This window comes from Papio anubis, chromosome 6 (genome assembly GCF_008728515.1).
Source record: "Papio anubis isolate 15944 chromosome 6, Panubis1.0, whole genome shotgun sequence".
Lineage (NCBI taxonomy): Eukaryota > Metazoa > Chordata > Mammalia > Primates > Cercopithecidae > Papio > Papio anubis.
This window is the reverse complement of record NC_044981.1, coordinates 149,148,626-149,292,804: the sequence shown is the minus strand read 5'-3', so window position 1 is coordinate 149,292,804 and position 144,179 is coordinate 149,148,626. Positions and strand designations below refer to the sequence as shown.

Sequence of the window (144,179 nt, the reverse complement as noted above, 5' to 3'; positions counted from 1 at the left end):
AAGAACTTTTCTCCCCTGTTTGTTTGTTGGAGTGGTGCCAGGTACTGGTTTTGGAGAACTTGTCTACAACCAGGGATTGATTTTAAAGATGTCTTTTTTTATTTTACTTTTTTTAAGCACCAAATTTTTTTTTCTCCCCCCCCCCCCCACAGATCCCATCTCAAATCATTCTGTTAACCACCATTCCAACAGGTCGAGGAGAGCTTAAAACACCTTCTTCCTCTGCCTTGTTTCTCTTTTGTTTTTTATTTTTTCGCATCAGTATTAATGTTTTTGCATACTTTGCATCTTTATTCAAAAATGTAAACTTTCTTTGTCAATCTATGGACATGCCCATATATGAAGGAGATGGGTGGGTCAAAAAGGGATATCAAATGAAGTGATAGGGGTCACAATGGGGAAATTGAAGTGGTGCATAACATTGCCAAAATAATGTGCCACTAGAAATGGTGTAAAGGCTGTCTTTTTTTTTTTTTTTTTTTAAAGAAAAGTTATTACCATGTATTTTGTGAGGCAGGTTTACAACACTACAAGTCTTGACTAAGAAGGAAAGAGGAAAAAAGAAAAAACACCAATACCCAGATTAAAAAAAAAAAAAACGATCATAGTCTTAGGAGTTCATTTAAACCATAGGAACTTTTCACTTATCTCATGTTAGCTGTACCAGTCAGTGATTAAGTAGAACTACAAGTTGTATAGGCTTTATTGTTTATTGCTGGTTTATGACCTTAATAAAGTGTAATTATGTATTACCAGCAGGGTGTTTTTAACTGTGACTATTGTATAAAAACAAATCTTGATATCCAGAAGCACATGAAGTTTGCAACTTTCCACCCTGCCCATTTTTGTAAAACTGCAGTCATCTTGGACCTTTTAAAACACAAATTTTAAACTCAACCAAGCTGTGATAAGTGGAATGGTTACTGTTTATACTGTGGTATGTTTTTGATTACAGCAGATAATGCTTTCTTTTCCAGTCGTCTTTGAGAATAAAGGAAAAAAAATCTTCAGATGCAATGGTTTTGTGTAGCATCTTGTCTATCATGTTTTGTAAATACTGGAGAAGCTTTGACCAATTTGACTTAGAGATGGAATGTAACTTTGCTTACAAAAATTGCTATTAAACTCCTGCTTAAGGTGTTCTAATTTTCTGTGAGCACACTAAAAGCGAAAAATAAATGTGAATAAAATGTACAAATTTGTTGTGTTTTTTTATGTTCTAGTAATACTGAGACTTCTAGGTCTTAGGTTAATTTTTTGGAAGATCTTGCATGCCATCAAGAGTAAATTTTCTTGTGGTTCTTAATCTGAAGTTTTCAAGCTCTGAAATTCATAATCCGCAGTGTCAGATTACGTAGAGGAAGATCTTACAACATTCCATGTCAAATCTGTTACCATTTATTGGCATTTAGTTTTCATTTAAGAATTGAACATAATTATTTTTATTGTAGTTATATCGCATGTCAGATTAAATCATTTAGAACAAAAGGGGTGTGAACCTAAGACTATTTAAATGTCTTATGAGAAAATTTCATAAAGCCATTTTCTTGTAATTCAGGTCCAGAAACAAATTTTACACTGAGTGAGAGTCTATAGAATCCATAGTGCAGATGGGTCATGAAATGTGGCCAAATGTGTTTCAAAAATTGATGGTGTATTACCTGCTATTGTAATTGCTTAGTGCTTGGCTAATTTCCAAATTATTGCTTAATATGTTATACCTTAAGAAAACAGGTTTATGTAAAAAAGTAATGGTGTTGAATGGATGATGTCAGTTCATGGGCCTTTAGCGTAGTTTTAAGCCTTTTTTTTTTTTTTTTTTTTTTTTTTGCAAGTGTGTTAGCATCTTGTTACTCAAAGGATAAGATAGACAATAATACTTCACTGAATATTAATAATCTTTACTAGTTTACCTCCTCTGCCCTTTACCACCCGGTAACTGGTTATCTTTTTCTTCACTGGACCCTAAACTGACTGAATTTTAAGATATGTATTAAAAACCATTATTTCATTTAATGCGCATCTGTTTTGCTGTTTTTGAGCAGTGTGCAGTTTAGGGTTCATGATAAATCATTGAACCACATGTGTAACAACTGAATGCCAAATCTTAAACTCATTAGAAAAATAACAAATTAGCTTTTGACATGCACTCTTAATTGGAATAATGGATCAAAAATAGTGGTTCATGACCTTACCAAACACCCTTGCTACTAATAAAATCAAATAATACTTAGAAGGGTATGTATTTTTAGTTAGGTTTTCTTGATCTTGGAGGATGTTTGAAAGTTAAAAATTGAATTTGGTAACCAAAGGACTGATTTATGAGCCTTCTGTATCTTAACCAACTTTTTCTTAGTTACCTAGATGGCCAAGTACAGTGCCTGGTGTGTAGTAGGACTCAGTAAAAAAGTGGATTTTTAAAAATAACTCCCAAAGTGAATAGTCAAAAATCCTGTGTAGCAAACTGTTATATATTGCTAAGTTTGTTCTTTTAACAGCTGGAATTTATTAAGATGCATTATTTTGATTTTATTCACTGCCTAAAACACTTTGGGTGGTATTGATGGAGTTGGTGGATTTTCCTCCAAGCGATTAAATGAAATTTGACGTATCTTTTCATCCAAAGTTTTGTACATCATGTTTTCTAACGGAAAAAAAATGTTAATATGGCTTTTTTGTATTACTAAAAATAGCTTTGAGATTAAGGAAAAATAAATAACTCTTGTACAGTTCAGTATTGTCTATTAAATCTGTATTGGCAGTATGTATAACGGCATTTGCTGTGGTTACAAAATACTTCCCCTGGGTTATAATAATCATTTGATCCAATTCCTATTGCTTGTAAAATAAAGTTTTACCAGTTGATATAATCAAGCCTGCTAAAATAGGATTTTTTTTTACAAATTTTATTTTTAAATGCAAATATTTCTAGAGAAAATTTTAAAATCTTAGGTGTTAAAGGTAAGCATTCAGTTTAAGAGATTTAAATGATATGCTTGGCATTATACTTAACATATAAAATTATATCCACTGAAGGTGAGTTGTATGCCCCCAAGCCAATTAAAAATTTTAATGCTAGAACTTGATAATACATTTGAGAAACAATGCAAGTTTTTTTATATAAATATAAACAATGTAACCTTGCAACTAAAGTTAAGGATTTGGGGTAAGGTACTTTTCACAGCCATATATATATATAAAAGTTTATTTATTTATAGGCAGGTGCCTTACTATGTTGCCCAGGCTGGTCTTGAACTCTGGCCTCAAACGATCCTCCTGCCTCAGCCTCCCAAAGTTGTAGGATTATAGGTGTGAGCCACCATCCATCCCTGGACATGCAGCCATATTTTTTAGATAGATGCCTGACTAGCAGTTGGTAGGGGAGTATAGTTTAATGTAGCCTCAGTCAAGTTTGAGAAATTTTAAAAGTACTTAAGTGAGAGATCTATTAGCTTTTAACTTCCCTTTAATCATTCACTGCAAATTGAGCATTTTTTTCCCCCTCCACATCCTATGAAATGTGTGCCACACAGGAATTTTAAAATGCTTTTAATCTGTAAATGTTCCAGTCCCTGTTGGGGATTCAAGTTCCAGCACTCTTTTTAAATTATACTCAAGAATGCTATTCTGAAAATGGAAAATAAATACTTTTGAAAGGTTAGGTGTGAATTTCAACAGTTTTAGGATTTCCTATATATTTCCAATATTTTAAAAGTATTCAATAGATATACTTGGGTGTAGTTCACTAAAACTGATGAGATTGTCTTTTTTTTTCTATTTTATCTTTAGTAATATGCCAGTCACTAATGAATTTATAAAAAGCAATCTTTTCAGTGTTACTTATTTACGTATGTTCTTCATTTAAGTTGTAGGTAGGTGAAACTGAGATCAATTTTTTGCCTGGAATTTATTCAACCCAAAAGATTTTCTGAAATTCCTCTTTCAGAGACATATGGAAATGTACTTATTATTTATAGTTACAGCTCATATTTAAGAAAAAAATGGTAATACGTAGTTTGATCTCTTTCTTACTTTGAGTGATAATGACTTATCATAAGCCATACCTTTTCTCAAAAGATGAGGATTTAGCATCATTTAGAAAAACTGTCTTCTGGATAATAGACATTTCTTGTTAAATTCTAAAAATACTTTGAATCTTAAAAGCATCAACTAAAGGCATGAATTAACCTCTCAAGACCACTGTAAGGGAAGCCCCATATTTAGGTATATAAGTTGTGTTTCATTCTTAGAAAATTCTTTATAGATTGATGTTGAAAATGTGAATGAAACTTTTTTTTAAATTTCTGTTTATGGGACTTGAAATTTGAATGTTCAAAAATAAACTGTGTATCTCTTTATAGAATTCTGGGGTAATTGTGGTCTCAAACTCCACATTACAAAGTTAACGACCATCTAGTATCAAAATATGAGCTTTGCTTTTTTTTTTTTTTTTTTTTTTGAGACAGGGTCTCACTCTGATTGCCCAGGCTGGAGTGCAGTTCACTGTAACCTCCTGGGTTCAAGCAATTCTTGTGCCCCAGCCTCCCTAATAGCTGGGATTACAGGCATGCACCACCATGCCCGGCTAATTTTTGTGTTCTTTGTAGAGACGGGGTTTTGCCATGTTGGCCAGGCTGGTCTCAAACTCCTGGCCTCAAGCAATCCGCCTACCTCTGCCTCCCAAAATTCTGGGATTAGAGGCGTGAGCCACCACGCCAAGACAAAATAGCATTCTTTATAAGCATTTTGTTTCAGGTCCTTGATGGAGGCTAAATGAAGTTAAATACACAGCTAAGTGGCATAGTATGCCCCTGGAAATACAAGAAGGGAAAAAAAGTAAACCTTTTATAGCAATCAATTTAAATCTAAAGAATTTCATTTAAAGACTATAATATTGAGAAAGCTAAATTAATGTTTGCATTGATTCTTTATAATGCTTACTAATGTGCAGTGTTGAAGTGCATTCAAGGAACAAGATACTCAGCAATCCACTTCTACAGTATTTTGCTTTCTCTGTAACAGGGTACTCTCCCTCTCCCCTTTTTCCTCCAGCTCAGTCCTCCAAACAGGAAATCCCGTCACCCCAAAATGGTCTCAAACTCCACAAAAAAAGTACAAAAGTACTGCTTGAAGAAATGTTTGGAAGGATACTTCAACTATAAAAATAATTATTTTGAGATTCTATGTTGACCTTAATGCTTTTACAGGAGACAATCAAAATTAAGGATGTGAAAAAGAGATCTAATTACAAGGAGTCTTGATAAAAACTTGACTCTCCAAAAAGCTTTTTTTTCCTATTTCAATGCCTTAAATTTTTTTTTAAAAACTGATGTTTTCATTATTTGATTTCTTAGCAATTCTTAAAGATTACTTTGATGATTGTGGAAACTGTCATTCAGGGATATAGATGATAAGCCAAACTGCAAAGTTTTTAATCCTGTAGGTTTTGAGCCACTGTTGTGCTGCCAAATAAGTATACTCATTTGATGATCATTTAAATCTACCTAATTAAACCTATATGGATTAATTGTACTAAAATGAAAATCTGGGTAAGATACAACCGAACCTGCCAAGAAATACAAGCAGTGGATGTTAATCATATTTTATGTTCCTGAAAAAGTAAAAAATTACTGATACTGAAATACTCCTAACTACAATTCCTCCTCTCAGCATCAACTTTTAAGCAAAATGAAATATTTATCTTTGTCATAAAAGTTAGCAGCTGCAAATATGTAAGTATTGCAAAAATTTCTAGAAATATGTATAAGCCCAGTTCTAGTGTTTTGATAAAATTGGAGCATAAGACTTTTTCTAGTGTTTGTAAATGAAATATGAGAGTATCTTTTTAAAATTATTTATTTAGTTAGTTTTGAAATAAAGTGTCACTCTATCACCCAGGCTGGAGTGCAGTGGTGCAATCATGGCTCACTGCAGCCTCGACCTCTGAGACTCAAGTGATCCTCCCACCTCAGCATCCAGAGTAGCTGGGATTACAGGTGTCTGCCACCATACCCAGCTATTTTTTTTTTTTAATTTTTTTGTAGAAATGGGGTCTTGAACTCCTGGACTCAAGTGATCCTCCCACACTGGCCTCCCAAAGTGTTGGGATTACAGATGTGAACCACTGCTCCAGTCTGAGAATATCTAGTACCACTGGTAAAGGAAAAATGAGAGTATCTTTGTCAATTCCTATTATTATAGCTTCTCTTTTTCCTTGGAAATGGTAAAAGGCAACAGAACTATCCATCACTTAGGATTTCAATAAATAAAACAAATTTCAGTGTCATTTGTTAAGTTAGCACTACATATTGTCTGCCTAAGAAGTAGGCACATGTTCTTTAGGTTTGAAATGTGAATTAAGAACTGCATATAGCACTCGAATTCTGCTCCTAGGTTATTAAATGTGTGGTGCAAAAAGGAAAGGGATTATTGGAGAGAGTTATACATTGGAAGCCTAAGAAAGTCTTTGAAGCAAATCTTAGGTCAAATGACAGATACCTATATTTTTGAAAAGTTCCATCCAACAGAAATATAATGTAAGCACATAATTTTAAAGTCATTTACTAGCCATATTTTTTAAGTAAGAAGGAGCAGCTGAAATTAATAACCTATTTAGTATATCCAAACTATCATTTCAACATGTAATCAATACAAAAACTAGTAATGAGATATTTTACTTTCTTTTTTCTTGCTAAGTCTTTGAAATTCAGTGTAATGTATACTTACAACACATCCCAGTTTGGATCAGCCACATTTCAAGCGTGTACTACTTGATGTGTGACTGCCATATTGGAGAAAATAGATCTATAGAATTAGTCTGAAAGTGAAGGAGTGGTTAGGATTGTTCGGCTATGGGCCTTGCAAAGTATAGCATGGTGATTAATGCCAGCAGCTTACACAGTTCAGCTTTTGAGCCAATATTGAAGGTAACCATTTTAAGCAGTTTATATGGCATTGATATTACAAATAAATACAGCAAGATTCTGAATGGACTTGTTATGAACTGAATTATGTCCCCACAAATTCCCACTAATACCTTAACCCCCAGTATCTCAGAATGTGACTGTATTTGGAAAGACAACTTTAAAGGTGATTAAGTTAAAATCAGGCCATTAGAGTGGGCCATGATCTAATCTGATTGGTGTCCTTATAAGAATAAGAAATTTGGACATGAACCCATGGCCAAGATTGACTTGTCTATACCTCCACTCACTCCCCAACCCCACACTCTTGGATAATTTGGAAGCAAATTTCAGATTATACATGTTTTCTTCTGTAACTATTTTAGGAAGTATTTTTAGAATATATAGACTCAACAAAACCCACAATACCATTAGCACACCTGCAAACATGAAAAATTCCTTGTCACTAAATATCCAGTCAATGCACAAATTTCTCCAATAATCTTACTACGTTTTCACACTTTGTTGATTTAAATCTGAATCCAAATAACATTCTCTGATGGTTAATTTTATGTGTCAACTTGACTGGGTTAAGGGATAGCCAGATAGATAGTAAAACATTTCTGGGTGGGTCTGTGAGAGAATTTTCAGAAGAGACTAGCATTTGAAGAAGTACACTGAGTAGAGAAGAACCACTCTCATCAATATGGACAGGCATCATCCAATCTGTTAAGGGTCCCAATAGAAGAAAAGGAAAAGAAGGGCAAATTCTGTCCCTCTTGACACTGGGACATCCATCTTCTCCTGCCTTTGGAAATCAGAGCAACAAGTTCTTGAGCCTTCCGACTCCAAGACTACACTAATGCCCCCAGTTTCTCTGGCCTTCAGACTCAGACTGAATTACAACATTGGCTTCTACAGCTTGCAGATGGGATGTTGTGGAACTTTTCACTCTCCATAATCATGTGAGCTGGCTCCCATGATAAATTGCCTCTTATATACCTATATATATCCTCTTGGTTCTGTTTCTCTAGAGAACGCTAATACACATCCATGAATTGCATCTGGTAAGCATATCTCTGAAGAGTTTTCATGCATGTCTTTATTTTTCTCTTGCAATTTGTTTCTGCAAAGAACTAAATTATTTGTTCTATAGTTTCCATGGTATGAATTTTGCTGATTGTACCTCATGCTGTAGTTTAGTACGTTCCTTTGTCTTTTCTTTGTCCCTTGTGTTTTCTGTAAATTGATGAATAGATCTAGCGGCTTGATCAGATTCAGTTTCAAAAGGTGAAATCATAGCTAATGGTGTATATTTCTACAAGGAAGCACGTAATGTTTAGTTGTTTCTTTTCTGTATTCTATTCAAAGCCATTGCTTTTTGCTTAGATTCATTAATTAAATCAGGATCGCCACATCTTGTTATTGTAATTATCATTTCTTTCTCATTTATCTGCTCAGTTACTTTTTTTTTTTAAACTGCTTCTTGTGGAGCAGGGCTACCTATAGGCAGTGTGCCCACAATAGCTGATGCTCAGTTACTGTTTTAAATGTTTTCTTTCTTTTTAAAGACAGGGTCTAGGTATGTTGCACAGGCTGGTCTCAAACTTCTGGGCTCAAGTGATCTGCCCACCTCAGCCTCCCAAAGTGCTGGGATTACAGGCATGAGCCACCACGCCTGGGCTCTTCAGTTACTTTTATAAAGACAAACTTTCATTATCACCCATTTGGTTGTTCAAAGTACTTTTTTTTTTTTATGAAAAGACAGAAAAAATGTTTGCTTCTTTCCCTTTATTTACTAATTTTCAGAATAATTATACATTCTCTAGTATTCTTCAAAGGTGACTGATATGGTTTGGCTGTGTCCCCACCCAATTCCCATGTATTATGTGAGGGACTGGTGGGAGGTAATTGAATCATGGGGGAAGGTCTTTCCCGTGCTGTTCTCATGATAGTGGATAAGTCTCATGAGATCTGATGGTTTTACAAAAGGAGTTCCCCTGCACAAGCTCTTTTCTCTTGTCTGCTATCATGTGAGATGTGCCTTTCACCTTCCACCATGACTGTGAGGCTTCCCCAGCCACATGGAACTATAAGTCCAATTAAACCTTTCTTTTGTAGATTGCCCAGTCTTGGGTATGTCTTTATCAACAGCATGAAAACAGACTCCATACAGCGACAAATGCCTGTATTTGTTTGCTTAGTATCATTATGGACTCAGATTTAAACTTACTTTATGTAAGCAATATGTGATGCTCAAAATGACCCAAAGTAGATTGTCTTTTAAAGTTAATAATAGAACTCAATAAGTAAAATCAGTTTAAATTTATGGAGATGCTACTTGGGAATTTGCTAGAAGGTAAATGAAACTCCATATTTACTCAAACAAAATGGATTTACTTGTAAGTGCTGTCACACCCCTAAATTTTAGTTGGGGTATCATGCTGAGAAGCCTTTCATTGTACACAATTTCAAAGAAATGGGAGTCATGGTAACTTTTTCTTACCTTCGAATTACTGCAATGTAGCTACATTTAAGTGTCATGAGACATTTATCAACATAACACATTACTCCATGTACTAAGAAAAATGTTTAGAAATTTACTAACATGAGGAGACTCAGTCAGCAGCAGTCACTGGAGACATATATATTGGCGCTTGGTGAAGCAGTACACTAAATAGAACATGTTGGTCAATAGGCATATTATTGACCAATTTAATATAAAATATTAAAACTTTTATCATAGAATATAGGTCAAGAAATTGGCAATTTTTAAGGAAAAATTATACTCACTCTGGAGCCCAGAGTGTCCTTTGGCAGGATTACTTGACAGCTTTATATAAAAAAAGAACTTTTGGGGATGTTGGATTTGTGACCATGGGGTAACATTTCTTTCCAAATAAACACCAACCAGAGCTACTTGTTTTAGTGTATTTGAGAAACCGGGAAGCATTGGATGAGGCAATAGGTAATCTAAAATAGATAACATTTGAATAGAATTAAGGACTTCTGGTGAGATTATAATGAAAAAGACGCCTATAGGTTAAGGTCAGATTATACAACACTAATTATTAACTGGAAAAACAATTATGTTAACAATGTCATTTTCCTCCAGTCTGAGACACTATCTAGCTAGTTCATTATTTGGCTTACAATATACAATGAATGTCTTCTTTTCCTTTTCTCATTTGCTTCCTGATGTTTTGAAAGCATGAGTTACTGCCAGGAAATACAAGAGATACAGAAAACAAGAGAAATGTATTAAATGACAGTAAAAGACAGAGGAATGTATTAAATTATAGCAACTGCATATGTTTAAAAGTTTTCAGAACATTTAAAATGAGAATTTTTATGTTAATTTAAAAATTAGTTGCTGCATAGCTTCTAATTTAAAATTTTCACATGGTCTAGAAGCAAAATTTATTAGAACTCCAGTGATGAGTTTATTTAAAACAAACAAAAAGATACCGATACTAAGTTATTTTCCAAACTATAGTGAAAGTTGTGATTCATATCTCCTGAGAAATTATACATTTTTCAACATTCTTACCACAGCACAAAGATTTTTTTCATGCTTAGTAATGCTTAGTAAACAGAAAAGGACTTAATATAAAAATCAGTGAAAAAGAATTCTAGCATTCTAGCTGTAGTATCATCATATGAACATTTTTTTCCCCCTTGAGACAGAATCTTGCTTGCTCTGTCACTCAGGCTGTAGTGCAGTGGTGCCATCTCAGCCCAATACAAACTCTAAAAAAAAAATTTTTTTTTGTAAATTCAAGCAACTGGGTTCAAGCAATTCTCGTGCCTCAGCCTCCCAAGTAGCTGGGATTACAGGTGTTCAAGCAATTCCTGGGTTCAAGCAATTCTCGTGCCTCAGCTCCCAAGTAGCTGGGATTACAGGTGTGCACCACCATGCCGGGCTAATTTTTTTTTTTTTCTTTTTCTTTTTTTTTTTTTTAGTCTAGACAAGTTTTCACTATGTTGGCAAGCAGGTCTTGAACCCCTGACCTCAAGTGATCTGCCCGCCTCAGTCTCCCAAAGTGCTGGGATTACAGGCCTGAGCCACCATGCCTGACTTGAAAAATATTTTCTGTGAAGCATTACTACCATAACTTCTTGAACACAGAGAAAAACATATTTATTAAGAAAATGCAGAGTTTTGATTTTTTATTGTTTAGATCAAGAATACGATCATTGAAACCAATTATTTATAAAGCATGCTTCTTCTCGACCTTCTTATTGTCCTGAATTCCTATTTCATTAGCAAAAGTACATTTACAAGAAATATATATATAGCATATATAGATCAATTAGGCATAAACATGAATGCATGCTTCCCATTAGTAAAATTAGAATTCTTTAAACAAAACAAAATTTTCCTCTATTTTCAATTTTTGTCAATTCTGCCATTTGCTGTTTGAAGTCCTTAAAAAATATTATATCTTCTGAATGCTTTCTAAGAGTATAGAGAATAATGGCTGAATGAGGTTTAGAGTTGGCTAAAGGAGGACTTTTTTGACCAGAAGTTGATTCTCTAAAGGTTTTTGTGTGTCTTTAATTTGTTTTTTTCCCACTGATTAATCTTTCATAGAATGTAGTTATAATGGTAACCATCATGTACATCTGACCTACAATAAAGAAGAAAATGGACAGAATAAACATTAGTAACTTATTCCTTTTTTGTTCTTCTGTAGGTCTCATTCCTGTCAGTTAGACTTGTGGTCATGTTATTTCCTGATGGGGTCACGAGAATGAATTAGTGATTAGACACTCAGGTGCTGGACTCAAAGGGATCTGGCTCCGTCACATGCAAACTTTTTGTAATATAAGGTACATTGTTTTATAATGTGCATTTTTGGTTGAATATTAAACTAAAACTTGAAAGCAATCTAGCTCAGGTAGATACTGGTGTCCTGAAATCATTTGCAATACATTTAAGATATACTAGATAAAGATATTAAAACAAAAGAAAAGGTTTCAATTCTATTCCATATTTCATTTATTTTTTTACCAAACACTTATTGAATACCTAATATGTTCTAGGGAATGGACTTGGATCTAGAAACTTAAGAGTGAATGTACACAGGACTTGAATCTGTTCTGGTAGGAAATTCACTTGAGTAAAAAACAATACTAATACTAATATTATCAGTAGTAATCCATAATGTGATTTTTTTAAAGCCAATTCATTTAATTTGACATATTATATCTAGTAATATAACTTATTATATATCTATACATTATAATCTAGACTATATAATCTATAGATTAGAATCTAGACTATATAACCTATAGTTTAGATTATAGACATTTAGTAAAAACAAATTGAATATTGTAAAAAAAGTTCTTAATGTACCTAGTAAAGTTTTATATGCCAAGTTTGTATTTTAATAATATTTTTATTTTAATAAATATCAGGAAGAAATAAACATTAAAACATAGTAAGTGCATGTTCAGGTTATCTATTGTCATATTACAAACCATCTGAAAACTCAGTGGTATAAAAAAATAATTTTTTAAAAATTTTTGAACAGCTTTGTATATAATTGACATATAATAAACTGCACATTTTAAAGTGCACAGTTTGATAAGCATGCACATACCTGGGAAGCCATTGCCAAAATCAAGATCATGACTGGACCCACAAAGTTCATGATTCTGTAGGTCAAGGATTAGAGTAGCCATAAGCAGAGAGAGTTTGTCCCTGATACACAATGTTTGTGGCCACAGCTGTAGTTGTTTGGATAGCTGGGGGCTCCTGGGATGGCTAGAGTGGGATCATATATCTGGGGTCTTCATTCTTCTCCATTGGATATTTGCTGGGATGAGAAGGTCCAAGACAGTCCTTTGATAATGTGTTGTGGTGCCTGGGCTGGGATGGCTGAAACACAGGAGACCTAGCAGGAATTCTCTATACTCACAGCAATCTCAGGATAGTCAGACTTCTCACTCCGCAGCTGGCTTCCCCCAGGTCCAAAGTTTCAAGAGACTTCCAAGAGACAGGAAGTGAAAGCTGCCAATCTCTTACAGCCTGAGCCCGAGACACTGGCACAGCTTCACTTCCACTATGCTTTATTGGTCAAAGCAGTCACTGAGCCCACCCAGATTCTGGGAAAGAAGGACATTGACACCACCTCTTGAGATGATGTCAAAGAATTTTGACTGTTTTTAAAGTACCACAATACATGTTGGATACTCTATATTCCTGAGTGAAAGAAGAGTTCAGTCTGGTCACATGAAGAAAGTATATTATGAGTTTTACAAGGACAGTAGTAGGGGAAGGAGGTGGTAGTAATACCAGAATTTCCATCAACTCTTCTGCCTTCATTGCTGTTTATCAAGTAATGTTCTTCAAACAAGCTGGAGTTGCTATGCCCTGATATGGTATAAATTAGTGTGTTTTGGATACAAATACACATGGTAAAGGTAATATGGTAAATATCATTGTTTATTTATTATAGAATATTGTCACGTTAATGGTATACTTTAGCCATGAAAGTTTTTATCAAGATTCCAAAACATTATTGAGATGTAATCAATTCAGTAAAAAACTATTTGAGATTGACACATCAGATTCTAGTGATGTTATTCCCCTAGGATCTTACCCTATTGGGAATCTATTGTATAATTGACATATAATAACTGTACCTTTGGCCGGGCACGGTGGCTCATGCCTGTAATCCCAACACTTTGGGAGGCTGAGGCGGGTGGATCACTAGGTGAGGAGATCAAGACCATCCTGGCCAACACGGTGAACTCCCGTCGTCTCTACAAAAATTAGCTGTGTGTGGTGGCGCCCACCTGTAATCTGAGCTACTCAGAAGGCTGAAGCAGGAGAATCGTTTGAACCCAGGAGGTGGAGATTGCAGTGAGCCGAGATCATGCCATTGCACTCCAGCCTAGCGACAGAACGAGACTCCGTCTTAAAAACAAACAAACAAATTGTACCTTTATAAAAATTCCATCTTTTAAAAGTCTGTAAATGGATCTCTTATATTTTAACAAACTACTAGAGGTCATTTCAAATAGATGACTTCAAATTTTCTGAATAAATATAATCTGCCGTGAGGATAGCATATTGAAGAAATGTCATCAAGCCACGGTAAAAATATATCTTTCCTTATATGTTCAACTACCATGTGAAATGTGTGAATCTAGCATAAAATGCAGTAAATTTTTTTTTTCTAAGTCAGTGAAATTAAGTAAACTTTTCAAGAGAATGTTTTTATTGTGATCTTTTGAGAAGCACAAGGGAAACACAAAGTATAAGTACAGTTTTTATACATGAAAAGGGGGTACGTGACTTATTTAAGAGAAGCTAAATAATTATTAACAATTGTTTGTATTATTTAAATATTTGTTCAATGACAGTGGCTACTACTTGTAAAGAAAGAGACACCCCATATCATCCTTTTGGATTCTGCTTAACCACAAATAGTCATCTCAGTGACCCAGTGGCCCTTGTTTCATAAACTTCTCACTGTACCACCATCCTAAAGCATCTCTTCTGGCTAAAGCACACAGGAATGCAAAGAAGGAAGACAGACTCTTTTTGAGTGCACATATGCCTGCATACATGTATTTCTGTATCAGAGAGATCACAAAGAACCATTAAAAATGTAAATCATTTGGAATACTAGAGCTAGAGGAGTGGCCAGATGGTAAAGATTTTGATCATTTAGCACATCTGAAGGTGATGTATAGGGGCAGGAAGTATCTGCCATGGAACAGAGTTTAAGGCAGCGACATTCCTTGGGAGAGCAGTGGCAGCACTAAAAACAAGCAGTGAAAGCACCACATTTCCTTTGTTTTGAATATCTTATACCTTTGGTTACTGAATGCTCAAGTCAAATCTCACGTCTGTTTTTTTAAGAAGCTCATATCAAGGTTTTTATTATTATTTTTTATTTTTTACAAGGTTATATCATTTCCATGGAGTTGGGGGGTCATGTAACCAAAGTGAAAAGCAATTAAAATTAATTATTGTGATAGAGGTTAAGCTAGGTTAAAATACCTACCCAACCATCAACATTCCGGACTTCTAACAGAGGTCTGCATGTGCGGGTGGTAAATAAGGGTTTGGCATGTGGGATATTAATTAATTAGCATCAGAAGAAAGAGAAGTCACACATGGTAGACAGTAAATATAGCTGAAGAAAAAGGAGACTCAAAAATATTTCTATGTTGCTGAGCTTTAAGTTCTAGAGTTTCAAACATGCTTGTTCAAAATGCAGCTTCTCTGTTCGTGGTCAACAAATTCCTCTCAGATGATGTCAGAAAGAGTGGCTTTATCTTTGGAACCCAGTGCAGGCCTAAAGTTTATTTCATATGGTATCAATACTTACTGAGAGTGTTTTATATATGATCCATTGTGCTAGGTTTTCAGGATACAGCCATGAAAAAGACAGATTTCCTGCCCTTGAGAAGCACACAAGCAATAGGCAAGATTTGAAACATAATTAAATATAACAGAAAATGGCCTAAAAAAGGAAACTCATGTCTCAGAGAAAATTTAAATGTTAAAAATACAATAAAATTTAAATGTGAAAAAAAGTGTTTGAAGAATCCAAGGCAGAATTCCTAACAGAGTAGTTAAAGTTTTGATAAATTTGACAACATAGAAGTAAAAAATTATGCATGGTAAAAATTACTCTAAGTAAAGCCAAAAGAAAAATGACAAACTGAGAAAAAATGTTTGCCACTCATATAAATAAATGATTAAATTCCGTAATGAGTTTTTATAAATCAATTTTTTAAAAAACCAACATCCCAGTAGAGCCTGAGCAAAGAACATGGACTATTCAGCAAAAATACAAATGGCTCTTAAATATATTAAAATATGATCAATGTTATTTTAAAAATGGAAATACAGATTAAAATTATACCATTTTCTACCAATTAGATTAGCAAAAATCAGAAAGTTTAATAACGCAGTATTAGTCAAGGTATAGGAGACTAGTAACTTCATATATTATTGCTGAAAGCGTATGTTAGTGAAATCTCCCAGATAACAATTTTGTAATATCTATCAAGCCTGTAAGTGCATATTCTCTTATATCCAGAAATTCTAATTTTAGGAACTCATCCCACAGATACAGTCACATATGAGAAGTGACATATTTACATAATTATGAATTGCAACATTGTTTATAATAGCAAAAGAAGAGAAACAACCTGAATGTCCATCAGTAGAGGTTGGGTTAAATAAAACAGCGTATACCCACATGATGGATTACTATGTGTTTTGGTTATCTATTGATAGTCACAAAACACCCAAAACATAGTGGCTTAAAACGATAACAATTATTTATTTTCTCTCACAATTCCATGGGTGACTGTGCTTAGTTGAGAAATTCTGTTCTGTGTGATGTCCGCTAGGGTCATCACAGGGTCATCTGGAGAGTTAAATCGGCTGGAATATCCAAGATGGCTCCCTCACATGCATGTTAGTTGGTGCTGGTTGTTGGACGGGAAATCAACATGGACTGTCGAACTGGAGGGTTTTAGCATTAGCTTTCTTCCATGTGACCTCTCTTCATGGCTTGGGCTTCTTTCAGCATGGTGGCTAGCTTCCAACAGGGAGTTTTCTCAGGACATAAAGTTGTAGATATCTTAAGATCTCAAAAACTGTAGATCTCAGAAATTATACAACATCACTGCTACCTCATTCTATAGAGAAAAATAAGTTTCAGAGCCAGCCCAGATACAAGGCGAGAAAAGTGGACTCTACCTCTTAATTAGAGAAGTGGCCAGGAATTTGTGGCAGTCTCTAATCTATACTATGCATGTATAAAATAGAAAGAAGTAATACTTTATGTATTGATTTGGAATAATTTCTAGTACCTATTGTTAAGTAATGGGTGTACATCAGTACAGTATAATCACACATACATACTATAATATACTATGTATGTATGTATGCAAAAAGTATGGGTACAGGGGAAAACGCAAGATTAATTACTTACATATTACATGACTATCTTTAGAAAATACACAAGAAACTGTGTAGTTAAACCCAAGAATGTAAGAATGCTCACTAATTTATCTTTGTGTCTGGTGAAGTTTGAATAATATGAATGTATTACCTTATTTTAAAAGTTAAACTCTAAAAATTATAACAAGTATCACAGGCTACATTTCCTGAACTAAAAATTAAGAGATATTTGGTAGAGAGCAGGAAATTTGAAATGTATTCCTAAAATATCTGTCATTTTGATAGTGATTATATTCACAATGTGACTGATAAAGACTGACACCAGAACTGGAAGAGAATGATCCAGGGTGGCCACAACAAAGGGATGGCTTTTGAGCTAGGTCTTGAAGAGTGAAATGATGACCTGTAAATATTGACAAGTTGCAGTAAGAAGACTAAGAAGGGTCAAACCTAGTGGTTTTCTTTTTTTCTTTTTTATTTTTCTTTGAGAGAGTGTCGCCATGTTGCCCAGGCTGGAGTACAGTGGTACGATCTCAGCTCACTACAACCTCTGCCTCCTGGGTTCAAGCAATTCTCCTGCCTCAGCCTCCCGAGTAACTGGGACTACAGGTGTGCACCACCAGACCTGGCTAACTTTTCTAATTTTAGTAGAGATGGGATTTCACCATGTGGGCCAGGCTGGTCTTGAACTCCTGACCTCAGGTGATCCACCCGCCTTGGCCTCCCAAAGTGCTAAAATTACAGGCATGAGCCATTGCACCCAGCCTCTATTTTTTATGTGAAAGAAGAGGAAAGGTTATCTCCTAAATATGATTTTTTGAGAATAAAGAGGAAAACTTGAAGAGAATGAAAAAGGTTAACAGCATTTCCATAGGAAATGAATTTAAAAAGTAAGAACAAGTAGACTAGACAGGTCAAAAAATACATGAATTTCCCACACTGTCATCAACACAGCGATGAGATTTTTTCTGCCCACTCAGTTACAAAGGAAACAGATCATGAAGTGACACAGGGTTGAGGATGAACAGCACAGGTGTGGGAGGAGGATGAAAGAATGTGAATGTGAGACATGTTAAAAGCCATTGACCACGCAGTCCTGCACAGGAACCCAAAAGAAACAGGCGACAATGGAAACTCAGCAGCACGCATGCAGACTCAGAGATGGTAATGGTAGAGAAGGTAGTGAAGTTAGATGAATAGAAGATAATTTGATTATTGGTGTGAAGTTGAAGATTTCAAACATGAAACAATTCTGGGTGAAGATACAACCTAGATTGGAATGACTGATGCTGTTTTATTTGGAGACATTACTTTTTGACTGAAAGATATAAATTGGATAAGCACCCTTAAAAACTTGGGGCATAGTTCTAGTGATCACATTTCATAAACCCAAATTAAAGCAGATGGCTTAGCAATAGCCACTACATTTTGATAATTTGTTAATGTATTTATATGAAAAGACAAAATAATATGCGACATATAACAATATATTGGTTCTATGTCAGAAAACTCAGGAACCACAGTTTCTGTAGACATTATAGCAGTAACTTTTAGAATGACAAGCAACAATGATGCAAAAAATTAAATAGTTCCAAACATGCTTAAAATACAACAATTTTGAGTTAGACTGTAAACTTCTTGACAAAAGAGACCATTTATGAACTCCATGTGTTTCAATACTCCTTTTGCACAATTGTTCCCTTCATCACTACCAATATTTAGGACAGTACGGGCCAATAGTAAGAGATAAATAATACTTCTTGTTTAAATTCTTGGTTGGTGATTTTATCTATCTTTTTTGGGGAGGTGCATCCCAGCTAGAATAACTTTTTTTTTTTTTTTTTGTCCCCCAGAAGGATGAGTGTATTCCTTCTTGTTCTACTCCTAGTTTAAAGAGCAGGCGACTTCCCTGCTCAGATTCCAAATTCCTTAGGAAAACAAGAAGCGGCAACAAAACCACACCAGTAACTTCCACTCACATGTCAGTTTTAAAACAACTTGGGAAAGGTCAGTCTATTTGACTTCCTTCTATTGTTGAATTTACCCAGTTCCTGATTATATTACAGTCTGGTGGTGATTTTTAAAGGAGATTCCTTTATCTGTTTCAGTTTTCTAAGCAACATAAATTAACCAGGAGCTTTCTTTTCACACTGAATACTATTTGTCTTGGGAAAAGATTAGCTGTGATTTAAAATTTAAAAAAAAAAAAAAAAAAAAAAAAACCTGTTCTCTTTAGCTCTTGCCTTTGCAAGCACACCAATAGCACTGGAGTGGGAGCTGGTTGAAGAGATAGGTAGAAGGGAGCCAAGGAAAGCTCACCAGTGACACGAAGAGGTCACTGGTGTGTACTGTATCTCAATTTCACTGCCAAGGACACTCCTTAGTAGATTAAGCACTAAATTTAGACTTACTGAAATTATAGTCTTAGCCTTCAAACTAGGATTTCAGTTTGTTTTGATTTCTGTTATCTAAAAGTTATTAGGTTTGCACCAATTATCTGAAAACACACGTTTATACCATGCAGTGGCTGAGGTGAGTATAACGTGCAGAAAATTCTTCCTAAGGAAGTCTGTTTCATCTATCTTATGAACAATTCAGAAGAATATATTATTTTTATATTTCTCACTGTATTGATTATTTTACTTTTCAACTACCAATGCTAGCCTAAATTTTTTATAGTTTACTATATAATCTCCATATTTTTAGTGTATTAATTTTTTACCTTTATTATTTGTATCTCCCACTTGGCTTGGCTGCTTTAGTACGTTTTTAAATGCTGCAAGACAATATCTGATAGTTAAAGTAAAATTCAATGTTTTCTTTTTTTCATTTTTTTTTTTTTTTTTTTTTTTTTTTTGAGACGGAGTCTCGCTCTGTCGCCCAGACTGGAGTGCAGTGGCCGGATCTCAGCTCACTGCAAGCTCCGCCTCCCGGGTTTACGCTATTCTCCTGCCTCAGCCTCCCGAGTAGCTGGGACTACAGGCGCCAGCCACCTCGCCCGGCTAGTTTTTTGTATTTTTTAGTAGAGACGGGGTTTCACCGTGTTAGCCAGGATGGTCTCGATCTCCTGACCTCGTGATCCGCCCGTCTCGGCCTCCCAAAGTGCTAGGATTACAGGCTTGAGCCACCGCGCCCGGCCTTTTCATTTTTTTTTTAACTTTTAACTTCAGGGGTACAAGTGCAGCTTTGTTACATAAGTAAACTTGTATCTTGGGAGTTTGTTGTTGAGATTATTTCATCACCCAGGTATTAAGCCTAGCACCCATTAGTTATTTTTCCTGATCCTCTTCCTCCTCCCACTCTCCACCCTTTGGAAGGCCCCAGTGTGTCTTATTCCACTCTATGTGTCCACGTGTTCTCATCATTTAGCTCTCACTTATAAGTGAGAATATGTGGTATTTGGTTTTCCGTTCCTGCAGTAGTTTGCTATGAATAATGGCCTTTGGCTCCATCCACGTCCCTGCAAAAGGATATGATCTCCTTCTTTTTAATGGCTATATATATATATATTCCATGGTGTATATATACCATATTTTCAAGATGAAAAAGGGGTTGAATATCAAAATCATCATTTGAAAAACGAAATCCACAAAACTAAGTGGGAGTGGTCTGGGAGGAGATTGTGCTGGATGAGGAGACATGTTTAGAGCATAACTTCTTTTCTCTCTCTCTTTCTCTCTCCCTTCCTTCCTTCCTTCCTTCATTTGTTTGTTTGTTTCTTTCTTTCTTTCTTTCTTTCTTTCTTTTTTTGTGACAGTCTCTGCTTGCTCTGTTACCCAGTTTGGAGTGCAGTGGCATGATCATGGATAACTGCAACCTTGACCTCCCAGGCTCAAGCAGTCCTAGCACCTCAGCCTGCCAAGTAACTGGGATTACTTGCACACCACCATGCCTGGCTTTCTGTTCTTTCTTTCTTTTTTTTTTTTTTTTCTGGTACAGATGAGGTGTTGCTATATTCTCCAGGTGGTCTCAAACTCCTAGGCACAAGTGATCTTCCCACCTCAGCCTTCCAAATTGTTGGAATTACAGTCTTGAGCTGCTCTGCCAGGCCTAGAGCATAATTTCTCAGATTACTTGAATGTGTTTCATGGGTAAGCCTGATTTTAGACTTTCAATAATACTACTTGCCAGAAGAATATTCTAGAGGCAATTTAGTATATGTTGGTCATCAGTGTTTAGGAATTGGGCAACCAAACCAGCAAGCTTAATGTAACGGACAAGGAGTGCAGAGCAGTGGTTATGGGCACGCATTCTGCTTTGGGGAATTTGTGCAACGTGACCTTGGGCAATTTACCTAGCCTCTCTCTGCCTCAAGTTCCTCACCTGTAAAAGGAGGATAACAGAACTGCCTCTTAAGGTTGCTGTGAGGATTCATGGGGTAATAATACATGTATCACATGATATTGTGAACATTAATCCTGACACATAGTAAGTACTCAGATATCAAAGTGAATACTCTGCCCAGTTTTTAAGTTGGTGTAGACTCCAGATGAACCATAAAACTGGTGGAAGTTTTAAAATAATGCCCATTTCTAGAGGTGGAAAAAAATAGGAAGATCAAAGAGTCTTGGCCTACATGAAGGGATTGTGAAAGAGGAGAGAGATAATTAAGCATTTGGTTTGTACCAAGGAGGAAACAGGTTTAATTTATAGCAGGAAAGGCTTAGCTTCAAGTTTGTAGACTTCCTGGCACACTGCACTGTAAGATACTATTGAGCTGGAAGTTGCAAAGAAAGGAACACCTACTCAATGTCAGTCAAGATGGCATTAGTAAACTTGGAAGCTTCCCTGTGTCTTTTTTGGATATGAAGTATAGTGATTTGACATAAATATACTACTGTCTAAAACAAAAGAGTTGGATTCTACCACTATTAGAGCCACTTAACAGGGAGAATCACTTCACCCTGGGTCTCCTGTTAGCAATTCAATAACTAAATTCCCTTGGTTGAATTCCAAGACCAGTAATTCTTATAAGGAGGTTCACTCTAGAGCAAATAGTGTTTATGGTGATGTTTAAGCTTTACCCATATTCAATTTAAATTACAATGGAAAGTAAAAGTTTTTGATTTCTAATAATCCATTTACATTTGTTAGAGATCTCAATTTAAATCACCGTGCCTATGGCCTGACAGATGAGTTACTAGAGTTTGATTATCATGGGATTTATAATGTTTTAAAACTCATTAACATTTTAAATATTTACTATTTCATTTTATTACATAAAGTAGCACACAAACTGAAAATTATTTCTAAACTAAATTTAATTCAGAACAGTTATTAAAACAATATATGTTAAAAAATGACATTTTAAAAAGAAAAGCAAATGTGAAGAAGATATAGAGAAATGCTGGAATATCCATTGTCAGAACGATTAAATTTCAGTTCAGAGGGACTTTGAAAATCAGTTAACTTGTCCATCTTTCGTCATGTTATACACAGGCTGCCTCTTTGCATGTTCCTTGAAGCTGTGCAGGACAGAGCCTGTGTGGCCTCGCCCAGTGCCCTGGTGATAGATGGGAAAATGGACTTAAATGCACTTGCCCCAGGCTTCTTAAAAGGTTTGGTTTCTTGTTGACTTCTTGGGTGCTTTCCAAACTCCACGGTGTTGAAATAAAAGTTGCCTGCTAAATCTAAATTCACATTCTATACCAGGACGTGTTGTTTGGTTAAAATGAGAACCTTGGAGGATACTATGTTAAGTGAAATAATCCAGTCATAGAAAGACAAATACTGCATGTTCTCACTCATTTATGGAAGGCAAAAAAGTTGACCTCATAGAAGTAGAGAGTAGAATAGTGGCTCCTAGAGGCTGAGGAAGGTGTAAGTGTTGGGGTTGGGGTGGTAGGGAGCTAGTCAGAGGTTGATTAGCAAATACTAAGTTACTGCCAGATAGGAGGAATAAATCCTAGTGTTCTATGGCACTATAGAATGGCTACAATTAACAAAAATTTACTTTCAATTTTTTTGAATAATTTATATTCGAAAGCTACAAGAGTGGATTTTGAATGTTCCCAACATAAAGAAATTAAGTTTTGAGGTGATGAATTTGCTAATTACCCTGATTTGATCACTACACAGTGTGTAGGCATGTCAAAATATCACATAGTACCCCATAAGTATGTACAATTACTATGCATCAATTAAAAATAAAAGAAAAAAATCAGTAGTGAAGACAAAACTGATTTAAATCTTAAAAAAATTTATGCTCCCCAAATATCTAAATGCTTTCAAAACAGAATTTCAAAATGCATCCAGAGGAAGGACATAGAATAGAGTAGAAAAAATAGTGCATAGCTGTTTGGATAGCAATAGCAGTAGACCTGTTTTTTTAAAAAAATGAACAGTTCCCTTGAGGTAGAAAGTAGGTAGAAGCACGTGGAAGAAGCTCAGGCCTGGAGCCATTTGATGGCATCAACTTCTGGTGATTTGAGAGCTGCTCTGCCACCTGCAGTGCTCTCAGTGGTTCCTGTCTCATTGCTTTAATTTTAGGGGATCCTGATTTAGGTAACCTCACAGAAGCAAGGATTCTTTGAAGAATCTATAAAATGTAACTTAGAGAAGTCATTGAGGGACAGCTGAAGGAGGCACTGGGGAAAATTGAGAATGTGAGCAACAGCAAGCAGAGGTAGCACTAAGATGTTTAGAAATGCATCTAACTTATATGTTATGCAACTTGTATCCTTTGGACTTCAAAGTGCATCGAAATATATGCAAATAGAAACTTTTAACCTCTTTTTCTTTTCTGTCCTGGTGAATTATTTGTACCATGGTCATTGTGATACAGTTTCTGACATTTATCCTTGAAGGGCAAGAAATATCAGATACTTCTTTGGCATTCCTTACATGTACAGCATTATGACGGGGGTAAGACAGAGTTTTATTACATTTGTCTCGTATTATTAAGGTAAAGGAAAGGGGGAGATGAATCCCTAGTTTTCTACGTTCCTGTTTATTCTTCCAAATATACCATGTATGTGTTTTTTCATTTGTCAAAGCTTATCAATTGAGTATGAAACTCTATTTTCATTTATAGTCCACAAAGACTTACTCTAAATTGCAACCTATTGCAATGGAAAACAAACAAAGAAAAAACAAAAACAGGCTGGCTGGCATTGAAAGTGCTGGCAGGCTGAAGCAGTAATCTGTTGGTAATTTTATAAGATTTCTTTGCTGATTACTATTTGGGCAGTGTCCACATCACTGATGAGTTCACACACTCACAGCTGCTCTAGGAGCAAGACAACATCTCCAAAAACAGACAAGGATTATTCTGACCATTTAAAAAGCTGGTTCCTGCTAATGGTATTGTTGATGATCTTCTATGAGAATTTCAATTAAATGAAAATCATACGCCAGCTCTCACAGGCCATATGGTGTCATGAAGGAAAATCCCCACAACCATAGTCAAGGAGCCCTGGTTCCTGCCCTGGCATTGCCAACAACTAACCGAGAAAGACAGGATCAGCTCATGCATACACAGACCTAGGCAAAGGTCTTTAGAATCAGAAAGAAAGGACCTGCTGCTTCGGTAACCCAAAGAAACTGAGGAAAAGCTTATATTAGACTGAGAAGAAGCAGAGACACACCGGAGAGGACAGAAAGGACGGATTGGGCTCGAAGAGAAAACTGCAGAGAACACCTCCGAGTGAGGAGACAATAACTCATACTTCTTAGTACCTACAGAATGCCAAGCACTTTTTAAAAATAACTGATTAATATTTTTTGAAACACGTAATGAATCCATCACCATCCTTTCAAATTTTATGCATTGACGTCACTCAGTAGTTGCCGCATTGCAATGCCAAAGGGCCAAGCACTTTCATCTATTATTTCTAATGGATAAAACAAGCTTCCACCAGAATGTGTAACTGTGGGTTGTTGAGGAAACTGAGATTCAGCGAGGTAGAGTTCTTGGAGACACACAGCTGCTGCATGACACCGCTCCTCTTACTGGCGATGTGGGCAAAGCTTTCGGATGATTCAAGCTCTCCAGAGTGAAGGGAGCCTATCGATTATGAAGATTCTCATTCTGTTTAGTCTGAAATGCTCTCACTTGATGGTAAAATGCTTCCTATTCTTTACATAGCTTGCACTGAGAAGAGAGCTAACCAAAACAAGGAAGGAAGAGAGAAGAAAGTATAGAAGAAAGGAAAAGGTAGAAAGAAAAAAATTAAAAGGTAAGAAATACAGGGAAGAACTAGTGGGGCCAAGAAAATAAAAGGAATCTGAATAAAGATTCTATTTTCTGAAGAGTAATAAAATACCTTTCCTTATGTCCCGACCCCAGGTACAGGGGCCTTTTCTCCAGATGTAATAACTGCTTCAAAGGAAGCTTCAGACCAGGAGCAAGTAACTTTGCCAAGTCAAGGAACTGCAAAATGGACATTCCACGCTACAGAAAGCATTTATTTTGGAGAGTTAGATCTATCTTCTTCATTTGCTTGGTAAATTCAGGCTAGTTTTCACCATAATATTATTATAACTTTTATACAAGATCTGCTGTAAAATTTTATGTAAACCAAGTGTTTAATGATAGGGAGCCACAGAACAATTCTAGGACGTTAAATTCTTTTCAGAGAGGAAAGCTGAGCGTGGCCATTGTGCATGTGTGTTTAATGATCTTCTGTGCTTGCTCTTATAATTATATCACAGTCATTAGTTTACTCACAAAGACTTGTAGATATGATATATGAATGTAGAATGTATTACTATTATAATAATTTTTTCTTGAGACAGAGTATCGCTCTGTCACCCAGGCTGGAGTGCAGTCGCATGATCTCAGTTCACAGCATTCTCTGCCTCCCAGGTTCAATGGATTCTCCTGCCTCAGCTTCCCAAGTAGCTGGGATTATAGGCATGCGCCACCACATCCGGCTAATTTTTTTGCATTTTTAGTAGAGATGAGGTTTCACCATGTTGTCCAGGCTGGTCTCGAACTCCTGGCCTCAAGTGATCCACTCGCCTCAGCCTCCTGAAGTGCTGGGATTACAGGCGGGAGCCACTGTGCTCAGCAGCAATTAAAATAATTTTAACAACTAACTTGAATTAAACCCATTCTTTCTTAGCATAGCCTTGTTCGATCAAATTAAAACTGCACCCCTAACACTCTGTCCCCTATACCTATTACTTTTTCAATAGACTAATTGCCACTCTAAAATTTTACCTTACATATTATTGTTCGTCTCCTTTCAGAGAATATAAACTCTGGGGCCGGAGTTGCTCTGTTTTGTTCCCTGCTCTAGCTCCAGGTCCTGGTTGGGGCCTGCATGAAATAGGTGCTAGTAACTATTCATCGAATGAATGTATGAACAAATGAGTGAATACATCAGCAAATGAATGTCATGTTCCAAGAACTACATTTTTACTTACCTACGTTTTTTAGCTTGATTGTCGCATCACATCATTCCAAGGTAGGAAGTCATCTTCAGAATGTCTGAGTTACTTGCCCAAAGTCTTAACAGGTATTAAGTATCAGGGCATGACCCAGGCCTTCGGATTCCAAAGCCCTTCAACAACTATGCTATAAAATAATAGTTCTTGGGTATGTGTGTGTGTGTGTCTTGTGTGTGTATGCACATGCATGCATGCGCACACTTAAGCCTTGCAGTTAGATTGCCCTAAATTTTCTGATTAAAAAAAAAAAAAACCAGTTATATGCAACCAAAAGATGATGACAAGACAAAAATGGAACAGTTAAAAGATAAAAATAAATGTTTAGCTTTCTTTAGTTACTGCTAAAAAGAGAATTGCTTGTGGGAGTGGGGGAAAAAACAAAACAGTAAAATTCTCCTTTTTCACATTTTTTCATATCATGGTGCACACATAATTCAATTTACCATTTTCCCTTAAATAAACTAAATATATAAAAATACTCTTTTTCCAATGTGCAACATAGCACATCTTGTCATCGTATAGTATCAGTATTAGTTCATCATGCTCTTCAGGGTAAAAGAAGCCTTTTTTTTTTTTTTTTTTTTTTTTTGAGACCGAGTCTCACTCTGTTGCCCAGGCTGGAGTGTGGTGGTACAATCTCGGCTCACTGCAACGTCCGCCTCCCGAGTTCAAGTGATTCTCCTGCCTCAGCCCCCCAAGTAGCTGGGACTACAGGTGTGTGCCACCACGCTCAGCTAATTTTTTGTATTTTTAGTAGAGACGGGGTTTCACCATGTTAGCCAGGATGGTCTCGATCTCCTGACCTCGTGATCCGCCCGGCTTGGCCTCCCAAAGTGCTGGGATTACAGGCGTGAGCCACCGCGCCTGGCCTCATTTCTCTTCTTAAACTTTTGTTGTGTGGATAATATATTCAAATGATTCAAATACTTAAAATTTAAAAAGATATGCAACAAAAGTATACTTCCCGTCTTTGTCCCACAATAGCCTAATTCCTATGCCCCCTCTGGTAGATAGTCTGTATTCGAGCGTCTTAAATATGATTTTGGACTGGCTTTATGTGCACATGTAAGGTTAAGATCTGTTTTGCAGTAACATGGAGTTCTTTAGGCTTAGGGTGTTGGGAGGTGAGGCGGGAGCTAACTCTTCTAAGTAACAAGTTCACAGGCTGGTTCAGTGGTAGAGCCAGATTTTGAACTCAATCTGTCTGTTTCCAAAGTTGGTATCTGGTCCAGTGTGTCCGACTGAAGAGGTATGGAGTTAGAGGTCAGAGCAAAATTAAGTGAGGGGAGGAGGTGAGTGATAAGGAAGCAGGAAGAAGGCAGGCATTGCGTATTTGGCTCTACCCAGAGAAAGGGTCCCAGTCCAGGAACATCAGGAGGTAAGTCACAAGGGATGTGTGCTCACCTGCAGACAGGTGCCCAGCCTCACCTCAAACTGGGGAACTATATGCCTTGCAATCTAGGAGCTCGGGGGCTTTTCCTAGTATGTCACTATGGCTCATGATTAAGATCCAAGGTAGCAGGGTAGACTGAGCCCATAGGGCCACATTCATTCATCTGAGAGGCAGGAGAGCAGGTACAGCTTCAGTGAGTTTTTCTTCCAGGTGAAACCCAGAAGTGCACCTGATTTTTTTCTTCTGCATGGACCAAGCCTGGAGAAAGATCAGTAAGTAACCTTCAAAGGTGAGGCTTCCTTTTCTAAGATTGCATTTTTCAAGAGACTACCAAGGGATGAATACCCTGACGAGCGCAGAAATGGCCTTCAGACATCCATTGCTATCACTTTGCAATGGGCATTTGAAACACTTGGCCTAGAGAGTAACCTCTTAGGTCAGGCTTCAGCGAATTAGTTTATTTTCAGGGACTTTGAAATTCTGAGATGATATAAGATATTCCACCAGGGAATTTTTGGAACTTGGAGAGATTTGTTTATACATGGTTGGCCGGACATTTTTTCTTGAACACTGTATTCTTAAACCCAACACACACATACAGACACACACACACACACACACACCGATCAGTTACCACACAGTGACAGAATTATGGGATTTGTTGGTGTCTTACATGTTTGTTTCTTCTCAACTGTCTTCAGCTACTCAAAAATAACCTAAGAATTCTAGTTTGAATTTCAAAGATGTTTCTAAATTTGTGTTTTTGCTGCATTATGTTATCCTAAAAATACTTCCAACTTTTCTTGATTTTTTTTTCCTTGTGTAATTGTTTTCATGTGTTTCTATTTTCTTTCTTTTTTTTTTTTTTGAGATGGAGTCTCGCTCTGCCGCCCAGGCTGGAGTGCAGTGCTCGGATCTCAGCTCACTGCAAGCTCCGCCTCCTGGGTTCAGGCCATTCTCCTGCCTCAGCCTCGCGAGTAGCTGGGACTACAGGTGCCCGCCACCTCGCCTGGCTTGTTTTTTGTATTTTTTAGTAGAGACGGGGTTTCACCGTGTTAGCTAGGATGGTCTCGATCTCCTGACCTCGTGATCCGCCCGTCTTGGCCTCCCAAAGTGTTTCTATTTTCTTAAATCTGAAAAGTAACACTTTGAAAACCACATGTGGTTGCTGTGTTCCAGACGGCCACTCAGTAGGAAGCACCCTAGAGTTATGGAGTCACGGGACTTTGTGATTTCTCCTCTCCTTTATTTCACCGATTTTAAGCTGAACTTCATAGTGTGTCCTCATCAAAAAAAACTAGATAAGGAGAAAAATGCTGGGGATGTTCAACATGTTTGTATCTGTCGAAGCTATATTAGGATCTAAACAATTAGTTGTATGAGTCAGGCATATGCAAAATATGAAAAAAGCATTATACAGTGAGAATTTCATAGCTTCTGGTATCTCAGCAAAACATAAAGCTTGAACAGAATCTCAAATGTGATTCTTCCATGTCACTAAATTGTTGACCAAATATTCAATTCAGCCTGGAGCAGTGGCTCGTGCCTGTAATCCCAGCACATTGGGAGGTGGAGGTGGATGGATCGCTTGAGCCCAGGAGTTTGAGACCAGGCTGGACAACATGGCGACACCCCATCTCTACTAAAAACACAAAAATTAGCCACAGCATGAGAATTGCTTGAACCCAAGAAGCAGAGGTTGCAGTGAGCCGAGATCGTACCACTGCACTCCAGCTGTGCAACAGAGTAAAATTTGGTCCAAAAAAAACAAAAAATTCAATTCACGTGCAAAGTGATGTAGATTCAACAATAGTCATTACAACACCATTTTTATAGCAAGAGATCAGAAAAACTTAACCATCTTGAGGTGATTGTTTACGAACTATGGCACATCAATAAAATGAAGCTGTTTAGATAGCTTAAAAAAAAAAACAGGCTGGGTGCAGTGGCTCATGCCTGTAATCCCAGCACTTTGGGAGGCTGAGGTGGGAGGATCCCTTGAGGCCAGGAGTTTGAGACTAGTCTGAGCACCATAGCAGGACCCTGTCTCCACACAAAAAATTTTTTTTAGTTAGTGGATATGGTGACACATGCCTGTAGTCCTAGCTACTCGGGAGGCTGAGTCAAGAGGATCGCTTGAACCTAGGAATTTGAGATGAGCTATGATCACACCATCGCACTCCAGCCTGGGTGACTGAGTGAGACCCTGTCACTAAAATAAAGTAAAATAAAATAAAATAAAATAAAATAAAATAAAATAAAATAAACACAACAATGTCTAAGGTATATTGTTAGAGAAAGTCTAAGGTACAGAAAAGTGGGGTGTGTGTATCTTTGTGTACACACAGATATATACAGGCATACCTTGTTTCACTGCACTTTTCAGATACTGTGTGTTTTACTAATTCAAGGTTTGTGGTAACCCTGCATTGAGCAAGTCTATCAGAGCCATTTTCCCAACAGCGTGTTCTCCTTTTATTTCTCTGTATCACATTTTGATTATTCTCGCAACCTTTTACACTTTTTCATTATTATTATTATATATGTTACTGTGATCTGTGATCAGTGATCTTTGCTCTTATAGTGTAATTGTTTTGGGGTGCCAAAAACCACACCCATAGAAGACAGCTAATTTAATCAATATATGTTTTGTGTTCTGACTGTTCCACTGATCAGTTGTGCCTCATTTTTCTCCCTCTCCTCAAGACTTCCCAATCCCTGAGATGCAACACTATTGAAGGTAGGCCAATTAATAACCCTAGAGTGGCCCCTAAGTATTCAAGTGAAAGGAAGAGTTCTATGTCTCTCATTTTAAATCAAAATCTGGAAATGATTCAGCTTATTGAGGAAGGCAAGTCAAAAGCTAAGATAGGCCAAAGCTAGGCCTCTTCTGCCCAATAGCAAAGTTGTAAATTCAAAAGACAAGTTCTTGAAGGAAATTAAAAGTGTTACTCAAGTGGACACAAGAATGAAAAGAAAGGCTCGGCACAGTGGCTCACACCAGTAATCCCAGCACTTTGGGAGGCCAAGGAGGGAGATCACTTGAGGTCAGGAGTTTGAGACCAGCCTAGACAACATGGTAAAACTCCATATTTTCAGTAGAGATGGTGAAACCCCATCTCTACTAACAATACAAAAATTAGCCAGTCATGGTAGTGCACACCTGTAGTCCCAGCTACTTAGGAGGCTGTGGCAGGAGAATCACTTGAACCTGGGAGGCAGAGATGGCAGTCAGCCAAGATTGTACCACTGCACTCCAGCCTGAGCCACAGAGCAAGACTCTGTCTCAAAAAAAAAAAAAAAAAAAAAAAGGAAAAAGAAAAAAGGAAAGAAAGAAAAGGAAAGAAAGCAAAACAGCCTTATTACTGATATCGAAAAAGGTTTAGCGGTCTAGATAGAAGTTCAAACTAAACACAACACTCCCATAAGCCAAAGCCTAATCCAGAGCAAGAACCCAACTCTCTTTAATTCCATAAAGGCTAAAAAAGGTGAGGAAGCTGCAGAAGAAAAATTTGAAGCTAGCAGAGGTTGATTTGTGAAATGTAAGGAAAGAGGCCATCTCCATAACATAAAAGTAGATGGTGAAACAGCAAGTGCTGATATAGAAGCTTCAGCAAGTTATCCGAGGGTCACTGATGAAGATGATTACACTAAAGAATACATTTCCTTCTTTTTTTCTTAATCAGCTTTCTCAGATTGAACACAACAGATTTTCAATGTAGACAAAACAACCTTATACTGTATTATAAGAAGATGCCATCTAGGACTTAAAAACGAGAGAGGGGAAGTCAATGCCTGGCTTCAAAGATTCAAAGGATGGGCTGACTTTCCTGTTGGGGCTAAATGCAGCTGGTGACTTTAAGTTGAAGCCAATGCTCATTTATCTTTCCAAAATTTCTAGGATCTTTAGAAAGTATGCTAAATCTACTCTGCTTGTGCTCTCTAAGTTAACAAAAAAGCCTGGATGACAGCACATCAGTTTACAGCATTGTCTGCTGAATGTTTTAAGTCCACTGTTGAGACCTACTGCTCAGAAGAAAAAAAAAATTCCTTTCAAAAGATTACTGCCCATTGACAATGCACCTAGTCGCCCAAGATCTTTGATGGAGATGTACAAGGGGATGAATGTTGTTTTCTTTCCTGCTAACACAACATTCATTCTGAAACCCATAGATTAAAGGGTAATTTTGACTTTCAAATTTTATTATTTAAGAATTCATTTCATATGTCTATAGCTGCCATAGATAGTGATTCTTCTGATGAACAAATTAAACTGAAAACCTTCTGGAAATGATTCACCATTCTAGATGCCACTAGATTCAGATTAAAATATTGACATTAACAGGAGTTTGAAAGAAGTTGATTCCAATCCTCGTGGATGATGTTGAGGGGTTCAAGACTTCAGTGGAGGAAGTAACTACAGATTGTGGTGGACATAGCTGGAGAATTAGAATTAGAAGTGGAGATGAAGATGTGACGATGTAACTGAACTGAACTGCTGTGATCTTATGATCAAATTTGAATGGAGGAGAAGTTGTTCCTTATGGATGAGCAAATAACATTATTTCTTGAGAAGGAATCTACTCCTGGTGAAGGTGCTATGAATATTGTTAAAGTGATAACCAAGGATTTAGAATACTACATAAATTTAGTGATTAAGCCACAGCAGGGTTTGGGAGAACTGACTCCAATTAAAAAAAAAAAAAAAAAAAATCTATTGTGGGCAAACGCTATCAAACAGGATTGCATGCTACAGAGAAATCTTTTGTGGAAGGAAGAGTCCATTGATGAGGCAAATCCCATTTTCTTATTTTAAGAAATTGCCACAGCCACTCCAACCTTCAGCCACTGCCACCCTGATCAGTCAGCAGCCAGCAATATCAAGACAAAACTCTCCACTAGCAAAAAGATTATGACTTGCCGAACGCTCAGATAATTATTAGCATTTTTTAGAAATAAAGTAAACTTGAGGGGAAAGCAGTCATAACTGGAGGAACTACTGGAGGTGTTCGAATAGGAAAGAGGTTTGTTCAGAGATTTGAGAACATTGTTCTGACTGCAGAGTGTGGGATGAATTGGTGGAGGAGCATGAGATCCTAGTTAGGAGACTGTACCAGTGGCCAACAGGGAGGGAGGAGGGCCTGAACCGAGGACGTCACCCTAAGAGGGAAAGGTAGTGGAACGAATGTGGAGGAGGCAGCACCAGTGGAACTTGGTGATTAGCAGGAGTCAAGGTCCTGGGTGGAGGAAAAATCAAGGGTCACAAGGGGATTTTGAGCCTGGGTTACTGGGACTGTTGTGACACCATTAATAAAAGTGTGTCATATTCTTTATCACCTCCAGGCCTTTATACATCCTTTTCCTTCTTGTAAGTTTGCTCCCCCAACCCCCAATATTTTCCTCCCAATCTCTCTGGCTATTTACCCTTTACTCTTAAGTGGACATCACTTCGTCTGGGAAGACTTCCTCAATTCCTCAATTCCTGTGTATAGTTTTGGTGCCTTCCTTTGTGTTTTCACTGTAACGCATATTTATCATAACATATCTTACAAGCTACATAATATGATTCACTGTTTTTCCACATCTTAGCTTGGATTTCCCCAAAGTAGAGCCTGAAAGAAAGATTTATATGTGGGCAATGTTAAACAAAAATTATGAGAAGCCATTGTTTTCTGCTGAGCTCCTCCACGAGGCCCCAGTGTGACAGAACAAACCAAATGCCACACAGTCAAACTGAAACTTTAAGGAATCAGACAGATTCCTAAACAGATCGTTTTTTCCAGAAAACAGGAGATTCCAGTCTTGCTGAGTCAGTGTAATTGGGAAGTTCCCTATTCTTTAACCTTTACCAAAAAAAGTAGCCTGAAGTAACCTGATGTTAACCAATCAGCTTCTTTTTTCCCTATTATTCTGTTTCCTTGTTTCTGCCTAACCTAGTATTTTATCATCGCCCAGTGAGAACTCTCATCCTATTTTTAGAATGGAAGCTGACTTGATTCATGAATCACAAATGAAGCCCATACAATTTATAACTAAATTTGTTGTAATTTTGTCATTTGACAGTAGTTTATTTGGTAATGTGATTGCAGGGAGTAGGAATGAGGAAGGAGAAAATGCGAAAGGGAAGAAGCAGGAAGCCAGGACAAAGATGCTTTATCAGATAGCCACCATTGTGGAGGCTCAATCCTATAGGAACCTTCTGAGAAGACTTATGAAATAAGAGGAAGACAAGGGAAGAATTTATCCATCAGCTTCCATCCTCCATGGGTCAACAACTGTCCCACAGGGCATTCTGACATTCACACTTCCAGGTTGCCCTAGCACTGTGCTGGCCATTCCGCCACAGTCATCCCAGGTAGTGGCACTGGGTTTTCCTGCTCCCGCCTGACGTCAGTCCAAGCCTTTGTGGAAATGGATGCTATAAACAGTGCTAGAAGAAGAGGAAAGGCCAAGAATATTGGGAATTTTGTCTAAGGGGTATCTGAACTCAGAATTGAGGAGGAACATGATGGAATAGAGGAAAGTATGGTCTTGATGAGAAAAGAATATGTGAGCCCAGCATGAGCGTCTTGGCAGAGAATATAAAACTGGGAAAAGCCGACCTGGGGAGGAGGGGCTTGGGATCCCTCCACACTTCTGTCATCCCTGGCGGCTTTAATCATACCTGCCATCTATCATCTAGGACCATCTGCCTCCACTTTCATTTCAGGGTTTTATACATTTTTGCATTTTGGCAGTCTGTGAGTCATGCCTATGTCCTGTGAGGAGAATTCAGGGATGGAGATATGATATGGCAATTACAGAAACAGAGATAATGTTAGAAGCCTTAGGAAAGGGTGACATAGTCAAGGAAGACAATGTAAAATGCAACAGAGATTGGGAGCCTTAGCTCTGGAAGTCAAAGCAGTCGTTTCTCTGAATATCGTTGTCTCTAGATTCCCTTTTCTACTTGGCTGGTGTCTCTACCCGGAAGGGTTCTCTACCTGGATTATAGGCTCTCTTCCCGTGGTTAGAAGCCCCCAAATTACAGAGGGGCTCATTATTAGTGAAACTGAGGCCCAGAGGGAGGCCAGGAGGACACTCACCAGGATGAGCTCTGTGATCATGGGAAACAGGGATTACATTGTCACTTTTACAGAAGAGGAGAGGGAGGCTTGCAGTTTAAATGGCTCACCCAGAGCAAAGCTAGTAGGAGCTGGAGCCAGAATTTAAAACCAGGGCTGAGTTCAAGACAACACACTTCCTGCCCCCCTAGCTGTTTCCTAAGGTGCTATGGCCCACCAAACCAAGAGGAGGGTCATGGCAGGGCCCTGACCGGAGCTCTCTTCCTCAAACTCTACCTGCAGGCACCTTTCCCCTGCACGGCTCTGCCAACGTCATAGCCTTTCTGAGGCATGGGGTTCAGAATGAGGGAATGTTGATGGTAGAAAAAGAAAAAAGGGTATTTTAATACATGCTTCTGATGCATTTTAAATTTCAACATTCAGCTTATGAAGGGCACATTTTTAGTCTCTGTAGACTCCTTTAAAAATGTATGATGACTGGGAGGGGTGGCTTACACCTGTAATCCCAGAACTTTGGGAAGCCGAGGCAGGCAGATCATTTGAAGTCAGGAGTTTGAGACCAGTCTGGCCAACATGGTAAAACCCTGTCTCTACTTAAAATACAAAAATTAGCCCGGTGTGGTGGCAGACACCTGTAATCCCAGCTACTCAGGAGGCTGAGGCAGGAGAATCGCTTAAACCCCCGAGTCAGAGGTTGCAGTGAGCCTGAATAGCACCACTGCACTCCAGCCTGGGTGACAGAATGAGACTCCTTCTCAAAAAAAAAGAAAAACTTTTTATTTTTAAATAGTTTAAAACAAACTAAAAAGTTATAACATTAGTACAACTAACTCCTACCTTCCCTTTACCCATATTCACCAGTTTCTAACAGTTTGCCACTCTATCTTACCTACATAAGTTTTTCTGAACCATTTGAGTCAGTTGCATACATCAAGTTCCTTTACCCCTTAAAAACATATCTAAGAGGGCATTTTATTATTTTCAAAATGCCATCCTTATTGAAATCACTATCTTTATTTTATACTATCTGGAAAAGAAGAAGAAAAAGAACTCCTAGTTTACAGTCAGCCCTCCATATCCATGGGTTCTGCATCCATGGATTCAGTCAATCGTGGATCAAAAGTATTCAGAAGAAAAAACTGTCTGTGCTGAACACATACGTGCAGACATTTTTCTTGTCATGATTCCCTAAATCATACAGTATAACAACTCTTTTCATTGCATTTATATTGCATGAGGTATTATAAGTAATCTAGAGATGATTTAGGGTATATAAGAGGATGTGCATGTTTTATATGCAAATATTATACTACTTTTTATCAGGGATTTGAGCATCCATGGATTTCGGTATCCATGGGAGGTACTGGAACCAGTCCCCCATGGCTACATGACTGTATGTTGTCATTTAGAGGCAGTAACTTTTTGATAAAATTCTGTTGGTTTTTTTAACAGGAGGCCAAGCAACTGTAGAAGAAAAGCCACTTTTTTTTAATGACCAAGATATTATGCAGACCCATATTTTGTGCTTGACTAATTTTCCAGTAACTACCTTTAGAACTATTATGAGAATTATTCTCTAATCAAGAAAGAATTACTTTAAAAGTTTAAGAAATTAGGTTTGGGAGCCCCAGAAGTACAATTTGTTAGTTTCCAAAATGTTACTCACTGAAGAAAAAATATTTGCTACAATACACCAAAGAGTGCTGCAATGGCCAAATCTGTGAGAAGCAAAACAAGGGATGTGCATGTATTAATTTGTCCAACAACTTTGTTAAGTAACTACTAAACACCAGGTACTCTGCAGAGTACTGAAGAAATGGGAAGAAAAGTGTTTGCGATTAAGAGGATATCAGAATTTATTAAGGACACATAAAATGGTTGTCAAGAAAATGTGTGATATTTGAGGGGGGTATAATGGAAGAGCTGAAAACTCTTCTCAGCAACAGGAAAAGCAGCAGGTATTCAATGAAGGCTTCAAGGAAGGAGAGACACTTGAGTTGGGTCCTGAAGAGTGAGAAGCACACAAGATTGATAAGATGAGGAACAACTTAAGGGAATCAAGGCAGAGAGGTGTGGAGAGGTAGGCAGGCAGGCAGATGTGCAGAGCTGCACGTAGTTTCCAGATTAAAGATCATAATGCTAAATGCAACTCTTTCTATTGCCTCAACAGCTCCAGACTAGGAGAGTAATAGGACGTATGCCGATATCCCCACATCCTAGACCACCAGGGAAGGATGTGAAGTTTTATTCATCATATTTTTTTGCTTTAATCTTGAGTGTGTGTGTGTATATATATATACATATATATATATATATATTCTCTTGACCATTGAGATTTTTGTCACCTCTTTAAATTTCGTGCCTAAGGCAACTGCCTTGCCTTTCTCCTCTAGTCCTAAGGCCCTGCCTCTGAGACAGTCAGTGATGAATATTTAATAGGCCCAGAAGGCCCCAATTTTGCCATCCAAGTACGATGGAAGGAACCCTTTTCCTTCTGATCCCGCTTCCTCTGGCCTTGACGACCAAGCATGGGGAGGACTCAGACTAGGCAAGAAGAGCCAGCTGTGCATGCTCATCCCTCCCATACAGGCGTCCAAGCCTGAAACAGGTTTTAGCCGAGGGATAAAACTTTTAAGTTTGAATTGAGTTTGGAGGTATGCGTTTCTGTTTGCCCAGAGGTTTTAGTTATTAAAATGAGGCTCTGTTTGTGTCTAAAAGTGTGCAAGCTGCTCAGATCCCTCTACAAGAAAGAATTCTGCCCAGCTGTGGTGAGTGAGCTGCACTGCCAGCCTCCAGCCGCTGAGCAAGCCAGGGTCCCCCTCAGCTTTCCAGCCAGGTCACAGCTCTGTCTCGGTGGCCCTCGCAAAAGACGAAGGTGGCAGCACAGAGGCTTCACCATTTCTGACCAATCGAGGACTCCTGTAGCAGTCTTTGCTCTGTAGGCGTGGATAGACCCATCAGAGCTTTATTGCCTTCACAGGGGCCCGTCACCTCCCACCCCTTCCCCACGCTCACCCCGATCCAGACACACTGGCCTCCTTAGTGTTTCTCTAACACACCAGGTGTGCTCTCACCACCGGACCTTTGTACTTGCATTTCTCTGCAGGGAATAATCTTCACCCAGATGTCTGTGTGCCTCGATCCTCTTACTTGTCTTCACTGAACCCTTCTCTGACCAGCCTTTAAGAAAATGACAGTGTGCCTCCCTCCCTGTCTGTCTTGTACTCCCTAGCGCCAGTTCCTTTTATTCCGCAACAAATGTCTCTAACTTACTGTGTTTACTGTCTGACTTTTTCCACTAGACTATAAGCGGCATGAGAGTAGGGATTTTGCCTATCTTATTTCTTGTTTTTTAAACTCCCCCAAACAGTGCCTGGAGCATAGAATGTATTTAATAACTATTTGCTAAGCACAGGCAAAGTACCAGAAATCCAGATGTTCTAAAACATCAAAATTAATTATAACTTACATTTTCCGATCAGATATTTGTTACTGTGTAGACATTGTCTCATAAGCCACAGTTTCTTTATATACTCTGTGTTTATGGAATCACATGACATAAATACTTTTATTAAACATATGGTCTGGGAGTGCACAAAGTGAGAGCACGTAGGAAACACGCAGCGGGACAGCTGACAGGCCCGGTTTTGCATTTGGTGAGGAATATTGTTTTTCTTGTCTCTACAATCTCAGTCCACAGTGTTTTCTCTTCTTCATGGACACCAAATGTTCAGCCTGACTTATGAAACGCTTTTGTTTATTTTCTTCCCAAAGTAACCAGTTGAGATACTACAGGTTTTTCTTTTCTTTCATTTTCTCTCTCCTTTTTAGTTATTTAATTTACTTCCAAAAACATCATCGTCGATGTTTTCACAAATGAAATATTGTTATAAAAATCCTTGATTTGATTTTTAAAAATCAAATCGCTTTCTTTTTTTCAGTGGGTTGAACGCGTCGTGGAGGGACCATTGTGGCAGGGAATGTTCTGATACCATAGATTGAGTTTACCTGTCATTCACGTTCTAATTCTAAGCACTGAAGAAAGTCGTGCAATTTGCTCTATATCACGTGATGGTTTAAAAAGTATTTCACTATGAACATTTTCAAATATATATAAAGTAGATAGAATAGTGTAAGGAATGCCCTGTATCCATCAGTTAGCTTTAATAATTATTAACTGAAGCCGGGCGTGGAGGCACACACCTGTAATCCCAGCACTGTGGGAGGCTAAGGCGGGTGGATTACCTGAGGTTGAGAGTTCAAGACCAGTCTGACCAACATGGAGAAACCCCATCTCTACTAAAATTACCAAATCAGCCGGGCATGATGGCGCATGCCTGTAATCCCAGCTACTCAGGAGGCTGAGGCAGGAGAATCGCTTGAACCTGGGAGGCGGAGGTTGCGGTGAGTGGAGATCATGTCATTGCATTCCAGCCTGGCCAACAAGAGCAAAACTCCATCTCAAAAAAAAAAAAAAAAAAAAAAAAAAAAAAAGAAAGAAAGAAAGAGAAAGATAATTATTGTTACTAACTCCTGGGTAATCCTGTTTCATCTATATCCTTACACACTTTCTCTCACCTAGATTATTTTGAAGAGAATTCCAGGCATCACATTATTTCATCTATAAATATGTCAGCCTATATATTTAAAAGATAAGGCCTCTTCTAAAAGTAGTTATAAACTCTTAAAGAAATTCGATTCCTGAAGGCCAAAGGGAAATTATTGATGGCCAAATTTCACAACATAGATAGATTTATATATTTGTGTATCATCTGTATTAGGATGCCCTTTCTTGGGGGGACAAGCATAATGTTGGACAAACCATATAATGCCTGACTGTAGATGCCTAGGAAGGAGTAATGACCATAACTTGCTTCTGTGAAAATAAAAACAGGGCCAAGAGCAGTGGCTCATGCCTGTAATCCCAGCACTTTGGGAGGCCCAGGCAGGGAAATTGCTTGAGTCTAGGGGTTCAAGAAAAACCTGGGCAACATGGCGAAACCCTGTCTGTATAAGAAATTTAAAAATTAGCTGGGCATAGTGGTGCACACCTGTAGAACCAGCTACTCTGGAGGCTGAGGTAAGAAGATCGCTTAAGTCCCAGAGGCTGGGGCTGCAGTAAGTGGTGACTGCAGCATTGCACTCTAGCCTGGGCAACACAGTGAGACTCTGTTTCAAAACCATAAAAAATAAACAAAAAAGGAAAGAAAAACATAGACTAGGGGCATCAGAGAAATAGGATTTTTGTGCTTCCTTTTCATTTTTAAATTTTTCCCTAGGAGGCCAAAATGTTTCACACTTCAAATATATATATTTCCACTTAGATTATGCACAGGCCTGAGAAGAGACACAGTTGAAAATCAACTACAAAAGGCCTTCATTGGTTCACTACTGTTTTCCTAGCCCTGGGAGAAGGTCTGGCATAGAGTGGAAGCTTAGGAAATATTTGCATGCAGTTGTTGAATGAATAAATTACTTAAAAAAATGTAAGTTAAGAACAACATATATTTCTAACTAATAAAGATTCCAGTTTGAGGGTAGCAATATAGCCATTTCTAACTGTTGTCTATAAGGTTAGACACCATCCTAGCTGTTTCCTCTTTCCTCCTTCCTCTTTCTTCTCTCTTTTCTTTCAACAGTCTCATGTTTTCTCTCCCATTATTTACATTTTCTTAGCTTTTCGAGATCTTCAATATGTTGTCTGACATGGTATTACACATTCATTTTTTTTAAAAAAAATGCTAAATTTGAAAAAATGAAAGACATTGCCACAGTTTCATTCTCATTCGTAATGTTTCTTCCTATCAAAAGTGGAATCAACAGTTTGATATCATTTTTCCTCAGAATACTCAGATCTTTGAGTTGTTCTCACCAAAACCTATCCTGGAGGCTTGTCCAGGAACCAGGCAATAATTACAACTCCAGTGAATGGCCTCCTAGGGAATAAAAAAATTTATTTATGTGAACCAAAATGTTGGCTGTGAAATTCTTTCTAGATATATTCATTCTTTCTAGGGGAATAATGCTTACTAATTTATATTGCTGAGATCCTGAAGCAAACCAGAAAAGGGTCACTCCAGAGTTAGACTACTACAGTATACAGAGTAAATAGTCCTCAAGCCTGGCTGTGAATCTATGATCTGGTCTGTGATGTACAGTAGTTTAGAACTTAGGAACGGCCGTCCATATCTTATTCTACAGGAGTTATGTGATGTGTAATACTGTCAGTTCAATCTCTCTCTCTCTTTTTTTTTTTTTGAGACAAGGTCTCACTCTGTCACTCAGGCTGGAGTGCAGTGGTATAATCATGGCTCGCTGCAGCCTCGACCTCCTGGGGCTCAGATGATCCTCCCACCTCAGCCTCCCTAGTAGCTAGGACTATGGGCTTGTGCCACCACATCTGGCTACCGACAGGCGTGTGCCACCACATCTGGCTAATTTTTCCTTTTTTTTTTTTTTTTCTTTTTTTGTAGAGATGAGGTTTTGCATGTGCCCAGGCTGATCTTGAACTCCTGGGCTCAAGCAATCTGCCCCCCTTGCCCTTCCAAATATACTGTTGGGATTACAGGCATGAGCCACCGCACCCAGCCTGTCAATTCAATCTTGATATAGGGAGCCCACTGCAGTTCAAATTTTCCATCCAGTGAAGGCTGAAGCATTCTGAAGCTTGCCTAAGAGGATTTGCTTGAAGGAGGTCGATGGTCCATGATAAAATACAAATTTCTAGAAAGTCACGAGTAAAAAAAACAATAGAAACTGTTGCTAATTCTGCAGGAGATATTGAATCATTTGAGTGAATTTGTATGTAAGTAGACAATAATGTCAAATAGACCGTTTTTAAGAAATAATTTATTATTTGTTTTGTGAATGCTGCCAACAGACTTCCAGATCTTGAAAGACCTTGGAGTGTGTTGAGTCAGCTACCTCATATTACTCTTGAGAAAACTCAGATATGGGATAACGGATTTGGCCAAGGAGACTAAGCTAATTTGAAGCTAAGCCATGGATGAAAACAGAGGTCGTTTGACTTTTCCTTAGAAAATTAGTGTCCTGATCGTAAGTTTGGTCCTTATTTACGAATATCTTTTATTTAAATTATAAATATATATTCCACTTTGTTAAATTAAATGTGTATATTACTTAATACAAAATGAAATATAACTAAAATGTGAATGTTTTCTGAAATAAGACATTCTCATTTAATAGTAATAAAGTCATGCAATACTTCATGGAGAAACTTACACCTTATGACTATTAAAGACAGAATATAATTTGTATTTTCAACTTTCAGAATCTTAAGAATTGTATCCTCCACCTGAAACGTTGTCTTAGAATGGCAGTGTTATGGCTTGGACTGTACCCCCCAGAATTCCCTCTCTAGCATGTTTCTGGATAGGGTGGACCACAAGGATATTCTCTCTTCAGAATTGGAGGATGGATGGGGGCAGTGGCCATTTTGTGGACTATCCACACCTTATCCCAAATGTTTTGCCGAATGCTAATCTAGGTGCTGCTGAGCAGGGATTATACAGACATAATTAAAGCCCCAAGTCAGTTAATTTTGAGTTAATAAAAAAGGGATATCATATGGTTGGGCCTGATTTTGTCAAGCCAAAGCCCTTTTAAGGAGCAACTAGACTCTTCCTAAAGCCCAGAGACTCCAAGCTTCAGCTCAAGCTCATGGGATTCCAGGTAGCTTATGACCTTCCCTTCCCACCTGCCTGCTCTTTGGACTTTGGGCTTGCTTAGCCAGCCCTCATGCATGTGTAAGTCAAATCCCTTCCTGTAAACATATATATCTTATTGATTCTGCCTCTCTGGCTGAACCCTGACTGATACAGGCAGTTTCTGTAATTTACGTCTTAACCAGAACATTCTTTATCTTTTTCCCATTTAAGGCTCTGCTCACTCAAATGCTTTCCTGCCTTCATCTTAGCAATTTCTGCAGCAAATTAACCCCTAGCTGTTTCAAAACCCTCAGTATTCTAGTTGTACAATAGATGCCATGGCATTAAGTCTAAATGTCATGGGAATTTAGCCCATGTTGTTTAACTGTCCTCATCTTGGCATCTTCATAACTAACATTTTCCAGGAAATGGGACTTCTTGTCTTTCTTTAAATAACTCCTTTCTAGCTGATGGTCTCACTTGTAGGGTCTCCTAACCTTCAGTCTGTCGTCCTTACTGCTGCCAGTTGGGTTTTTCTAACATGTACATTTGGCCATGCCATTCATTATCTGGATTGAAAAAGCATCAATTGCCCTCATCTTAGCGATTTCTGCAGCAATTCCTCCATTAGTTGTTGAGTAAAACCTAAAACTCCTGGCATGGTCTATTCCCTCTGCTCTAATCGGCCTGCTTTCCCAGTTTCATCTTTTGTGGATGTGCCTCAGTGCCCGCATGGTGCACTCCTTGCAGGTCTCCTACTGTGCCTCCCTAAGGCCACTGGAAGAACCCAACTGCCATTGGTAAGGCGAAGACCAAAATAAATATCCTTTTGAAAACCCTTGTACACCATCCCAATAAAACTTAAAAATAATCTTTGGGCATCTACAAAATGTTTTATGAACCATAACTCTCTGCTAACTTTTACCTTTCAAAAAGCTGTTGCATGCCATGTTCTACACACGCAATCACTCTTTTTACTGCAGCAATCCCCCTTTCTTCTAATTTGCTTCATTGTTAGAAGTGGCATTATGTTCTTCACATTTTCCTGACTTTTGACCTCGTGTTTCCCTTCAACCAAAAACTTTCTTCTGCCTCATATCTAGCCCTGGAGCTGCTGTCTCACAATACTTCTTTTTCCTACATACAACACTTTGAGCCCTTGCCTTGATACTTACCTGACTCAAGGCCCTTTGGACCTCATTATAGATTCCTCAAACTTCTCTAAATGCCTTTCTTCCAGACTTCCTTGTTGAGACTAAGAAGAAACTTTCTCATATCCTTTTTTTTTTCTCTCTTTCTTTCTTTCTTTGTTGTTTGTGTGTTTGCTCGTTTGTTTGTTTGTTTGTTTGTTTGTTTGTTTTGAGACAGGGTCTCACCCTGTCACCTAGGCTGGAGTACAGTGGCACAATCACAGCTCACTGTAGCCTTGACTTCCCAGGTTCAAGCCACCCTCCCACCTCAGCCTCCGCAGTAGCTGGGGCTACAAGTGTGCACCACCACACCCTGCTAATTTTTAATCTTTTGTAGAGATGCAATCTCTACAAAAGATGTTGCCCAGGTTGGTCTCAAACTCTTGGCCTCAAGAATTCTCCTGCCTTGCCTGCCCAAATTTCTGGGGTTACAGGTATGGGTCACTGCACCTAGTCCCTCATATTTTTTAATGACATAATTCCCCACTCTGAAATATATATTCCCACTCAGAAACTTACCAATGCCTACCACTCAATCATTCAACAAATCCAAGTTGCCAGTTTTCCACTACTTTAAATTAAAGTTTCTAACTACAGTTAGTTACCAATGGCCATTTCCACAGCATCCCTTTGCCTACCTACATAAGTTGGATTTCTCTGTTCTAGCCAGTAAATTCCACTTATCCCTCCACATTGCTTGGCATTATTCTGGCAATTCCAAGCCTTTTACTCCCCTCCAAACTTTTCCCTGGCCTCTCCTTTCCACCAGCCTACCCTTTTCCTGCTTCAAACAATTCTCATAAATCATCTATCCTATAAAGCTTTCCCAGGGTACAGCCATTTTGGCAATCTCCTGAGTCCTTGTATAAATATGAACCATGTGCAGGCATCAGAAATTGGCCCTGCACAATTTTAGAAAATTATGTGTAACTATAAGCAAATTTAGTGGGGAAAATGAGATAGAATTTCAGTTCCCAAACACCTTTCATAGAATCAAACATGCAAGCCAGAATGACATTCCAGACCTTGTTTTTAAGACTCAGGTGGCAGTATAACATAAAGCCCACCACTACATATAGGTCAAATTGAGTATTTGTATCAAATAACAAAAGTGTTTTTATGCACTTTGCAGCTCCCTATATAAAATAAGGAATCTAAATCCTTTAGTCAATGTTCAACTCCTTTCTGCTTTGGGTCTGAGGTGAGGCCAGCTGTTGAAAGGTTCACTTTCATTGGGGGATCAAGGGAGTGTAACCTGGACAGAGGAAGATGAGAGAGAAATAGTGGGGTTTAAATTTACCAGTACATCAGAACAGGTAGTAAAAGGAAAATCTACCAAATTGCTTCCCCCAGCTCCTGAGTCTCCAGTCTTTACACGCTGTGGATCACTTCTCTCTTACAAATACAGAACATTACGGAAACCACAAAGGTTAGGGTTAGGTTTTCCAGAATGTTTATCCCAAGGAAGATTTCCATTCTCTTGCGTTGTAGGCCTTTGTTGTTATCCAAGGTTGGCTGGAAGTTACGGAGTCATTGTTACCTCTCTGCACAGCTGTTCTTTATTTTTTTATTACCACCATAGATTCAATCAAAAGAAAACAACGAAGCTTATTATTTCAAATAGTACTTTTTAAACCTGAAAAACCAGGAAATAAGCCTACAGTCATAAAAATACATAAATTCAATCATGGCACCTCAGTCAGGAAAATCATCAGGCCTCCTGAGCAAAGCAAGCTTAGCCTCAATCACTGCTCAGACACACCCCCACAGAAGGGCCTGGTAGGATCTACAGACAATTTAAAGCCAAACCGAACTGAGTCACTTACTTAGCTCTTGGAGAGCAGGAGCAAAGAGGAATTATTGGTGGACTGTGGAGAGTTTAAATTACAAGAGAAAATCCTCTTGCAGATATGAATCCCAGTGAGATGGCTGCAGAGGATCTTAGTTTTCAAACAAATTTTCTACTTGAAATAAAAGTGCAGAAAAACATTTTGGTTTCTAATAAAATTGATTGATTTTAATAATAAAACTCTGGGTTTAGATTTTTCTACAATAATATGAGATTCTCGGAGTGACAGACTTCAATTTCCTTAATGCTAACACAAAATTTCCTGGGTCATAGCACCAGGAAGGCAACAACGTGGAGGTGAATGTAATAGTGAGACCTCCCTGTAGATTGCATCAGTCTTCCCTGGACCTCAGTCCCACCTGTGCCCTTCTCGGCCTTCCTGTCCACTGGCCAGGCCCCAGCATCATACACCCATTCTCCTCAAGGCCTTCAGGCTCCTGTTGCTGCTGCTTTACCAGTGTCAATCCCTGAATCCTGCTCTGCTGTCTTGCTGCTGTTATTGCTGTGGTCACACTATTGTTCTTGACTTATCATTGCAATTTGTCACAGACACACAGATATCACATCCCAGGGAATTTCTTTTTTTATAAACTCATAAATTTAAATATAATTGATGTGCTTTAACTTATTGCAGTTACTATTTCCGATATTCAAATGGGAATCCCTGAAAATTGACTCTTGACTCCTTGTGACACAACCATGGTAGTCTTCAACAGTATACTTGTTTTCAGGTAGGACCAGGTGTTAAATGTGCATCTTGCACATCTTTCACTGAGACCTGGAGCTAGGTACTTCTCTAAGGAGCCCTGACTCTTAGGGGAGCATTGTCTGTGTGTTAGGGATGCTCATTGCTAACAGGTTGCTCTTTGTTTCTAGGCCTTTTCGGGGCCCAAAGCTAGGAGATTAGGGGTAGATCAATGAATGGATCTGTAGATAGATAGATAGATAGATAGATAGATAGATAGATAGATAGATAGATATGTAGATAAAACATCATATTTATAATTGAATGTTTCCAATTCAAATTCTGATTCAGGACTACAGGGCTTTTACTTGATCTCACTTAAATTTACATCTCTTTTCAACCTAAATTGCTGGTTCCCAACAACACTTACATATTACTCACTTGTTTTATACCAGGAAACATATACAATAGTCTCCGAATAACAATAGGAAAACTTTCCATGACAAAGTAATTACTGGAAACATTTGAAGTTTTTGTGTGTGTGTGTTTCTGCAGTTCCTTTTGTTCTAAGTGTATATCCCACTTGATGTCTGCAGTCAATTCCCATGTTTTAATGTCACTTGAAATACTTTCTCCCAAGAGAATATGCCACCAACTCAATATCTAGTTAGGTTTGATTTTTTTCATTTTGTTTTGAGTTTTAATGATCATATCTTAATATTTAATTGATCAACTATATATTTTGGAAATCCTTTCATACCTGCACATAGAGATATTCTTCTTTTTTTTAGAGCTGTGTACTACTGCGTTGTGTGAATGTACCATAGTTGAGCGTCCCCTATCGATGGACATTTGAGTTGTTTCTAATACACAAATCATGCTCCGATAGGCAGCCTTGTGAATACATCTTTCCATTTCTTCCAGTACATCTTTGGGATAGATGTACTGGAAGAAATGGAAGATGTACTTAGAAACTGTAATGCTAAATCAAAAGTAGCAAGTAGAATGCCTTTTTGCTTGAATAATCATAACATTTATCCTATGCTCTAAGGGTGAAATGATGCCACCTCTTCCCCAAGCCCAGAGAATGAAGAGATGAGCTTCTGGCCCCTGATGTGCCAACAATTATCTCTCCTAGAAGACCAACTGAGCTCTCTTCCCAGTAGAGTTTCTGGAAGAACATTCAAACATGTCCTGATAGAAACAAAGCCAGACCTTGTCTCAACAACAAAAAAAAAAGGAGCAAAAACATTCTACGCAGATCACAATCACAAAAGTTTTCTTAGGAAACCACGCTCCCCCTGGGCAGCTCCCCAGGAAGGTAACCCTGGGCGTTGATCTTGCACTTGGAGGGGGGTTCGTTTTTTAATTACGCCGACAGACATTCAGTGGGAGCTGTACTGCCCGAGGACTAGTGAGCAGGGAGAGGTTCTCCCCGGTGTGCTCAGGCAGGACGTCCCAGGGATCTGGGATAACTGCTGACATAACTGCACGTTCACACGGCTGCCCCTCCCTTCTCCTCTCTCTGTCTTCTCCAAAACAAATGACCTCGCTGGGATCCTGTTTGCGCTTTACTGACTTCCTGGACCAAAGCAGTGTGCCCCTGAGCACAACAGCTGATCCCTTTCCGAGTGGAGTTTCCTAGCCGGTGCCTGTCCTCTATTGCGTATTTGTTTTCTGAGTGAACACTCACTGGGGTTGTGGCTCCACGAACTGGATTTCAGGAAATCAGCCAAGGCATTCTCTCTCTCTCCATTCCCAGAGAGGCAGAAAGCCTGGGAATGGGTTTGGCAAGAAGGTCTCTGTACCCTGGATCTCCATTGCTTTCAGCACCACTGGCTTTCCCTCCAGCTCAAGTGCAAAACCGGCCATCATTGCTACCTGGGGTGCCTCAGATTCACCCAAGTCCCCCAGGCCAGAGGACATGCTCTCAAGTCTTGTTTCAGAAAGAGGAACCCAAAGGTTGTTAAGGAAGAGAACCAGGATCCTCGGACCCAGGGTTTTCTCGCCCCCTGCCCCTGCTCTGGCTGTAGCCTGCCAGACCTCTCCTCTGATTTGCACTTTCCTTTCTGCCAGTGCCTTTGTTTATCTGTGGCGCCAAGATCCCACTGCGAAGTCTGAAAGGAAGACCGGTGGTTCTCGCTTTTCCTCTAGATGCCATGGCTCCCAATGTCCTCTTCTTTCCTCTCAAAGACAATTGGATGTTGTTACTGATTTTCTTGGAATGAGGTCAATGAACATTTTTTTTCCCTAAGAATGTTCTCCTGTGCTTCAGAGACATATTTAGAAGGGCATAAGAACAAGAGGAATCAGTGTGGGTCCCTGCCACTGGCACTCCTCCAAGCTGGCTTTACCCCTTCATGCCAACACCATTTCCTCCCAGGCTTTTCACAGCTTTACAGCCCATCTCAAGTCTTTAACCACTAAGTGAGCTTTAAAGAAAGGAAAAAAGCTTCAAGGGTTCCCGGAAAGGAAAGAACTGGGCACCTCACATTCAGCCTAAGATAGGAGTGACAAGGCAGAAGGTTTGACATTTGCGTCACTGTTCTCTGTCCCACCCACTTACAACTTTATACTTATCCTCCCGAAGTCTCAATCCAGCTTCAATTTTATCTGGAAAGGGTCATTTGGGATACAAAAAGCTGTTCCTCCAATGCCACCAAACAACTGCTGGTGCCCTCTGTTACCATCCGAGAAAACCTAAACATCTCTCCAGCACAAGTAGACCAGGAATTCCCAACCCCCATCCCGTATAAAATCCAAATGATGACAGTAATTGAATGACACAGCGCATTCAATAACCCGCCGTACCCTTCCTTCACACTTCCAGGGATGATCACACTGACATCTCACCCCATCCGTGGGCTGCCCACAGCCTGGCCATGTCCAGGACTTCTAGTCTCTCTCCCTCTCTCTCTAAGAGACAGGGTCTCTTTATGTTGCCCAGGATAGACATGAACTCCTGGACTCAAGCGACCCTCTTCTCTCAGCCTCCCAAGGAGTTGTGACTACGGTCTCACACCACCATACCCAGCTAAGCTCACTGCACGTGTCAGTGTCTTATCTCTCAGCCCTTCCCTTCTTCCCTTCGTCCTCCCCTCCCCTGCTCTCGCTATTCGCCTTTCCTTCAGTTGCCCACCTACTTCCATGTTCAGAGGCCAGTGCTCTTTGGATCTGACATGTTTTGTGTGGGTCCCAGTGGTTCATAGAAGGCCAGAGGGTCAGACACTTCTGCTCAGTAAGGGGAAGGATGAGAGGATCCATCTTGATCCTTCCCACCAAGGGCTATGGCAACAACTTGTACAAAGAAACCCAAAATAAAGCAACTCCCAAGAGGAGGGGAAAAAAGAAGGTGGCTCCAATTTGCTTCAAGGTGGGAGAATGGGATGAACAAAGACCTACTAGTGGGAAGCTGAGAAACTCTGTGAGGGCTCCTGACTTGGAACAGGATGGATGGATTGCGGGGAGAGTGACCTTACCCCTGGCCTAGCAGGGCACTATGAGCTGAGGAAAATGGCCATGAAGCTTCGGAAGGCTTTGTCTGGCCCATGCTTCTCAGAATTATAATGGTTTTCTTTCCTTACAAGGGAAGTCTAAAATTGGGAAAAGAGAAGCAAAGAGATGCTGTCTAAATCCTAAATGTTAGCAAGAGTTTTCTGCTCTGGAAACTGTGACTCAGATGTGGTAGAGATGAGATGGACGTGTGGCCGTGGTTGCATCCACCAGGAGGTGCAGCCACAGGACCAGGGACAAAAGGCTTCTCACTCTGAGGGTCTGGGACAGCAGGTGGCCTGACGTGGAGGACTCCCACGAGCAGGCCTCACGTGGAGGGCCCGGGGACAGCAGGCCTCATGGAGGACCTACGGACAGCAGGCCTCACGTGGAGGACCTACGGACAGCAGGCCTCATGTGGGTGGCCCAGGGACAGCAGGCTCACGAGGGACTCCACGGACAGCAGGCTCCTCACGCGGGAGGACTCCATGCACAGCAGGCCCTCACAAGGAGGGGCCTGGGACAGCAGCAGGCCCCACGCGCGGAGGACCCGTGGGACAGCAGGCCTCACGGAGGACCCATCGGACAGCAGGCTCACGGAGGACCTGGGACAGCAGGCTCAATGTGGGAGGCCTGGACAGGCTTCACGGGAGGACTGGGGACAGCAGGCTCACGGGAGGGGTCTGGGACAGCAGGCCTACGTGGAGGGGCCTGGGACAGCAGGCTCACGTGTGGAGGGGCTCCAACAGCAGGCTCTCACGCGGAGGGGCTGGGCCTGGACAGCAGGGCCTTGGAAATGGAAGCCACGTGGAGGGGCCTGGGGACAGAATGGGAGCCACGTGGAGGGGCCTGGGATGGAGGGGTCGGATAGCCATGGGACAGGCACGGAGGGGTCTGGGACAGCAGGCCTCAATGAGGGTCTCGGGACAGCAGGCCTCACGTGGACTGCCCGGGACAGCAGGCCCCACGGGAGGACCGGGGACAGCAGGCTCACGTGAGTACCCGGGACAGCAGGCCTCACGGGAGGGGTCTGGGGACAGAAGGCCCACGGGAGGGCCCGGGGACAGAAGGCCTCAATGGGAGGGGCCTGGGACAGAAGGCTCTACTGGGAGGGGGGCCCGGGACAGCAGGCTCACGGGAGGGGTCTGGGGACAGCAGGCCTCACGTGGAGGGCCCGGGGACAGCAGGCCTCACGTGGAGGGCCCGGGGACAGCAGGCCTCACGTGGAGGGCCCGGGGACAGCAGGCCTCACGTGGAGGGCCCCAGCCCCTGCCTAGAAGGAGGCAGGTGGGGAATCAGGAGATTCCCCTGCTGCATCAGGAGAAGCTTCGGTCTTGTTAAAAACAAAGACAGAAAGGAGGACAGGAAGACAATCACGTAGTCACTATATATAAGGTGTTTTCAATCTTCACCTGTTCCAGTTATACTTTGCAGCATGAAAAAGTCATTCCAAAACATAGTAGCTTACACTTTGGGAGGCCGAGGTGAGAGGTTCACTGGAGCCCAGGAGTTTGAGACCAGCTTGGACAAGATAGAGAGAACCCTCTCTACAAAAAATAAAAAACTAAAAATATTAGCCAACTGTGGTGGCGCATGCCTGTAGTCCTAGCAACCTGGGAGGCTGAGGCCTGAGGATTAATTGAGTCCAGGAGTTTGAGGCTGCAGTGAGCTATGATTGCACCACTGTACTCAAACCTGGGCAACAGAGGGAGAGGAGACCCTGTCTTTTAAAAACAAAATACAGCAACAAAACCGCCCCAAAACATAGCAGCTTAAAACAGCTACAGTCAAGCTATCTCTCACAGCCTCTGTGGGTCAGGGTTTTGGGAAAGGGTTGGCTGTGCATCTCTCTCTTCATGTAGTCTCAAAACCTCTCCATGTGGTCTTTACATGGACTAATTTGGGCTTCTCACAACATGGCAGCCTCAGAAAAATCAGACGGCTCACATAGTAGCTGAAGGTTTCAGGAACAAATATTTCAGAAACGTGGTAGAAACTGCATCCCCTCTTTTGACCTTATCTTGGAAGCTGCATAGCATGAATTCTGTTATACTCTACTGGATAAAACGTTCAGAAAAGCCTGCCCAGTTTCAAGGGGAGGAAACATAGCCCCACCTCTCAGTGAGAAGAGTGTAAAAAGGTCTGCAGACATGTTAAACAGTAGTGACTGACCACCTTTTTTCCTCTTAAAACTAAGTTTCTGTCACCCGGATCTTTTCCCGTTCTTCTGATTGGTGTGTCTTCCGCTTATCCCTTCCGTTCCTCAGAGCTGGATGTTTTTCCCATTGAAATTGTGAGCATGCGAGGTAGCCATGCTTCAGAGAAGGCCCCATGAGGAACCACCCTTTCTAGCATCCATGCTCTTGTGCCGTCTCCTCCCACACTGGGTCTGGGCTGCACTTGGAGGAAGTGATGCTGTGGGATTTCCAAAGTTAGGGCATAGGAAACCTTGCCACTTCTATCTGGGACTTTTGAAAGGCCCTATTCCCTCCTTATTCTAGAGAAAGTCAGCCACCATATATGACATGTAAGCTGAGACCACCATGCATTGAGGAAGCCCAAGCTAGCCACATGGAGGGGACATGTGGAGAAAGCAAGGTATTTGGCCAAACCCCAGAGATTTTGGCCATCCCAGCCCAGGGATCCAGACAGGTAAGCGAAGAAGCCATGTCGGATGTTGAGCTTGGTTGAGCATTCAGAGGACCCCAGTCCAACCACCATGTGATTGCAATCACGTTTGGAAACTCAAAGCGAGAACCACCTGAGTCTAGTTAACCCTCAGAAGCTTCAGAGATAATAATAAGCTGTCATTTGAAGCTCCTAAATTTTTGCAGTGGCTTGTTACACAGCCAGAACATCCAGTTCTAGCAATTCCACATGAGAATTTCTCCCAAATCTGAATCTCTTAAATTGGCCTTCAACATCACTTCCTTGCTGAGGCAAAGCTTCCTCTCTGGTTTCTGAGCAAGGAGGCACTCTTTAAGGAAGTTGGCCATAGAGGTGATATAAGAAATGCTCATAAGCGACTACAAAATAAAGCAGTAAGGAGGTATGCCGTGAGGTCTGTACAGAAAATAGCTACTAAGAGAACTCAGAAAAGAGAGGGACAGAATTCTTCCAGCCTGGAGTCAGTGGGCCTGAAAAGGAGGTGGCATTGAATTGGACCTTGAACACCAAGTAGAAGTTTGTGGACTTGTTTTGTAGAAGTAGGGAGCTAGTAAGAAGTTTTGAGCAGAAAAGTAATGTGATCAAAAATATGTTTCATAAAAACATTGTTCTGAAAGTGATGGACGTAAAAGGCAATTGCATTTGGAAGACACTAGATGGGGTGGTCAGTGAGCCTGGGGAGACCGGTGAAGAAACTATCATGACAGGCCAGGGAGAAGCAATGAGCCCGCAAATAAGGCTGGCCATGGGACTGAGGTTAAAGAGACGAGGCTTAAGAGACATTCCAGAGGTAGATAAGACTGTGAAATACACATAATGACAAAATTATAACCCAAATTCTCCTATTCCCTGAATAGTGAAAACAAATAATTCCACAGATTTTACTTTCTGGAGAAATGTGGCTTTTCAAATAAAATACCTTTTCAAAGAAATACTTTATGGTTAGGGGGAGAAGAGTGAATTAAATCCCTAACTTTAAATATGTATGATCAGAGAATTTTTTTTTTTTTTTTTGAACATCTAGGGCCAGTTCTGAAATATTCACATTGACTTACAATTTTTGTTACTTACCCGTCCCTCTGGTATGTTAGAGTGTAAGAAGCCTCCAAAAACAATTCAGGGCAAATCATTACTGATTTTTAAAACCTGCAGTGGTCCTTGAAACCCGATGGGTGCTCCAAAGAGTTTTTAGAGTATGAGCTCCCTCTAGTGGCCAAAAATAATCTTTACTGCTTTATCAAATCTGCCACGTATTTATATTTATTTTAATGAGCAGTTTATCTTCTGCTACAACTGAACTTACACTTTCAATTTTTTTCTTGCTTGTTACCAAATAGGCTCCATAATATTCACGATGAATCTCAACATCTAGGATCTAGTATTATTGTTATAATTAGTGATTATCAGTTTTCCATGTGTTTATTGAGTTTCTGACTGCACCAAAATGCAATTATCACCTGATTAATATATCAACTAATTTACTATAAATGTTCTAAGGAAGTAATATTATTATTTGTCACTATAAAAAGTACTCATTGGACCATGATCCTTGCTTGGCTCATGCCGATAATCCCAACACTTTGGAAGACCAACGTGGGAACATCACTTAAGGCCAGGAGTTCAAGACCCACCTGGGCAACATACTGAGACCCCATCTCTATAAAAAAAAAGAAAAGAAAAAAAATTAGCTGAGCATGTTAGTGCACCTGTAGCCCTGACTACTTGGAAGGCTGAGGAGAGAGGATCACTTGAGCCAAGTAGTTTGGGGTTACAGTCAGCTATGATCATGCCACTGCACTCCAGCCTGGGCAACAGAGTGAGACTCTGTCTCTAAAAAAAAAAAAAAAAAAAAAAAAACTTTAAAAAGTGTTCATTGATAAATGCATATTCTCTCGAAATTAGTTCAATTTGAAACAACTCCAAAGATGTACATTTCCAGATCCCACCATTTCTTAAAGAAAGGGGTCGCCCTCATCAGACATTTTTCCTATTGTCTTAGGGATTAACATCCCCTCTTACTCCTCATTACTTATGCAAATTTCTGCAGCCGGCTTGAATTTCTCCTCAGAAAATGGGTTTTTCTTTTCTATCACACTGTCAGGCTGCAAATTTTCAAACTTTTATGTTCTGCTTCCCTTATAAAACTGAGTGCCTTCAATAGCACCCAAGTCACCTCTTGAATACTTTGCTGTTTAGAAATGTCTTCTGCCAGATACCCTAAACCGTCTCTCTCAAGTTCAAAGTTTCACAAATCTCTAGGGCAGTGGCAAAGTGCTGCCAGTCTCTTTGCTAAAACATAACAGGAGTCACCTTTGCTCCAGTTCCCAACAAGTTCCTGATCTCCATCTGAGACCATCTCAGCCTGGACCTTATTGTCCATATTGCTATCAGGCTGTTGGTCAAAGCCATTCAACAAGTATCTAGGAGGTTCCAAACTTTCCCACATTTTCCTGTCTTCTTCTGAGCCCTCCAAACTGTTCCAACCTCTGCCTGTTACTCAGTTCCAAAGTCACTTTCACATTTTCAGGTAGCTTTTAAGTAGCGCCCCACTCTACTGGTACCAATTTACTGTATTTCACACTGCGATAAAGACATAGCTGAGACTGGGAAGAAAAAGAGGTTTAATTGAACTTACAGTTCCACATGGCTGGGAAAGCCTCAGAATCAAAGCAGGAGGTGAAAGACACTTCTTAAATGGCAGCAGCAAGAGCAAACGAAGATACAAAAGTGGAAACCCTTGATAAAACCATCACATCTCATGAGGCGTATTCACTACCACAAGAACAGCATGGGAAACCACCCCTGATTCAAGTTATCTCCCACTAGGTCCCTCCCACAACACGTGGAGATTACGGGCATACAATTCAAGATGAGATTTGGGTAGGGACACAGCCACACCATATCACTAATTTAGGACAGATGCATTGTTGCGATTGTAAGAATCAAACCAGAGCTATAACTTACACAGCTTCTGTCACATGGTAGATGTTCCATAAATGCTTACTGTATTTGATTTGAACCTTGTTTCAAAAGCCCTTATTCACATTTTTTTAAAAGTTGTAGAAAGTAATTTGATCACCTTTCTTTCCATCTTTCTAGTTGGCATTTCATGGGTGGTTTCACTGAAAAGCAATCAACTTTGATATTGTTTGAATATGTGTCCCCTCCAAATCTCATGTTGAAATGTAATCCCCAGTGTTAGAGCGGGGAGCCTGGTGAAAGATGATTGGGTCATGCGGGCAGATTTCTCATGAAGGGTTTAGCATCAGCCCCTTGGTGCTGTCCTCCTGATAGTGAGTGAGTTCTCCTGAGATATGGTCATTTGAAAGTGGATGGCACTAGCCCGGCGCGGTGGCTCACGCCTGTAATCCCAGCACTTTGGGAGACAGAGGCGGGCAAATCACGAGGTCCAGAGATCGAGACCATCCTGGCTAACATAGTAAAACCCCGACTCTACTAAAAATACAAAAAATGAGCCGGGCGTGGTGGCGGGCGCCTGCAGTCCCAGCTACTCAGGAGGCTGAGGCAGGAGAATGGCGTGAACCCTGGAGACGGAGCTTGCAGTGAGCCCAGATTGCGCCACTGCGCTCCAGCCTGGGCAACAGAGCGAGACTCCGTCTCAAAAAAAAAAAAGAAAAAGAAAAAACTGTATGACACCTACCCGCTCACCTTCTCTCTAGTCTGTGCTGCTGCCATGTAAGACTGTAAGACGCCTGCTCCCCTTCACCTTCCACCAAGATTGGAAGCTTCCTGAGGCCTCCCCAGAAGCAGGTGCTTGTGCTATGCTTCCTGTACAGCCTGCAGAACCATGAGCCAATTAAAACTATTTTCTCATAAATTACCCAGTCTCAGGTATTTCTTTATACCAATGCAAGAACGGTCTAATACAACTTCATACCTTATGACATTGATCATTAGTCTTCCATCTTGCTGAGTAGAATTGTTCTTACTTGGGGTTTCTAAAGTTAATCTCAGCTTAAATGAACACATGCTAGCCTTTATAGCTTCACTTATTTGAATTTTGAAGACAAGCATTTAATTATATGTGTTGATCAATGTTGATAAACATACTGGATAATGTAAGGGAAAGAGGAGAGAAACAAATTCTCTAATAGGAGTTGAGTTTAACCTTTTCCTAAAGTTTACAAAAAAATCTTAGAACATCAAAAGTCTGTCCAAAAAAATTTGTGAGCAACCTTCTATTTCCCAGGCACTCTCAGAAGCACAAGGGACAAAGAAATAAGTAATATATAGTTCTTACTCTAAATGAGAAATTTTTTTCATTCAAACAGTAACAGTTATTTTTGGTAAAATAAACTCACACAATGAAACCACAATCTTTTCTAGTCTCATAAATTAATTAGCTAAAAAAATACAAAAGTATTTCTATAACAATTCTTTCAAATTTAATTACCAGATTAAGAATATTCCTTTGGATATTCTAGTTCCATGATTGCTAACATTATTAATAAAACTTAACATAATTTAATCTATATAATATTCTGACTCATTGGTTCTAATTTAAGACTTCTGAAAACTCAATAAGAAAACCAATTTGTAGCTGTTTTTATACAAACTGCCTCAATCATTTCGATACATTGTTATCACTGTATCAGGGAGAGAAATAAGAATCTATTTTTACTGAATAGAAATGTATTTAAAATAATATTGGCCGGGCCCGGTGGCTCAAGCCTGTAATCCCGGCACTTTGGGAGACCAAGACCGGCGGATCACGAGGTCAGGAAATCGAGACCATCCTGACTAACATGGTGAAACCCCGTCTCTACTAAAAAATACAAAAAACTAGCCGGGCATGGTGGCAGGCGCCTGTAGTCCCAGCTACTCGGGAGGCTGAGGCAGGAGAATGGCGTGAACCCAGGAGGTGGAGCTTGCAGTGAGCTAAGATTTGGTCACTGCACTCCAGCCTGGGCGAGAGAGAGAGACTCCATCTCAAAAATAAATAAATAAATAAATAAATAATATTGCCCTCACTCTCTCCTTATAAATCATAAAAGAAAAGGTGAGATGTGAGCTTTTCATTGTTTAGCCAATAAGATAGGTATTTAATGGTATGGTTGTAATTTGTAATTCTCTGGCTACCAAAAGATTTTTGTACCTTTTATGTATTTATTAGCCATTTGATTTCTTCTTTTGTAACATACATATTTAGGTCTTCTAACCATTTTGCTTATTGATTTATACTAATATTTATATATTTTGAATACCAGGGGTTTTTTGGATATATGTGTTATAAATACTTTCTCTGTTCTGTTTGTTTTTTTGTTTTTGTTTTTAGTTTTTAAAGAAACAGACAGTTTAAATTTACCATCTGAAAAAGTATGTAGCCTTTTGCTTTGGAAAGCTATTTTTACTGGATATAGAATTTTAGCTGGGTAGTCTTTTTCTTTCAATATTTTAAAGATGCTGCCTCACTCTCTCTTGGTTTCCGTTGCTTCTAATGAGGTATCTGGTGTCATTTTTATATAATATTTGTTTCTCTGTACATAATGTATATTCTTTCTAGCTGCTCTTAAGATTTTTATCTTTCTCACTGGTTTCAAGCAATTTGATCATTATATTTCTTGTAATATTTTCTTCAGGTTTCTTGTGCTAGGGATTCTTTGAGGTTCCTGAATCTGTAGGCCCATAGTTTTCATCACATTTTAAATTTTTTCAGTTGTTATTATATTTCCTTCATTATTTTTTCTACCCTCACGCTCCTCCTTCAGAAGCTATTATTACAGGTTTATTAGCTGTATTAGTTCATTTTCACACTGCTGTAAAGAACTGCCTGAGACTGGGTAATTTGTAAAGAAAAGATATTCTTTTCACTGTTCTGCATGGCTGCGGAGGCCTCAGGAAACTTACAATTGTGGCAGAATGTGAAGGGGAAGCAAAGACACTTTCACATGGTGGCAGGAAAGAGAGAGCTTGTGAGAGCTCAGGAATAACTACCATTTATAAAACCATAAGATCTCGTGAGAATTCACTCAGTGTCACAAGAACAGCATGGGGAAAACCACCCCCATGATCCAATCACCTCCCACTAGGTCTCTCCCTTGACATATGGGTATTACAATTCAAGATTAGATTTGGTTGGGGACTCAAAGCCAAACCACAGTATTAGGCTACTTAATGCTATCCCACAGTTTAATAATGCTCTCTTTATCTTTTTTCAGTCTTTCTCTCTTTGTCACATTTTGAATAGTTTTGATTCCTATGTCTTCAAGTTCACGAATCTTTTTTCTGCAGTATTTGATCTGATTTTAGTCCTATCCATTATTATATATCCTAGACATCGTATTTTTCATCTGTTGAAGTTATGTTTGGATCTTTTTTATGTCTTTAATGTCATCATACAATATGCTCAATCTTTCCTCTACTTTTTTTTCACTTGTTGAATTGAAAAAGCCATTTTCTATCTTCTTAAACATGTGGAATATCGTTATAACTATTTTAATGTCCCTATTTACACACCTAATTTACCACTTGTATAATATATGGATCCGTCTCTACTGACTAGATTTTTTTTTCTCCTTATTTTGGATGCAAAATAAGAAGAAAATTGTCTTATTTTTTCATTGTCTTATTTGCCAGACATTGTGAATTTTACCTTGTTAGAGGCTAGATTTTTGTATATCTATAAAAAATCTTTTTTTTTTTTTTTTTTTTTTTTTTTGAGGCGGAGTCTTCACTCTGTTGCCCAGGCTGGAGTGCAGTGGCGCAATCTCGGCTCACTGCAAGCTCCGCCTCCTGGGTCCGCGCCATTCTCCTGCCTCAGCCTCCCAAGTAGCTGGGACTACAGGCGCCCGCCACCGCGCCCGGCTAATTTTTTGTGTTTTTAGTAGAGACGGGGTTTCACCGTGTTAGCCAGGATGGTCTCGATCTCCTGACCTCGTGATCCGCCCGCCTCGGCTTCCCAAAGTGCAGGGATTACAGGCGTGAGCCACCGCGCCCGGCCTAAAAAATCTTAAGCTTTGTTCCAAAAGTCAGGTAATTTATAGAAACAGCTTGACCTTCTCTTGACCTCCTTTTAAGTTTTGTTATATGAGATCAAAGCAGCCATTAGTCTAGAGTTGATTTTTTCCAACTATAGGCGATGCCCTTCTGAGAACTCTACCTGTTGCTACATTAATTATGGGGTTTTGTAATCTGACTGATAAAAATACAAACTACTTCCAGCCCTATTTGAGATCCAAGTACTGTTTCCTCTGATACTTTTGGATGGCTCTTTCTCCAACCTCACCCATTAAGTTACATATATATGCTGATCAGTATATAGTTGAAGACTTAGCTACAGATATCTGAAATTCTTTCTCTCTGTATAGCTCTGTCCTCTCCAGTACTCTGTTCTATGAAGTCAAGCCATTTTGATCTTCTGAGACTCCCAGCTCCACCTCCTCAGCTCAGAAAGACCACTGGGTTGCATCTGGATTTCTCCTTCCGTGCACTGTGGCCTGCAAATTGTCTCCAGAAAGTAAGCTGGAGCAATCATAGGTGTATTAATTTGCTGGGGTGGCCATAACAAGATACCCACAGATTGGGTATTAAAACCACAGCTTTAACAACAGAAATGTATTTTCTCACAGTTCTGAAGGCTAGATGCCCAGGATTAAGATGTAAGGTTTTGTTGCTGCTAAGGTCTCCCTTCTTGGCTTGTAGATGGCCACCTTCTTACTGTGTCCTGACATGATCATTTATCTATATGTGGGTGTGCACCCCTGGAATCTCCTTATTTGTCCAAATTTCTCTTCTTATAAGGACATCGGCCAGGCCAGACTAGGGCCCACCTTAGTGGCCTCATTTTAACTTAATCATCTTTTTAAAGGCCCTGTCTCCAAATACCATCACATTCTGAGGTACTGGGGGCTAAGGCTTCAACATACTAACTATAGAGGAATACAATTCAGTCTATAACAGTAATGCTGCCCTCATTCTGTTTTTCCTGTCTCCCATGGATCACTCTTCAGCGCAGCCCGATGTCTGATAACTATTGTTTCATATATTTGCCTAGTTTTTAGTTGGTTTGGGGGAGAGGGTAAATCTGGCACTATATTACACCATCTTGGTTGGAAGCAGAAGACTGAAACAATTTTAAAGTACTACAATTTGTTAACCTTTTTCTTGCTTACCCTAAGATATGAAGATATTATTTTCTTCTTTTTTCAAAGATTTATAGTTTTGCCTTTCTTGCTTAAGTTTTTAATTCATGTGGAATTGATTTTTGAGCATAGAGTAAGATTGAGGTCCAATTACATTTTTCCCATAAGGATATATAATTGTTTCAGCAATATTTAGTGAAAAGTCCATCTACTTTTCCCTTTGCTATGAAGTACATTCTTATAATAAGTCAAATGTTCATAAATGTACAGTCGATTTTTGAGTCCTCTTTTCCATTGCTCTAATAATTTATTCCTGACCAATTGTGTATGGTCTTAATTACAAAAAGTAAAAAGTTTGATAATACCAATTATTGATGAGTTACAAATGAAAAGAAATATTCATACAATGCTACTGAGAATATAATTCAGTACAACTACTGTATTAGTGTACTAGAGCTGCTATAACAAATTATCATAAACCAAGTGGCTTAAAACAATAGAAAGTTATTGTCTTACAGTTCTGGAGGCTAAAAGCCTAATATCAAAGTATTGGTAGGACCGTACTCCCTCCAAAGGCTCTAAGGACAAATTCTTCCTTGTCTCTTCTAGCTTTTGTGGTTGGTGGCAATGTAGCTAGCTGCATCATTTCAATCTCTGCCTCTGTCTCTACATGGCCATATTCCCCTCTGAGTGTGTCTTCTCTGTTCCAAATCATTTTCTCCTTATGAGGACACCAGTCAATGGATTTAGGACACTCCCTAATCCAATATGACTTCTTCCTAACTTGATTATATCTGTTATATCATACAGTCATGTCATCAACACCACAATCAAGATGTAGGACATTTTCATCATCTCAAAAACTTTCCTGATGCCCCTTTGCAGTCAACTCTGTCTAAATTCTGGCCACAGACAAGCACTGATTTTCTTTTTGTTGCTATAGTTTTGTCCTTTCTGAAATTTTATATAGGTGAAATCAATTACAGTAGGTAGTCTTTTTATATGGTTTCTTTCAATTAGCATAACATTTCTCAGGATCATCGAAGTTGTTGTCTGTATCAGCGGTGTATTCCTTTTATAAAAATTTATTACAATATATTGAATTTCCAATCAATGGACATTTGCATTGTTTCTCTTTTGCTTCTATGAACAGTGTTACTATGAACATTTGCATACAAGTCTTTGTATAAACTTATGTTTTCATTTTTCTTGAGTAAATACCCAGCAGTGGGATTGCTGGATCCTATGAAAATGCCAGACTATATTTCATCAGCAACATCTGAGAGTTCCAGTTGCTCTACACCCTAACACTTAATATTGGTCAGTCTTTTTAATTTTAGCCATACTAGGGGGTGTGTAGTTGTGTATTGTTTGGTCTGAATTTGCATTTCCCTACTGACTAATTGTGTTGAGCTTCTTTTCACAGTGTCTATTAACTATTACTATATCTTTCCTTGGTGAAATACCTGTTTAAGTGTTTTGCCTTCTTTTCAATTGTGTTGGTTGTCTTAGTAAGTTATAAGGGTTTACTACAAATCTGGTTACAAGTCCTTTGTCAGATGTTTTGCAAACATTTTCTACAACTCTATGGCTTGCCTTTTTGTTTTCTTAACTGTGCTTTTCTAAGAATTTTTTAAAAATTTTGAAATGACATACGTCTTCCTTGTTATTTTTGCAAGCTCCTTAAGGTCAGAAACTGTGACTTACATGTTTGAAGTACGTAGTATATAATAGGCACCTGTAAATATTTAGTGACTATAATTAGTAACATTCTGAGGCCAATTATGTGGTAGTCACTGTGATTAGTGCTTCAAATTTTTGCTTGTATTCTACCGTCACGTACCTGTAAGTAGATATTCTTACCCTCATTTTGCTGTTGAGTAAATGAAGCCGCAGACAGGCTTCGTAGCTTGACTGAGGTTGTACAACTAGTAAGGGATAGGGCCAGACTCCAAACCTGGGTCTACTTGACTTTAAAGTCCATACTCTTAGCCACATGATGATGCCACCTTTTGTTGACTAATGAATGAGTGAGTGAATGAATGAATTCTACCTCATTTGTTCTTAAAGATTATGTGTTTATGTGCATATGTATTTGTATTTACTTTTCTACACATTAAAACTCTCTGCAACAATACAAGGAACTAAAAAACACAGTTGGCCATGGTGGTAAGGAAGAGTTGGGAAAGCAAAATAGGAAAGAAAGTTTATATACGTCTTTTTTTTTAATTTTTAGACAATGTGAACGTATTATGTACTACATTCAAAGTATTGAGTAAAAACAATAAAGTCCCATATTAAAATAATGGTTTGTATTATAAATCAATAGAAAAACAGTTTGCACATTTAATTGAGGAAGCAATTGTTAACAATTCTTAGACCGGGCTCAGTGGTTCACACCTATAATCCCAACACTTTGAGAAGCCGAGTTGGCTGGATCTCTTGAGCTCAGGAGTTCAAGACTAGCCTGGGCAAGATGGTGAAATCCAGCTCAACAAAAAAATACAAAAATTAGCCGGGTGTAGTGGCATGTGCCTGTAGTCCCAGCTACTTGGGAGGCTGAGGTGGGAGGATCACTTGAGCCCAGGAGGTTGAGGCTGCAGTGAGCCAAGATTGTGCCACTGCACTCCAGCCTGGACAATAGAATGTGACCCTGCCTCAAAAAAAAAAAAAAAAGGAAAATAAAAACAACTCTTAGAATAAGAGAAAGGTTGATTTCTGTGGAGAATTTCCTTTAGGGAATTTTAAAATTTCCAAGGCCCAACATGTGACTTTAGATATGTGCACAGATCCAGGCCAGGAGCAGTGCCTGTGGCTTTAGAATTCGCATCTTCATTCAGTGAATTGTGTAGTAGCTCTGGTGTCTGGCAGCCAAGCCCATCTTACTGTGCACTCTTGGCCCTTAGCAGGTGAGGCATTGGTTACTGTTGAAAACATGGGGTTATTGACATAGAGTTTCTACTTGTAGTCAATCGCTGCCTGGATTCACAGAAGGACAAATTACAATGCATTTTGAAACACTGGTCTACAGTCAAATACCAGTTATCACAGACTTCACTGGCCTTAATGAGGAGGCTGAGATGGATTTAATTACTGGGACATGCAATGCTTACACCAAACTCTTCGATTCACAACTTGGAAAAGCAAATGTGGATACAGATGAGTGTGGACATGGCTTCAGTAGGAAATGTCAAGTTTGTTCATCACTCTGAAGTTTCTTCAGCTGCCACAGAAACTGCACCCTCCCTCCCGACTGGTTGGTGATCTTGCTTTGCTCCCAAGAAGGTATTTTCTGCTGACCTGATAGATCAGGTAAGAGAGTAGCAATGTGTCTTTTGTCCTCTGCCTCCAGTTCCCTGGCTGCCTGCATTGCTGCATTTGTTATCTGTGGATTGAAAGTGACACCACTCTCGAGGAGGGTGAATGCAGAGGTGTATGCACAGTTAGTACCAGTAACACCCCTAGAATGAGCCAAGAGAAGATGAGGGAAGGAGGAAAGGGAGCCAAAGGCAGGGGCCTAGGAAAAAGTTCGGGGGTTACTTATGTAGGAGGTATGGATGGTGAAGCTGGATCTCTTCTTACCTGTGGTGAGCACACCATGCCGGACAACCCAGGGCCTACATTATAGAGGGTGCACTTTGTGCATGCAATGCATTTTGTCAACAGAAAGCTCTGTGTAAAAGTCTTAAAGCAACTCCTTAGAAATCCTGTTTCATTATTAGTTTAGAAGGAATCAAAAATGGAAATGTGGCAAGAGCTGTAATGGGTATTAAAAGTCCCCACTGGCAGTGCTGGGTCTTAACTCCCTCCAATGGTGATCCTCTTCAAATAAGGAGTCTTGAGCCAAAAATCCACCCTTCCTGTTAAATAAATGTTTATAGTCATTATTTTATTATAAAAGTGATAAGAGCTTGACAGTACAGCAAAGCACAATGAAAGATAAATGCATGTAAATAGTATAATGCAGTAATTAAAAGCCTGGTAAAAATCTCAACTCTGTCACTTAATAACCTAAATCACATAATAGCTTTGTGCCTCAATCTTCTAAAAAGTGGAAATAATACTGATAATAATAACAGTAATAGTGTTTGCCTTCATGATATGGTTGTGGAGAAGAAACAAGTTAATATAGATAAAGTATTTAACATAGTATCAGGCAACAGGAAGCATACAATAATTCGTTGTGGTTGAGTTATGATTATTGTTGTTGCTATTATTGTTATTATGACACTAACATTATCTACAACTTTCTATATTTCATCTGTTAACAAACATTTCAATATAAAATCTGATCCTACTCCGTGACTCAGACCTTTGTCATTTTGATTGAAAATAGGTTTACCTGCTGGTCCCCAGTCTCACTCTTCTGCACCTCAGATCAACTTAGTGTATATCCAGAGGTAAGTATGTGGTAAGTATGCTTGTCATTTACATTATCTGTCAGCATGAGTATTGGTTTCCTAGAAACCTAATATTGAAAACACTTAGCATTGCTAAAAGCATTAAATGAAATAAAGACTAAATATAGCTGCACTAATCTGTGCTTTCTAAATTTACTGATGGAAGTGAAGAAAGTAGGTTGGCATGGAGTTTGTACAATTTATGGATCACACTGATCTGAATTCAGACAGTGTGTGCTCAGATAAAAATATTGTTTCCTTCCATGAGGTTTCCAATTTTGCAGAGAAGAATACCTCTGTTTAGTTCATTACTTAACACAATGGGTGGCCTTGCATTCTGGAATTGAAATGATACAAGAATGTCTTCACTGCATTATCCAGAGGTAAAGATTCTCTGGCACAAAATCACAACCAAGGTGGGGTCTCAAAACTATAGAACAAATGGCAGCAGCCATGCAGCCAGCCTTGGTTCGGGTGGGCTGTAGAAGTAGAGGTTGTCCTCGTGTGATCAGCACTGACTTCCTGTTGTGGCCACACGGACAGAGATGAGATGGCAGAAAGCAGGAAAGAAACCAGAGCTGCAATTGACAGGTGACTGGTCAAAGTTGAAGGGACAGAGACTACACCAAAGACTTCTCAGAAAATACTTGCCTAGGAGGCTCTTGGGAAGATATTCAGAGTTGCTAAACATATCCTGTTACTAGGAAAACGAGAGTTTTATCTTTCTCTTATTCAAAAAGAAAAAACAAAAAGAAAATTAGTGCTCTTAAGAAAAGGTATTTTAATGTCATCCATTATAAAATTAGAAAACCTTGAAAAGCAAAGGTTTCTTCTGACCATTTACATTGAGCTTCTTTCATAATCTCATATGCAACCTTGTGGATTGAAGGTGGAGAGTCCTTAGGATCACCCAGGAACATCTCTCTCCGCTCCCCCTGCTAGGCAGGAGGAGATTTCAAACCACATGTGTCTACTTCATTTCTGTCACTGGTAAGACAGTGTCATATGCTTTGTAGGTAACTCAAATATATTGTAGGTAACTCATAGATGTTGATTGAATTAATGTTTAATAAAATGAGATCACCAGTTCTGCTGTTATCGTCATCCTCATTTCAATTCACTGAACTTTGTACCAAAGCCAAATATATTATTTAAAAAAAGAAAAAACAAGAAAATTCTGAAAAATTAATACAATCTAAATAATAATCATTAAAAAGTTGGTAAATTATGGTAAAATGGCATACTATGCAGTCATTAAAGAGACAATGTTGCTCTATATTTATTTACATAGAATGTTATCCTTGGGCAAAAAACTTATTTTAAAAATAGAAGCAGTTTAAAATATGTTTGATATAATGCCTTTTGTAAAAAAAAAAAAAAAAAAAAACCATGTATGGGTATATGTGTAAAAATGTGTATGGGTGTGTGTGTGTTTGTAAATAGGAAATAATTGGAAGATATCCAACACAAGTTTCCATGGATGAGATGGGAGGCGGATGATAAGTGATATTTGTTTCTATATTTTATATATTACTATATTTTCTGTTTTTATGGTAATGAAAAAGTATTAGTTTACATTCTGAAATAAATTTAACTAGCTTAAAATAATATGTAGCAACAATCTTAAAAAATTCTTAATTACTAAAAATCTCATCATCCAATAATTATTTAAATACCTTTTCATACTGTCTATATAAGTCAGCTAATGTTTTATAACAAAGCCTTAAAGTACTAATTTATTATTATGGCCGATGAATCTGTGTGACACCTGAGGACTAAGTATTGACTGACTTAGGTTGAGCTTCGCTGATATTATAGACTGAATTATGGCCCTCAAAATTCATATGTTGAAATCCAAATCCCCAGTATCTCAGAATGTGATTGTATTCAGAGATGGGGTCTTTAAAGAGGTAATTAAGATAAAGTGAGGTCATAAGGGTGGGTCCTAATCCAATAAGATTGGTATCCTTATAAAAAGAGGAGATTTGGACACAAACCTGAGCATATAGAAAACACCATGTGAACATAAAGACAACCATCTAGAAACCACAGAGAGAGGCCTCAGAAGAAACCAGACCTGTTGATGCCTTGATCTTAGATCTCCAGCCTGCAGAACTGTTAGGAAATAAATGTCTGTTGTTTTTACTTACATAGTCTCTGATACTTTGTTATGGCAGCCCTAGCAAACTCACAAGCTGCTATCAACTGGGCTCAAATTGTAGGTTGACTAAGAGATCTGCTCTAGGCTAGATTTGTCTAGGGTACTTTTGCTGGGGCAACTCATCTCCAAATGTCTAAATTTTCTCTTCAAGCACCTGTGAACTTCAAGCTCTGGCATATCCTTCTCATGGATGGCAAGAACACAAGAGAGAAAGTGGAAGCATGAAAAATTTCTTGAGGCCTAATCTTGGAGCTAGCACACTGTCACTTCTGTCTCATTCTATTGGTTTAAGCAATTCACATGAGTAAGCCTAAGGTAGAGAATTATGCTGTGCCTACCATGGGAAAGCATTGCAAAGTGGCGTGGTAGAGTGTAGATGCGGGGGAGGGAGAGTGGGGCAGAGGAATCAGGGCCAATGATATAATCTACTATGATACCTTAGTGTTCACATATCTGTTTATGCAGTCTTAGACCACATACTGTAACTATGTATTTCTAATTTCACTTAATATTTAATCTTACATCACATTTTTAACAGAATTCATACTTTTTATTTTATTGAATGCTTAATATATATATTAATTGAGACTTCAGAGGTACATGGTCAATTGCATGGTGGGATAGTGAGGAACTAGAATAAAGAAAATCACGTTGAAAATTTGTTTCAAAAAATTAGTCAATAAAATTAACATGTAAATAAACCAATATGAAAGTTTAAGTCACATGGAAAATTTCCTAACAGCACAGTGCAGTGTTTTGTACACAGCAAGCACTCAATTATGTTTGTTGAATAGATTCTATGTGAATTTGTTTTGAATGTGGGAATGGTTGCTAAAACAACACATTCAAAATGTGAAAAACCTCATTTGTGGAAACAAAGAACAACAGCAACAGTAAAAAATACATACAAAATGCTGATGACAGTATAAACTGTAAAATGTCACAATTTAGTATCCATCCTCAGCTTTCTGCTTAGAAACACATGGAAGCATTTTACAGGCCTGTTAAAACATTTTGATCCACTTGGATGAAAGATTAGCTAAAATTTAGCCATTCCATTACCACTTTAAAGCCATGATTTTATTTTTGCACTCCAAACACACTTTTAAGTTACTGAACAATGAATTATCAAAGAATTTTGTTTTCTGAAGAGTGGTAAGCCTCATTTTTCTAAGGGGATCAAAGGATGAGAAAGCTTTGTTGAAGGTTTCCTTCTAAGAGAAAGTAAATCTTGGCTCCAAATTCATTTTCCAAATCAGGAAGTAGAAAATTTTTTCAGGAAAGGATTGAACTAGGGAAGTAGAAAAAAAAATATTTTCCACTGGTTAATTATTTTGATAATTTGGTTCTAAAAACATTACCAGTATATATATTGCTAAAAAATATTTTAGTGTTTTATATGGTAAGTGATTCCATCATTTAAAAAGTATGTGGAAATTGCAAAGCTAAGCAGCAGACATATATTTATTACATTTGGTTCATGCACATACTCTAGGGATAGCTAAATGTGTGTATAGTACCCCTCTGTCTCCTCTATGAAACCTCTCCAAAGCTATTATGAATTATATTGTTTAAATATGTACTCACTCAAGCTTCATGAGAGTTATTCCCAAGTCAGTTTCAGACTGAACACATGTTGCATCTGTTTTCTGTTTGTGAATATTGAATGCTTGGCACTTTCATTGGGATATTTTTCTTTGGAATGAAATAATTTCAGATATTCACTTAATCAAAACATCAGTTTCCTTTTCCAGTTTCCATTGTGGATTGTTGGTAGGTTTCCCAGACCTGGTCTCTTGTGCTGTGCAGAGGGACCCTCCTCCTCTTGGTGCATAGGAAGGAGCAGAGGGGAAAGGAGGCAACATCTGGACCATGGGCTTGTCCCTTCTCCACATCTTATTCCTCTCTAGATTTCACCTGACTTGAGGTCTCATTCAAGTACTCTTGAAATTTTAACTGTTTTGTCCTCTTCTGATTATTTATAGCTTTCTTTTTTGTTGTTGTTTTTGAAAATGTTACTGGAAGCAGAAAAATTGAAGTTCTGTGAAGCCACTGGAAACTCACCACTCTCTCTCCTGCCAGTTTCAACAAAAAGCTTTTGTGGACCTATATCTTTGGGATATACATGTTTAAGCTAAATTAACCTGGCAAGAGAGATACATTGAGAAGGGTTGATTGAAGCAGTAAGAGATTGGAAGGGGGGAGGACAAACTCAGAGGCTCTGGCCATCATGCATAGGCGAAATGAAGAAGATCACTACAGTAAAATTCAGTGGAAAAAAAAAAAACCAAACATGTGCTACTGGGAAAAGCATGGACTTCAAAAATCAGAAAAATTGGAGTTGAATCCCAGCCCAACAACTCATAAACTCTGTGACCTCAAGCAAGGTACCCAACTTCCTTAAACCTCACTTTCTCTACTTATAAAATGGGCATGAAATCAGCATAGTAATTGTTCTAAAGACTGAATTATAAAAGTTTTTAAATGCTTAGTGTTTTAATCAGTTTAAATTGCTACAACAGAACACCAGAGACTGTGTTAAACAACAAACATTATTTTTCATAGTTCTGAAGGCTAGGAAGTCTAAGATAAAAGCATGAAGAGATTTGGTGTTAGATGTGTACCCACTACTTGGTTTATACATGGTCAACTTCTCACTGTATCTTCACCTAACAGAAAAAGGGCAAGAAAGCAATCTGCAGTCCCTTTCATACAGGCACTAATCTCATTCATGAGGGCTCCACCCTCATGACATAATTATCTCCCAAAGGCTCCTCCTACTACTATCACATTGGAGATTAAAATTTCAACTTATGAATTTTATGGGAGGGGACAAAAACGTTCAGTTTATAACACCTAGTATATAATAGATGTTCAATGATTTTAAATGGACATATTTGAGAGATATTATAAAAGAAAAAACAAATAAATAATGGACTGAATACAGGAAACCAAGGAGAAAGATACTCAAAGATGGGAAGGTAACTAGGTTATTGACACACATATTGTAGTGGGGAAAGAGAGTCAGTTTAGAGTAAAAGCTCATGAAGTTAGTATTGACCACATTGAGCTTGAAGCGATGGCAGGCTATCTGAGTAAATACGTGCAGAATGTAGTTGGAAATACAGTACTGGAACACATGTGAGAGGTTCCAGGGGGACTACATATTGGGATTAAAGATACGAGTTTTAAAATCATGTACTGAGAAATAATATGTGAGTCCATGAGAACAGACAAACTCACTAGAGGCTAATAGCAGAACCTTGGAGAACATCCATAATTTAGAGAAAAACAAAAGAAGTTAGAAGATCAATTTTTAAAAACTTAGGAGGAGATCTAGGTAAGCCTTCATCTATGGAAACCAATGGAAAAGTCTCAATGAATGGATAATTGACACTATTACATTGTCAATACATTGGAAAGACTATAAATGCCCATCAAGGGGGATTTAAATGCTCAGCAAATTATAGCACATCCACATAAAGGAAAACTATGCAACCTTTAGAGAATGGTAGATCTGTATCTATTGACATGGAAAATATTTTAAAACACATGCGTTAAAAAACCATAGGTTAAAGAACACCATGTGTAGAATGTAATCCTGTAAAAATGAATACATAAATACATATGGAGTAGGTATAGAAAGTCCTTAAAACTGTTAAAGAACACCATGTGTAGAATGTAATCCTGTAAAAATGAATACATAAATACATATGGAGTAGGTATAGAAAGTCCTTAAAATTGTTTTCTGAGTTCTACTAACAATTACCTATGATGGCATCCAAGGCAAGTTTTATTTTTTCTTTGTACATTTCTACACTACTTTTTTTTTTTTTTTTTACAATAATCATGTATCACTTCAAAAACAAAGTATTTTTAGAGAAGAACGAATACTACTGAAGTTGGTATTGTGACTTTATATTCTTATATTATCTGTTGGTCCACATTGAATCCTTTCTGCCACTTGCAGGCCATTTGCTCAGCCTTAGGATGTCTTTCTGCAGGTTACCTCATTGATTGGACCTACCTAGCTCTTTAGTTAGCATTAGTTGAAGTCACTAGTGTTGTCCTTTGAGGTGCTCCGTGGAGAAAAAGTGTTGTGTGGTCAATAGGTTAGAGAACTGTGAATGTGATACCTCACTTTAAGAGATCACCAGTCACTCCTGCACATTCAAGTATCTGTGAAGATGTTCCTGAAAATGAACTTGTCAACATTTTATCTAATACTTCCCCAAAATCTTTGAGCATTGAGCTATTTTCTTGTTTTATCAACTGCTAATATACCCTGGAACTAGTATCTGCAAAGCAGATTATGAGATACATGAACTTAAATGGTGATCCAGTGCTTTGTTACGGACTTTTCAGCTTTTCTTGAGTGAAATTCAGTTTGACCAGCTAGTACGTGCAGTCCCTAGACTCCCTTGGAATCTCTCCAAGAGACAGGTCTGTAATCTAATATTTCCTTTTTTTCTGTGGTAGGTCTCCATCAGGCAGGTTGTACACTGTCAGCAAGTACTTTATAGTTACATTTTTTGATCTCTTCAATATTCTAGTTGGATTAAAAAAAGATAAAAATACAGAGAATCCCAAAGTTTGTTTCTTTGTGTAAATTGTTCATCTACAACTTTCCTCTTATCTGGAAATTAGAAAATGTTAACAATATTTCAGTGGTAGAAAGTTAATCACATTTTGCAGCCAATGAGTTGTTTTAAGAAACTATCAAAGTAATTTATGTTTTCATTGAAGATAAATTGAGAAATAAATAGAAGAAATTTAAAAACATATTAATCACATCATACAGAAAAAAAATCACTGTTAATATTTTGATTGTTAACCCTCTGGACTCTATTTATGTTGATACACATATATAGAGTCTGGATCACCATTTAAGCTCAAATCTTCCATAATCTGCTCTGCAGATACTAGGTCCCAATTTTATTAGCAGTTGCGAAAACAAGAAAGAATTCTATGCTCAAAGAATTTGGGGGAGTATTATTAATAGATTAAATGTTGTCAAATTTATTTTCGGTGTATGTATTTGTTTTTTTGTTATCACCTGAACAACAATGTAGTCACATTATATGTTTGTTATATAATCTGCTTTCCCTCACTAATTAATATATATGTAAATATATTTCCATGTCAAGAATATAGATATACATTATAACTTTTATGGAATAATAAGTATTTAAAATAATTAATAAACTATACCTTCTTAAAGATATTTTTAATGTTTTATAAATTGATACATAATATACATATTTCATGGTACATGTGATAATTTAATACATTTATATAATTTGTCAAGATCAAATCAGAAGGGAAGAGGGAATGAAGAGAGGTTCATTTTTTTTGAGATGGAGTTTCACTCTTATTGCCCAGGCTGGAGTGCAATGGTGTGATCTCGACTCACTGCAACCTCTGCCTCCGGGGTTCAAGCGATTCTTCTGCCTCAGCCTCTCTGATAGCTAGGATTATAGGCAGCCACCACCACGCCCAGCTAATTTTTAGTAGAGATGGGATTCCACTATGTTAGACAGACTGGTCTCGAACTCCTGACCTCAGGTGATCCACCCACCTCAGCCTCCCAAAGTGCTGGAATTACAGGCGTGAGCCACTGCGCCCAGCTCGATTTAATTTTTTAATCTATATTGATTTGGTTTTTGTAAATCATTAGAGATAGGAGTCTAGTTTCATTCTTCTGCATATGGTTATTTAGTTTTCCCAGCACAGTTTATTAAAGAGGCTGTCCTTTCCCCGTAGCATGTTCTTGGCAATTTTGTTGAAAATTATTTGGCAGTAAATGATGGGTTTATATCTGAATTTTCTATTCTGTTCTGTTGGTCTGTGTTTGTTTTCATGCCAGTACCATGCTGATTTGGTTACTTTAGTTTTGTAGTATATTTTGATGTCAGGTAATGTGATGCTTCCAGCTTTGTTCTTTTTGCTAAGGATTGCTTTGGCTATTTGGGATCTTTTATGGTTCCATATAAGTTTCAGATTTGTTTATTTCTGTGAGGAGTATCATTGGTATTTTACTAGGAATTGCATTGAATTTGTAAATTGCTTTGGGAAGTATTGTAAACTTCCTTCTTAGTACTGCTTTTGCTGTATCCCATAGATTTGGGTATGTTGCATTTCAATTTTCATTTGTTTCAAGAAATTTTTAATTTTTTTCTTAATATCTTTATTCACCCTTTGGTTATACAAGAGTATATAATTTAATTTTCATTTGTTTGTGTATTTTCCAAGGTTTCTCTGGTTACTGATTTCTAGTTTTATTCCATTGTGGTCAGAAAAAATATTGATATGATTTCTACTTTTTTGAATTTTTTGAGAAGTGTACTGTGGCCTAAGATATGGTTTATTCTGCACAATATTCCACCTGCTGATAAAACAAATGTGTATTCTGCAGCAGTTGGAAGAAATATTCTGTAAATGTCAGTTAGGTCTATTCATTTTAGCGTGTATTTTAACTCTAGTGTTTCTTTGTTGATTTTCTATCTGGATGATCTGTCCATTACTGAGAGGAGGAGTTTGAAAGTTCCCTACTATATATATATATATATATATATATATATTTTTTTTTTTTTTTTTTTTTTTTTTTGAGAGGGAGTCTCACTCTTTCGCCCAGGCTGGAGTACAGTAGTGCAATCTCAGCTCACAGCAAGCTCCGCCTCCCAAGTTCACACCATTCTCCTGCCTCAGCCTCCTGAGTAGCTGGGACTACAGGCGCCCGCCACCACGCCCGGCTAGTTTTTTGTATATTTTAGTAGAGACGGGGTTTCACCGGGTTAGCCAGGATGGTCTCGATCTCCTGACCTCGTGATCCGCCTGTCTCGGCCTCCCAAAGTGCTGGGATTACAGGCTTGAGCCACCGCGCCCGGCCGGTTCCCTACTATTATTGTATTGCAGTCTCTCGCTTTAGATCTATTGCTTGCTTATAAATACTTGGGAGTTCTGGTGTTGGGCACATAGATTCTTATAATTGTTATATCCTTTTGCTGAATTTATCCCTGTATCATTATATAGTGAATTTCTTTGTCTCTTTTTGCAGTCTTTCATTGGTGGTCTATTTTATCTTATATACATGTAGCTACTCCTCTTCTTTCTTGGTTTCCAGCTGCATGGAATATCTTTTTCCACCCATTTACTTGTAGTCTGTGTCTTTATAGGTAAGGTGAGCTTCTTGTGGTCAGCATATAGTTAGGTCTTGTTTCTTTATCCATTGAGCCGCTCTGTGCCTTTTATTTGGAGAACTGAGTATATTTACATTTAGTGTTATTACTGATAAATAAGAACTTACTTCTGCCATTTAGTTGCTTGTTTTCTGTTTGTTTTGTATCTCCTCTTTTCCTTTCCTTTTTTTTTTTTACTATTTTCCTTTGTGGTTAAGTGATTTTTCTCTGGTAGTATGTTTTAATTTATTGGTTTCATTTTTAGTGATTATATTATATTGTGGTTACATGATACTTATAAGAAACAATGTATAGATATACAGTTATTTTTTAAAGATGACAACTTATCATAGATCACAAGTAAAATAAAAATAAAGAAAAAAATTTAAACTCTCAATGTAAACTTCATCCCCCACCAAATGTTGACTTTGTCTCAATTTACATATGTTTGTATTGCATATCTCTTTCTAAGTTGCTGTAACTATTTTTATTTTTGAAAGATTTGTCCTTTGGGCTTCATACTAGAGTTATGAGTGGATTACACACCATAGTTACAGTATTAAAGTATTCTGGGTTTGTCAATATACTGAATTTCCATCAGTGGTTTTTTTTTTTTTTTTTTTTTTTATCTTCAATTGTTTTATTTTTGTGTGTTAGTGGTTTTTTCCCCCCCTTTCAGATTGAAGAGCTCCCTTTAGTATTTCTTGTAAGATAGGTCTGGTGGTGATGAACTTGCTCAGCTTTGGTTTATCTGGGAAAGACTGCAAATATTACAGTATTCTTTATCATCTTAATCCATTTCTGATACTGGAATTTTGACAGGCATTGCACTGAATCTGTAGGTTGCTTTGAGTAGTATTGCCATTTTAATTATAAATCTTCTAATTTATGAGCCTAGTATTATTTAGGTTTTACCATTTTTTTAGATCTTTAATTTTTTTCAGCAGTGCTTTGTAATTTTTAGTGTATTAAGTCTTTCAACTCTTGGTTAGATTTATTTCTAGTTATCTTATTCTTTTGAGCACTATTGTACACAAAATTGTTTTCTTAATTTCCTTTTCAGATTGTTAGGTATATAGTAACCAACTGATTTTCATGTGCTGATCTTGCGCCCTGCAACTTTACTGAATTAATTAACTTTGGTAGTTTTCTTTTGGATTGAGATTTTCTACATATAAGATTGTGTAATCTGCAAATCAAGATAGTTTCACTTGTTTCTTCCCAATTTAATTGACTTTTATTTCTTTTTCTTGTCTAATTGCTCTGCTATAATTCTAATACAATGTTGGATAGTGATGATGAAAGCTAACATCCTTCTCTTCTTGATCTAAGGGAAACTTCAGTTTTTCACCATTGAGGATGTTAATTATGGGTTTTTCATAAATGTTCCTTATAATGTTGAAGAAGTTCCCTTTTATTGTTAGTTTTCTGAGCATTTAAAAATATATCATGAAAGGGTGCTGGATTTTATTAAATGTCCTTTCTGTGTCACTTCAAATGGTTGTGTGTTTTTTTTTTTTTTTTCTTTGGTCTAGTAATGCTGGGTATTACATTGATTGATTATCTTATATTTAACTTATCCTGTATTCCTGAGATAAACTTAGTTGTGATTTATAATCCTTTTAACATACCGTTGGGCTCAGTTTGCTAGTATTTTGTTGGGGGTTTACATCTATATTCATAATAGATGTTGGTCTGTAGGGTTTTTTTTTGGCAGGGGTGTTTGGGGTTTTGCTTTTGTTTTTGTTTCTTGTGGTGCTTTTGACTGCCTTTGGTCTCGGGAAAGCTTCATAGTTAAGAATATTCCTTTCTATTTTTCAGAAGTTTTAAAAGGATTGGTGTTAATTCTTTAAATGTTTGGTAGAAATCATCAGTGAATTTGGTCCCAGACTTTTCTTCGTTGGGAGGTTTGTGGTTACTGATTTAATCCCATTATTTGTTACAGGTCCATAGAAATTTTCCATCTGCTGTTGAGCCAGTTTTGGTAATTTCCGTGTTTCTAGGAATTTCTCCATTTCATCTAGGCTATTGAATTGTTGGTATACAATTCTTCATAGTACTCATAATCTTTATTTCAGTCATGTTGGCAGTAATATCTCCATTTCCATTTCTGATTTTAGTTATTTACATAATGTTTTTCTTAGCCTAGTGGTTTGTCAATTTTGTTGATCCTTTCTAAGAACTTCTCAAATTTGACGAAATACGTGAATCTACAAATCTAAGGAGCAACAAAATCCAAGGATAAACACAAAGAGATCCATATTGAGATTCAATGGGGTGTCACAGTTCAACATGAAGACTATTATTTTTCTCCGTGTGATGCCTCATTTCCTGTGTCTCTGAGTCTAGAGCCAATCTGATTCAACTTCAGCAGAGGGTACACCTTTTTTATTAGTGTGGAGGAGGGTACTCGTTAGGCTTCTCAGTGTAGGGGAGAGTATCGGGGTCTAAATACTCCTCTTAATGACATGAGTCAGTCTTCCTATTTTCAACTCCAGTCTGCACTGGTTTTCTATGATGCCTCACATTTCTAGACCTTTCTGGAGTTCTGGCCTGGGAACCGATTGCTCCCTAGCTTTTCCCTTTGCAGGTGGTTTTAGTCACCACTTGCTGGTTAACTTTCCTAAATGGTCATTTCCCTTCTCTGCTGTGGTTTCCTCTTCCATTTTCCTTCTGGATTTTTACCTCCTTTTAATATACTAGTGAAGCTCTGGGAAAGATCAGAGATAAACTCGTATCTCATTTAACTTCATAGCTATCTGAAGTTGATATTTTCACCATTTTATAGATGAGGAAACCGAGGTGTAGGAAACTTGTCCAAGGTCACAAATAAGTGATGGAGCCTAGTTTCAATGGTCTTTATATTGCCCTATATAGCCTCCCTGAGAATAAGTACACACAATTTGCCTGAATATCATCTGACTTCACTGTTCAAAATCACCTTTTGTTTTAGAGTTCCCTCTGTTCTTTATGGTAAAAGTCAACAAATTCACCTTTAGAATAGTGGTGATAATGGCTCGGAAAGATGTTGATAGTTGTGCAGGAAGGAAGAATGGATTCACTTTTAGGGAATGGAGGGCAAAGCAAGAGACTCAGGTCTAGCTAAGCCCAGGCCAGAGATAATAGCGGACACACTATTTCATTGCACACAAAAGGTAACACCAAAGTCCTTTGGAAAGGGGAATAGGCTAGTTAACACTTTATTGCCTCTCAACTTCAAGTATCTCCTCTATTGTTTGCACTGCAGTATTGGAGTTGAACCCTTTAAATATTTCTGTTTTGCCATTTGGCATGATGTCAAGCTGCTTTGCTAGTGGAGGAAGAAGCTTCTTTTCTCACTTTCAGGTGTGCTCTTCTCATCAGGTCCCTGAAACACACATGGCTTCTTTAGCTCCTTACTCCTACATCTCCAGCCAGTTCTCTAGGATCTGACTGCTGCTGTGTATAATGATTGGCAGCACTAGATAGCTTCCCTTGCACCAGCTCAGGGAGTTTCATGATAAGAGTTCCTCCTGTGAGACAACTTTCCATGAACAGCTTTCCCTAACACTCTAGAGGGCAGATATCCAGCGAACGTTTGAGAGTGAATTTTCAACAAGTTATACCCATGCAATGCTCTGAGGACTTCTCTGCCATCCAGTGACCCATGAGTGTGGATTCTCTAGAATGTACACACACACACACACATATACGTGTGTGTATATATATATGTGTGTGTGTGTGTGTACATATATATAGAGAGAGTTCTCTTTCTTTTATCCCTTATTCCAATCCTGTTATTATTAAGGATTATATTTAACTTTACATGGTCTCTGACTTTGATTTTTTTTAATAGTAATGCTTGGTATAATCAACTGATTTAAAACTTTTTAAAAATGAATTTCTATGGGCAAATGTTTAAATATGAGAAAAAAAGTTGACATTAAAAGGAATGTCTAATAAGCCTATCCTATTCAACAACCAAGAAAGATATTGCACACCTATTATACATAAAGACATAAAGGCATATATATTTTGGACTTTAAAGAGCTTGCAGGACAGGAAAGGCAAAAACATTTTATCTTTAATGCCAACTCTTACTATCTGGGTTAATGGCTATCTGGGTTGATATGGATCTCAAGGCCAGAAAGGAATGATCAATCTGTGACATCAGACACAAGTAAAAAACAGGGAGTGGTGGAAAAGCATGTCAGCTGTTACCTAGTCAGTTTCATAGATTTAGTAAACTGAAGCACAGAAATTTAAATGACTTGCCCAAAGCAAAGTTGTATAATGTAAAGGCTGGTGCTAGACCCGTATATGCGACTTCCAGTGCATTGTTCTTTACATGTTGCTGCTCTAGATGACGATGGTGTTTTGAGGTCAGGTCAGAAGTGCAAACAATTTAAGACGAGGCTTGTTTACCTTACTTACCTATTGGGGTCCAGATGTGTTTTTCTGGGAAATCAGATTTATTGCCCACCAAAGTCGCAAACAGACTGGAAATAAGATAGATTTACAGAATTTTCTGCCTAACTCTAGAAATAGGATGGCAGAAGAGTCATTACGTTAAGAAAGCCCAGTGCTTTGTCATTTACTTTAAGACATATTAATTTGGATTTCAGACAAAACAGATTACAAAAGGGTGTTTGGCATCAAAAGGGAATAGCACAGGAATTATGCCTAAGCCTATTACATATGAACACTGAATTATACAAATAAATGTGTGTGGCAATAATAATGCTTACGTGATTGTTGGGAAAGATGACAGCTAGTAATAATTTGGACTTTGAATTATATTCTTTCCTGGAAAATGGTATTTAGAGTAAATTTTTCACACCTACTTGCCCAAACTTTCTTATCAGATGCTGAGTTGAAAAGAACATACCTAGATTCTATGAAAATTAGAAATCTAAGCCTTTTTAAGAATATGACTTTGGAAATACTGGTGAACAGATCTCCCATCCTTACGCTTGGAGGGCTATTATCTACCACGGGCACAACAGGGCACAACAGTGCCCTCTTGAGCACCTTAATTTCACCTAGTCTAGTCAAAGGCAACACAACTTCAAACGTTCTGGCTAGACTTCAGAATAAGAAAATTTTTGAAGTGCATTTCTCACTTAAGGACATAGCATACTAAAAAAATAAAAGCAAAAGGGGAAATTCTTGGCCTTTTAAATCAAACATTATTTGTTGCCAGAAGTGTAATGACTTTTTGTTGGTATTTGTTAAGTACAACCAGTTTTGATACTGTGTTCTCTTTTACTTTAGGAATTGCCTGTCTGTACTTTCCTTTAAAAGTTTAACCTGTACACCATCCTATTAAGTATGTGGCAAGTGCATGGAAGTGACCCTGGATGTTTACTTCTGAAGAAACCAAAAAGATGACTAGTAGAGGATACGAGAGAAGCTGGAAGCTACTGATTTATCAATAGAATCAAAAATCCACAACACAAAAACAGATTAGAGCTTCTTTGTTCAACTCACGCCTAAGTATAAACCACTGGTTGCAAAATGGGTCTGGCCAAAAAAATTTCCTATTCAGAATCCTGCTACTCATTTTACTTTAGAAATATTATACATTTCTTTAACATTTAGAGTAAAACAACCTTAATAAAAAGAGCAAATAACAGAATCTAATCAAGGTGTCTTCTGTCCTTAACCGGCTGTTTATTCTACTAAAAAAGAATTTTTCATAATAATCCTAATCATAAGTCTGCAGTGTTCAAAGACCAAAGGAGTTAGGTACTTAGTTTAGTAAACAGTAGTCGTGGAACAAGCACCCAATGCCCCTGAATATTCACTGTTTTAAGCTATAATTCCTAGAAGTAAATTTCAATTTTTTCTCATTCTGTATACTAACCGATTCTTACCAGCAGTCAAAACAGAAATTATTCTGGCTCTAATATTAGTTCCATTTTGTCTGATCAGCAAAGTCACAATTAGTCAATGACTACCAGATATACTCTACTGTGTTTTGCAGATGTAAAACTTAGAAATTAGTGTTATAATTCTTATAGAAAAACCTTAAACAGTATACTTAACTGTAGTTTAATTCAAATAGTTTTTAATCCAATATTGCATTCAAAAAGAACCTGGTAATACATGTTGCTCTGCTTGTTACATGGGCCACCGAGTGACTGTAAAACACACAGAAAAATTTTTAAATGCAGTATCTGCCATCTTGTGGTAGAGTGAGGAAATGCAGCAATTGAGAAATTGCTAAATGCTGTGATCCTGAACATTTCTCCACGTTGCTCATGTAAATAGCCAATAATAATAATATGATAGTTCTATTTTTCTGTAATCTATTTAATACCCTTTTTCTTGAGATTATCCTTGAGTACATTACAGAGGCATTAAATCCCCCCAAAGTTGTCAAATACTATTCGTATCCTTGCTAAAATCAGGTCTCAAAAAGATTGCTTCTCTATCCACCACGACCTAGCAGTCTGACGCTAGTAGGCCTCAAACTGCAACAAAAGGCTCAGATACAACCCATCTGGCATCTAAAGGAACACTTGAAAATTTAGAACTTCCCCTGGCACCACTCTTACCCAACTACCTACCTTTACCTCATAACAACAGCAAGCCAGGCGTGGTGGCTCATGCCTGTAATCCCAGCACTTTGTGGGACAGAGGCGGGTGGATCATTTGAGGTAAGGAGTTCAAGACCAGCCTGGCCAATATGGTGGGAACCCGTCTCTACTAAACATACAAAAATTAGCCAGGTATGATGGTGCACGCTTGTAATCCCAGCTGCTTGGGAGGCTAAGGCATGAGAATCACCTGAACCTAGGAAGCAGAGGTTGCAGTGAGCTGAGATCATGCCACTGCACTCCAACCTGGGCAACACAGTGAGCTCTGTTTAAGAAAAAAAAAAAAAAAAAAAGACCAAAAAAAAAAAAAAAAGCAGCTAACCCTTACTGAGCATTAACTATGTTATTAACTCAATCCTCACAACAAACCTATGAAGTAGGGACTATTATTTTCCTCATTTTAAGTTACAAAAAAACTGAGGCACAGAAGTTAGTAATTTTCCTAAGATTATAGTGAAGAGACCCTAAGTTATTGAAATGATTACTACTTGTTTTCAAAAGCCCCTATCATTTCTATCACAATGTGAATAACAAATATTACCAATCCCAGTTATCAAAAAAACTTCAGCAGTATTGCTATATCAAAACCATAAAAAAACAGAAGATGCAGGTCACTAACTTCAATGTAAAAACTTCAAATAATCACCCATTGACAGAATGCTAGTAGCTCTGGTAGAAGGGCAAAGCTTAGATATAACTAGCTTAGAGTACCAATGCTGACGTAGAACAGTGTCCACCCATGCCATAGACAACTGAGACAACGTGGCACCTTCATTAAATGAATTAAATAACTTTTGAGTTAATGTCTTAGTTTGCCAAACCTGACATGAGTTTCCTCAAACACTTGCCAATAGTTGCTTTCTAAGTCTGTAACATGATAGGTTTAGGTCAGGTACAGTGGCTTATGCCTGAGTCAGGAGAATCGCTTGAGCCTAAGAGTTTGTGACCAGCCTGGACAACACAGGGAAACACCGTCTCTCCAGAAAAAAATTTAAAAATCAGCTAGGTGTGATGGTGCACACTTGTAGTCCCAGCTACTTGGGAGGCTGAGGTGGGAGAATACCCTGAGCCCAGAAGTTCTAAGATGTAGTGAGATACGATCATGCTACCACACTCCATCCTGGGTGACCGAGATCCTTCCTCTAAAAAAAATAAATGGCCAGGCGCGGCAGCTCATGCCTGTAATCCCAGCACTTTGGGAGGCCAAGGCGGGTGGATCACGAGCTCAGGAGTTCGAGACCAGCCTGGCCAACACAGTGAAATCCTGTACTAAAGACACAAAAAAATTAGCCAGGCATGGTGGCAGGCGCCTGTAATCCCAGCTACTCAGGACGCTGAGGCAGGAGAATGGTTTCAACCCAGGAGGTGGAGGTTGCAGTGAGCCGAGACTGCGCCACTGCACACCAGCCTGGGTGACAGAGTGAGACTGCCTCAAAATAAATAAATAAACAAACAAAATATGTTTAAAAAAAGAGGTTAAAAAGTAAGTCTCTCTATAGCTTTTTATTTACTGAGGTTAAAGATCTTTTCATATTTACAAACTGTTTCCCAGTTCACATCCTTATACATTGTGTTCCTCTACTATCTTTACATATGAGCCTTTTGACCTGGGATGTGTTACAAATCTGCCTCCCACTGTCTCTTGTCATTTTTCTTGACTTGGCTTCCAAGTTTTTGTTGGTCCACTGAATTAATTTTTGTTATCAAATGTATCATTTATTTTATAGTTGAGTTTGGTGTCACACTTAGGCCTTCTCCAATCCATTTGCTTTAAGAGTTTAGGTTTTTGGTAGTTTTATCTTTTTCTATTTAAATCTTCTAGTGGAGGGCAGAAAACTCCTTTTTTTTTTCCATTTGGTTATCAGTTGTTATCCTAATTCCACTTACAAAATAACATCTGTCCTTGCCAATTTCAAATACCATTTTTATCCTACATGAATTTTTTAAAGTATTAGGGTATTTTGACATCCTACTATGTTACACTGACCTTACTAGACACCAGGACCATAGCGCCTTTACAAATTATTTCTAGAAATTGTTGTTATTACAAATGGGGGTCTTTGTTCTTCTAACAGATTTGGTCACTGTTACTGATTTCTGGATATTAATGCTGTACCAAATCACCTTGCTGAAATTGCTTTAATTCTCTTGAGGTGTTAGTTGTATATAACAAACTACTTAAAAAACAAAAACTCTTAAATACACCCAAGGAGATTCAGTATAGTATTGAAGTGTACAATTTCAGTATGTTCACACAATGGAATACATAGCAGTCAAAATGAACTATACTTAACACGTCTCAACAGGGGTAGATCAGAATATTGGATGAAAAAAAGCAAAGGGCCTTTGTCTCCCAGCACCTGAGTACTGAGCTCAGTTCCCATCTTTACTGTCCATCTCCTCCGGGATCTCCTAGGTGACTCTACCACAGCCCCCACTGTCCTGTGAGCTGCAGGTACTGGGAGATCCATAGGGAGGATGCCGGAACCTCTGAAGCCTGGGAAATGGTATTTTCTTATTTGAAACTGAGGATCATCATGGTGGACAGGAGGCACGGTGGGAGGAGGGCGAGGGATAAAAGACTACAAATAGGGTGCAGTGCTCGGGTGATGGGTGCACCAAAATCCCACAAATCACCACTAAAGAACTTACTCATGTAACCAAACACCATCTGTACCCCAATAAGCTATGGAAAAATAAAAAAAAGAAAAAAAGGAAAGTTACAGAATTGTCTAAATGTAATACCATCTGTTTCACCAACACTAAATACATTTAACTATCCTCCTAACCAAGGGACTAAGTTCCTTAGTTCCTAATGTCATAAAGGTTTACAGGTTGGTAACAAATATGTAGCTGAAGTACAAAAACATGGGTAAAACATGCACAAAAACATGGATAAAATAATCACAATAGTGATTACTTCTTAAGGCTGGGATTACAAATGACAAAAGTACACAAAGAGAGCTTCAATTTAGGTGTATTTTAAGAAAAAAACACTGAAGCAAATATAGCGAAAGTAAAATATTTGTTAAATCTGGGTGGGTGCACAGCTGATCATTACAAAAGTCTACGTGCTATTGTGAATGTCTGAAATATTTAACAGAGCTGTAGAGAAATATTTTCTCTTAATATTTTATCTCAAAAGAATCAATTTGGGCCTGACAAAAAAGGAGATTTTACTGATTTTGGCAAGTTCCTAAAATGTTTTGTCTTCTTTGCACATCTTAGTAGCAGGAATTACCCTCACTTGTCTGCTTCCTGGCACTAGAATGTAAGCTCTGAGTGAAAGCATTTTTCCATTATATTCAGTTACACTCCCACAGTCTTAAAATGGGCAGACACACAGTAAGTAGTTGTTGAATGATAAATCATTTGTGTTTACTTCCTTGACTTAGAAACCTGGATGTCATGTAACTAATAATGGAACCTGGATGCCATGTAAATGCAGTAAAAGAAACAGGTTTTGTCTCAATAGCAGGTTCCATTTTAACCCAGCAATATACTAAACAGGCAAGTCTGGTCAACACAAGTTCTGGTCCGTTTCTTCTTTCAATTCAGAATTTCCATTTCAATTTTTGAGGATCTTTGGGTCAGCTCAAAGAACTCCTACATCTCAATTGTAGAGTCTGTATTATTATTTCATAAATTGTAATGGGATGTTAATCTTCACTGATACTAACTGGCTAAGTTATAGAGGGCAAGGTGGTAGAATTTCTATTGCAAAAATAAATAATAATTACTATAAATACTCTTCCCAAAGAAACAAAAAATAAGATATCTTTCCAGCTGTAATTATTATCTTTCATCTAGAGTGTATTGTAAGTCTAAAGAAATGATGTCATTAGCCATTGAAACAAGATTTCATATTGTAGTAATAAACAGACAAAAGACAATCCAAGTACAATTTTTTAATAAAGATAATTACAAAAGATGGAAAAATCAGCTCAGAAAGGCCAATTACTTCTTTAATAGATCAGTTTTTTTGACATAATAACTCACATCAATTTTAAATACTATCACATAAAGCATGGTGGAGAAAAGAAATTTTGCTTCATAATTAGAAAAACTCACAATAAAACTTGCCAAGAAAAACAAAAATGAAAAAGCCATTTGAAAATAAATACAGTCCATGCCAAAGTAGTATAAAATGAAGCCAGAAGTCTTCAAAAAGAAAACATTTTCCTTTCAATATTTTCTTTTTAATGATTTTCTGAAATTGGTGAGACTGTCAAATTCAGGGGTTGCTGAGCTGTTCTGATTTGGTTCTGTTAAAAGAGGCAATGTGAAATATTAACAATGGCACAATCTTGATTTCAATGCACTGACCTACTCTATTGATCAGGTCCTGTAGGCTCATGCTAACGAACACATTAATTGATAATGTCTTAAGTGTTTCTGGATAATTAATGCCTTAATCTTTCTAGTGATTTTATAATCATTCCAAGTTATCCTGTAAAGGCTGGCACAAAATTATGTATGCTCAAACTTTTACATGCTTTCTGACAATAAAATCCTCAACTGTTTTTACTTAAAATTGTTTCTTAAACGTACCTATCTCACAACACTAAAAAAATCATGTACACAGAAATAAGAACACCATGAAAACCAAGTGCACATATAAAAGACAATAGCAAAAAAGGATCTCAGATAAATGATGTACAAAAATACAAACTGACTTAGTTTATATTGATAAACCAATAGGTAAGATGGCATATGTTGTCTTATGTACCAATACAAACTAAAATTCAGAGTACCTCATAATGATGTTCTAAGGTTCAGTCTAGTATTTCTGAAGTGTGTACACACACACACCAATAAACATGTTTAGCATTTTTATAGTATGTAAAAAGTACTCAATAAGGAACATCATTTACCCTTTGGTATCTGTTTTTTCACCACTGTTGTCCTTGGATTTATCTTCTTCCTTAACGTCTAAAAATAAAGATTGGGAAAAGATTAAAACCTATTTTGAAATATAAAATGTATATATATTATTTCAAAATATACTTTATTTTTAAAATATAAAAAAGTATCATGCAATCTTAGTATTAATGAATTAGGGTCTAAATAAGCTTTGTGTTGGGTGTTTCCTAAACTATGGCAGTACAAGCTATGAACAGTCACCGGATTGGGGTGGGGAGGAAGAGAAAAGGTGGCCCTAACTCTAGGTTTTGACCTATAGATTTAAAAAGAGTATTTCATTTTTCTGTAGGCTGAAGAAGTTTAACAACTGCAAGGCCCTATCAGAAGAGCCCCATCACCAAATAGAGGGTTTATTTTTTAAGCACAGAAAAGATAAAGCTTTTAAAAATGAGAACACCAAAAATAGACAAGACGACGACATAGTGAAAATGAAAGAAAAGAAAAAAAGTTAGAAAAATCCTACAGCTAAAGTTAAGTCCTTACCTCAGTCATGGCTTGAATTTTTGGATGTCAATCAGTATACAAATATAGACTGAAGCCATCATTATAATACACTGCGAAGTTAAAATTATAAAATGGTAGATAGAGAACTGTATGTAGCCTATTGAGGAGTGAATTCACAAGGAAAAGAATAGAACTAGATGTGTCAGATGTTACAAATTACGAACTCTCTAGTTTAAAAAAAAAAAAAAAGAGCCAGCTTATTCACACAACTTCAATTTGATAGATACAGGAAAAATTGGATCAGTACCTCTAAATCAGTTTTTCACACGCTACAGGATCAAAATTAACAGGTTAACTAAAACGTGTGCTCATCACCATTACCTGCATTAGGAAATGCATCAAGCGCTGAGAATACAAATATTTAAGATATTGTGTTCCCTAGCCATGAGCAGCTCAATCTAGCAGGGAGACAAAATCCTGTGAGGTGCTATAATATGTGTTAAATAAAATGGCAGAGGCATGTGTAAGTGTTCTGGGAAGTCAGATGAAAGGTAACAGATTCAGGTAGCAAATTCAATTGCCTAAAGCTAACACAGCGTTTTAAGGTAAGGCAATGTATCAACGTATTAACTCCTCCCTAACCCACATCCCAAATCCCCTCCTAGCTTTCCTCAGAGCTTTTAATGTTTTCTTCAATTTCTGAACAAAATCCATTATTTGACCTTTTTCAAAATGGCAAAACTGGTCTAAAGGTATGTAACTCTTCTTTGTGTTTTCTCCCATTAAATAAGCTTTAGGTAGTTAAAAATTACCTTAGAAGTTCAGTTCTGACCATGCATTACAAATAGATTCATAATTACTTTGTCCTCTTTCTTACCCAATCTCTATCACAGTACAATGTTTACTATTTTAAACCTACGTTATCAAGAAGATAAAGTTTCCTATATTATTAAAGCAAACAGGAACAATAACATTTACATAAAAGCTTTAAGAGCTAAGCACCACTTATATGTAAGAAAAAAGAGAGTCATCTACCTAGCATAGTTCCTCCTTTGATACCTGTGAAACTGACTTTAGGATCCCATAAACATTACAATGTAGCTCAATTTTTAAAATTTACAATTCAAACAACTACCAAGAAACAAATCTGACCTGCTTTTTTGTCCTCTGTTTCTTTCTTATCTTCTTCAATTCTAGCTTTCTTTGCTCCTTTCTTATGATCAGCCACATTTCTTCGACCTCCTTCTCCTTCATCCTCAGAATCTGAGAATTCTTCATCACAAGCTATCCGCTTGTCTGATGCTCGAACTGCACAAAAGATTTTAATAAATTTTGACAAAAACAGTCATAGGTTTTATAATCATTATAGCATACTCATACAAATGCACCAGCAGTTACCACACTTAAAGGTAAAGGATAACAGATGCCTAATGATTTTAAAATTTGAATGGAATGAATGGTTTACTTAATATTGAACTTTGCTTTCATGTATGAAGAAATGGCTCAAAAACACATAATAAAAATTGGGGGAATTTCTTTTTCTTTTAAAAATGCTGAAACTCTGAAGGAAAAAAGTGTGTTTTTCTAATGGGGATAGGAATAATATCATTACTTAAAAAGTAGCATTTTATTTCAGAGCTGAGAAGTGAAGTAGACCAAAAAAAGTACCAATACCAAATATGTTAGACAGTCTATACCACTACATGTACCATTATGCTACAATCTAACCATTATATTAAGTGTAATGAGAAGTTGCAAAATCAAACAGATGTTTATTTGGTTCAACCTACTTCAGATAAATGAGATGTCTTATTAATTGCCAAATATACTAAAGTGGCTAGCTTTTAATAACTTTCAATCATGTATGTATATCCAGCCATACAAACTGAAACTGCTGACACCCAAATCAGGTTTTGAGATCAGGAAGGTAAATCTCTGAAAGTGGCAAAAATGACAATAATAATAGTGTGCTCGTGAACATGACTTAACAGTGAAGTTCTTAGGCCACTAAAACCTTCAATTTGAAGTATCATTTTGACAAACTGGAAAAACAAAGGCATTATCTTACTAGAAATTCTCTTGTCTGGATCTTCTCCATCTTCATCTCCACTGTCTTCATGAACAGCATCTTCTGGAATAGCTTGCATCTGGACACCAGGTGCATGAGGTAACATGCGCAAATTTTCAAATAAACGCTGTCTAAATTACACACACAAAGTTTATTAGACAAAATTCAATTTCTTTGCAGTTCTTACATGCAAGAGAAAATATTTAGCAAAAAATTTCATCTTTGGTCTAGCTAAACCTATAAATTAAAAGGTCTCTCTCTGTTGCCCAGACTAGAGTGCAGTGGCAAGATCATAGTTCACTGCAGCCTCAAACTCCTGGCAATCCTCCTGCCTCAGCCTCTGCATTAGGACAACAACTGTATGCCACTATACCTGGCAAATTTTTAAATTTTTTGCAGACAAGATCTCACCTATACTGCCCAGGCTGGTCACAAACTCCTGGTCTAAAGCTATCCTCCCATCTTTGACTTCCAAAGCATTAAGGTTTATAAGCATGAACCACCTTGACTGGCCAAGGAGGCATTATTTTAGTCCCCCATTTCAATGAGAGGAAAACATAAGCACAAAGGCAGGTGAACTTATCAAACATCATACAGCTTGTTTGTGGTACAGAGGTGACTCAAACCCATGCTATGTACTATAATGTCTCTACTTTGCTTGTGGAGACAAAGCCTTAACAAAATGTTTCAGACAATGAAAATAACTTATAGTGCACCTTGCAATTTTCAAATACTTTTCAACTAATAAAAAAATATTATTTCCATTAACTGAAGAAATTAAATGGCTGAACATGGCGGCTCATGCCTGTAAGCTCAGCACTTTTGAGAGGCAGAGGTGACAGGATCACTTGAAGCCAGGAGTTCGAGACACCCATCCTGACAAAAAAATTTAAAATTAAAAAAAAAAAAAAAGAATAATCAGTAACTTAATGTTTTAAATCCTTTAGAAAGAAACAAGAGAAATGTCTAATAAAGTTAAAAGGACCCATCATACTTGGCCCTCTAAAGCATCCTAAATCTTTGTCAAGATAAAATGTTTATCAAAACAATTCAACGATTTCTTACTTTATCTTTTCCATATATTCTGGAGTGTTCTGGTTTGTCATGTTTGAAGGACTAATATGCAGTTTGAAGTCTGGTCCAAAATACTCAAAGTAATCATTATACGGCAACTCTATTGAAAACAATAAAATAGAGTTATACATTACAAGCTGAGTTTTCACAAAAATCCATGCACAGAATCCAGATTTAGGCGGTGAAATAGTTCCAAAGAAAAGGTTTAAAAGTGAACATAAAGTGAATGTTCTCCTATTTATAAAGAATGGCACTTACTCTAATCATCCATCCATCCATTTTGATATATAGTCTCTGACTTTCAACGGCTTGACTTACAGTTTTCTGGCTTTTTTGTCACAACTTCAATGTCTTGTATTCAATAAATTACATGAGATATTCAACATTTTATTTTTACAAAACAGGCTCAGTATTAGATTATTTTGTCCAACTGCAGCCTAACCTAACTGTTCTGAGCATGTTCAAAGTAGGCTGGGCTAAGTCATGTTTGGTAGGTTAGGTGTATTGTATCAATCTTCTACTTATCATACTTTCAACTTATGATGGGTTTATCAGGACCTAATTGCAACATAAGTGGAGGAGCATCTGTACTGACAGTTCAAACAATAAAGATATCATAATAAGAACACTTACCATTGGGAATCTCACAATCAAGGGCAACCGCAGTCTCATATGTCCAACATCGAGCAACATTACGGATTGTGTATCCACCTCCACCAAGCATCAGTAATGGTAAGTTAAAAGTTTTTACAACTTCTACACATTTAGCATGACCTAAGACAAGAAGATTTGGGTAACAACAAAATCTGCATACTGCAACAGTTTGAAAAATAAATTTTAAAAAGATAGTAAGTGCAAATGTTATTCAACCAAAATGGTTTTCCAAATATTTAAAAAACAAATAAAAATGTAAAAAAGTTCGAGTCTAAAACTCCTTTCCAAACACGTTTCACACAATAATACATTAAAAAATTAAGATTAACTAGCTATTTAAAAGTTTTTAAACACTATTTTGCACTTTTTAAAACACTTTAAACACTTTTTAAAAGTGTCCCTGATGGAAGTCAAGTACACAATTATATTAAGACTATAATATGAACATACACCTATTTTATTAACACAGAAAGATGTTCATGTAGGGTTACATGGTGAAATTAATAGGTTACAATAAAACATTATGTATAATCTAAATTAATTTTTATTACCACTTCTTTCCTTATGGACATGTGTAAAATAATTACGGAAAGCTAAACAACATAGTTTAACCCTGAGTTAACTTTAGGTAGTGGTACTGAGTAATTTTCATAACTTAAGAGTTAAAAATATCTATTACTATTTTCAAAAATTTCAACTTCTATGTGTAGAAATTTAAATATAATATTAATAGTAAACCTAACATAAAAGTAAATATTTTCTGTGGATAAATGTCTTAATTCAATAATCATTTATAAGTTACCAGTAAGTTCTCCTTGAGGAATATTACCAGTTAGGCAATAACTCAATCTTTAAATAAGAAAATCGTTTTTCTATATTTCTTTTCAATTCAGAGTTAATTTTACAAAGTTTATCTGTTCTCTTCATGTAACTGTATACTGTGGGAATTTTCATGAAGCATTCTTCAATAGTTGCCCTATGTGATTTACATAATTCTAGCACCCAATTTTTATTACTGCTACTAGAAAAGTTTCTTATAACAGATAAAAACCATTTGGATATTTTTAAAGACAAAACAAACATACAAAAAGTTAACTTACAGGCTTCCAAGTAAAGACAGCTGGCTAAACAAAGAGATGTTTACTTTTCCTTCATTCCAAAACTTGACAAAAATGACTGGAAAGGGATTTTTTTTAAAGGCCAAAATTCATAAAAATGAAGAATGGGAGAGAATACAAGAGCAAGAACATAGCTGATGGGAGCAAGGAGATGGACAAGAGATAACTAACTTCAGCAGATCTGAAAAAGCTGAATCAAAGCTGGCAGTAGAGAAACTCAGAATGAAGTTTAAGACTTGGGAATTACAAATATCCTTACATGCTTTATACAACTGAAACACTATTAGCTGAAATACAACGTTAATTTTTCTCTAAGAATGAAATGATTATAAAAACTATTAAGTACAAAAACATTAAGGACTTTCATGTCTAACAGGAAAACTGCTAGTTAATACACACTCTTAAAGAGTACATTAGGTAGATCGTTTTAGAAAGTTTATAGGCCGGGCGCGGTGGCTCAAGCCTGTACTCCCAGCACTTTGGGAGGCCGAGACGGGCGGATCACGAGGTCAGGAGATCGAGAGCATCCTGGCTAACATGGGGAAACCCTGTCTCTACTGAAAAATACAAAAAACTAGCCGGGCGAGGTGGCGGGCGCCTGTAGTCCCAGCTACTCAGGAGGCTGACGCAGGAGAATGGCGTGAACCCGGGAGGCGGAGCTTGCAGTGAGCTGAGATCCAGCCACTGCACTCCAGCCTGGGCGGCAGAGCGAGACTCCGTCTCATAAAAAAAAAAAAAAAAAAAAAAAAAGTTTATAAACATTTTGAGGCAAAAGGTGGTTATTAACACATTAAGTTACATGCTGTTCAACCACTGCTGACCTACAAAGGGACAATTAATTTAATATCATTTAACTTAATGTAGAATAACAGACTATACCATAATTCTAATACAGCTGGTATAGTAGCAATCGTAACATTAAGTAAAGAAGCTTTTAATATCTGTATTTAGTTATCCAATTCCATTAAGACCAGCAGTTGTTCTGGAGAAAGTTCTATCTGAGAATTATCTACATCTTAGAGAATACAAAGCAGAGTATCAACTTGCTACCTAAAAGTTCACATGGAAAAAAACCTCTAAAATCATACACAAACACTCATGATAAAAATCATTTCTAACCAACAAATAAATTTTAAGATCTTATTAAATTTCAGATTTATTCTTACACCCTAGAAGTTCATTCCAGAATGGTGATATTTTGCTTTGGCCTAGACTTCCATCATATGCTGACTTCAACACGTGATCAAAATTTAGTATGTACTGCAGCACTCCTAATCTCCCACACACTTTTTATCAGGAAGCTACTTGAGAAGGCGCTCCACCAAAACATGAGAAAAAAATTAACGACAGAGAATAGAGCCACCAGGGAGAACCAATACAACAGAAAAAAAGCAGAGAACAGCTATATGTCCCGCCAGGTCTACCAAAGATAGTCATCCAAACATGAACAGATGAGAAGGCTGTTTTTCAAGAAGGTAAAAGTGACAGAATACTCAATGGATCTGAACATATGGAGATACTGAGACACCAGTAGTTTAGCAATAAGTGGAGAGAAAACTAAGCAAATGTGAAACTTAGGAACAATTATGCGGCAAAGAAAACTTGGATAAGCTGAAAAGTATTTAAAGATGCTGCTGTAAACACTAAATGTCACGACCAAATTCTGATTTGTAAAAAACAGAGATGTGGGAAGGGTTACAAGTATGCTGTGGGCAAAGTGGTGAGGAGAGCTAAACCCTCTTCTTCCTTAATGAGAATAATCCAATTAAGTAATAAAGTATGCATGTTTTATTGACACTGAGTCAACAAAAACATTCGAAAATAGCTGCCTTGGGTTCAAACTACAATAAACTAAAAAACTAGTCATGTATAAATGTACATATAAATCTGCCACAATGTAAGAAGAATAACTCTAGTCATATATACAACAGACAAAACCCCAGGAAAAATGCAGAGTATAGTGTTAAAACAGCAGGCAAGAAATTAAAATGAGAACTTTTATGGGAAGTTCTTAGGTGGAAGAAAAACCATTTTTTTCTGGGAATACCACCCTTTGAATTGCTTACCTTTCACTGTTAGATTGAAACAACCCAGTCTATCACCAGATAATGAGTCTGCACCACACTGTAATACCACAGCACTAGGTTGATACATCTCCATCACCTTTGAGATAATCTACACACAAGATAACAAATGTCAGCATCTCCAATAACATTCTGAAATTCCATTCCAATTTTGAAAACAATACTTACAGGCTTAAATATCTGCCCATATGACTCATCATCTATACCATCTCTCATTGGAAAATTGACAGCATAGTATTTGCCTTTTCCAGCACCAATATCCTAAAATACATAATTAAACAGATCTTAGAGAATATTCTATAACAAAAAGTTTGACATTTGCTTACTACATTTTGAAAAGACTAAAAGACTATTAAGGATCCAATTTTGAATTCATCTTAGAAGTTGAGACCGGAACAATCAAATTGAGAAAGGAAATAATAAAGAACAAATAAGTATATGCTCCAATATTTATAAACTGATTGTAAAGCACACAAGAACCATTTTCAATTAATCTGTAGTGATTATCTTTGAGAGAAAAGAAATTTAACACAAGCAGTTAAAGGCAATGAAATTACATTATTACCTTAAACCAGAAAATCCATCATAAGCAGAATATGTAAGATGGCAAGGCAACTTTATGAGTAAACCTGTGGAAAATAAATGAAGCCAAAAAGCCCTGCAGGACAATCATCTGCAGAATCCTTCTTGTGGTTCACAATCTGTTGGTATGAGTTTACTCATGATGAAAGAATGACCCAGACTTTCTCGAAGATTTAACAGCTACCAACTAAAGCACCAGATTTGTTCTTTTTTTTTTTTTCAGACGGAGTTCTGCTCTTGCTGCCCAGGCTAGAGGTGCAATGGCACGACTTTGGCTCACTGCAACCTCTGCCTCCCAGGTTCAAGCAATTCTCCTGCCTCAGCCTCCCGAATAGCTGGGATTACAGGCATGCGCCACCATGATTTTGTATTTTTAGTAGAGACAGGGTTTCTCCATGTTTGTCAGGCTGGTCTCAAACTCCTGGACCTCAGATGATCCGCCCACCTCGGCCTCCCAAAGTGCTGGGATTACAGGTGTGAGCCATGGCGCCAGCCTCAGAGTTGTTCTTTAATTGGACTTCAAATAAATTTTGTTTCTACTGGTTGAATGAGTTTCACTCCAGGCATTAATCTCTCTCAAAAGACACAAAGGTTCCAGCTACATATACTCTTAAATGATATATACACGTATTATATATACTTATTTGTATATGTTATGCATTTGTATGTGTGCGTATGCATTTGTGTGTGTGTTATGTATTCCTAGAAGATACTGTATAGTACAGACATTACTACAAACTAGTATTTTAACTGCAATACCAAAGGATTAGGAGCATGCCCCTTTTTTTTTTTTTTTTTTGATGGAGTCCTGCTCTGTCACCCGGCTGGAGTGCAGTGGCGTGATCTCGGCTCACTGCACTCCAGTGAGCCAAGATCGCCTCCTCGGTTCAAGCAATTGTCCTGTCTCAGCTTCCCAAGTTGCTGGGACTACAGGTGCACGCCACCACGCCCACGAATTCTTTTTTGTATTTAGTAGAGACAGGGTTTCACCATATTGGTCAGGCTGGTCTCGAACTCCTGACCTCAGGTAATCCACTTGACTCAGCCTTCCAAAGTGCTGGGATCACACGCACGAGCCATCGTGCCTGGCTGGGGTGTGGGGTGCCTAATTCTTATGTGTGTTAAATTATAATGTCTGAAGATCCATGAATTTTTAGGATTACTAGCACTTGTGCAAGTTCTTCCTGAACCTCTCATGGAATGGTCTTAGCTTCAGTTCAATTTCACAAAAGCAAAATTTACCCTCAATATTAGAGTTACGAGACCCATCATCCAACAAGGGGAAAGCAAGCAAAATTACACACCTCCTCTCCCAATTTTTCTTGCAGTCTAAATTTTTATTAAGATTTAGTAACTAAATATAAGCCATACAAATATGGAAAAGATAAAGTATAGTGAATCCTTACACTCCTACTGCACAGTTAAAACACAGACGAGGCCGGGCGCGGTGGCTCAAGCCTGTAATCCCAGCACTTTGGGAGGCCGAGACGGGCGGATCACGAGGTCAGGAGATCGAGACCATCCTGGCTAACACGGTGAAACCCCGTCTCTACTAAAAAATACAAAAAAACTAGCCAGGCGCGGTGGCAGGCGCCTGTAGTCCCAACTACTCGGGAGGCTGAGGCAGGAGAATGGCGTGAACCCGGGAGGCGGAGCTTGCAGTGAGCTGAGATCCGGCCACTGCACTCCAGCCTGGGCGGCAGAGCGAGACTCCGTCTCAAAAAAAAAAAAAAAAAAAACACAGACGAAATATATTTTGACTCTAAGATTTCAGAATGCAGAAAAGTTGGTCAGCACTTCTCATCCTAACTGCCACTAACTAGCTGGCAACTCAGAGCTGCTGCCCTTGTTAGACTAAGCTTTATCTTTTCCAGGTCTCATTCTGCAACTGCTACTACGCCACCTTTCTTTCTTCCACTAGACTACTCGAATTAAAGCAGAGTTTCAACAATGAGCTAAGCTCAGCGTAGCCTTCTTTTCAGCATTAGAATGAATTAGCAGGCAGAAAAAGGAGTGTTTATTAAATTAACATCCAAAGATACACGTGAGTTACACAGAAAGTCCAAATACAGCTGTACGTATAATGTAATGACTGATTTTAATTCTCTCACAAAATTATGGGGACATGCTTAAAATATTCAAATGCTATCCTTAAAACATCATTTAATACAGCGACTGTAAAATCTTAAGAAAAAGAGATGTTGAAAACCAGTCTCAAATTCTTCTAAAACATGCATTCTCTAATATTTTCAAAAACTTCAAACTGTAAGAATTATGAATAATAACTGAGAAGAGACCATAGTGACATTCACCTGTCAGAAATTACATGAGGCTTCCATTTTCCACTTCTGAGATAAACTAGGATCATACTGCAAAGATACTGTCTTATTCTTTAAGCTTAAAACAGAGAAGACTTTTGCTTGACTTCCACTAGGAAGTAATGGTTGCTGACAAATATATTCTATCGGTTTACAGCAGTGATTCTCAAACTTTAAGGTGGAGAATCACCCAGTTTCTGGGCCCTAAGAATGTGTATTTCTAACAAGTTCCCAGGTGATGCTGGTCTGCTTTCTCCTCAGTTTAGGGTCCACTGTTTGAGAACCACTAGTCTGTACGACCAGGTGGCAAAAGGGATAAATTGAAGGAGTTTACTGGCAAGGAACTGAAATTACAAATCTGCAATTTTAAAAGCTAAATAATTTTAACTCAAACCAAACATTTGACCTCCCACCCATTTGTAAGTACGGAAAAGTTTTACTAAGGTAACTCTTTTACTCAAAGAGTTTACTGAGAAAGGATCACATTGTGGTCTAACAAAGAAAAGTCAAACAGCTTAAGAATACTTTATGGCAACTCTTTAAATTCTGGTTGCTAAACTGTAACGATATACCATAGATGTGAAAAATAACCTTAATAAAATAGTTTAGAACTTTGTTCAATGCCATGCAAGACAAATCTCCCATATAATCCAGGCTGAACTAAAAACAGCTGTTTAAATTATTGAATAAATTTCAACATGTGTGTCGTTAGGTTCAAAAAAAGTGTAGTGAGGCAAAAAACCTTCAATGAGCTACAGAAATAGGATTTGACCAGTGGTTTTCACAGTCATAAAAGACAAGAGCATCAAATGGAAAAAGATAACAGAAATAAGACAGAAATACACTTAATGTAACAGGCAGGCAGGGCTACACTATTCTTTCTCTACGTAAATACATTACCAATTTTAGAAGTTTAAGGAAAAAAAAAAGATTAAAATTAGACCTACTAAAAGTCAAGACCAATCACAAAAGAGAGGAGCAGAAAAACCTAAAAAGACCTAGTCTATTTTATTCCACCGATCCTTATAATCAATAGCAACATAGGCTACCATCAGGTAGTTTTGAAGATTCAAACTGAACATCAAGAGAAGGACTTCGTGCTTTGTGGATATTCAAAAATATTTATTCAACCAAAGAAAACAGCTGAGGAAAAAAAAAAAAAAAACAAACCCGGCCTTAAGTTCTCACTAAATTTTTGCTTAGTTAGCAACTGAATTTTAGCAAATGTTACTGCATATGAAGTAATTCAATTCTGCATACAAGTTTCAAATTATTAACTCAGGAAAAATTCTACTTCAAGTATAAGGTTACTGATCTCCTAGGTTCGTCTCACAGTATTTATTAAGACAGAATTTAGTCTTACCCTCAAGTCTCCTGTGCCAGGAAAGTATTCCCCATATTTATGGAATGATACCGTCATTACACGATCTGTTGTATAAAAAGCTTCTTCAACACCATCACCATGATGAATATCTATATCAATATATAAGACTCTCTGATGATACCTGAAAGCAAATCCATAAGTTTTTGTTTTTTTCTTTAAAGGTTATAAGATGGGAAGAAGCACCACAAATTCAGGAAACCTATTTTTGAGCTCTAGCATTCCAGGATGTTTAATCACCTTTTAAATTCGGCGTAAAAGGCTATTCAAATATCTGAGGTTTGAGCCTTAGGCCTTTAAATACCCACTTATGGCCCTACGTAGGTTAAAAAATACGTATTTACTCTTTGTGAAATTTGTTCCATTCTACATGCTTCAAAAACATAGCACATATTTCTAATATATGAAAAACTGAAGATTATACCATACTCAAGATTGTTACTTTAATTAAAACACCTCTGTAGTAAATCTTCAATATTATAAAATAGGGATTGGCTAACTATAGCCCATGGCCCAAATTTGGCCAATTGCCTCTTTTTTCAGCTTTGAACTAAGAATAGTTTTTATATTTTTTAAATGGTTTAAAAACAAAAGCGAAACAAGAGTATTTTCTGACATGTGACAATTAAAACATTCAAATTTCAGTGTCCATAGAAAAAGTTTTACTGAAAGATGGCCATGCTCAATTGTTTATTACCCATGGCTCCATTTGAACTTCAGAATTGGTTAGCTGTGACAGAGGCTACATGTGGTACTCTCATCACTTCAAACTGGTGCTTGGAACACCACAGATAACAATGACACAGTTGTAACTCAAACACAGTTTAGGAGCCACATGAATCACCATATCATGACATTTTGTTACCAGTGTATACTCATGTCAAAATAAAGGGAAAATGGACTTCTCATGTCATCCTTCTGAAGTACAATGAAGGGAGATTTTGTTATTAGATGGCAAAGCATTGTATTTATTATGTAATGGTGCCATAGCTATGCTAAATAAAACAATACAATGTAAATTGATATTTCCAGACTAAGCACTCATGAGACTATTCTCATAAGAATATAAAGAGCGTATAATAGTATAGCAAAATTTCTTCACAAAATTTAAAAAACAGAAATGAGGCTGTGATCAAGGTAAAGTTTCTGAGTGGCTCATGTGTTAGATAAGCAAGGAAAGCTGTGCACCAAGTCAATTTATTAAATCATGTTTGATTACACCACCCAAAAAAATTGTGTCCAGAGAAATTAAAGTTGTTTAAAACTATTAGCTGAGTGGGCAAGAACTTGCTCAAAGAGTTGAAGACACTGGAACCAACATCAACAGTCAATTAAAACACAAGGCAAATGATTGCAAATGATTTTCCTTTGCTCCTGATGAGCTGACAAGATGTTACACTGATCCTGCTCAATTACTGTTTATTTGAGGAGTCAGTATCAATTTTCAGTGACTGAAAAATCAGCCTCTATGGACAGCATGCATGGAATAACTACAAGCAAAAAACAGCTCAGTACAATATAAAGTAGAATCTGCTAAGATGTGTCATAACTGATGGCAAAAAATAACATTGCAAATGTCCACATTCATAAGTACCTCTACAGATCTCTCTCTCTCTCAAACTGCAGCCACAGCTAAGGAAAAATAACTCCTGCAGCAACTCAGAGATAATTTTATATCCATCAGTAGAGAACAAAGCCTCATTCACATATGGAAGTTAGGCAGTTAGACTAACTCAACAGGTAAATAAATTTCCTTAAATACTGGTTTCAAATTTTTGTCTTCAATTTAAAATTTACAAAATACTAGAACATAAACTTCCAAGGTCATTGTCATTTTTTATTAGTTGAAACTAACTAAAATGAAAACTGCCAAACTACTTTTAAAAAAGGATATTTAATGGGAGTTTTGACATTTACATACACTTCTAATTCTTTTTTTTTTTTTTTTTTTTTTTTGAGACAGTCTTGCTCTGTAGCCCACGCTGGAGTACACTGATGCAATCTTGGCTCACTGCAACCTCTGCCTCCCAGGTTCAAGCAACTCTCCTGCGTCAGCCTCCTGAGTAGCTGGGATTACAGGCACGTGCCACCATGCCCAGCTAATTTTTGTGTTTTTAGTAGGATGGGGTTTCACCATGCTGGTCAGGCTGGTCTCGAACTCCTGACCTCATGATCCACCCACTTCAGCCTCCCAAAGTGTTGGGATTACAGGCGTGAGCCACGGCACCTGGCCTTTTATACACTTCTAATTCTTTTTTTAAGGTAGGATCTCACACTGTTGCCCAGGCTAGAGTGTAGTGGCAGGAACATGGCTTCCTGCAGACTCTACTTCCTGGGCTCAGATACTCCCACCTCAACCTCCTGGGTAGTTGGGACTACAGATGCATGCCACCACATCTGGCTAATTTTTTTCTTGGCAGAGATGGGGTTTTGCCATGTTGCCCAGCCTGGTCTCAAACTCCTGGGCTCAAGAGATCCACCCACCTCAGCCTCCCAAAGTGGAGGGATTACAGGCTTCGGCCATAGTGCCTGGCCACACACTAACTCTTAATAATTGAAGATTTGGGCAAACTTCCTACATTTCTTCATTGTTTTGTAATGAATTCCCAGAAAATTCACCATTAACTATTTCAACCTATGGTTTACCTGATTTTTTTTAAGCCACAGACTTTTATTGTGTTTTAATGAAAACATTTTATCACTGAAAAAAGTACCAATATAAATTAACATACTTTAGTAATTCAAGGATGGCAAGCACAATATCATTAACATAACAGAATCCTGATGCTTCTGATTTCTTAGCATGATGTAATCCTCCAGCCCAATTAACAGCCATATCAGTCTGTTGTCGGTTTAACTTCACGGCTCCAGCTAAGAAGTAGAAACAAGGCAGACTTTTTAAACATTTAACATAAAAAATTAGTACAACGAGACAAAAACCCTACAAGTGTATGCCATGCATAAGAAAGAGCTTAAAATCATAAAACTTAACAGAAATCATCTATGACACAAATAGGAGTTTCTCCTCAGAAAAACATTCTCCCAGAGCTGCGCCCTGAGATTAAATAATGGTTTATGTAGATGGTGGTACTAACAATGATAGCTAGAAGACAAGGGGGATGAAAGAAGTCTGTAAGTGAAAAATGTAAGTTACAAAAGAATTTAAGTCACATTAACAAAACAGAGGTTTGAAAGCAAATTGTACTGTACTATAAACATACTGATTTCCTTTTGTTATCAAAATCCACAATCATTAAAACTCCTGCTTTACACAAATAACCTGGAAGACACACACCAAATTTAGAACAACTTTTAAATCTGATTGTATTAGCACTTACCAACTGAACCACCAGTTGAGAGTTGACAAAACTCAAAGAGTCCATCAAACACTGGACAATCTTCTCCAACATTAACTGTGGAAGATGGATTTCATTAATTTCAACACACTCTGCAAATTAATGAAAGCCTTTTCTTACAAAAACTATTTCCTACAAAATACTTTTTTTGCTTGATGCAATCATCAAACATACACTTCACAGTGTAATATAAAGTTTACAACTTTAAAATATATTTATTGTTTTATCCAAGGTAATTACAGTGTTATCTGTGAAAGATCATCATCAAATCTTACCAGGAGTATCTGTGGAATATTTCTTGGTCTATTAACAAGAACTCAATCGTTGTCTATGCATAACAGTTCTCATTTAATTAAAACACAGGCTTAAATTTTCTAGGCCTTTCCCCTTAATATTACAATAAGTTAACATTCTAAAAGTAACTTCAATTGCTTTATGATTTACTTTCTTTAAAACTCCTTAAATACGTATTAATATCTGTAACTTTGAAATGCATGTCAGGAAGTTACTAAACCAAAAAGATGTAACAGCTGGTTGCCTATTCCCATGGCTAATCTTGATCTTGAAAGCTGGTAAGAATTAACTAGGTTCATGGGAGCCAAAATACAGAAGGATACTAAAGACAACAAGGAAAAAACATATACAGATAAATGACACAACATCACACATTTAGTTCCTCAGTATTTACAGAATGAAGGGGATATGGCAGACATATATAACCCTTTCTTAGTCTTTCCCTATGCCCTTGAATTGTAACCTCTTCAAGAATAAGGGTCCTTGTTTTATATATTAATATCTTTGTACATCCTTAAGTCACAAGCACTATAAGAAATACATTTTAGTTTCTTACTGCTCAGATAGATCATAATCTTTTTTTCTTTCGGATACAGAGTCTCACTCTGTTGCCCAGGCTGCAATAGCGTGAGCTCGGCTCACTGCAACCCCCACCTCCGGGGTTCAAGCAATTCTCCTATCTCAGCCTCCTGAGTAGCAGGATTACAGGTGCACACCACCACACCCAGCTAATTTTTTTGTACTTTTTTTTAGTAGAGACAGGGTTTCGCCATGTTGGCCAGCCTGGTTTCGAACTCCTGACCTCAGGTAATCCACTCACCTCGGCCTCCCAAAGTGCTGGGATTACAGGCGTGAGCCACCACACCCAGCCAGGATCATAAGCTTAATATAACTCATTATTATGCAGGTTTTAAATCAATCCTGTTATGTTGTTTGCCCAAGGGCTACCCATGCCTCTTTTGCGTCTAAGTTGGAAACTTCATTGAAAAAAAATAATAATTAAATACTATCTGTTCTAATTATATTGTAGCATTATAACAAATCAAACAAGATACGGTAGAAATGTATATGAGGTTGTAAATACGAGATGTCTAGCACCTACACTAATTTAGTATTATCATCACTGAAGTCAATCAATACAAACACTGAGAATGATCTTCAATATCAAGCTTTAAGATACTGTTCCAATAATTTTAAGCTGACTTTTGCATTCTACCTTCAAGCCAATGTGTTACCAATCTCTCAAAATACTTTTAACCTGTACAAGAGAACATTATGTAGAATCAAAAGCTTCACTAACATCTCAACAAACAAAAAGAGATGTGTATTATAGTCCAGGTTAACTGAAGTACACAAAGAGAAGACAAGAGGTATGTGTCAAGGTAAGGCTAATCAAAGTGTAATCTTGTTTTTGTTTTTTGAAGCAAGGGAGCAAGGGAGTGAGGTCTCCCTACCAATATGTATTTACCCAAAGTTATCAGGGGAGCAAACTAGGAGTAGAACAATATCCAAACAGCAGTTTCATGAACCAGTAAGCTTCACATAGGTTTGTTTTTTTCTTAAATAGCTTTAGTAGCGTTACAATGACTTTTCAAATTAGTAAATAATTGTAACATATTGACCAACAGGAAAAATATTCAGATTTGGATCATTCGAAGCTCCTAAAAATACTAATTTACATTTATCAATGTGAAAATACTTTTTACTTAGAAACGTACATCTCTGCATCTGCTTACTATACTCAGACATGTTATCTGGTCTTATTGAGCGCAGAAATTTGATATACTCATCACTGTGATATTTTGTCATTTCTTCAGCAGTGGCTTTATGGGGCCTCTGTGAAGAGAAATAAATGTCAGAACTGTGGAATTACAACTGGTTATATCAGTATTATCAAACAAATATACAAATTCTCCTAATAGTCCCCTCAAAAGAACTAAGTCTACCGCAACAAAATATATAAATTCCAAAACCAACCCAAACTTATACATGTGTTTTAGAAAACAGTAATCAATTTCAAAACTAATTCAAACTCCTTTAAAAGCATTACACAGGCATATCAACTATGATTTAATCACTCCTTATTTTAGTGGAAATAGGTTGAGTAAAAAGTCAAATCCATATGTTCATAAACTCTTTCTCTCCTTTTCCATGATAAAGCATACAGTGATTTCATCAATGAAATCACTCACTAAACGAGAGTCAATTCTAAATCTTTGTTCATGACCTCTCGTCCTTTCTTCTATCCTAATCTTCTTTGTTCTGAAGAGCTCAATTTCACGTATGACACAATTCTTCCACAAGACTTCCAGACTGAATCTTATTCTAACTTCTCCTCTTCTCTAAATGTCTACATGTAACTGAAAATTCACATATTCACATATACTGCCTAACATTAATTGTTTTAAATATTTATTTTCTCCCCAAATAGCTAATTGTTGTGTCTGTATTTGTTTACACATATCCTCATCTTTATCTACAAAAACATTAAGGCAGCTGTTGCACTTGTGTTATTTGTACTATGCTTGGCCACTAACACAGTATTCTATATGTATTATATGCCCTGTAAATATATGTGGGATTAATTTTATGTGTAATTATTTTGTAACAGCTGCAGGTCAACTCTTTTCAGCAGCACAGTCAGATTAACAATTATTGTAAAAAAAAAAAAAAAAAAAAAAAAAAAGTTAATATGCCACACTGAGTTGTTGCTATACTGAGTTGTTCTCCAGAAACATGAAAGTCTAGAGTAGGGGTAACTTTTTTAAATGCTTAAAGGAAGATGGAAAAAAAAAAGCTATAGTTCCCATTCTTATACATCTCTTAAGAATAAAACAAAAAGAGTTTTTTCAGCAGCACAGGCAGGTTACCAAGGATTGTAGTAAAAATAGTTAATATGCTATATGGAGTTGTTCTCTAGAAACATGAAAGCCTAGGGTAGGGAGAACTTTTTTAAATGGTTAAAGGAAAAGGAAAAAAGAGGCTATAGCGCTCATTTTTATTCATCTCCTAAGAATAAAACAAAAAAAGAAGTTTGTTTTCTTCCAGATCTTTTCATCTGCTAAATGCCCTCAAAAGGGGAATAATAGACAAAGTTTCACAGTAGCTAAAAAAAAAAAAAAATCAGTGAATATGTATCAAAAGGAATACTCACATATATTTCCATTTTTCTGTATAAGCCATAATTTAACAACAAGTTATGGGTCATGCGGATTCTATGAGGCTTCATGGGATGACCCTGTCCATAATAATAATTTCCAATATCACCTAAAATAGAAAAGACACAAACTAAACAATACAGACAAGAGACTCTCCATGAATTATTTGAATTTATGCATATCTATCATTAGAAGGCATTTACTACTTAACAAAATGTATTTAAAACCTTAGTGACTTAGATTTTGCAACTTTCAAACTGTATCAGATGACCAAGATGCTATGCACACTTTTACCAGCTGAAGACTCCATTATTACACACTACATTTATCTGTAGATTAAGGAAAGCAAGCTTTTCTGATTTTCAGTTACCCCCCGTTTTTAAAATTTCTGTTCCTTGAAGTGATGCCTGCTTTCAGTATTCTCTGGCAAATTCAGATGCTTATGGTAAGTTCTCTGAGTTTTACTGGTATGATTTAAAATGTTTTCAGCAAATAACTGCTTCTTGGATGAATTGCTGGCATCTCAGAAATCTCATCATTGGCGTTTTGCATGTTACAACATACTGTGTCCATATTAAGGCCCATCAGGGAAGTTTTGGTAACTGAAATTTAGGTCCTAAATGAGGTTTTGCTCCGCTAAGACACAGCATGACATTTTGCAAGCTGATAAAAATACTGTCTCATTCTTCATGACTAAAAAGTTATAATTCCTTGTTAAATATATAATTCCTTGTTAAAGTTATAATTCTTGTTAAATGGCATCTTATATCACAATGTCTTTAAACTCATGCATAAGATTTAAAAAAGAGAAAATAACACCAAAATCACAGATTTTCATCAACGACATTTCAATAAAATGAATACGTCTAGGTAAAGCTCCAGTGTTTCTTATAATAGTAAATAACAAGAAGTCTCTTAAATATATAAAGTCAACCCTCTGTATCTGTGGATTCAACTGAGGACTGAAAATATTTTTACAAAATCAATGGTGGTGTGCAACATGTATAGACTTTTTTTCCTTATCATCTTCCCCTAAATACAGTGTAACAACTATTTACACTGCATTTGCATTGTATTAGGTATTATGAGTAATCTAGAGATGATTTAAAGTATAAGGGAAGATATGCATAGGTTATATGCAAATACTATACCAGTTCATTTAAGGAACTTAAACACCCATGAATTTCGCTATCTGTGGAGGTCTTGGAACTAATACCCCACAGGGTCAGGAGAGTCAAGCTATTTTAATGGTTTGAAGTCTATCATTTCAACATAGATTTATATATTACAATAAAAGCTAGGATAAAGAATGCGATTTATCCACTAAATCTTTCAAAGTCCTCCCTAAATACACCTTTTGTTTGTTTAATGGAAACAACCCCAAAACCCCAAAACTTTTTTGTCCTCTCTTCTACATATTTGGTAACAGTCCAGGATAAGCAATCAGCTTTTACAAAATCCATGCTTCTAACAACACAAATATTTGCTTTTGTTGGTATCATACCTCTAATTTTACCTAACTTCACTTTCAACACAGCTCTCTTCTCAAAACAATTCATATACACAAGGTCTTTTAAAGGGAAAGCCACCTTTTCAAACGCAGGTGCCAACAAGGCTAAGAAACAACATAGACTTTAGCAAAGCAGAGCCATGGCCCTTTGCAACATTCCTCTGCAATTATAATTAAGAGGCAATGAATGCAGAAAATAAACTACCTATTAAGAAAGAATCTACCATAAAGCTCTACCTTACATGGTGACAATATAAGGCACATACAATTCCTTGAAAGCAGCCTGGTCTCATCAATTCTTAGATATGGAAAACCCACTAGTGTTATAAAGCATCATGTAATTAAGTTAATACAAGGGAAAGCATTTCTTAGTTATCGCTACTAACGAAATCATTAAAGTAAAAATAAATAAATTCTAGTTTTCACTAGAAATGCAGATTCTATGAGGTTTCATGGGATGACCCTGTCCATAATAATTTCCAATATCACCTAAAATAGAAAAGACACAAACTAAACACTAACTTCCATCTATCTGCCTCTGCGTAAGAATTACCCAAATCAAATGTCTCTAACATCTACTACGTCATAACATCAAATACTCTAGTTATGCGCACACTGAAAATCCAGTGAAAAGCCCCAGGCCCCAGTAATTGGAGACTACAGTAGCAATTTCTGAGCAAGTGTATTTGGGGAAAAAAAACCCAAAAAAAACAGTAATTAACACTTGTTGAGTTTACGAGAAGGTACTATTCTAAGTACTTCACATATCTTTTATCAATAAACTTATGATGTGGGTATTATTACATTATTCCTATTGTATAATAGTAAAGAACGATGAGAAACAGACAAGTCAGGTAATACTGCCTATGTCACATAGCTAGCAAGTGAAGGAGCTAGATTCAAACTCCGGCAAGGCAGCTCACAGCTAATGTTCTTAAGTAGTAACACGGAATGCCAAGGGCACTTATAGATTCACTAGAAATGGCAGGGTGAAGGCTGAAAAAAAACAAGACATAATATGAAATATAAATATTTTAAATAAAGGCTTCGGATCTTTTCTAAAGAAAACCAACACAAGAAACTATGTACCTAATATATCAGAGTAATTTACTTTTTACTAATAGGGTCCTCAAATTGTATACGAATATGCATAGCTTTCAACATTTCTCTGTTGAAATTTAGGGACCCCAGTCCCACAAAGAATACACAAAGAACCTAAATGATACATGTATACAGGGCAGCCAAGCTACAGATAATTATTTGGTTAACCAAGAATTCTTCTGGCTGGGAGCGGTGGTTCACGCCTGTAATCCCAGCACTTTGGGAGGCTGAGGCGGGCAGATCACGAGGTCAAGAGACCAAGACCATGCTGACCAACACTGTGAAACCCCGTCTCTACTAAAAATACAAAAAATTAGCCGGGTGTGGTGGTGTGTACCTGTAGTCTCAGCTACTCAGGAGGCTGAGGCAGGAGAATCACTTGAACCCTGGAGCTGAGATTGTGCCACTGCACTCCAGCCTGGGTGACAGAGAGACTCTGTATCAAAAAAAAAAAAAAGAATTCTTCTAAAATACAAAGGGGTTATAAAATAACCATCTCCAACTTTTTCCCACTAATTCTGTATCTCACAATTCTCTAGATGGCTACTTTGCAGGCATCCTTTTTTTTTTTTCTTTTTGAGATGGAGTTTCGCTCTTGTTGCCCAGGCTGGAGTGCAGTGACACGATCTTGGCTCACTGCCACCTCCGCTTCTGGGGTTCAAGCGATTCTCTGCCTCAGCCTCCCAAGTAACTGGGATTACAAGGGCCCCCGACCACATCTGGCTAATTTTTGTATTTTTAGTACAGACGGGGTTTCTCCATATTTGCCAGGCTTGTCTCGAACTCTTGACCTCAGGTGATCTGCCCGCCTTGGCCTCCCAAAGTGCTGGAATTACAGACATGAGCCACTGTGCCCGGCCCACTTTTGCATAAAGCATAAAAAAGCTAAGAAGTTTTAAGACCCTACAATTTTTATTCATCATTTACATGGTTAGTAATGTATTAATAATTTGGGCATTTTAAACGTTACTGATTTTCGTCAAAATACAGCTTGATTATCCTTAATCTGAAAATCTGAAATCCAAAACGTTCCAAAATCTGAATTTTTTTGAGCACCAACTTAATGGTCAAGCAAATGTTAACTGGAGCATGTCAAATTTTTTATTTTCGAATTAGGGATGCTAACTGGTAAATAATTACAAATATTGTAAAACGTCACCAAATCTGAAATACTTCTGGTCCCAAGAATTCAGATAAAGGATACTCAACCTTTACATAAAAATACTTTACCAATAAAATAAATATCCAGAAAAATCAGCTCAAGGTGGTTCCCTGAACACAACAAACTTTGTCGACGCAAAGAAATTACTGTAAAGAATTATTTATCTGCAAACTTTTACAAATTGCTCACTCTTCAAGAAGCTAACAGAATGGAAGTGTCTACTAAGGTCCACAATCTCTTATCCATATTCCTTGAAATTAGGTATGTTTCCAATTTTACACTTTTTCAGATTTTGTAGAGATATGGTACACCTGCCATATATTACGTAATAGCCTAGAGTTTGGGGGGCATGACATAATCAAACATAAATATTTCTGCAGCAAAAAAGTGTGAATATTTACAGTATTCACAGTGGAATAAAGATCATAAATAGCCTCACATTGATTCAGGTTAAGATTTTGATTCCAAATGAGTTACCAAAATTTTTTTCAATTTTCAGGTCATTTTGGATTTCGAAACTGTGAAATGTACCTTTAGACCCAAAGATAAGTTGACTGCAAAAAAAGACTCAGAAAAAAACAAGAAAAAAGAAAAAAGTGTATTATTTTCGTCTTCCAGACTACGTAGCCCACTATCCATTTTTTATACATATTAACACATCTTTAATACATATTTCAAGGAAGTCACTTATCCTTGAGACATTTGGAGCCTTGGCGTCCATAATACCATTTTCTTGGATTTTACTCCTAGCCCAAGGCCACTCCACCACCAACCTTTAAAGATCAAGGGTTTTCAGTGCATCCATTCATTTAATAAATCAAGAGCCTACCATGTGCCAAGCAGGTGTTGTTCTAAGTGTTTGGGTTCATCAGTGAACAACAGTTCTGCCCTAAATTCTCTTCTCTTGGGAGTTAAGTCCTGGGACCAGTTGTCTGTCAATGCTGTATCTTTTCAGTCTCAATACTTCACCTGATATAAACTGAGAAATCCCAAATTTCTATGTCTAGACTCTCCTCTCTGGATTATAAACTCCCAGAGGTTAACTCTCTTCTCAGTCTTTTCACTTGAATTCAATAAGGATCCCAAATACAAGATGTTCAAAACAGCTCTTTATTAGTATTCCCAACCTTAGTGAGTAAGTACCACATACCACCTAACTGCTCAATCCAGAAACGTAGCTTTATTCTCTACCACCATCCCCCAGCTCCAACTCCATTTCTAGTCCATCAAAAAGTTCTATTGGTTTGAGGCCCAAATCTCTCTTAAATGTGTCTATTTCTATCTAAAGTGCAACCATTACATTTTATATGAACTAATATGCGTTCAATTCTTGCTTCCAGCCTATAGTCCACAACTCCTTACCAATTATTTGAAGAGAAATAATTGCATTGTACTTGAAAAACTTTCAATGGCTTTCCACCTCTGAGTAAAGTCAAATTTCTTACCACACAGTTTTGTGCAGTCCCACCTTTTACTGCCCAACATGGGACTCCACATTTTCCTCATCTTTCTTCCCATTAAGTGCACCAAGTTCTATTAATAACTATCTGGCTTTACTATTTGTAATACCTTATGTAGTAACTCTTTTTAAGGCTGGCCCATTCTCTTCCTTCAGGCCTTCCCTTTTCTGATTACCCTATCAAAGGTCCCCTCTCTTTTACTTTTTTTTTTTTTTTTTTTTTTGAGACAGAGTCTTGCTCTTGCCACCTAGGCTGGAGTGCAATGGCATGATCTCGGCTCACGGCAACCTCTCCGCCTCCCAGGTTCAAGCGATTCTCCTGCCTCAGCCTCCCAAGTAGCTGGGATTACAGGCACCCGTCACCAGGCCCAGCTAACCTTTTTTTGTATTTTTAGTAGAGACATGGTTTCACCATGTTGGCCAGGCTGGTCTCGAACTCCTGACCTCATGATCTGCCGCCTCGGCCTCCCAAACTGCTAGGATTACAGGTGTGAGCCACTGCACCCGGCCCCCCTCTTACTTTATACCTGCAGTCTTTTATTTCCTTCTTAGGACTTGAGCAATCTTTTGTCTATTTGGCACACAGTAGGAACTTTAAGCCTATTTGATATGTCTGAACCCAAAGCTGGCTTAAAGAACAAGTAACTATAAGCAGACTGCTACTGAAATACAGAGGAATAAGGCTTACTCATCAGTACAAAAAAATTCTTAGACTTATCTGAATTCTTCCAAGTTTAAATTTATTAACATTCCCTAAGAGATGCCTTCTCCAATCCCAAGTGTTTTCCTTTAAGGACTTGTCAACAGAAGCATTTAAAGTTTTTGTTAAGGATTTTTGTTTGTTTGGTAGCAGACGAAACTCTTTGAAAAGGAGAAAAGAAAAATAAAGATTCCAGATGTTGATCTCTCCTTGGACATTAAAACTAGAGTCAGTGTGGAAAAGGAAAAGTGGTAGACTGCACCAAACAGAAATGTGAATCTGTTTTCATCTAAACAATACAAAAAATGCCAAAATGCCACCCATCCTACCTAAATGTAGTCCAGAGGAGTTCCAAGAATTAGAGGGAACGTTATATGAAAGTGTTCTAATGAGGAATTGGCTGGGCGCAGTGGCTCATGCCTGTAATCCCAACACTTCGGGAGGCTGAGGCGGGTGGATCAACCTAGGTCAGGAGTCCGAGACCAGCCTGGCCAACGTGGTACAACCCCGTATTTACTAAAAAATACAAAAATTAGCCAGGCGTGGTGGCATGTGCCTGTAATAATCTCAGCTACTGGGGAGGCCGAGGCAGGAGATTTGCTTGAACCTGGGAGTGGGGTGGAGGTTGCAGTGAGCCGGGATCACACCACTGCACTCCAGCATGGGCAACAAGAGCAAAATTCCATCTCAAAAAAAAAAAAAAAGGTATAAGGAATTAATCATTTATTCATCACTAATTCAAAAAAAAAAAAAAAGCTACGTTTTTAAATGTAGTTGGCAAAGATACAGACACAAGCAAAACAGACAGACTGTCCTAATGAAGCTTATGTTACAGTGAGGAGAAAGACAAAAGTTATATGGTACAACCGAAAGGAAGAAAAATAAGGCAGTAACAGGGACTTAAGTAATAGGAGAAAGCATCTCTGATAAGGTAAAATTTGAAAGAAAAGAGAGGCAAAAGATTTCTGGGGGAAAGACAAGTACAGGAAAATTTCAGTCTTATTTAGTCACATTTTATTGTGCAATTAGTATTATTGGTATTTATAAACTGCTGCTGTAATTAATTTAGCACTTATTTGCCTCCAAAGAAATGATTACCTATTTCACGGATAATAAAGATTTATACTACAGCTAAGAATCTATGCAGTTGTATTAAAGGTTATTCGGCAAAAGACTTTGGTACCACTCCTAAATACAAGTCTAAGAAAATCTGACAACCGTTGACTGCCAAGTAGAATTTCTATAATTTGCTAAAGAAGGAGTACATTGGGAGGTATCATCTTGGTAATTTTTTTTTTTTTTTTTGAGACCGAGTTTCGCTCTTGTTGCCCAGGCCGGAGTGCAATGGCACTATCTCAGCTCACTGTAACCTCTACTTCCTGGGTTCAAGCCATTCTCCTGCCTCAGCCTCCCGAGTAGCTGGGATTACTGGTGCCTGCTACCATACCCGGCTAGTTTTTGTATTTTTAGTAGAGACGGGGTTTCGCCATGTTGGCCAGGCTCTTCTCGAACTCCTGACCTCGGGTGATTCGCCTGCCTCGGCCTCCCAAAGTGCTGAGATTATAGGCTTGAGCCACCACACCTGGCCTAATCTTGACAACTTTTATTTTTATATAGTTTTATCTGTATACAGTCTTTGAGTGTTTTTTTCTGGACCACTTGTCTCCAAATCTGATTATGCATCCCTCTCAGAGTAGTAAAAACTAAAGCACAGAGCAATTTGTGTATAGTTACATAAATTAGGTATATAAACCCTATTATACTGCATACACCATAAAAACAGGCACTAAATATATTTGGCCTCAAGATTAATTCAAAACAAAGTATAGTTAAACATGTCTAGATAAAGTATTAAAAATGTGAGTACTATAACTAGAGCCTAACACAGCTTGGCTGCTAATTATATTTAAGTAGAGAAAAATCACATCATTTTAAGGCCCAGAAAGGATCTTAGTGACTATCTAATTCGCTGTATCATTTTACAGATTGTTGATGATGATCTAGTGTACAAAGAATGAACATGATTTAGAAGTATGTTTTTGGGAATTTGGAGGCATGGGTCAATAGCTACAGTCAGAGAAGTAATAACTTCTCTTACTTTTCTTCAAAGGTTTAAGGATACCTAATCCATCAATGTCTGAAGGTTCCCTTGGGACCAACATTTCAGTGACCTAAACGGTTACCTGAAGATTACATAATGTGTGCAGAGAACAATATGTATATCTTTAAAAGTTCTTTCATTAAGATGCAAACAGCCTCAGTGGCAGACATTCTGTGTGGCCAAGAGGCTCAGTGTGCCTAACAGCCCCAGGAAGACTAAAGGTAGGATTCCTATGGTTATAGAATTTGCTACTTCCCTCCTTTTCTTTTTCACTCACTTTCTTCCTTCTACTTCCTTTACCAAGAAGTTAAAACCATCTAACCTAGGCTAGCAGATAATTCAGACCCTATTACTACAGATATAACCCATTCCCAATCCAATTCATGTTATATACCTTAAAGTCACATAGGTACAGAAGCTCCTTTCCTTGCATTCTTTTCTCACAATAAAAAAAGAATTAGTATTGCCGCTTTTATAAGCTGACAAAACAGTGTTCTCTGGTAATAAAAATGTAAGTTTTTGGATGAGGTCGGCACGCTATCACATATTAATAATTAGCATAATACCTATAAAATTTAATAATCTCTGCAAAATATTTTAACTCCCTCCCACAAAAATTCAGATTATGTGAAATATAAGCAACTACGAACTCCACTTTAAAAAAAAAAAGTGAGTCACAGACAAAAGACAAAATAACCCACCAGAGATTTCCAAACTATCAGCTATTCACTTGGTTGCTGGCCATCAGGTAAAGCAGGTGAACGGGCTACAATAAAGTATTATATTAAGTCACAATCACAAGACAAATATTTCCACTCTACTTATCAAGCTTGCATCCTTCCCCGGGGACCAGTGCCTGCTCCCATTCACACAGCAAAGATTATCACAAATGGACCCAGGACAAGAGAGCTGTTCAGAAACTGCTACTCAAGTGTACCCTCCTGGTTCTAGGGTTCCACTGTGGTGACAAGAAATTACAAGCAGCTTCCTTCATTAGAGCCCATCACTACCAACAGCAACTGACAGCTTCCAGAAGAACCTCAGTACCACTTTTCCCTACCCCAAACCTTTCCTCTTTACTCCAACCCTTGACAAGGATAAATCTCTAAACTTCATAAACAAGGTAATTCTACAAATTAATTTACACACAGGGTTACTTCCTTTCCAATTTGATTAGGGAATACAGGGCAAGAATAACCCAAAATATGCAATGTAAATCATGTTGAAATTAAAATGTATTTCCATCTCCACCCCTCCACGATGGCATAATTTCAAATCAATTTATATAACACATATCTGGTCCTCTGAAAAATCATTTTTTAAAAGTAGGGCTGTTATTATTCTGTCCTAGCTATCGCAGATCAGACAATTCAGATTTATTCTGTAAGATTTCAGATTTTCTCCAAATGACACAGGTGGTTATTTTATATGTAAGAGTCATTAAAAGATTAATCCTTTTTAACTAAAAAGAGATAGTACGGCCATTTACAAGTTAAAGGCAGATTTATTCTAAGCTGGTGCTCTAGGGTCTTACCTCTCTAAGATACTGTGATTTACAATACACCAAATGTAGGAAACAGCTTCCAAAATTTGTATTGCTTCATACAAATCAGGACTTTCAGGTCAAGGAGCCTAGGATAGGTTCTCTGTTAAATTTTGGAATCCCTTTTCTCAAGAGTAACCTACTAGAAACTATTTACCAAGCCTTTGTGAAATCTGTAAAACAGGTTACTACTCCATTCAGCAAGGAAACAGGATTCGAAGATTTAATATTACTGCTCATACTCCAAATTATAGAATGCTTAAAATTATCTGACTTTTGTAATTCACTACACGGTGAGCTCAAATTTACGTTATTAAAATATTTAGTACTTCTGCACTTCTCCCACTTCTCAAAGTTTTCCCACACCAGGATGCCCACCACCTGGGAACAGCCTTTGCAAGATACCAGTGCTCTCTAAATCCCCAAAGCAGGGTCGATTTCCCGATCGAACAAAGAGCAACAAAGAAGTGGGTGGTAACCACCTCTCTCAGAGGCGAGCCAGGACCCATCGAGTGTGATCTACAACACAAGCAGTAGCAGTTCCACATCTCCCTACCACCTCTTACTTCCTGCGAAGGCTTTCTGCCTGAAACTGGAAAATCCGAACTATTATTGAGGAAGTGGAGCCCTTCCATTTGAATCCTGTGAAAGAGGCGCTCAAAGAATCCAGCGAACAAAGGAGAGGGTAGGAGCCCACGCAAAACATGGGTGTGATAAAGCCACACGCCGGACTTGAGCCCCCACCCTCAGTAACTACTCTCCAGCGTCCACCCGGGAGGAGGGGTCCGGGGAAAGACTGGAAGCCGAGGAAGGAGAAGACGCTCCGGCCAGACCCAACGCAGGGGAGGGGAGGCGAGCTGGCGAGGAGGGGGAAGGGGACGGGAGGGGCGGAGCTCTCGCGGCCGCGGGGCTTTGTGTAGAGTCAAGGCCGGGGTAGAAATTTTGCCTCGCGGGGGACGGGTCGAGGGGATAGAAAGCCTACGCCGGGCACCCCAAACCTGCGCTGCCACGAATGGTGGGCGGGCGAGAGGAGAGAATGGGCCGCCCCCTTCCCCGCCACCACCAAGGCGGGGTAGGCCGGCGCCGTCCCCAGCAGCGGCCACCTTCGAGGCTGCGGACGGCACAGACGAAGGGGGAGAGGCAGGAGACAAGCGGGGCGGCCCCCCGATTCCCGCCCGCAGGAGCTACGGGTGCTGCGCGAGGAAGACGGTCTCGTTCCAACCGCGCCGGGCCGGGAACGGGTTAAGATGCGGCCAAATGTCGGTCCCTCCTCCTTCCCACCCCTCAGCTCCGGCGCCCACTCGCGACGGAGGCCACGGAACCCAGCGCCCGGCCCGCGCGCCCACCCGGACACCGGCCCCGCAGCTCACCGTCGTAGTAGTAGCAGACTTTTTTTTTGCCGCCTCCTTGACTGTACGCCATGGACTCCCCGGCCACCGCCGCCTCCGGGCTCCTCCTCCTGCTGCTGCTGCTGCTGCTGCCGCCGCGGCTCGGCCGGGAGAGAAAAGGGCTAAGGGAAACGTGGGGGCGGTAGTCCCGCGGGGAAGGGCAGGTCGGTGGGAGGAGAGGAGGGGGCGCCGGGAAGGCTGAGGTGCCGAAAGCTCGGAACCGGGGGTGGCAGCGGCACCAACTAGCGACACTGGAGAGGGGAGGGGGCCACCAAACCACCTCCGGAGGCCGCAGGGAGGTGGGCGCGCCCACTGCGGCCTCCGCGGGGGAGGAAGGGGCACTGCTGGAGAAGGAGTCCGCTTCGGGCTCGAGATTAGAGGCCCTCTGAGGGTGAACAACCTGCGCAAGGCGGCGCCATACACAGTCTTAAAATGAGGAAGAAGACAAGCTTTCGCTGCGCAAGTAGATCCAGGGAGCGTGCAGCCGGGTGAACGTTCGCCCCCCTCAGGTCTGCGCGCAGTGGTTGCGCCCCTCCCCGAGCCTGCGCAGTCGGCGCCTCGTAGCCTTGGCGGTCTGGACCCCTTGTCGGCGTCCCACGCTGCTCCCCTCCCCCACTGCCGCGAAGCTCCCGCCCGAGCCGACCACGTGCCGGGAGCCCGGCGGGGAGAGCCCACTCCCGCGCCCCTTCCGGGCCCACGACCGCGCCGGGCTGCGGCCCATCGCCCCAGTGCCTGGTAGCCTAGTTTTCTCGTTTGTCGTTTGTTCATTTATTTATTATTATTATTATTGTTTTGGCCCGTAATGGGTATGAGGTATAAAGGGACCTATCACTGATGTTAAGGGGAGAGGGTACCGCTTGGGTTTTAATAAGCATTTGTGGAGCTCATTTATAAGATACAGTTCTAAGCACTTAAATTTATATTTCATTGATAATCTATTTATAATAATCTCATTTAAGGCTCCCAACAACTCTAGGTGGTAAGTGGTAATTGTACTCCTTCATTATAGATGGAGACAGATTAAGGAACTTGTTCTTACTGCTAACTGATATGTCTGGAGGTTTGAACTCATTCTGCAAACTCCACGCACCTTTGCTGTTCCACTCTGCAGCGATGCTGCTGCCTAGACACTGGAAGATTGGAGCAGAAAGACTTTCGAAACTCTTGGAAGTTATGAATATATGTGTTCCTGTGTTCAGTAAATACACATTTATCAAGCACCTACCTTAAGCCAGCCACCTTGCAGGTGAGGGCTAGAGGCTAACAGCCTGTTTCATAGCACCCATCCCGATTATATAATTTAAGATTCCCCCTCCCCCACAATACACCCCTCTTTAAAAAAAAAAAAAAAACTGTATCGATGCTGGAATTTTAGAGCCACTACCAAAAATACCCTTTTTATTTTGCTGTTTTACTTCAAAATCCCGAAAGTGTTCATGCTTAAAGCAGCAATTTTTCCCAACCTCACCCCCAAGAGATTTAGAAAAAGTCCAGGGTGGCCCCTGCCCTCCCTCTGCCCCCTCCTCTGTATTTTTAACAAGACCCCAGGTGACTGATGAAGTTGCTAGAGAAATTACGGTGAGTGAAGCGCTGGCCTAGAGGTAAAGTTAATTGACCTTCTAAGTTGTGCTCTATCAAGTACAAAATCAACTTGGAAGATTCTGAGAACAGAATAAGTGAATTTAGTAGAAGTGAATGTTCTTCCACAGGGCAAACACAATGAAGTCTGAAATGACACTTTGTTTCCTTTGGGAAGACTTCCCTGACCCCTCTCCAGCCAAGACTGTTCTCCATTCCATGTACCTTGTATGCTGTAGCTCAACACTTAACCGTGTTGCAGTTGCCCACAACTTGTCTGAATGTCCCACTATGAATAAAGTGTCATAAGTGAAGGGACCAGGTTTATCTTGCATATAATAGTTTCTCTAGTGTCTGTGACTTAGGGCAAGTCACTAAAACTTTTTTTGAATTGCCTTATCTGTAAAATGGGGCAGTATTACTTAGAGAGTGGTATTGAGAATCTCAAATAAGAAAATTAATATGGAATACTTTTTAAAAATGAAGAACTATATAAATAAGGGATTATTAGGATTACTATAATAACAGTGACAATTACTAATTACTCTTTGCATCCACAGCACCTAACATTGAACTTGTAAGAAGAGCCTGGACATATCTTTTGACTGGCTGAGAAACTTATTTGTTATTTAATAATTTAAACCAATAGAAGCAAGTTGTATTACCTTTAGAAACTGGTGTGGGAGAAGGAGTTTTATCCAATGATAGGAGTCAGCCAAGAGAATTCTGTCTATAATCTCTACTATGTTAGCAGAGCTAAAAGTGGCATCAGTTATTGAAACCCATTGATAAGCTCCAAATTTCATTGACCACATTCTAACTCTTCTGTATCAAACCCTTTTAAATATGGAGTTTTAGACAGCATGCAGTAACAGGAAACCAACTGAAAGCATGGATAATTCATAGGATGCATGCATAGTTAAGGACTGTCTTTTTCCTTAAATTGTTTTTCTTTAGTTTCTGCTCCATCTCTAGGTGCTTATTTTTTCAATCTTGAAGATATTTAGTGCGTTGAAATTGTTCAGTAAAATGATCTCTTAAACATAAATGATTATTTAAGAATAGGACTGTTAAGAAACTGATGGCCTCAGCTTATGCTAAAAATTAAACCCTGCTGACAACTGCAGCAGATAGTTTAATTTTTAATTCCTGTAAGAGAATTATTCATATAAGCTTATTTCTACTCTAAGGAAATTTAGGTTTCTTAGTGCTAATTTTGTGTAGCAATTCCATACGGTGATACAGAAGGTAGAGAAGTACAGTGGCACACTAGAGTGTTGTCGTAAACTCAAACAGCCTCAAGCTGAATTCTGATCTTGTAAGCATGGTGCCTATCTTTACACAGTACTACAAGCTGTAATTCATAAACCTGAATAGCAACATCTAACAATGAGAGATTATAGTACTTTTGAACTGTGCATTTGTGTAACAAAATTTCAAATTACTCATTTACATTAAAAATATATTTTTGAACTATAACGTATCTACTAAATTACTGTTACATTAAACCTTTCAAGGCATTCATGTTACACTGTTAACTAATGCTTTGCAGATGACCTTCGAAACTATCACTTTGATCTAATCCACCCACTTGCTCAAATTTTCTAATTTTTATACTCACACTGCATCTGAGAAAATTAACTTGTTAGTGTCTCCTGATCACCCTACATGTGTATCTTAATTTTCTTAATTCTTCCTCTTTCCTATCTTAGTGTTTTGTTTGTTTTTTTTGTTTTTTGTTTTCTTTAAGACGGAGTTTCACTCTTGTTGCCCAGGGTGGAGCCCAATGGCATGATCTCGGCTCACTGCAACCTCCTCCTCCCGGGTTCAAGAGATTCTCCTGCCTTAGCCTTCGGAGTAGCTAGGATTACAGGCGCCCTCCACCACCCCAGGCTAATTTTTGTATTTTTAGTAGAGGTGGGGTTTCACCATGTTGACCAGGCTAGTCTCTAACTCCTGACCTGGTGATCACCCGCCTCAGCCTCCCAAAGTGCTGGAATTACAGGAGCCTCCGCACCTGGCCTCCTATCCTAGTGTTTTTAACCTTCCTTAAAATCTAGTCATTATTCTTCTCCACCTACCACCAGAACTGTACAGATGGAGGTGGCGTATGCATGTTGTGACCATGGAGTGGAAAGCCACATGACAAGAATAGTGGAACAGAAGGATAGGGACCTGGGTCCTTGATGACCTCATATGTAGCCGTTCCAGACCTGGACTGTGTACTTCCTGGACTGTGGTGACATGCAGGAAAAAAAAAATGAAACAAATGGAAAAACACATTTAGGTAAACCACTGTAGTTGAGATTTTGTTATATGTAGCTGAATATAATCCTAACTCATGCAAAATCTGAATTAGAAGTTAGTGGTTTCTCGTAATTTCTCCCAACTACAGGCTTCCCTTGGGAGACAATTTTCTGGGTTTCTGAATATCTTGAGAACAGAGGTGCTGGTTTTGTCTGAAACTATCTTTTCAGTGATGTTTATGTAGTGAACAGCATTCCAAGATAGTAAAAATGACTCCCTCTGGAGAGAAGAACAAGCATGATTACTACCCATTATAAAAGAATCAGGTTCTCTACTGGACTGGACTGGACTGGACCATACTAATACTATACTATGCTATGCTATACTATACCGTACTATACTATACTATACTATACTATACTATACTATACTATACTATACTATACCGCGATCATTTGCCAATTTTCATCGGCCGTATGTGGCATCTTCATGTTGGCAGATGGGAATTGGGGTTCAGAACAGCAGCACAAAAATTAATACTGTTGCTCTGGTCATTGCTATTGCCATGAGTAATAAACAATCCCTTAACACAGGAGTCTTGAGTCTAATACTAGCTCTGATGAAACTGTGGCTGGCTAGCTTATTAGCTTGCAAATAGGGTAAAATTTCAGATTGTTTAAGGAACCTGGAATAGACTGCATAGACCTCAGATGACTGTGGGCAGCTCTCTGAAATAGGGCCACCCTAGTTATTTGGAGGAACTTTCCAGCGGGAAAGCAGACTCATTTGTGTGCACTTTGTGGTTGGTTGTCCCAACAATGGGAGTCAGATAATTAGAAAAGTGGTAAGAAATTTGTCCCTGAGGCTGGGCGCGGTGGCTCACGCCTGTAATCCCAGCACTTTGGGAGGCCAAGATGGCCGGATCATGAGGTCAGGAAATTGAGACCATCCTGGCCAACATAGCGAAACCCCGTCTCTACTAAAATACAAAAAATTAGCCAGGTGTGGTAGCGCACACCTGTAGTCCCAGCTACTCAGGAGGCTGAGGTGGGGGATTGCTTGAACCTGGGAGGCAGAGGTTGCAGTGAGTCGTGATCACAGCACCGCACTCCAGCCTGGCGACAGAGTGAGTTTGTCACTGAGTTCAGCTGAAGTGATTAATGATATCACCTGGGCGTTAGAAGGCAGTCAGCTCCAACTCAACTCACTGAGCAGAATTGTTATAGATGATAGAATTGCAACAGATGTGAGATTCTGAACCATCCCTAAAACATCCAGCTATGCCTGGATTAATGCCACAAACCAAGTAGAAGGGTCAAATGAGAGTCTTAAGGAGAAAGCCACTGACTTTCCAAGGTAGACCCTGTTGTTTTATGGTATTCAGAACTCTGGGTGTCATGATTAAGGTCAATAGTTTGTCCTGCTGCTTGGGTATTGTTGATAGTCCCTTAATTAAGTGCTATATGAGACAAATGGAATTAAGCCTCTATACATCAGGTTAATCACAGTGGTCAATGGAGTCACATATTCATATGAAATTTTGAGTTCTGCCAAGAACATGTAAGGGTGGGTGGTTAGAAGAGGAAGATCTGTCTTGGTCCTGAGTGTCCCTGCATAATCCTGCTAAGTATGCCTGATTGCAAGTCTTACCTGTCTCCTGAGACTGAGCATTTTTGCAGCTAGACACATAGACAATTAAGTGGGTCAGGGTAACTGTACAATGACTCTTGTGTAACTGCTCAATATCAGGGTAAGGGAGATTGGCTTGTTTGCTGCTTGTTCGAGAAGTCTGGACCCTTGGATCTGGGTTTCTCTTTTGCAGTGCAACCCGCTAAGTGTACAGGGGGCATTTGGGTCCATTATATATTCCCTGTGGGAGTTGGGGGCAAGAGGAACTGACAAATATGCTGATGCTCATGCTGCTTTCTGTGCTATAAGCAATAAAGTACTTTGTCTCCTAACTAGAATTTTTGTGACTTCTGCCAGCATCCATGAAACCAGCAGATTAATTTATTAGCTTGCAAGAAGGGTAAAATCTTAAATGCTTTACAGTTCATGACAAAATGTAGTCATCCCTACCTCAGTAAACGTGAAGGATTGGTTCTCGAACCTGCTGCATATGTCAAAATCCATGCATACTCAAGTCCCACTGTTGATCATACGGAACCACAGTATAAAAAAAGCTGGCTCTCCATATACATGGGTTTTACATCCAGGGAATGCTGCATTTGGTTGAAATGCAATTCCACATGGTTCAAAACTGTTTTGTTCAAGGGTCAACTGTAATGCCAAAGCATTGTAAGCAATGAGAATTTTTTTATACTGTAAACCCACAGAATCTAGGAGTCATCCTAATTTGAATGAATAAAATATCAAAATTAGGATGACTTCTAGATTCTTTCTGATCATAGGTGGGAAACAGAAAATTCCTAGGAAATTTTACATAAGTTTTGGATAGGTTTAACTAGAAAACTCCATCGGATTGATAGTGGTCCTGTTTCTCTGGAGAACCCTTTCTAATGCAACCGTAGTAAAAGGATCAGTACTATGTCACTTAAGAATAAACTGAGAGCTACATAACTGCAGTCTGGTACACTGAAGCTCTCCCATCTTAAAAATTTTCTTTCAACTCTTGTGACACTATAGACACTAAAGAAGGAAATAACTGAAAAGGTCACTTAATTTTTGTATTTTGCTGTTTTCCTTTACAATATATTTCCAAGTACTTTGAAAGTACTTATAGCAAGCAATGAAGACTTTTGCTCTTCCCAATAGAAAATTATTCAGTGTCTTTATAATAAAGATTTACCAGAATTTAGCTTAACACATTTTACTCTACTAAACAAAAATTTTCCGTTTTATTGTTTCCTTTATTACTCGCTGCTTTCCATTACAATATACTTGCAAATGCACATTAGCTAGGTAGAGAGTTGAAGCAAGTTTAATTGGATCATTTTATTTCTTCATTTTATTATCTTAAAATTTTAGGATAATAGGTATTCCCTAAAATTGTAGATTCCCCATAAGTTAATTTGTAAATTGAAATTTGGTTTATTAAAATTATATTTTAAATCATTTAGAGACTACCCTTGATGGAATTTTATGACTTTAAAAGTGCTTTCCCTAAGTTCTCTTTCGGTGCCCAGCAAAGTTCTGATGAGTTTTTCTTTCTTTCCTCCCTCCCTCTTTACATGCCTTTTCTTTTTTTTTTTTTTTTCCCAAGAACAATCATATTTTCAAGACTTTTGTTAACAACATAGATGAGATCCTAGGATGGTTTCTGTAGTAAGAATTTTGTGAATTTTATGAATTTTAATCCCTAAAAATTTGGAGCGTATTTTACTGGGAAAAAAAATGTTGAGCCCTACATGTAATAAAATTACTCTATTTTTCAAATGTTTAATGACAACTTTATACTTTTCTGATTAATGTTCATAGTCAAAATGTTATACAAAGCAACTGTGCTATTAATAATGATTGTAACATAAATGATGTAGGGAAGTCTCTCTTGGCAGACGGATCACTTCCCTTTTATACTGTTTCTACCTTATCATTTCTGAAACAGGAGTTTTCATGCTTCAGTGTATATGAAAACCCCCTGGGAATTGATTTATTATGACAGTTCCTTGGCCTACCTTCTATATTTCTGAATTGGAAGTTCTGGACTGAGATGTGGGGAGTCTGCATTTTAACAAACTTCTCAAAGTAATTCTGATATAGATGTGCCGAGATCCACTCATTGACTAATGCATGGTATCCAAACATTTTCTGCACATCAGTGTAGCCCACTTAGATTTTTAGCTTAAATTTTCTTATAAATTGAATCATTTCGCTCATGTTAACTGGGTAAGTTAGTGGGACCTGACTTCTGCCTTTTGCCACTAGGCACCATGATAGTTTGGAATGGATTAGTATTTGTTTATTTTTATTATTTTTTTTTTTATATTACTTTTCAGATGGAGTCTTGCTTTGTTACCCAGGTTGGAGTGCAGCGGCATGGTCTCAGCTCACTGCAACGTCTGCCTCCCGGGTTCAAACAATTCTCTTGCCTCAGCCTCCCGAGTAGCTGGGACTACAGGCATTCACCACCACGCCCAGCTAATTTTTGTATTTTTTACTAGTAGAGTCAGGGTTTTACCATGTTGCCCAGGCTGGTCCTGAACTCCTGACCTCAGGTGATCTGCCCACCTTGGCCTCCCAGAGTGCTGGGATTACAGGCGTGAGACACCACACTTGGCCAGGAACGGATTATATTTGTAGCTAGGGTTGAATGCATAAAACTTTGAGTTGTAGGGAATTTGAGTTTTGTTTTATATGTCATTTAATAGAAAATAAGAAAATACAGACAAAAAGGAAATAAATTTTTATCATGCATCTCTCTTCCCAGCCCTTAATATCATTTTGTCGCACACGCTTCCTTACTTTTGAAATACACATAAGTTGGCCGGGCGCAGTGGCTCACGCCTGTAATCCCAGCACTTTGAGAGGCTGAGGCGGGCAGATCACCTGAGGTCAGGAGTTTGAGACAAGCCTCACCAACATAGTGAAACCCCATCTGTACTAAAAATACAAAAATTAGCCGGGCATGGTGGCGCCTGCCTGTAATCCCAGCTTCTTGGGAGACTGAGGCAGGACAATCACTTGAACCTGGGAGACGGAGGTTGCAGTGAGCCGAGATCGCACCATTGCACTCCAGTCTGGGTAACAAGAGTGAAACTCCGTCTCAAAAAAAACAAACAAAAAAGAAATACACATAAGTCTATGTAAGCAGGTGAGGATATATGTTGTAAAACAAAAATTGGGACTTACTGTTTATATGCTGTCTTATAAATACATAATGTATTAAATTTGCCTTTCACCTCTCAATAATACATTTCTGTATAAATACATGCAAAAACATTTCATGCATAAATTAAGATTTAACTAAACCCTGTTAGATTAAAAAACTTTTGGCTGTTTCAAATAGTGCTTTCTTTAAATCTGTTAAAATACGTCTTCATGCATTGGTCCAATATTTAGCTTAAAAAGCTTTTGATGCATAGTTATCTCTATGTCCATTAGAATTATAAAAGTGTACATTATTGAAGTATAGGGGACAGTGGTAACTATAGTTTTTGTCTGTTTACTACCTTTTTTTTTTTCTTCCTTTCATCTTCTGGTTCTTTGGGTGAACTATAACTCCTAACATCCTGTTTGGCCACTCATCCTGGGCCAGGATCCTGGTAGGGTTGTAAAGCACATAGCCTCCATCCTCCCATTCCAGGCGTGTGCTTGTAATCCAAATTGGGCCAGAATATTTTCCCCAGACATTGCTGACAGAGCAAACTGGAGAAACTTATTCTATTTGCTTTTGGCTGTCTTCTTTGACCTTAAGGAGAAGCCTGTTTGTACAAAGAGGAACTGAGAAAAATATAGAGGGAAGTAAAGAGATATAGATGATAGACAGAGGGAGAGCTAGCTAGTAACAAAACATTTGAGCCCCTGGATTAAGCCATGCCTGAAAGCTAGCACTGCCTCTAAACTCCCCAGTTATATGGGCCAATAAATTCCCATTTTTTGCTTGAACTAGTTGATATGGATCTCTCTTACTTATAACCCAAACAGCTTTTATTATTACATAATGCAAATTCAAAATAAAATACAAAAATTCACTCTTCTTATCAGTAAATTAACAGTCATACAAACTAATTGCGTATTATGTGGTCCACAATTTTAAACATGTAAGCTCTTAAGCTTACATGATTTATCACTCGCTTCTAACTAAGTAAACATCTAACTTTGTAGGAATACTGTACTTTAGCAAAACATGATTTTTTTCAGAGACTGAATATTTAGATAAATAAAAAGTTTCTATGACTTCACATTTCAAAATTTCGTCCTATAATATTATTCTAAATGCTCAAGGTGCAGTGAAAATATGGTTGCAGTTATGAAAGTTCAGTTTACTCAGCTTTTCAAGAACACATTAATGTGCAAAGACACTATTACACAACTTTGCTTTGCAGTTGCACTTTTCGCATTGGAGAGAACTGTTCAATCACACTTTTGTCATTATATCTTAGAACTTGCATAGTTTTTGACACAATTGTTGTACAATAAAGCTACAGAAATATGATTGGCATTACTTTATAAACTAAGGACACAAGCACTGTTACATCTCTTATTTTTCCCATTTCTAGTTTGAAGTTTCACATGCCGTATTAACTGGAAGGATTGTATCCCTTCCTAAACATCTTTCCTCTCAAATTGTCGAAGAACTCTAGGAGATGACAGAATTAAAAGCAGGTCTGTCCTGTGAACAGATGGCACTGAGGTCCGCAATAGCTCTTCATTGCCACAAGGTGTCACAGAAGGAAGAGCTTGCACAGACTGGCCACCCTCTGCTGTAGGGAGACCCTTGCTGGTCCAAACCCCTGTCTAAATATCAGTAACATCCCTCTGTAGTTCATTTCCATTCCCTGAGGATCATCTGTTATTTTCTAAAACACAGCCAGCCTGTGAACGTTGCTAGATCCAGAGAAACATGTAGGAGTAAGTATTGCCAATGTCCAAACCAGCCCTATCCCATGAATGCTTAAGTCCTTACCTTCTTTTAGAGGGTTGGGGAGAGCTTTCAATTTTTATATAATTTTTAACTTTCAGAATAATTGCAACAATAGTATGAGAAACTTCTGTATACCATTTCCCCAGATTCGCCAATTATTCACACACACGTTTTGTTTTTGTTTTTGTTTTTCCTAAATGTAGGTTGGAAACATTTCAGTGTGTATTTCCTAAGAACTAAGACATTCCCTTACATAATCAGATAAAGTCATCAAAATTAGGAAACCTATATAAAACTTATCTAATTCAGGGTTTGTATTAAAATTCCTACAAACTATCCCAGTATATTTTTACAACTAATTTTTCTGCTAATTTTAGATCCAATCCAGGATCATATATTACACTTAGCTGTGATGTCTGCAGAAATGCCACAGGAGTGATGATGTGTCCTTAGTGACCATGACAGGAGATGCATTAATCTATTTTCCTTGTCTGTCGGTCTTGTTAACTTTGAAAACTAGGTCAAGGTGGTGTCTACCAGGTTTCTCCACTGAGTAGTTTTCATTTACCGCTTTGTAAATAAATTATTTGTGGTAATAGACTTTAAGACTCCCCGTGTGGTTCCTTAGTGTTCCTCAAAGAATGGTTAGATGGCTTCTAAGAATGGATGTACCAACAGAGTTGAAGAAGGTGGCATTTTTATGATCTTGCCTCAGAAGTCGCATAACTTTACCTCTACAGCCCTTCTTGGATGAAGCAGTCACAAAGGTGCACCCAAATTTAAGATGGGGGGACATACAGCCCATTACTCCAATGTCAAGGCAACATTTCAGAAAAACATTACGGATTGAAAGGATTATTGCAGCCATCTTTGAAATGCTCTGTTGGCCACACTGGGCAGTACCATGCCTACTGAATCATAGCCACTTACTCCCAGCAGTAACACCCCTCCCACTCTGTGTCCAGTCTGCCTAATTTTAGGCCTCTGTGAACCTTCTTAAGATTGGCATTCTCAAGAGAGCCCTGGGATTAACATCCAGTGAATTTGCTGGGGCCCAGTTGTCTCATGTGCGTCTTGCTGCCACCGTGCAGTGCAGCAGATAATGAGGGGTGGCACCCTCCTGTGAGTCATGTTAGCAAAGAGAACAAAGGCAAATAAAAAAGACCCTAATGTTGCCCTTTATCCCAGAGCCACTTAGAAACAACAGTTGACTTTTTTTCTTCTTTTTTTTTGAGATGGAGTCTCATACTGTTACCCCAGCTGGAGTGCAGTGGTGCGATCTCGGCTCATTGCAAGCTCCACTTCCTGGGTTCAAGTGATTCTCCAGCCTCGGCCTCCCGAGTAACTGGGATCACAGGCGTCCACCACCATGCTCAGTAATTTTTTGTATTTTTAGTAGAGATGAGGTTTCACCATGTTGGCCAGGCTAGTCTCAAACTCCTGACCTCGTGATTCACCCGCCTTGGCCTCCCAAAGTGCTGAGATTACAGGCATGAGCCACAACACCCAGCCCAGCAGTTGACTTTCTAACCTCCTTTATTTTCAGTTATCTTTGGATGCCACTTGTACACACTGGTCCTAGGATCTATGCACAACTCATAGTTGACTTTTCCCACGCTCTGCCCCAAGGCCATCTAAATTCCAAACTATGTATATGATTCCTGAGACAGTGGAAACTTTTGGAACTCCATGTTCCAAAAATAGAATAGAACTCTATGTTCTACTCCTTGAATGGGCTGAAGCTTTACAAATTTTCTACTTGTAAAGTGTGTTTAGTTAGCTGTGGGGATAAGAGGTTGGTGACTTCTTAGGTAGTAATCTGCCTCATCATATTGATCTAGAATGAGGTAGCCAAAAATATATGTTTTTATGAAAGAATATTATATATATATGTACACTACAAATTGGCAAAAGAACTTGAATTCTTTTGAACTTTTCAAAAGAATTTGAAAAGACACTTCAAAGAAGATTGGCAGATGTCAGGTTCTTTAAAAGGTGCTCAACCTCAGTCACTAGGGAAATGCACATCAAAACCACAATGAGATGCCACTATACACCTGTTAAAATGACCAGAGTTAGAAAGACTGATCACCTCAAGTGTTAACAAAGACATGGGGCAATTTGAGCTCTTATACACCATTGTTGAGAATGTAAAATGGCACAACCAATACGGAAAACAATTTGACAGTTTCTTATAAAAGTTAAACATTCGGCGGGGCGCAGTGGCTCACACCTGTAATCCTAGCACTTTGGGAGGCCGAGGTGGGTGGATCACCTGAGGTCAGGAGTTCAAGACCAGCCTGGCCAACATGGTGAAACTCCATCTCTACTAAAAATACAAAAAAATTAGCCAGGCATGGTGGTGGGCACCTGTAATCCCAATTACTTGGGAAGCTGAGGAAGGAGAATCACTTGAACCCAGGAGACGGAGGTTGTAGTGAGATCGGATGGCACCACTGCACTTCAGCCTGGGCGACAAAAGCGAGACTCTTCCTCAAAAAAAAAAAAAAAAAAAAAAAAAAAAGCACAGTATCATGTGCCTATAGTCTCAGCTTTTCGGGAGCCTTAGGTGGGAGGATCGCTTGAGCCCAGGAGTTTGAGGCCAGCCAGGGCAATCTAGCAAGTCCCTGTCTCTAATTTTTTTTTTAAAGTTATACATCTATCTTGTGATCCAGCCGTTCCACACGTAAGTATTTATTTAAGAGAAATAAGAGGATATAAACATACAAAGATTTGTACATGAATGTTCACAGGGGCTTAATTTATAATAGCAAAAGACTTGAAAAACCCAACAATCTGTCCATTAACAGGTGAATGGCTAAACAAATTGTGATATAGCCATGCAGTGTGATACCATTCTGCATTAAAAAACGAACTATTGATATGTGAAGCAACATAGATGAGTCTCAATTGTGCTAAGTAAAAGAAGCTAGACAAAAATAAATACGTACTGTATAATTTCATTTATATTAAATTCTAGAAAATGCACTTAGTGATAGCACTTCAGTGGTTGCTTGGAGATGGGAGGAGCAGTGGGAGGAGCAGAAAGGGAAGGATTACAAAGAGGCAAGGGGAAACTTTTGGAATTTATGGATATATTCATTATTGTGATTGTGTGGATGATTTCATAAGTGTATATGCAGGTCAAAACATCAAATTGTATTTTTAAAATATGTGCAGTGCAGCATGTTGTACAGAAATTATACATCAGTTAAACAAAAAGAGTACTAAGTATATATCCATTACACATGCTTATAATATGAATATTTCAATTCACAGGCTGGAGGATAAAAGTAAAGTCATATTTCTTTATTTTATTTTATTTTATTTTATTTATTGATTGATTGATTGATTGATTGATTTATTGATTGATTTTGAGACAGAGTCTCGCTCTGTCGCCCAGGCTGGAGTACAGGGGCGCCATCACTGCAACCTCCGCCTCCCAGGTTCAAGTGATTCTCCTGCTTCAGCCTCTCGAGTAGCTGGGATTACAGGCACCTGCAACCACGCCCGGCTAATTTTTGTATTTTTGGTAGGGATGGGGTTTCACCATCTTGGCCAGGCTGGTCTTGAACTCCTGACCTCGTGATCCACCTGCCTCGGCCTCCCAAAGTGCTGGGATTACAGGTGTGAGCCACCGCACCCGGCCAAGTCATATTTCTTTTTAAGAGACTCCCATTCCATCTCTTCTTTGATCTCTTCAGGATCTCCATTGTGATACATTTAAGAATACTGAGGTGATTTGTCTAAAAGGGCCATAGTTACATTATGAGGAAATCTAATGGTCTGCTGAAGCAGCCCATTTGCTGCTGCTGTTACTATTCCCATCAAGGAGTCTTCAAGGTGCCAGGTAAGGAGAGGCCCTGGCATCAGCCACATGCTCTGCCCAGAACAAGTGCTGTCGTCTCAATTTACATCCAAGAATATACATAGTCTATTTCTTTTAACTGCACACAGATTATGTGCTCCATATAAATAACCAAGGACATGGCCTAGAAAAGCAGTGCTGTCAGTGATAGTATAATTCTCAAAATCTAGATCTTCAATAATAAATAATTTCATAAGAGGGCCACCACCTAAGTTTTCTTCTATTGAAAATCTTTTCTATTTCTCTCTCTCTCTTTTTTTCAGGGAAGGATCTAAATCTACATTTAGTCAATGTTTATTGTTCTCCATAATCCTTAAAATCCTAGGCTTTAGCATCTGTCATAGATTTCAGTGACCTCAGACTAATCTCTGAGAACAATGGATGGTTACTTGCTTTATTTTTATAAATAATTTCATAAATTTTTTTCAAATGAAGGGCATCAAGTCCAAATGCTGTCTTCCTCTGTAGGGAGTGAAACTGCCATTAACTGTGCAAAAGGGCAGGGCATACCCTGGTTGAAACAAATACGTATGTTAAGTTTTCCTCAAAGAAGCGTCAGACACCCTGGGGACAAGAACTTGGAACTGGCCTTGGGATAGGTAGAGGATTGGCCTCCCTGTATCTTCAAGTGATGGAAATGCAGAGGTTCTCATGAAGGGGCCCCCAGAACCTGTGCTATCTCAGTCATCCTTCCCCAAGGGGAGTTGCTCTGTAGATGCTAAATTCAAACAGCTGAGTTAGGAGTGGAAGTTCTTCATGCATAAGGGAAGTCCAGGGGTCAGAGCAGCCAAGGTTCTTCAGCTCCTTAATATTTTTAATATTAGACACACAAACAAAAAGCAGTCTGGGGGTTTGTAAGAATAGGCTAGCCAATCCAGTGACCCCTACTCATAGCTAGATGTGCTTCTTCTAGATGAATTCCAGTGGCAGAGAAGAAGGAGGGAGTTCCTCTACAGTGATTGCAAGACCGAAGATGTGAGTTTGCTACCATTTGTCATTCAAAGCTGCCTAAAAATGTAGGGGCAGCTATGTGGTTGGGATCTTCAGAACTGCTTTGTTACTGTCCCAACCACTGTTTAGGGCTGTGTAAACTAAGTCCACTCCTCTCCTTTGGCATACACTCGCCTGCTGAGACACAAGCAGGAGCTAGAACCCATTGTCCATCCTCTGTCAGTTAGGAGGGGCTTTGAAATGCTGGCCACATAGGGGGTTTTTGTGAGTTTCCAGGCCTTCTGCTCCATGGATGCCAATACATTTGGAGGATGATGCCAGATAGCAGCCTGAAGAAGAGCTGGGAGAGCAATGGCCAACATACAAAAAAACTCCTATGGTGCTTGCCCTGGCCTTTTCCTAGTTGTGGCAGTTGTAGATTTTTGACACATTCAAGATGGCCATACTATGAAAGCCAGCACAATCAATTATGGGCCATTTTGAGGGCACTGGGGCTCACATGTTGATATGATTAGGCTTTGTGTCCCCACCCAAACCTCATCTTGAATTATAATCCCCATAGTCCCCACTTGTCAAGGGAGAGGCCAGATGGAGGTAATTGAATCATGGGGGTGGTTCCCCCATGCTGTTCTCGTGATAGAGTGAGTTCTCACGAGATCTGATGGTTTTATAAGGGGCTCTTCCCCACTTTGCTCAGCACTTTTCCTTCCTGCTGCCTTGTGAAGAAGGTGCCTTGCTTCCCCTTTGTCTTCTACCATGGTCATAAGTTTCCTGAGACCTCCCCAGTCATGCTGAGCTGTGGGGTCAACTAAACCTCTCTTATTTATACATTCCCCAGTCTCGAGCAGTTCTTTATAGCAGTATGAAAATGGATTAATACACATGTCCACAGTTACTTGTTTTATGAACTTAAATCTTTTTATAGTAAATATAAAATTCCTGTGCCAGAGTTCCCTATGGACTACCAAAAAAAGCAGTTATGCAGGTAGGTGTCATTTTGGCTTCCAGCAGCTTACATGTTGAAATTACCCAGACTTAGGGAAGTGCTTTTTGATTCCACCAAAAAGCTAAAGAATCTAAATGAGGTATAGATGGGGCAAAAAACCTCTAGTTAGCAGTAAGCTTTTCCAAGGAAGGGTTACTGGGGGTCTGAGAAGAGACTAAAACCCCAAATTTAAACACTTACGATTATCTGTGCTCTGTGGTCCATAACACCAATTATCAAAGTTGTGTGTAATACTTTATATTTCATAGTACAATATAATTCTGTGAATTGCAGTTTTGAAAAATCTATAAAACAGAACAAGCCATTGAATCAGCTAAGATGCTTTGGGCTGAATGTAACTGAAATCATAATTCAAAATGGCTTAAGCAATAAAGACATTTATTATCTTCTTAACAGGGAATCTAGAATAGGGTAGACTTCAGGGTTGGCTGATGCAGCAGCTCTGCAGTTTTGTCAGAGCCAGGTTCCTTAGATGACATTTTCTACCATCCACAGAGTTAGTGTCATCCTAAAGTTGGCATCAATTAGGGCAATGGTCATCCTTCTTCTCATCTAGTAAGACAGAGGAAGATATGATGGGGTCTAAGTTGTTCTTGTCAGTTTCCTTGGCCAGACTTGATCATGGGCCCATGCTGAACTGGTAATTGTGGCAATGGGAAAGACATGCACTTCTTGGTTTAGAATCCAGAGGTTTCCATCTTATGCTGAGAATGGGTTACACATGTAGAGATATGGATCCCTTCAGGCCTTAGGGCTGCCATTTGTTCTTGCCCCAAAGCCACTGTCACATCTGACCAGTCATCTCCAAGCAGAGCGGCCTCTTCCTTTTATCCTACAGTGCTATACAAGCACTATTTTTTTGTCACATCACACACACACACAAAAAGCTGGAAGCATTGGCTTAGGTGATGGATACAGTCCCTTTCCAGAAGTATGGGGATGTGTAGAACAGAAGTATATCTCTTACTGATATCAGGGTAAGAAGGAAGAAGGGAGCAAGGATAATGCATAGAAAACTTCCATGCCCACATGATATAAATAAAATCCAAATCTGATAATCATTTATTAGACTTACAAAAATTAAGTCAAAATGTCCTCAAAAGAATTGATTGAAAAATCCTTAAAATGGTGAAGAAGAGTGCCAAGCCAAGAAAGGGCACTAAATGAATGTAAAGTCTTTCAAAGTGCGATTGTTTTAGGTAAAGCAATCTGATGAATTTTTCTATTTTCGTATTATATACAATATGCTTATGTTTCAGTATCTCATGTACTTTCATGATTTTGATATCTTTAATAGAGTATTTAGATATTTTATTGTTTAAGAGTAGACAGTACTTAGAAAGTATTCATCCATGTCAGGCAAGAACTGTATTAATTCATTTAATCTTCACGATAGGTCCATGAGGATATACAATTTTTAAATCCATTTTGCAGATGAGAAATTTGAGAAATAGAGAGGTTAAGTAATTTTCCCAAGAAAACACAGCTAGTAAGCACCAGAACCTGTGACTGAACCCAGAAAATTTAGTTTCCAAATTGTGTTTTTTATAATTTGATTCAGGATGCTCTGGAAGACACAGTGGGTACTAAACTTTTGTCTATGAGCCACAATAAAAAAATAAAATGTTTATTATAACAGTGCACACACACTAAAAAATCTTAAAACGATACTTATTAGGGAGGCAGGCATTCTGCTATTTCTGTTCCATTCCATTCTATTCTTTGTTCTATTCTTTAAAAAGTCAATTGTGACCCATGAAATTAATTCTAGGACTAGTAATGGGTCATGATAAACAATTTTTAAAATGCTGGCAATATAATAGGATTGATTACAGTGATTGTGGTGATGACTTAGATGCTCAATGGTTGTTTTAGTCTGGTTGGAGTGCTATAATAAAATGCTGTAAACTGAATAGCTTATAAATAACAGAAAGTTTTTCTCACAGTTTTGAAGGCTGAGCAGTCCAAGATGAAGGCACTAGCAGATTCAGTGTCTGGTGAGGGCCTCTTTCTGGTTCATAGACAGCCATCTTCTCTCTGTGTCCTCACATGGTCAAAATGGAGAGGGGGTTCACTGGAATACCCTTTATAAGAGCACTGATCCCATTAATGGGGGCTTTATTCTCATAACCTCATCACCCCTCAATGGCCCCACCTCCTGATATCTTAGGGGTTAGGATTTCAACATATGAATAAGGAGGGTTAGGGGAGAAACTTCAAACCATAGCAATGGTCATTTTTGAGCCAGAGGTCTAGTTCAGGAAAAACATGGAGGTGGCAGGCCGAAGATTAAAGGCATAACTGGGTTCCAAAGCAAATTACTCTCAAGGTTCCAAGAGAACTTTGAAGGGTTTTGAGTTGTGAGTAATTAACTGGATATAAGATCTGGAAGTCAGTAGCAAATAGTAGAAAACCAATCAAAGGTACGTAGATGAGGCCACTGGGGAAGAATGTGTGAAGTGGGAAGATAAGAGGCCCAGAACAGCACTGCAAGGAACAGCAGTGTTTATAAGAGGAGGTGAAGAAGTGCCTGTTGGAGAGGAAACTGTGGGAGCATTGGAGTAGGAGGAGGCCATGGGGAAGCATGGTGTCAACGGAGGCACAGAAGCCAAGAGGGGCTGGAGATGTAGCTGGTGTCAGCTGCAGCAGAGTGATCACATATCAGAGGTGCTGAAAATTGATTGTTGGATCAGTATTTATGATTCAGTAGTGTATTAGTTTGTTCTCATGCTGCTAATAAAGATATACCCAAGACTGGGTAATTTATAAAGAAAAAGAGTTTTAATGGACTTAGAGTTCCACATGGCTGGAAAGGTCTCACAATCATGGTGGAAGGCAAAGGAGGAGCAAAGCCATGTCTTACATGGTGGCAGGCAAGAGAGTATGTGCAGGAGAACTGCCCTTTATAAAACCATCAGATCTCATGAGACTTTTTCTCTATTACAAGAATAGTACAAACAAATGGACAAAAATTCCATGCTAATGGATAAGAAGAATCAATATTGTGAAAATGGCCATACTGCCCAAAGTAATTTATAGATTCAATGCTATTCCCATCAAGCTACCATTGACTTTCTTCACAGAATTAGAAAAAACTACTTTAAATTTCATATGAAACCAAAAAAGAGCCATATAGCCAACACAATCCTAAGCAAAAAGAATAAAGCTGGAGGCATCACACTACCTGACTTCAAACTATACTGCAAGGCTACAGTAACCAAAACAGCACGGTATTGGTACCCAAAGAGATATGGAGACCAATGGAACAGAACAGAGGCCTCAGAAATAACACCACACACCTACAACCATCTGATCTTTGACAAACCTGACAAAAAGAAGCAATGGGGAAGGATTCCCTATTTAATAAATGGTGCTGGGAAAACTGGCTAGCCATATGCAGAAAACAAACTGGACCCCTTCCTTACACCTCACACAAAAATTAACTCAAGGTGGATTAAAGACTTAAACATAAAACTTAAAACCATAAAAACCCAAGAAGAAAATCTAGGCAATACCATTCAGGACATAGGCATGGGCAAATACTTCATGACTAAAACACCAAAAGCAATGGCAACAAAAGCCAAAATTGACAAATGGGATCTAATTAAACTAAAGAGCTTCTGCACAGCAAAAGAAACTATCATCAGAGTGAACAAGCAACCTACAGAATGGGAGAAAAATTTTGCAATTTATCCATCTGACAAAGATCTAATATCCAGAATCTACAAGGAACTTAAACAAATTTACAAGAAAAAAAACAACGCTATCAAAAAGTGGGCAAAGGACATGAAGAGACACTTCTCAAAAGAAGACTTTTTTTTTTTTTTTTGAGACGGAGTCTTGCTCTGTTGCCCAGGCTGGAGCACAGTGGCCAGATCTCAGCTCACTGCAAGCTCTGCCTCCTGGGTTTACACCTTTCTTCTACCTCAGCCTCCCGAGTAGCTGGGACTACAGGTGCCCACCACCTCGCCCAGCTAGTTTTTTGTATTTTTTTAGTAGAGACGGGGTTTCACCATGTTAGCCAGGATGGTCTCGATCTCTTGACCTCGTGATCCGCCCATCTCGGAAGAAGACTTTTATACAGCCAACAAACATATGAAAAGAAGCTCATCATCACTGGTCATTAGAGAAACGCAATTCAAAACCACAATGAGATACTATCTCATGCCAGTTAGAATAATAGTCATTAAAAAGTCAGGAAACAACAGATGCTGGAGAGGATGTGGAGAAATAGGAATGCTTTTACACTGTTGGTGGGACTGTGAACTAGTTCAACCATTGTGGAAGACAGTGTGGCGATTCCTCAAGGATCTAGAACCAGAAATGCCATTTGACCCAGCAATCCCATTACTGAGTATATATGCAAAGGATTAAAAATCATTCTACTATACAGACACATGCACACATATTTGTTGCAGCACTGTTTACAATAGCAAAGACTTGGAACCAACCCAAATGTCCATTAACGATAGAATGGATAAAGAAAATGTGGCACATATACAGCATGGAATACTATGCAGCCATAAAAAAGAATGAGTTCATGTCCTTTGCAGGGACATGGATGAAGCTGGAAACCGCCATTCTCAGCAAACTACCAGAGGATCAGAAAAGCAAAGACCACATGTTCTCACTCATAAGTGGGAGTTGAACAATGAGAACACTTGGACACAGGTAGGGGAACATCACACACCAGGGCCTGTTGGGGGGTGGGGAACAAGGGGAGGGAGAATATTAGGACAAATACCTAATGTGTCCAGGGCTTAAAACCTAGATGATGGGTTGATAGGTGCAGCAAACCACCATGGCCCGTGTATACCTATGTAACAAACTTGCATGTTCTACACATGTATGCCAGAACTTAAGTAAAATTAAAAAAAAAAATTAAAAAAGAACAGGAAGGGAAAAAGCTGTCCCCATGATTCAGTTACCTCCCACTGGGTCCCTCCCATGACATGTGAGTATTATGGGAGCTATAATTCAAAATGAGATTGGGGTGGGGACACAGCCAAACAGTATCAAACAGCTAGGGGGAACTGCCATTCATCTTATTACCCTAAGCTTTCTATTTTCCTTTTGAGTTTCTAACTTCTCCTGCTTTAGCCTACATACCTGGCTGTCAGCCTCTTTTCTTTTACTGATTTCTGATTCCTCTACTAAGCATGGTTCTGCCTGAAATCCAGCCTAACTCAGAACATAACAGCCCACCAAGTCCTTACCTGTGATATATTCAGTGTCTACTGTGGGGCAGGTATATATTTTCCCCTTCAGGTAATCTCACAACAATCCCACAAAAGACAATTTTTCCTCATCTTACAGATAAAACAACAGGCTTAGAGAAGCGAAGTGACTTCTTCCAAGTCCTTCCCAGGACAAGAATATTGGTCTGTCTGGCTCTGCAGCCAATGATTCTACTATCTAACTTACCTGTACACTGAGCCCCAAAGGGCCCATCCTGTCTTTAACCACCTTTCTCAGGTGTCCAGGCCTGGAGCTCCTTCCCTAAGCCTCATTAGCTATTGGCTAGATTTTTGTACAACTCTAATGGACTTTGGACCACAGAATGGTTAGCCAAGTGACTCCAGATATTTTGACCATCCAAAATTACCTGCTGCTGTTTCCCTCTCACCTACACCAATCCAGTGTTTGTTTTTTATTATTTTAAACTTAAAAAAGTGACTCTATAATTATGCATTGTTAGAAATCTGTAAGTCACAAAAAAATAATCAAGGTATAAAGAACACCACTACATAAAGTATTAAATCTTTCACAGACCATGAGCAGATATCATTGCCGTGTTAGTACTTCCAGACTGGTATGAAGTTCCCTGTGCTGTGCTCTTCTGCTCCCTCCTCCACTTCCTCAGCAGCCTGCCAGTGAGGACCTAGCATGCTCTGGCCTCACTCCTCAAGAATTATGACACTGAGGGTCTTAATTGACCACAAAACTCAATATGAGATGAAAATATGAAGTAGCTACCAGAAAATTGAATGCCATTTTAGACTGCATTAATAAAAAATTGTGTCTGGAGAAGGTTTTGGAGTATTGCACCTACAAACCATCTAGAAACAATTATAAAACAATGAAGGCCGTGTGCTCAAAGTAGTCAAAAACTAAAATAGAAGGAAAAATAGGATAGAGGAGGAGATGGCCTTTGAAATGGGCCTTGAAATATTGGTAGAATTTTGATAGGTAGAGATGGCAGTCAGACATTCCAAACTGCGTTAATGTGTTTTTGGTTTTGTTTTAATTTTAGAGACAGGGTCTCACTCTGTCACCCACACTGGAGAGCAGTGGTACAATTATGGCTCATTGCAGCCTCAAACTCCTGGGCTCAAGAGATCCTCCCGCTTTAGCCTCCAGAGTAGCTGGGTCTATAGACATACCCATCATGCCCTGAGGGTCACCTGCAGCCCTGTTTTAGAAATAGTATGGACTCAGGGGCTAGAATAGCAGCCAGAATTCTAGCTTTCTCTTTCCACTCATTGTTCTCTTCATGTGTGCTTCGTTCATCATTTTTGCAGATTGGCATCCTCTGCTTCTTGAATCCCCATGCAGAAAATATGGCTACCAGCAGCTTCTGAATCTACCCGCAGAGAGACTGACTGCTCTGTTATTTTCCCAGCATCTGTGAAGAGACTCTGACTGTCTAAAATGTTGGTATAGTGATCACCCCAGGGTTAAGCAACCATGACTGGTGAAAAGGAAAAACGTTATGAACCTGGCTGTTCAGAGCCACCTGAGGAAGCTTGTAGGAGAAGGTGTCAGTTTACAGAGAAAGGGGAGGCCTGGGCAGATGATACAAGAGGTGCCCATTACATCCCTCTAGAGGTGAGCTGTCTAAAATGGTAGGCACTGGCCACATGTAGTTACTTAATTGTAAATGTAAACTTCTTAAAATTTCCTTGGACGCATTAGCCTCATCTCAAGTGCTCAATAGCCACATGTGGCCAGTGGCTACTGTATTGAGCAGTAAAGATATAGAACACTTCCCTCATTGCAGACATAGTGAACATCTCTCCTCTAGAGTTATTTTTGGTTCTACCAGCAAAAGCCCAAGTGTTCCAGCTAGAGAAACAGCAAATTTCGGGCCGGGCGCGGTGGCTCAAGCCTGTAATCCCAGCACTTTGGGAGGCCGAGATGGGCGGATCACGAGGTCAGGAGATCGAGACCATCCTGGCTAACACGGTGAAACCCCGTCTCTACTAAAAAATACAAAAAATTAGCCGGGCGAGGTGGCAGGCGCCTGTAATCCCAGCTACTCGGGAGGCTGAGGCAGGAGAATGGCGTAAACCCGGGAGGCAGAGCTTGCAGTGAGCTGAGATCCGGCCACTGCACTCCAGCCTGGGCGACAGAGCGAGACTCTGTCTCAAAAAAAAAAAAAAAGAAACAGCAAATTTCTTTGGGACATGAACAACTAGAAAACATCTCACCTTGTCCTCCAATAACTTGGAAAGAATGTTTTTGTTTGGAGACCCCAGAACTGGTTCTTGTTTTTTGTTTGTTTGTTTTGTTTTGTTTTTGAGACAGGGTCTTGCTCTGTCACCTAAGCTGGAGTGCAGTGGCATGATCTTGGCTCACTGCAACCTCCGCCTCCTGGATTCAAGGGATTCTCATACCTCAGCCTCCTGAGTAGCTAGGACTACAGGTGCACACCACCACACCGAGCTAATTTGTGTGTTTTTAGTAGGGATGGGGTTTTGCCATGTTGGCCAGACTGGTGTCGATCCCCTCGAGACTGGCCAGACTCACTCGACCTCAAGTGATCCACCCACCTCGGCCTCCCAAAGTGCTGGGATTACATAGGCATGAGCCATCACACTTGGCCTGGTTCTTGATTATATCCCATTTGAACACTGAGCAAAGCCTCCTAATTTCATTATGCCTGAATTCTTAGACTACCTTACCCCCAAATTTCAAAGATAATTGATTCCATCATCCATCTCATCTTCGTTATGCCAGGCTACCAGACAAATGTAATTCCTTTTAGTTAACTGTTTTGTCCAGTTTCCATAATATTCTGTTTCTTCTTCTGCTGGTTTCCTTCTCAGTCCTGTTTATTATGCCTTATCAGGACTTTACATGGCAGAGATGGCTAGCTGTCCCCTAAAATTCAGCATCCCCTTTCACAGTGTAGATATGTCAGTTGAATTTGGCTGCCCAGCCAGGAACCGCATCTTCCAGTCCTTCCTGCATCCAGATTATGCCATGTGATTAGTTTTCATCAATGAAATGAGAAAGAGATTTATGTCACCTCCCAGATTGGTTTTTTTAAAAGCATCATTGTTTTCTCTGCTCTCTTCCCCTATCTGAATAGGAAGGATTCTCTAGCTTTAGGGGAAGTCAGAGCCACGAGATGGAAGGAGCTTGGATCTCCGAACTGTTCCATGGAGAAAGGCTGCAGTCAATGAAGAGCACCTGCAGTGGACTCTGAACCTGGGGGTGACGACAACCACTGAAATGTGAGGGCTTATTCGTGAGCGTTTGTCTAGCATTACCCTAGCTGATACCTAATTGATTTCCTTACATCCTCAAACTTCTTGCCTTAAATTTCTTCTCCTGCCTCTCCCCCAGCAGTCCAGTTCCCCTCAAGCTTCTGGAAGCGAGGCTGCTGATTCTTCCACAGCAGCCTAGACACCAGGGAGGCTGAGAGATGCTACTGGTGTTTTCTTTTCTTTTTTCTTTCTTTTTGAGATGGTGTCTCGCTCTGTCGCCCATGCTGGAGTGCAGTGGCACAATCTTGACTCACTGCAACTTCAGCCTCCCAGGCTCAAGCGATTCTCTTGCCTTGGCCTCCCGAGTAGCTGGGATTACAGGTGTGTGCCACACCCGGCTAATTTTTGTATTTTTAGTAGAGATGGGGTTTCACCATGTTGTCCAGGCTGGTCTCGAACTGCTGACCTCAGGTGATCCGTCCATCTTGGCCTCTCAAACTACTGGGTGTGAGCCACCACGCCTGGCCGGTATTGGCATTTTCTTAACTCCTAGTTGCATTGTTCAGACCACTTCACATGTGAAATTAATGCCATCCAACTTTTTTTTGTAGTCGGTGTTCCACACACAGATTGGCATTGACATTGTTAAATAGTCTGCCTGTGCTCAGGGAGAGAATTTGAGGACAAAAGGGAATATTGGCATCAGTGTCTATGGCAACCTAAAGAAATGTATATGAATTTGCGTATACATCAAGCTCTCTACTTACCATGAGGAAAAACATGAATTCTCTCCCAGTCTGGTCTCTCTTATTAGTCTCACTCTTCTTTCCCCCATCCACCAACTGCCTCATCTGTCCCATTTCCATGGGGTGTGTGGGCAGCTGAGGGAGATCCAGCATAAGACATCAGTGCTGAAAAGCCTAGCCTGGAAAAAGCAAAGGCCAAATGAGACTCCGTCACAGAATTTCTAACACATATATCCAAGGTGCAATGACCAATTTGTCAGACCTTTAGATTACATGATAATTTACTGATGATTCACTTTAGAGATGTGAAAATAAAAGTACTTTTATATTTTTGTTTTTCTGAAAATGGTCCCAAAGTTCAATGATTTTCTCGCATATCTCAAATATTACAATGTCATCGGTGATTTAAGGCCAGCACATTTTTGCAGGATATCTGAAAAGAACTTACTTTTCCATAAAGCCCTCTAAGCTGCTTTGCCGCTTATTAGATTTATAGCTGATTCTTTCGAAGTTGTCTGTGACCTTGACCTACAGACAACAATAGCAAAATACAAATTTTGTGGAAGGCAGTAGCACTGTCTTTCTTGGATAAAGTCTGCATCTCCTACCAAGAAAAATTCTAAGAGGTGTTGCCAAGCTAATGCACATGGTTAAAGTAACTGCCTCACTGCCCCTTTTCTTTCTTTCTTTTGATTTTTTGTTCTAGGTTTACTGCACTTGCCTCTAGCAAGTTATGGCATTCTGTGCCACTCAAGTCCTCTATCTGTTGCAAAAATGTGCATCCCAAGATGGTGCTCTTGAGCTGTGGTGGAACATCTTCAGACAGCCACTATGGGACCCACAATGAAGCAATTGAGAAAAAGGACACCCCTAAAGAACCACCAGGGTGCAGCATTCCTGAGTGGCAGAAGCCATGCAGGAAATCGCGGTATGTACAGCTGGCACTTTGAAGAACAATGAATTCCTTCAAGGCTCTATGCAGGCATTTCAAACAGTGGCTACCAGACAGGCTTGGCATAGCTTAGACTCAGTTAAAGCTAGAATTATTTTATTTCTGGGTAGGTAACTGAGAGAAGCAGGAATTGTGCATTTATCTCAGTATGGTTTTATTTTTAAAGAATGAAACAGCAACAAATAGAAACAACTGCTGTAACAGCAAAGAGCATAGTTTCTTCTAAAATAAAGATTATATTAGAACACTGCAAATGGGGACACATTGTCTGACAAGAGGTCAGAATATCAGAAAATGGAAGTGTCTTACTTAATTAAATAACCCTGAAGTAATTTAATTTCATGGGTAAGTGAGACTTTTAAAAAGGGCTAAACAAAAGCCAAATCCCTAAGTAGAAATATGTAGCCCGATCACCTGCAAAATTGTTACAGATCTTTGTGTTTTATTTTCACAGATGCTGCACCTTAGTCCAGGGATTTTTAAAGTGTGGTTCCTGAAAGAGCTGTCTCAGAGTCATCCGTGTTGATGGTGTAACATAAAGATTTTCGGGCCTCAAGACTGAAGTAGGACAAGGAATTTGAATTTTTAAGCAGCTCACCTGACTTGTCTGTCCTCTAATATCTGAGAACACCTGACTTCTGCTCTTTCAGTAAAGGCAACAATGGTTTTATGAGCACTGTCGTCACATCTCTCCACTCTAGGGATCCTTCTCATTTCTCCCAGACCAGGTCACCCACAGCTGCTGCTTCTAACTGCTGGCTTCCAGCCTGCTGTCTGCCAGCTGGCTCTACCCTCTCCTATAACACAGCAGACAGTAGCTGTGATCTCCTGTGTGCTCACCCTCCGCTCCCTTGGGTCCATGTTTTGGTCCTGCACTTAAATTTTACAAGCATGCTCTCTTTCTCTTAAGGTAAGCAACCATTTTAAATCTCAGCAGTAAACAAAACAAAAAATCACCAGGAAACTATATCAAATCAGGTTTTTTTGTTTTTTGTTTTTTGTTTTTGTTTTTTGTGTGTTTTTTTTATTGTTGTTTGTTTGTTTTTGAGATGGAGTCTTGCTGTGTCACCCAGGATGGAGTGCAGTGGAGCGATCTTGGCTCACTGCAACCTCTGCCGCCCAGATTCAAGCGATTCTCCTCTCTCAGCCTCCTGAGTAAGCTGGGATTACAGGCGCCCACCACTAGGCCTGGCTAATTTTTGTATTTTTTTTTTTTTTTTTTGAGACGGAGTCTTGCTCTGTCGCCCAGGCTGGAGTGCTGTGGCCGGATCTCAGCTCACTGCAAGCTCTGCCTCCCGGGTTCCCGCCATTCTCCTGCCTCAGCCTCCCGAGTAGCTGGGACTACAGGCGCCTGCCACCTCGCCCGGCTAGTTTTTTGTATTTTTTAGTAGAGACGGGGTTTCACCGTGTTCGCCAGGATGGTCTCGATCTCCTGACCTCGTGATCCGCCCGTCTCGGCCTCCCAAAGTGCTGGGATTACAGGCTTGAGCCACCGCGCCCGGCCTAATTTTTGTATTTTTAGTAGAGATGGGGTTTCACCATATTGGCTAAGCTGGTCTCGAACTCCTGACCTCAAGTGATCCGCCCACCTCGGCCTCCCAAAGTGCTGGGATTATAGGCATGAGCCACCACGCCTGGCATCAAAGCAAGTTTTAACCAGCCTTTTTGTCCACTGATAACATAAAGGAGGTCAGCAGCAGCTAAGTCCTGTGCCGGTAGAGCTTTCTTGTCCTTTCACACTGCAAGATAAATAATCACTTAGCTAAGAGGCCAATTTTACCTTTTTAAAAAAAAAATTTAAATGAGGCCGGGTGCAGTGGCTGACTCCTGTAATCCCGGCCTTGGGAGGCCGAGGCGGGTAGATCACTTGAGGTCAGGAGTTCAAGACTAGCCTGGCCAACATGGTGAAACCCCATCTCTATTAAAAATACAAAAAAATTAGCGAGGTATGGTGGCAGGCACCTGTAATCCCAGCTACTTGGGAGACTGAGGCAAGAGAATCCCTTGAACCAGGGAGATGGAGGCTGCAGTGAGCCAAGAGTACACCACTGCACTCCAGCCTGGGCAACAGAGCTGGACTCTGTCTCAAAAAAAAATTTTTTTTAAATGAGAGCTATATCTTATTAACAAAATTAAACTATGTTTGTTTTTGGAGTTTTATTTTTGTAGCATTTACAGAAATCTGTTAAGAGCTTCTTAATTATAAAAATGAGTTAATAACATATTTCTCAAATTGACTTATCAATTCATTGTCATTGTGGATGAAATTACTTTATAATCAATTACCAGAAAGAAACCTGATTTGATTTCAGCTCACCCCCAATATTCAAGGCACTTGGATTTTTGGTCTCCGCCCATTTATTATGTGGTCTACTAAAAATAGACCACATCCTAGGAGTTAGGATTCCAAGAACAGTTTCCACTTATTACTCACTTCTTGATATTTATGGAACTAGTCATTTCGCAAATATGAGCTCTACTCTCCAATCTTTAGAAGAAAAAAGAAAATAACAATAACAACAATAGAATTTCATTCTCTCCAGAGAATTAGCAATGAAACGAGAGTGGAAAGAAAGCAAATGGGAATGTTAGAATTGGGGAAAATGTAATGCAAAGCCAAATGTGAATAGGAATTGCAGTTGACAAGAGGGGAAAAGAGGGTGCGGAGGACAAATATACCAACAGAAAACATGTAAAGTCAATAGCATGCAACCTTTTAAAAAATAAATGTTTTAAGTTCATTTTGATAGTGGATAGGACAAGAATATTGGCACAT

General features: G+C 38.6%; 2 protein-coding genes and 2 long non-coding RNA genes across 6 annotated transcripts in view; 3 read left to right on the top strand and 1 right to left on the bottom strand.

Annotated features, from left to right (window-relative positions):
• Positions 1 to 2,870, top strand: part of MARCKS (myristoylated alanine rich protein kinase C substrate) — a 6,134-nt gene extending 3,264 nt beyond the window's left edge. For both annotated transcript variants that reach the window (XM_003898290.4, XM_009206247.4), the window contains exon 2: positions 1 to 2,870. This exon is cut by the window's left edge and continues 923 nt beyond it. The gene's annotated coding sequence lies outside the window, so the exon portion shown is untranslated.
• Positions 2,871 to 84,554: 81,684 nt separating this feature from the next.
• HDAC2 (histone deacetylase 2) lies at positions 84,555 to 115,387 on the bottom strand. Of its 2 annotated transcripts, none has more exons than XM_003898288.4 (14): positions 115,062 to 115,387; positions 104,112 to 104,224; positions 102,676 to 102,793; positions 100,646 to 100,720; positions 100,040 to 100,178; positions 97,290 to 97,431; positions 93,195 to 93,287; positions 93,009 to 93,117; positions 89,804 to 89,944; positions 89,162 to 89,270; positions 88,097 to 88,227; positions 87,181 to 87,336; positions 85,536 to 85,593; positions 84,555 to 84,926 (listed from the first exon to the last, which is right to left on the bottom strand). In XM_003898288.4, the coding sequence occupies exons 1-14, from the start codon at positions 115,111 to 115,113 to the stop codon at positions 84,896 to 84,898; spliced, it is 1,467 nt and encodes a 488-aa protein (XP_003898337.1). In that variant the 5' UTR covers positions 115,114 to 115,387; the 3' UTR covers positions 84,555 to 84,895. The 2 variants fall into 2 exon arrangements, with proteins under 2 accessions (XP_003898337.1, XP_021793643.1); XM_021937951.2 differs by lacking the exon at positions 115,062 to 115,387 and adding an exon at positions 112,850 to 112,909.
• A 197-nt stretch (positions 115,388 to 115,584) lies between these two features.
• On the top strand, positions 115,585 to 137,881 carry LOC116275377. The gene is made up of 3 exons (XR_004184437.1): positions 115,585 to 116,325; positions 130,230 to 130,291; positions 137,795 to 137,881. It is a non-coding gene; the product is annotated as an uncharacterized LOC116275377 (long non-coding RNA).
• A 113-nt stretch (positions 137,882 to 137,994) lies between these two features.
• LOC103884097 lies at positions 137,995 to 142,073 on the top strand. The gene is made up of 4 exons (XR_004184436.1): positions 137,995 to 138,101; positions 139,588 to 139,732; positions 141,158 to 141,379; positions 141,858 to 142,073. It is a non-coding gene; the product is annotated as an uncharacterized LOC103884097 (long non-coding RNA).
• Positions 142,074 to 144,179: the final 2,106 nt, after the last annotated feature.

Coding starts and splice junctions, on each gene's coding strand:
- HDAC2 (XM_003898288.4), bottom strand. CDS start 115,113: ATGGCGTACAGTCAAGGAGGCGGCAAAAAAAAAGTCTGCTACTACTAC. Junction 104,225..115,061: donor AGTCTGCTACTACTACGACG/GTGAGCTGCGGG, acceptor TTTCTATTTTAG/GTGATATTGGAAATTATTAT. Junction 97,432..100,039: donor GCCATCCTTGAATTACTAAA/GTATGTTAATTT, acceptor ATTTGCTTTCAG/GTATCATCAGAGAGTCTTAT.